The sequence below is a fragment of the Trachymyrmex cornetzi genome, unplaced genomic scaffold (genome assembly GCF_001594075.2).
Source record: "Trachymyrmex cornetzi isolate Tcor2-1 unplaced genomic scaffold, Tcor1.1 scaffold15, whole genome shotgun sequence".
Lineage (NCBI taxonomy): Eukaryota > Metazoa > Arthropoda > Insecta > Hymenoptera > Formicidae > Trachymyrmex > Trachymyrmex cornetzi.
In genome coordinates, this window is record NW_017296091.1 from 415,272 (window position 1) to 527,144 (window position 111,873).

The 111,873-nt window shown below is 36.7% G+C and overlaps 6 protein-coding genes and 1 long non-coding RNA gene across 9 annotated transcripts in view; 2 read left to right on the plus strand and 5 right to left on the minus strand.

Annotated features, from left to right (window-relative positions):
• tay (tay bridge kinase) overlaps positions 1 to 1,390 on the minus strand; it is a 34,373-nt gene extending 32,983 nt beyond the window's left edge. Inside the window, exon 1 of the mRNA XM_018502680.1 lies at positions 1,223 to 1,390. Within this exon, the coding sequence (XP_018358182.1) occupies positions 1,223 to 1,390 (168 nt within the window). The remainder of the gene's footprint in view (positions 1 to 1,222) is intronic.
• Positions 1,391 to 9,666: 8,276 nt separating this feature from the next.
• On the plus strand, positions 9,667 to 25,731 carry chas (chascon). 2 transcript variants are annotated; one of them, XM_018502831.1, is made up of 13 exons: positions 9,667 to 9,928; positions 14,129 to 14,310; positions 15,434 to 15,470; positions 16,183 to 16,352; positions 17,042 to 17,227; positions 20,700 to 20,915; positions 21,125 to 21,365; positions 21,719 to 22,057; positions 22,708 to 22,913; positions 23,199 to 23,427; positions 23,716 to 24,111; positions 24,198 to 24,276; positions 25,107 to 25,731. In XM_018502831.1, exons 2-13 carry the CDS (start codon positions 14,242 to 14,244, stop codon positions 25,612 to 25,614), a joined length of 2,676 nt encoding a protein of 891 aa, XP_018358333.1. In that variant the 5' UTR covers positions 9,667 to 9,928; positions 14,129 to 14,241; the 3' UTR covers positions 25,615 to 25,731. The 2 variants fall into 2 exon arrangements, with proteins under 2 accessions (XP_018358333.1, XP_018358331.1); XM_018502829.1 differs by having other exon boundaries at positions 23,716 to 24,058; positions 24,145 to 24,276.
• A 1,283-nt stretch (positions 25,732 to 27,014) lies between these two features.
• Positions 27,015 to 30,802, minus strand: Vkor (Vitamin-K epoxide reductase). Its single transcript, XM_018502723.1, has 3 exons — positions 30,284 to 30,802; positions 27,322 to 27,419; positions 27,015 to 27,246 (listed from the first exon to the last, which is right to left on the minus strand). The coding sequence occupies exons 1-3, from the start codon at positions 30,466 to 30,468 to the stop codon at positions 27,023 to 27,025; spliced, it is 507 nt and encodes a 168-aa protein (XP_018358225.1). The 5' UTR covers positions 30,469 to 30,802; the 3' UTR covers positions 27,015 to 27,022.
• Positions 30,803 to 31,389: 587 nt separating this feature from the next.
• Positions 31,390 to 43,251, minus strand: lwr (ubiquitin conjugating enzyme lesswright). The gene is made up of 13 exons (XM_018502681.1): positions 42,890 to 43,251; positions 42,103 to 42,197; positions 41,720 to 42,008; positions 41,525 to 41,617; positions 41,364 to 41,464; positions 40,977 to 41,124; positions 40,607 to 40,736; positions 40,302 to 40,474; positions 39,935 to 40,012; positions 32,657 to 32,763; positions 32,176 to 32,259; positions 31,852 to 32,114; positions 31,390 to 31,777 (listed from the first exon to the last, which is right to left on the minus strand). Exons 1-13 carry the CDS (start codon positions 43,107 to 43,109, stop codon positions 31,711 to 31,713), a joined length of 1,848 nt encoding a protein of 615 aa, XP_018358183.1. The 5' UTR covers positions 43,110 to 43,251; the 3' UTR covers positions 31,390 to 31,710.
• Positions 34,489 to 39,686, plus strand: swi2 (Protein singed wings 2). Of its 2 annotated transcripts, none has more exons than XM_018502826.1 (10): positions 34,489 to 34,709; positions 36,076 to 36,234; positions 36,461 to 36,623; positions 36,886 to 37,042; positions 37,266 to 37,414; positions 37,496 to 37,681; positions 38,047 to 38,205; positions 38,456 to 38,566; positions 39,181 to 39,270; positions 39,378 to 39,686. In XM_018502826.1, the coding sequence occupies exons 1-10, from the start codon at positions 34,687 to 34,689 to the stop codon at positions 39,558 to 39,560; spliced, it is 1,380 nt and encodes a 459-aa protein (XP_018358328.1). In that variant the 5' UTR covers positions 34,489 to 34,686; the 3' UTR covers positions 39,561 to 39,686. The 2 variants fall into 2 exon arrangements, with proteins under 2 accessions (XP_018358328.1, XP_018358329.1); XM_018502827.1 differs by having other exon boundaries at positions 39,400 to 39,522.
• LOC108758059 (uncharacterized) lies at positions 37,357 to 38,274 on the minus strand. Its single transcript, XR_001939933.1, has 3 exons — positions 38,202 to 38,274; positions 37,570 to 37,666; positions 37,357 to 37,438 (listed from the first exon to the last, which is right to left on the minus strand). It is a non-coding gene; the product is annotated as an uncharacterized LOC108758059 (long non-coding RNA).
• A 4,091-nt stretch (positions 43,252 to 47,342) lies between the features above and the next one.
• On the minus strand, positions 47,343 to 57,550 carry LOC108758060 (uncharacterized). The gene is made up of 9 exons (XM_018502828.1): positions 57,209 to 57,550; positions 55,109 to 55,245; positions 53,548 to 53,748; positions 52,809 to 53,152; positions 52,077 to 52,296; positions 51,542 to 51,847; positions 50,459 to 51,055; positions 49,496 to 50,226; positions 47,343 to 49,376 (listed from the first exon to the last, which is right to left on the minus strand). Exons 1-9 carry the CDS (start codon positions 57,543 to 57,545, stop codon positions 49,001 to 49,003), a joined length of 3,249 nt encoding a protein of 1,082 aa, XP_018358330.1. The 5' UTR covers positions 57,546 to 57,550; the 3' UTR covers positions 47,343 to 49,000.
• Positions 57,551 to 111,873: the final 54,323 nt, after the last annotated feature.

Here is a 111,873-nt window from a genome sequence, read left to right on the forward strand (position 1 = left end):
GCATGCGCTGCGCCCGCTCCCGTCGCCGATTCTTCTGGCTACGCTGCTTCGCTTCGATCTCCATCTTCCGAACCGGAGATCTCCTCCAACCTATCACCCAACCGCGCACACACACACGGCACTTAATCACTCGAGGGTATCACGATCAACATACGACGACGTGGACGGCGCGAGGGATAGCACTGATAGCAGCAGCGATGATGACAACGACAAAGGGAGCACACGACAGGGAGCAGACGACGGCACCGATGGTCGTGGCAGCGTTCTCATGCATTCTCTACAGTCGCAGTCGTCTCAACCGATGGGAAGAGAGACGGACGGGAGCGAGGGAAAAGAAAAACCGAGGCAGGGAGGCAGCGAGAGGGAAGCGAAGCGAGGGGAGAAGAAAGGAAGACGACGTGCGGACGACGACGGGGCGCAGGGCACTGGAGGGGCGAGAGGCAAAGATGGTGCGGGTAGAGGGAGACGGGGAAGGGACAGGGCAGAGAGGAGGCAGCGGCAGCAGCAGCAGCAAGCACACCGTGCTGCCTCGGGGTACGCACTCACGGAGACGTTGCCGTCGGCACCAAGTACGCACTGTCGCGCACGCACACACTCTCCACGCGTACCCCCGATATATATATGTATATATGTAGATAGATAGATAGATATATTTCCTCTTGTGCGTTCACGTCGAACGAGTCTTCTCGGCTCTCTGGTATCCACAAGTCGTGGCGCGACGCGTTAGTCGCGGATATCGCGATAACACGAGAGAGAGAGCGCGGTTTAACGGCACGGCGCGATGTCACATCGATCGCGCGCGGTGGTCGAGGAAGAGGAGAGAGAGTCCGGGTGCGTGTGTGGCGAGGAGGCACGCGAGAAACACGCACCCAAGTCGGACAGACGGGACAGACGAGACAGAGAGGGAGAAAGAGGGACGGGGAGAAGGCGAGAGCGAGCGAGCGAGCGAGCGAGAACGCGGCGCGTTATGGAGGGAGATAGAAAATGACAGCGGTGTATACTGTATTATACACCGAGATGGAGCACTCGCGAGACAAGTACACGCTCTTTTTTGGGTCCAAAGCACGCGCTGAAAGGCCCACGCGAGCAAGTAGTACAACTGTCTCTCACGGTAGCGCACTATTATCCGACGTTATTTTATTGGTTATACACACCGGGGGTTTTAACGCCCTACGAGCTTAATAGACGTCGCTAAACACCACTGGGAATCACAGGCACGTACGGAGCACACGGAGCTCACGGTGCTGAGCGTATAAACGCAGCTGGATTGTTCGTACGGGACTTTTGTTTCCTCCCGTTTCGACCTCGTCTTTTTCTTCGTCTTCGTCGTCGACGAGGTCGTGGTCGTAGCCGTCCACGTCGCGGCGGTGATCGCGGGCGCCGTTATCATCCTCCTCACGTTATCGCTGCGCGATTCCTCTTTCCTTCCTCTTCTTCTTCTCCTTCTTCTTCGCCTCCACGCTTCCACCTCTTCCTCCTCGCCACCGTCGTCGCCAACGTCGTCGACGTTCGTGCGCGAGACGACGACGTCGTCGAAGCGCAGACACCTCCAGCACCACTACTGCCACCGCCGGCGGCCCACGGGCCGTCGTCCTCTCGTCTTCGCGACGTCACGTCGTTCCTCTTTTTCTCTCTCTCTCTCCCTTTCTTTTTCACGCCGAGTACGGGGCAGCGCGTGTCTTGTGCGTGCCGTGCGTGCGTGCGTGCTGCATGCGTGCATGCGTGCGTGCGTGCGTGCGTGCGTGCGTGCGGCTGTCCGTCCGTCCGTGGACGTCCAACTGAACTGACTGACTGACTGCAGCGCAGCGTGACGCGACGCGGAACGGAGCGGAGCGGAGCGCTTATCGTCGCCGACGCATCCTGCGAGGACTGCACGTAGCGCACCGATTGTTTGGAATGGCGGATCGAACGAATCGCACGCACGGTTGCCGCATCGCACGGTGTAAACGGTGTAAAAATGGCCGCGCGCCGACCTGCCTTTGGCCCGTCGGAGACCAGAGCGTGTCCCGTGCCTTCGCTCCTGTCCTCTACTTGACTGACTGACTGACTGACTGAACTCTCGTCTTCCGTTCCGTGCACACCTTCTGTACTTCCCCTCGCTGCCGTGTGTGGCGAGCCTGGCGAAGCGCGCACGTATCACAGCAACACACCGTTGACGGACTCCGACGACGTCGTCGCCGTCGTCGTCGTCGTCGTCGTCGCCACCGCGTCGTGTCACGGGACGATGACGCGCGACGAGCGCCGTCGCTGGCGCATCGTCGTTATCTCCGTGCACGTATATTACACGTTAAATACACACCGGGGTTAAGTTACCGTCGTCGTGAGGAGAAAAGACGGAGAGACGAGTCGGACGAGCGAGAGAAAAACAGAGAGGGGGGGGGGGCTGAGGGACAGATACGGAGCGAGAGAGCCGTGATATATCCACTGATTATCCACGGCGAAAAGGCACCACACACCACTCCCGTATTACGCGCGAATTACAAGACGATTTTGCCGCCCCGCCGAAACTGTCCACGTTCGGCGCTGATCCTCGCACTCGCACGACGGCTATGCATTTCTGTCATCCGTCCGCGACTAGCCCTTATCCTCTCGATCCTCTGTCTCTGTCGCGCCACCGAACGAATATGGCGTACGCTCCGCAGACGGTGCATAAACGTATACACGCACACACACTTGGACGCACGTTACACCAACACAAACGGTATACACACGTTACACAAGCGGAACAGAGAATCGCCGTACGGACTTCTCGTCTGGGGTCGTGGCTCTCGCGGCCACGGCGCCGAGCTCCGCTCTCTCTCCTCTTCTCTTCCTCATCGGTTCTTCGGCTCCCCTCCCTTCTAGCTCTTCTCCTTCATAGCAGTTAGCACTCGACTTTAATATTCCGTCCTCTAGACGGCTAGATACCTTTCGTTTCTTCCCTAGGAGGAACGCTTGGGAATCGACCTGCGAGACGACGCGCAGCGCCCTCTGTGTTTCTTATGGTAGCAATTTTCGCCGCTAGGTGTCGGCACGTACCTTGCGCGAGTGGTATCGATTTTCGATGCGCAGCACGGCGCGTAATTTTGATACGATCGTGCCAAGAATGGGAAACGAGAGAACCGTGGCGCGAATCTACCGCAGCGAGCGGCTATTAACGTCTTCCGTGAATTAACGAGAGTACGTTTGGCCAGTTTAACGCCTGCTCAATGCTCGCTTCCATCGATTTTGAATCGTGTAACGCGAAAATTTTAACGGCAAGCAGACGTTTTTAGGTCGCGTTGTTTATGCTTTCTTTCTCGGCGGACACGGACGGGAGAGAAATTGTGATGATAATTTTATAATTAATTCTTTATTATTCATATGGAATGTTTGAACACCTCAACTTTCAAAATATATTTAATGCAAATTGTTTTAATTAAAAAATTTAATAAAAGATTTACATTTGTCTTCATTTAAAGAGTATTATACATAGAATGTTGTTAATCTTTATTGCTAATTAAATTATAAAGCAACAATGAAAATTGTAATATAATTTTGGGGTAACAAAAATACATGAATAACTTCGTTAAAAAACTACGTAACTCAAGTAGCAAGTCGACGTTTTAATGACACCTCGTTGACGTTGAAGATGCTATTAAAACGTCATTTGATGTCGCCTTGCTACTTCCCAGCAAATCAACACGTAACTATAACATAAATTAGAAAGCTCATGAAGAGAACAATATAATATACTTTATGATTATGGCGATATGTAGATGTTACATATCTTTGAAGGTAATTTAGGAAAAAGATATATATTTCCTCATTACGTTATATAATCTATAATAATTATTTAAAAGATAATCTAACTCAAATAGGTAACATAAATACAACAACTGCTTCCTTCAGCAATTTAATGGATGTTATATACTGTCGATATGTATAAAATATATTCCTACAGATATGTTGAATTTATTCAACTTCGAGGAGATGCTATATTAACGCTTTTTCACTGAGAGAAAGGATTTTGTTAATTTAACAAGCTATCAGTATATCTTTAACAAGTGATCAGTAAATATGTGACGACAAATTTTGTTTGTTGTGATTACTGCTAGTCTGCTATACCAATTAATTATTAGTAACCGAAGCAAACTATATAGAATCTAACCTATCTTTTGGATAGACTTCAGGCTCGTTTACATTATAGAAATCGTAGATGATCGTCGAGTCTTAAGTCGTAGGAAACTGACCAAGCACAGTCAAATATAGGGAGAATACTTGACTAGAATTGATCAATTTCTTACGATTTGAGACCCTGCAACCGTCTACGACTTTAATTATATATATATATGAGCCTCTTGTTTGCTAGCGATACTTGATTATTTGTTACATTGACGAATTAATTTGCAAAAAAAATCGTAACAGATCGATCGTTTTTTAAACAAATATCACATTTGTTTTCTCTTGATTTGTTCCTATAACAAAATTGTCTCTCAGTGTTGTGTCATTCTACAATTGGTAAGTAACATAGGGTAAATGATATAAACTCTTCTTAATTTTTTAACGTTCGCTGCAGTATCCAAAATAATCTTTCGCTTTCTCTCGGGAATCCGTTGTAGCGGAAATTAAAATTAAAAGTAGAAGAGATATGCAGTCGCAGAGCGCAAAAATAGAAAGGACGCAATCGTTATACGAGCGCAACGCAAAGATTATTCTCGTATGACAATCTCGCAGTCGCTGAACGGTAGGCTCGTATCCTTATAAAATGACGAACGAGGACATTGGACGCGCAAACCGGACTGGTGACGTCACATCGCCACATCGGCCGCATCTCCTCGCATCGTCGCGGTCAGGCCGCACTGGGCCGCACCTGGGAGAGGCGCGCCTCCTTTGAACCAGTTCGCGAGAGCAATTACGCTTTTGCGAGATCGCGTCTCGTCGCTTACGTCGCTATTCCGCGATCCGCACCCATTCCGCGCGGCCGGTTTTGGTGATCGGCACGTTTCCAAATCCATATAGGTAAACCCGTCGCGACTTCTAGACTCTCCTACGTATACGTGTCCGACGTGCCCGGAAAGACGTGTCCAAACTGACGGGACGACGACGTCGAACACAAAATTCATTTCATTGCTCTCACGATGTTAAATGAAAAAAAAAAAAATTATTCTTAATTAAAACACCTCGGGCAATCGTTTACGTAAAAAAATAAGGCAACTCTCGGATTAATTTATATACGTTGCAATAGCTGTGATATACGTTATTCTTCTTCCATTCTGTGAGAATCTGTATGCAGTCATAATAACTGAATTATATTTTTAGGATCTCTCCATAAATTTCTCCAAATGATAAAAATAATTCTTTGATTCGATCTTCGATTCATGTTAGACCAGCCGGTTGAAATTGAGGATGAAATACTTGAGATACTTCGTTCATTTGCGAGAAATAGTTTGGACCGCAAAGGATTAAGTTTCTACTAAGGAATCTACATTCACACACACACACTGAACGAAGAGATCGTGCCACTGATATTCGGGATGAATTGATCACGCGAATGAGACTAATCAGAATTTAAAGATCCGTCAGAAATCTCGCAACGGTGATTTAACACGCTCGCAGCATTCAGCATATATTGACATTGACACCGTTTCCTCGGATATATCGGACGTATTATGCATTAGCGCCGAGATTAATGCGCGTGTTTTGGTCCCAAGGTCTCGATAACTTCTCGATCTACTTGCACAATTCGCTGCGGCTGCGCGGAATCAGATTGCCGTCAAGGAAAGCGAGAAAATTATGATCGTAGACGGAGAGAACGGTGTGTAATAGATACTTTTCATACGATTGTCGGGCTTTCTATTGTTGATTTATATGAATGGCGTGATAAAGCGAACACATTTCGATATTATCGTGACTTTTGCATATACATATTAGCAACGATTGCTTACTGGCTGTACGTCGCTCAATGAACGAATCGACGAAAGTTTATTGAATAATAATCCGTGAACAATGCTTCAGTTCAATTAATCTTGCATAGATTTCTCTACTTTACGATGCAGTTCTAGTAAGACAGAGTGATAAAACGTGTGATGGCTGGTAAACATCGAATGATTTAAACACGCTTGCGATTAATCCTGATCTATAATAGGTGTAGCAATCTTTTGCTGAAATTTTTTCATCAGAATTTTTATACGAATTGGAACACATTCTTTGTATTTCAAAAATACAAAGAAAGTCTACATCTTTTTTTAGAATTTTTCGTATATGTGAATTCTGAAATATTTTAAGATTTCCCAATCTTTTAAAATTTCTAAAAAATATTTTTAACTATTTCAGATTTTACAAAATTTCTTCAGAAATTATAAAATGAGTAACCTTAGAAATCTGAGAATGTTTTAGAATTTACATATATTAAAAATTGTTTAGGCATTTCTAAAGAGTGATTTAATATTGTATTAAAAAATCTGAGAAATTTTCTAAAAAGTTATAAAGTTATTTTCAAGATTTTTAAAAAATTCCAAAATTTACATAAAAATTCTGAAAAGACGTACACGAAAAATTCTGAAAAAAAGTTTACCAAAGAAGTTTAACCTTTTGCTAAACTTTGCTAAGCCGAATTGTGTGTTTGTTTTTCTGATAGAAAAACATTTCTAGTATAATCTTAAAACATAATCTCTAAGGCGATTAGAGATTGTAAAATTTAGAGCTTACAGTACATTAACATCACAATTCAAAGCTTAAAGCGAAAGGTTACTATAATAAAGGTTTTACTATACCTATTACAGATCAGGGCTTACAATCGGCCAGAAAGAGACGTTGTTACGTATCACGTAATCTCCGGCGACGCGAGAAATAAACCGGCATAATAACCATAGTTGAGCGATCGTTCAAAGAGCTAATAACAGCAACAATCTCGGGGTACTATTGACGACAAATAGAGCAGATCGGTGTATCGTTGATTCATTCGCTCGTGCTGTCGTAATCGCGTGTGGATGTCTGATGGATCTCGATCAATTTACGAAAACGAGAGGGGACTCCAATGATGTTCTCTTGCTCTGCTAATTAATCATCGGGAGTGATCGGCCGTCGCCATTTCAGGTTGACCTTGCACGCGGCATCACCTCGCTGTGCGAGAATACGCTGGTTCACGAAGGAACCTGTATTTTGATTGCGCGAATGAATCACTATGTTCATGCCGAATCCGATCTGCGGTATAAGGAGCTCGATCGGAATGTGCGGTGCATTTGCATATTAACGACCTCGAGGGCTAAGAATGAATTTCTGAAAATGTACATTTACGCGGTTGAAAAGTACTACTTGCTTATCACGCGGCGCCGTTCGGGAACACCTCGTTGAAAATAAGCGAATATTTGTGAGACCTCGTGGCAGGAAGTTATGCGATTAAATCAAGAAACTTTTTCGGATCGCTTGCACTATAATTCGCGAAAGCAAGTAAATCTGATAGCCTTTAATCCTCCGGAGTTGACGCCAAAATCTGTATCATAATTACTGTATAACACCTATTTATGTTAACACATTCCGTGCCAGTTTTAAGTGACTTTTTTATATCACCGCGCGTGCTGCGAGGATCATGATAGTTTTGTTTGCGTTTATTATATTTGTTAAATAACATGTATTTCATAATGGTTTAAAAAATTACAAAAAATGATATTAAAAATTATTTTATAATTATCCTCTTTTTAGCCAAAATATCAAATGGTAAAATATATAAAACAGAAAATTCGACGTGGGTCACCAGTGACGTTAATTAAAAGGCACTAATTAATTTTAAAGCATCAAAATAATAATTCGTATAAAAAGGATATGAAACATATTTTAATAATCCAAATTTGCAGATATAACATAAAGAAAATTGAGTTGCTTGATATTTTTGACAAAGAGATTTATATTTGGGTTGGTCCGTAATAGACCCACATCGTCAGCTCCGGAAAATGTCAGGTAGATCATTTACTGCTCGACGGTACAATTTTATTATCTTTTAAAATACATAAAGTTATATGGCACTGTAATTAAAATTTTAAAATTGAATATATATTAAAGTAAGACATAATCTTACACTCTACGCCATACAAATTTTTAAATATAGTAAGGCTTTTATAGCCACTTTTTATTTTCTGCTTATAATAATGTATTTATACTACATAGTTTATAATATATCGTGTGCTTGAGAGGACGAATCGATCTCAAAATGCAGAATAAATATAACAATTCTCTCTCTCTTTCTCTTTCTCTTTTTTACGATACATATTTTTTATTCTTACCGTTTATTGTGGCGCAATAACGGAAATTAAGAATAATTAATGTTCTCGCAAAAAGGATTCCTCGATTCTGTTCATATGACTTTTCGAGTATGTGATATTTGCAATCGCACACGCTACGTTTTTTTGCTTTTAGATACTCGATGCTTTTTAGTTTCGGCTCATTCTGAAAATAATAAAAGATGTTGGGCGTAAATATTTTGTAACAGAGCGCGCTTCGGAAAGGTCTCAAGGCAATCGCGCGCTTTAATGGGTTAATGGGACGTTAATCTCCGTCTCTCACGCAGCGATATCTCCGATTGGACGAACGCCATCGTGGTTGAGATACACGGTGTTTGCCCATTCGGGCGTGTACTCGGTTGTCGCGTACGTGCCTGTTGTTTACAGTGGCTTCGCCCCGCCGCCGATCCTCACCTCCTACTATTCAATGCTCCGTTCCGACAGTCTCGGCATAAGCTAGCGAAGCCGTTTCGTTTGTAAAAAATTCTTTCCTACGTTCTTTCCTTGGACACTAAAACTAAAGCTAATAGAATAACGAATATGCTGAAAATATCCGAGTTTTTGCGGGATTTATTTAAGCGATTTAAATATAAAAACATAAACAATATGAAACTAATTATGTGCCAATATTTTTTTTGTAAATTAAAACTCTTTCAAAATAATGAATAGAATTAGTTAAATAGAAAATTATTGACTCGCCTATACACAAACTATATATTTAATTGAAGGTCTGTGCAAGTTTAAAGCACAGGTATACATGGAATAGTACATTTAATTTTTCATACACTTTTAAAGTGTGTGAAATAAATTTAAGTTTTCGTGCACATAGAAAATTTCCTCAGTTGGTGTTCGAGCAGTTCTTGTAACGTAATAATGCGATAATTAACTGAAAAATAAAATCCAAGTCTACTTGAGGTCTATTACAATTAACAGTATAATAGAAAAATACTCTTTCCTTTATCCTCTTTTAAATACAAAATGACCAGCCTTTATTACCAGCCGTAATGAAAAAAAGAGCATATTAGAAATATTGCAAGAAGTACGCGGAAAGCTTGTAACGAATTATCCAGTCACGCGTTTGTGTTCCTATTCTGCAACTCTCGCGATTACTATTCGCGCTTTCGTGGGCAAGCTGGTTTACTTAACGCGCGTCTGGGACATTCCTTTTTAGGAAACCACGGGAAAGACGAAGCGAGTCCATATAATTGATGGAGCCAAAAGATTCGGCGTGACGACGCGCCGATTTCTATATTTGTCTTTCCGACGAGGTTGCGTTGGAAGAAGCTGTCCCAGGCCGGCCAGGCGCGGTTCGGCACGCACTCTGGGGCGCCTCACCTGCTAGACTCGAGCCTGAGGTGCCCCAGGTGGATCGTGGATCCGTCAGAAAGTACTCGACGGCCGGGCCGGACAGTATCGCGAGCGCTGGCGCGAAAGCATGCGGCGCGGGTCTTGTCGAGTACTTTCGTTCCGCGCGTCGTAAGCAACGCGCGCGCTCGTTCGCCTTCACACAGTCTCTTCGTTCTTCACATAAGATTGACAAATTAATTTTTCACTACGCGTTCAAAGTGTTCGTCGAAGAAAACGTCCATTTCCTGAAATTCTCTGAAAATCGATCTCACAATCGTGTTGATTTCCTTAAAGATCCCTGCGAGCGTAACTCGCGGAAACGAGCGTGAACGAGTGGAGTGTAGGTGAGTGTAAACAATCGGCGTGCTTTCTTACTCTCACGTTACCCTATCTTTTCTTCCTCAAAATTTCACTTTGTGCTCTAACATCCTATACGCTCCGATCTCTCTTTTATGCGTGACGCCGATAGACGACGCGTGTTCATTTCGCATTTCCGAGAAAGGATCGGTCGACGCATCGGCGAACGGCTTTTCCTCGTCGATCGAGGATATTACGCGAGTGGCATTGTCAGCCCGTTACATAACGAGTCGTGCGCGGCGGGAGCGATGAGAATCTTCGTCGGTGCACCGACGATTATTCGACCGTTCGATTAACATGTACGTTTCTCGATTTCGAATTGCGTTTTTCCCGCGATCGTTCGCTGATAACGATCGGTCGCCGCGTGAGTGATCGACCTCAAACTGTATTTGGCGTGAAAGCCAAGGTGCCCCGTTCCCGCTGATAGATCCTCAGTGCCGCGCGGTCCTAAAATGGATTCGAGCGCGATCGAACGAGCCCGCTTCGCATTTTCAACCAAAATGGCGACGTCCTTGACGAGGTCACGTGTTCAGCGTCGCTGTCCACTTGTTGTTAGGGCCACCGCACGTACACTTTTCAAATGAATTCTCACTCCGAAGAGTGAAATCTTACACTGTTAGGAATGTTCTTAAATTTCATTAACTTTTAAGTTACACAATTGAATTTAATTTGAATTTAATTTCATGACATTACATTAAATTTCATAAATTTAATGTACACGTTCATTACATTTAAGTAACTACTGTAACTCAATTTTCAGTTAAATCATTCATTACTTTTAATTCCGTTCATAACCATCAGCTTCATTTACATGTAAAGGTGTACTCTCAAAGATTGAAAATTGAGCCACTCTTTTTCAAGATTGGTTCAATTTTCATTCTTTAGAATGAGATTCAAAAGAATTTAGAGTACAAGAAGTAAGTTACGTCTTCTTATGCCATGTCCTTTTTTGTGCGTTATATATCTTATATACGTTATGTTTTACGATGACTATAACTGTTTAAATTTTTTGAAGTAGAATCCCATTCTAAACAGTCGAAATTGAGCCTCTTGGTGAAGAGTGATATCTTTGAAAGTGAGATTTCACTCTTCAGAGTGAGATGCACTCTAAGAATTTTAGAGAGTATGTGTTGACGTAGTAGGGCATAAAAGATGCTATGACAATGTAAATGCAGTGGTCAGCCGCTTAAATCGCTGATTTTCGCGCGTCTCGCCGCGCGTTGAAATCACCGCGACGACGCGACGCGACGCGACGCGGCGCGACGGGCCGGCCATCATTCAAACATCCCGCGTGCACTTTATCTCGATCTATTTAACGAAGAGAGTTTCGCCAATGTCGATTAACGTTAATTTAATCTTCCGTTTTCCTTGTTGCGTTCATGCAGCGATCAGGGCTGCAGAAGCGGTCAAAATTAATGAGACGTTAGTGAAATCTCGTCGACGTAGCTTTCCGAAGAAATGCAGGCGTATCTCAATCATGAACTTATTTGAACAAATAATACATATTTTTTGGAACTTTATTTACTTTAAAGCTTTCAAATAATCTAAGAATAAATTTTTATTGAACAGAAGAACTCTGTATGACAAAATTGTAGTATAGTAAAAAATTTATGAAAAATTGGGTAAAAATCTCTCTATTCACATTCCGCGAATATCATGAAATTATGAGTAAAATTGTGAGAATTACATTTATGTTTGAATTTATATATTGCATCAAGAACTTTGCTGTATCAATTATTTAATTTATTTTCGTAAAAAAAACGTGTCAGAATCCATTGGCAATTCGATTATGGATGGAAAAAGTAACAAAATTACTACTTTCTATTAAGATATCATGATTGTGTTTCTCACATATACGGTCTAAAATAAAGATATTGCTTACTACTTTTTATTAAGATATATAATAATGACCCGTTTAATGATATTATGACGACCTATTACTGTCAAGGATGATTATTCAAGGATGTTATTTCTTAAGTGAATTTTGTACTGTTACTCTCACGAGTTCATCCTGCCCTAGACAAAGTGCGTAAAATGTCACGGACTTTTCGAGTTATTCGCTTTTACACGCTGACGCATCTCTGACGTCACACGCATATCCAATAAGGTGAGACTAACATGGTTGTATGGCGGATTACCAAAGAAGTATGTTGTCAATGCAAAATGCATACTTGTCCTCTTAGATCTATTCATGAGATATGTTTATTGGCGCGTTTACAACCTCCATTGAGATGGCAAGAAAGCAGAGAAACAAAGGAATGTTAATTTTCAAACATGCTTATGAAATAATTCTTACACGTGCATATGATGCGTCGAGCACGTTGAAGTATTTATTGCAAAATTTAATTTATTACAAAAATCGATTTGCTTATTAAAATTTCTTGAATTTCCTTTTACATTATTAAACAAAGAAAATAAAAACGTAATGCAATTGAAGAACTTGTAATTAACAACGTTAAGTGAGTTAAGTGTCATTAAGAAATTATACGACAAGTGGACTGTGTATATATACCGCAGGCTTCTATAAAGTACTTAAAAATCACATTAAACACATTTAATGTGTAGTCGTCTCAAAACCACACTTTACGACCATAGATCCTAAAAGATAGAAAAAGTTTAAGTACTTATACATACCTGTCCAGAGTCTGAGGTGGGGAGAACGCGTGCGTAATTCCAACCGCAAGGACGCAAATGTCAGAGGCGTAGGCAAAGCTCTTTTTGAAATGGATTAAATTGCTCCATTCGTGAAACTTTTCATAGTGAAGGTCAAATTGAGCGCTTAATACCTAATATAGTTAGAACTTGAAATGTCACAGCAATAATCTGTATATATTGACACTTATTACACAAAAAGAACTTTTGCTGAAGTATTCAACTAGATATAGATCTGAAAATAATTTCGTTGGATTATCAAAATAATTATAAAACGCTCAAACTAGTTGCTAGAATGTTAAAACTGTTTGCAGCATTACTCATCACATACTTGAGTTTTCTATATAATTATTTCAAGTTCAACAAAATTATTTTCAGATCTACACCTACTTAAATTTTTAGATATTTCTCAGCAAAAATAATTCTTCCCATATTCCAGTATTAACTGCAATCAAAATCTTGTGTAAACTTTTACATTTTTCTGTTCCAGAGAATTATAAATATTCAATTATTCGTCTAGTAATTTTTGTTATTCTTAATGCCAATGAAAGAATAATCCGTTCGTTCTACCGCTAGTATTTAATTTTTGCAGTTTCTATGGAAATATTATCTCAAGAGCCGCGCAGCGAGAAATTAATTGTTCCTCAATTGCGCGTCATTATCCTTTCGGATGAACAGACAGCTCAATCCGCGCGAGCTCTGCGATCAAGGACTCATGAATGCTTGTGAAAGAAGTCACTTACGCCATTGATATAGGGCATAGAGCAACCGGCCGTACGTGGTGTCTTTAGCCATCTCGATATCGTATCACGCGTACGATATATCGAGGTGGTCGCGACCACAGGCCCGCGTGCCACCGCGGCCTTCGGCTTCTTTCTCTACGCAGAGAGAGAGAGCTTCCCGATGAATTATTGCACCTCCGTGAGCTGCGTGTTCCTCACATGTGCGTCGACGTAGCGGAAGAATGAGAAGAGGGATGGCGCGCTCGCGGCGGCAGGACTAATATCTTCTATATCGAATCCCGTATTATCGAAGAAACCGTGGTGTTCTTAGCGTCACTCTCAGATCTGACGTATTAAGTGTATTGCAGACTACCGTAATATTAAACTTAATTTCCTCAAAGATCTTTAACGTTACATAAGATGATTCCCAAGCAGAACAATTTAATAGACCACGATTCATTTTAACGTTGAAATGATGTTAAAATGAATCGTGATTGAAAAAAAAAAAAAAAAGAAAAGTAATTTTTAATTAATTATTTTCTAGCCATTTTGATGTCAAAATACGTTACGTTGTGTCTGATAACTTTTTATCTCGCTTGGGTCATCAAGAGTGTAAACAATTTTTTTTATTCTCTCTTGAAATTTCCTCCTTTCTCGATAAAAATATTTTACGCTTTATACTTTGATTAAAATAAAAGTGATATCATTTAATCGAAAAAATATTGCTGACCGAAAAGTTCGCTTCAATAGTACTTTTATTTTCAGCTTTTGGATATTTTTTATATAAATTAATTATTATCTCGATTATAACAGAGCATGAGAAGAAGAAACATTATTGCTCACGGTCTGTTAGCTGAATTCCTCCTTGCAACGACAGACCGAACAACCCAACAGGAACATCAGGACCATATAGCAGACATGATCGAATGATGGAGGTGATTTCGACACGCCGATACGAGGCCCGTCCACCAGCGAATACCCACTCCTCTATTCTCGTGAGTAACATTTTCTCCGACCTCTTCAGAATGCATTTTCTCAGATACTCACGCGTTTCTCCTTCAGAGTTCACATTCTCGCGCCTACATTTCCTATATTCGAAAACTGTAATATATACGAACAAGTACTGGAATAACGAGGATAATTGAGAATTAGCGCTGTAGACAAAGAGTAATAAAAATTTTTCTAAAAGCAATATATACTTACGTAATTGAACGTTTCGACTCTAATATATGAAATATTGATAAAATAATGAATTATTTAATTTTGCTGATCTGTTCCGGTTTATTTAAACCAAAATGTAATTATTTTCTTATAGATACTAATGTTTTATTCAATAACTTTTTTTCCCTGTATTTGGCCTTCGTTATATAAGTCTGTTATGTCTTTTTTCTATAAAATTTTTTTAATTTTTTACAACTTTTTAATCTTGCTGATCCAAACTATAATATGATTGTATAGTAAAAACAAACAACAATTAGTATAAAGACAAATGATATTTTAATTGTTGATTGTATAATAAATTTGAATAGAACAACAGAAAGAATGAGAGAGTGAAAAACTGTTAAAAATAAATCTAAGAAATTAACACAGAAATTTGTCGAATAAAAAATGAATAAAAGATAGATTTGGCGAACGGTAGATTGATCGACATTTATTGAATCAATTATTTCACGCTTCGATAGATAAAAATTCATCAATTTATTACTTGATAAATTTCTGTATACAATTAATGGCTCTTCTCAATAATATTTTCGTACAGTCTTAAATTCTTCAGCACGTCAAATATTTCTGATTAATTATTCTTGAATTATTGTAATTCATATAATTGTGTCGGACACAATCCCCTGCAAATCACTCACGCGTTTATTCATCAGAGTCGTTCTTGCAAATGATCTTACTTCGCGTTAACATTCCTGTCGGATCGGAATCTGCCGGGTGTCGGTCAGGAGTTTAGTCGCGTGTAACATGGAGTAAGAAAGCGGTTAAGGCGAAGTTATTTGCGGTAGACGTACTTCTCGTGATACGTAACTTCCCCAGAATGTCCTTAGCCGAAAGGAATCGCATCTTCGACGGTCTCGCTCGCAGGCGGATTTACATACGTATTGTTTCCTTTTTCAGGTTGACCCTGAGAACTCTGTGGCATTAATCAAAGAAGGTAAATTCCTCGAATAAAAATATTAATCTACGAACGAAAATGGTAATCTGTAGGCCATTTATACTGCTAACGTGCAAGCTGAAAATTTATTAAGACTGCCGCTATTAATACTGTTATAATTTATCATAATCAAAAGTATAGAAAAAAGAACGTTAAATATTCTGCACGATAAATGTGAAATAGTAAATAAATATTCTATACCCTGCTAGTCTACTTATAAAAAACTATTTTGCTAGAATATCTTTTCTGAATTTCCAAGAGCGCACTAACGACAAAACTCGAAAGAGACTAAGATACTACAAGAGATATATGACCCAAAAGTTTTAGTATCTAAGTGAATTTATATCTGTCAAACCTTCATCTTATCGCTCAAACAAAAGATTAGATATTGTGAATTGGGCATTTTGGAAAAGTAAAGAATCTTTTCTGTTAGTTTCATTTTTTTTACTTGACAAACATCGCGATCGCAAAAGTAACTGTTTACTCGAGGTATATAACTGTTATTTCGCTCCTTCGGCATAGCCAGAAGTGCTTACAAAGGCGCGATAGTTGACAGTAATGTCGACAGAGGCATAAAGGCACCTCTCCCTATGCCATCGTCGACTCATCACCAGCGTTTTATGTCCGTTTGTTCGGGACCGAGAAATTAGTTTTGCGAAACAATGCCAGTATTGCGAGTCAAGCTGAAAGAATGCCCGCTTCCGCCTTTCAGAAGAATGGGAGACCCGCAAGAAAAAGGAGATTACCACCACGCGGCAGATCGAGACGAGGGTGAAGCGACAGGTTGTCCTCGAAGACGGAGAGGTCGTCGTCGACTCTGGACCCCTTGTCACCACAAACACAACCGAAGACGTCGAGCAACAGGAACATACGACTCAGGAGGTTCGCACGTTTGTCGAATATCTTAGTCTGTTAATATATTCTCTAAGACTTTTAGAATGAATCTCACTCTGAAGAGTCAAATCCAAGATTGAAAATTGAGCCACTCTATTTTCACTCTTTAAAGTGAGATTCCAAAGAATTTAGAAAATATAAATGGCTCAAGATAAATTTAATATACGGAAAGAACGAGTTTGCTGAAATATTTAAAAATAAACATACAGATCTCTGAAAATAATTTTGTTGAACCAGCAACTAAAACTTTATTTTCATAGTCCAACAAAATTATTTTCAGATCTATAGCTAGCTAAATTTTTATATACTTTAACAAGATCGTTATTTCCACGTATAATATACAATAAACATAAATAGCACAAATAATCACGACCTCTTAAAATCTACTCATAATAATGCTAAATTCTTATATCTCAAATTTTTCCATCATTTCTGCCCCTCCCTTGTAGTAATCTACAAAATCCCAGATTGCATGTTATTAATCGTAATAATTTTTACGAGATGGAAGACGTAACGAGTAACAGTCGGCAGAATTTTCTTCTTTCTTACTTTTCGACACGCGTCCATTGTTCATTGATTCTGCATACATTTGCGTATCAGAATCGGCTTTCTTTGTAGTATTACGCGCCCGCGCGTAAGAAAACGTGCTTTTAACTGGTTCGCGAACCGGTGTTTAGAGACGCACGACCGGGGATCAACCGCAGGAGGTCGACTGGCGGCCGGCGGCAGGTGGTACTGTGACCGGAAATGGCGGTAACATCGTGCAAAAGGAGCTGAATGAGACGGTGGTGAGGAGCCGCGAGGAGATCGAGGAGAGACTCGAGACGGAGGATCGTCAGCAGTTGGGAGATATCTCGGACGAGGTATATATGCACTGATGCAGTATGCACCCGCGACACACCCACCATCTGAATTCCACCTGCGCGTGCCACGGGGTACACGGCTGTATGCGCATTCTCTTTCCTGGCGTCACGCGCCGCGAAAAGGTCGCGCTGTTTGTTCTCCAGAGTCTCGTCGGCGTCGTCTCGTCCCGTCTGATAGCTCGCCGCAGCCGCGCCGTGTCGACGTGTTTCAAGCTCAGTGAGATTCGGTCAGCATGGCACCAGATATTCACTTCATCATCGTTACGAAATCATTTGCGAAGCTGCTGAAAGAAAGCATGTTCGAGTGATGTTTCTCTACGGGAGGTCTTAATGCCGCACTTTTGCTGATATTACGATTTTTTATATAAGTACCAGAAACGTATGCTGGAAAAAAATAGAAATAATACGACTCTGAAAAATTTCCTCTGTACTTCATTTCTTTCTGCAAAAATTTTTAGAAGTTTTATATGCATCGCAAAACGACTTTACTGAAGTATCTAAAAATTTTGGTAGATACAAATCTGAAAGTAATTTTGTTGGATTGTTAAAGTAATTATGCAGGAAATTCAAGCACAATATAAGCAAAAAGTTTCGACATTCTAGTAACCAGTTTGATCATCCTGCTAGGCTATGTTCAGATTTCCATCCGAGTGCCACCCAGGTATCACTCCATCTTCATTATTTAACCGAATGTTAAACAAGGTTGACACGACACCAGAGAGATACCCGAGTAGGAATCCGAACATGTTTCTACTACATAATTATTTTTATAGTGATGTTCAACAACATTCAGATTTGTATCTAGCTAATAAATAAAGGTACTTTAGCAAAATCGTGATAGTAATCGAGAAACAGCTTACATTCAGATTAGAATCTTCTCTTTATTTTATTCATTTTTTAGAAATAATATATATTTATTTACTTCTGAAATAATAAATTCGTTTATATTTCTGATATAATCATAAATTGTAAATCCAGAATGTTATTTTGACGTTTATGTCATTTGACAAAGCAATTATAATAAATTCAAAAATGCATATCGAGAAAGATAAAAATATCACAGTTCTGAAGAGTTTCTCTCATACTTAATTTCTTTTGTAAATTAAAAGTTTTAGAAATTTTACAACTAAGAATTAAATGTCTTATATTCAAATTAAAATTCTCTATTTGTTTTATCCATTTTTAAAATAAAATGATATGACGTGTCCATTTACTCTTCTGAAATATAACACGTCAATTTCCGATAGCCATTTTATTATCGCGTTTATTCCTGGGATGCTATAATCACAAACTATAAATTAAGAATGTAGTTTGACGTTTATGTCGTTTGACGTGGTAATAGCGATAGATCGTCACGTTCCAAGTGTCATAATAACACACTACACGTTTAACGCGTGTTAGCGCAGCTAGACAAGTCCGAGAATAGCTCGGAGTAGAGAAAAAAAAAGCTCTCACTCTCCCCCGATACCAATCTATGCGGCATGCAATCGCATCCACGTAAATCGCAACGAGGTTTCACAAACCTCGCGGGGATACCCGGATTGCGAAAGACGGGCAACAGGTATAATACGCGAGAGGAGACGCTCTCGCGCGCATGAACGATTCAGGACGGAGGAGGTCGAATCGTTCTGGGACGAAGAGGACGAAGGAAGGACGGAGTTAAACGGCGAACGGGCACTGTCGAGCGAGAGAGGGAACGGGAGCGCGAGGGAGAAGGGGATCGCGAAAAGCGAGAGACAAAGAGAGAGAAAGAGAGGGAAAGGGATCTCAAGAAGTGGAAGTCGATGATCTCTCGATTTTGCACTCCCTTCACCCAATGGCGATGAAGGAGCCATGAGATGCCCGCAGCCGCAGCCGCAGTCTCAGCAGCTGTTCCGCACGTCTCTGGACCACTCTGGACCGCGGGTGCGATCAGCCGCAAATCCGACCGCGATAGTGTCCCGCGCCACCTTCTCGTCGGTGGAATCGCCGCGGGGGTGTCCTCGGAATTCGTCCGCTCTTCTGTCTCTGTGTGGTCCTGCTCCCTTATAGTCTCAAGATTACTCGTCATCGAACAGGACCAGTCGTCCTCGCGCGAGAGATGCCGGGACAATCGCTCCGCGGAAAAAAGACACGCGCCGCTTGATCGGACGCGACGCGCGACGCGCCGGCTGGACGTATCGTGTCTCTTTACCGAGATTGTTGCAGGTATAATTCAGATATAAATTAGTCGTATTTCTATCAAAGTTGCAACGAATCGTAGACTTTCGAATAGAGACCCTATAACGGAGTTTGAGTTCTTCATCTTTTTTGTCAAATTTGTTAAGTTATAAAGAGTCCCAAGGAACCTATATCAAGTCGAGAGAAAGTAAAAAAATGACTTTTTTTGTTATAAAATTTGATTATTTATTAACGTTGAAAATGAAAATAAAGTCATTTAATTTTTTGTTAAATTTTGCGTGTTCCTCGGAATAAGATAGTATAAATAAGAATGAGATAGCATGTATGAAAAGAAACAGTATACACATTTTTCCTTCTCATTCTTGTTTTGACAAAATTAGTCAGACTTTGCAGTTATAGGGTTTCTAATTTTGAAATGCATAACGCGCCCGCTGCAAATAGATCAGATATGAAGTTCGATTGAAATTAAATAGTTTTATATGACAAACAGTTTTCCCGGTGTCTATCGCGGTTTGTCATGCTCGTCATCGTCCTCGGCGTGTTCGAATTCTGAGTTGTTCTTTCGATGAAGGTCGAAGAATCGTGTCGTGTCATCATTTTAACCGGCACTTTGTAAAATATTTAATTTGATTGTCCGATGGGACACGCATAGACTTCTTAATATATAACTATTTGATATATAGATTTCAGTTGAGAATTAAGGAAATCAGTGTTGCGAATGTCGAACTTATTAGATGTGTTATTTTAATAGAGAAAGTTATAAATATATAAAAATAAAAACCAGAGAAAGAGAGAGAGAGAGAGAGAGAGAGAGAGAGAACTTAAAATTAAATCAATGATTAAGACAATATTAACAAATATTAAAACATGCTGTATTTTTATTGGCAATTATTTATTAGCTTATCACGCTTAATTTATTTAGAAAGGTCACAAGAATAGTAACCAATAACTATTATTGGCTTTGATTTTTGGTTATTGAGTTTAAGTAATTTAAATGCTCGATCTCTGCATGTTAAACATCCATTAATTAAAATTTACAAAGATCGCGTTAATTTTTTTATTTATTATTTTTCCTTTCTTATTTGTAATATCTTTACATATTTATTAGTATAGATTACACGTACTTGCTCTATATTATTATCTGTTGTTGAACGTCACATCCCTTTTTAAAAGCAATGAATCAATATTTTCGTGAAAGAAGGAAGAAAACCAGTTGGTTTGGCCGTGTATACAAAGAAAAATTACTTGCAGAGACAATAATTGATCGGGAGTGTCTGACAAGAGTTAATGCGGGTCCACATCTGGTTTTCAGGCATACCAGAAGGCAGTGCATAACAATAGGGGTGACTTACGAGTCGCTCTTGCCGAATCCTCGAAACAATTGGCATCACAGTCTGGTCCACGGGTCATCCAGCACACGACTAGGTCAAACAAAGTCATCGACACCGAGAAGACCTTGGAGAAAAAGGAACTGAAGGCTGACGGATTAATCGTTACTGAGAAGAAGCGAACGCTCGAGCACGAAGAGGTGAGTCGCAGCAGCAAAAACTGGTTAATATACTCCTACCGTCATTTTTCTCTTCTTGTCTCGGTTTACCTTCGCTAGTTTTACGAATTGTAAGACTATTTAATTATATATGTAAAATATATAATAATATACAATTAATATATTTATATAAATATAATGTCACACACATAAGTCGGAGAAATAGTTGCAAGTAATCATTTTTGCTTCAGATTAAAGACGACGAGGTTCCGGACAACGGGAGGAACGACGACGACGCCTCTGAAACGAAGAAGGAAAGCTCACAAAGGTACATCAAGAAAAGAGAAGAAGACGTAGTGGACTACATCTCGGCCGGCGAGAGAGTCGGCCGAGAAATGCGCTATGTTGCAGAGACAACCGAAGGAGAACGAATAGGCGACTGGTCACCATCACCGACGGGCATGCGGACGACTCGTTTTCACAAATATCCCGGTACGTGGCCTTTCTCTATTGATTTTCTATCGTTGCGTTCTACATACATATTTACAAATGGTTGACCAGATGATCAACGGATAATTGTGAGTTCTGAAATATAAAATATGACAGCTGATAAAACTAACTGAATTGCCTTCCATTCTTAAGACTGCTAGATATTATCTTTACTGAAAAAAATTTACATTCAAGAAAAATTATTTTTATTATCTCGACTTGAAAGATTAAAATTTATTAAAGAACATATAGAGATATCATATATTATATATATATATATATTTTTTTTTTTTCAAAGTATTTTTTTTCTATTGATATGTTCCTTTTCTTCAAAAGATTATTGCTAATTATTATAGGTTTCTCGGATGCCGCTCGAAAAGATGCCTTGACGAAGAAACCGTTGGACCTCGAGGAAGAGGACGAGGCGAGAAAATTCGAAACGTCGAAGTGGCTGGAAAGCCATTTCGGCAGTGATTCGCGCTCTTCGCACGGATCCCTCGATGCCGATGACTCTCCTCTTCCAACCAGCACTAACACGAGTTACATCAATGTCACCATGAAATCTTGCACGCCCAAGGAGCGCGATTATCAAAATGTAAGTTCCAGCCGCAATCAGCGACGTGGTCGAGAGACGAACTCGCCTTCAGGATATTTTCATGGAATCAGCGAATGGTCGGAACGATATCAAGGAAAAGGTAATTTATTAGGAAAAATAATTTTTAAATATTAATTCTCTTTAAAACAGTTTTCTTCTAATTTCACGCATTATAATTTAAGTTTTCTAACGTATTTTAAGGAGTAACTTTTTCCAGTAATTTAAAAAAAAAATTTCATACATATGAGAAACCATATGTTCGAAAAGCTTAGTTTAAAAAATAGAATGTCAAAATTGAAGGAAAAACTTTGTTTTTCTAAAAATGTCTAGAACCATTATTGAGTTATTTTGAGATGAAACTTAAAACTTTGTGTGTAAACTTCAACATGAAAACTCATCTTTTGAAATCATACATTATTTTTTTAAAATTAGGAATAGACCTAAGAATAAGGATATCTTCAAAACTAAGCCGTTTCGAACATGTGGTCACATAAAGTTTTTATCTTGAATTGATATGCGAGGAATCGCCCCTTAAAATCTTTAAAAATATTTGGCCTTCTCATATAACATTGTTTTTAGGTTAATATAAGTTCGTAAAATTAAAAAAAAGAGAGATAAGATATGTTACAGTATAAAGTTTAGAAGATAATCCTAAACCTACAATATATATATATATATATAACAACTTTGTTTCGATAAATATCAAATGATACATGAAATGGAAATGTGAATATAATGTATTCTACACAGAGAAGCAAAATCATGCGCGATCAAACTCTCCAGTTCGATACGTGGAATCTTCACGTACCAACGGACATGCCCACGGGCATAAGAGAAATCAAGTTGAATCATCTTATTCGAAAACTTACGAATCCTTCCGACGTGATTATCAGGATTCTGTCGAAGAACGACAACGTACACCTTCCCCACCGATACGTCGAAGATCGAAAGAACAAGTACGAATATTCCTCTTCATTATGCAATAGCAATAGTTTTAAAATTTACAAGAAAATACATAATATTAAATGCAATGGAAGTTTAGTTTATATTCTGCAAATTCTCTCTCTCTCTCTTTTGTTTATTACAAATAATTTATATATTACAATAATTTATAATTAATCTATATATAGTTTATTAAATTAATTTATATTGATTTAAACTGATAAAATATTTCATTGTGTGTTTTGCTACATTATACGAATTATTGATACATAACTGAATTATTGGTAATCTTTTTATAGTGGGCAAAATCTGAAGAAAAGATCAGTTCGAACGAGCTCCCGTCAGGTCGTACTTCAAGTCCGGTACACGTGGTACAAAGAACTTGGGAGAGTCGTAATCGCGACGTTCAAGCACAAACACCCGAACGCAATTATAGAAATACCTCGCCACGATCGCGATCAATCTCGCCGAAATCGCCGATAAATAGTCGCGAAGAGAAAAAGTCAGATAGTTCACGAGCATCTAAAGGTAAATCTTCTCCGTAATTAATTGATAGAAGCGATAAACTAAAAAAATATTTAAATTAGAAATTTATGAGTGTAAATATTTTAATTAAAAATATTTTTAATTAAATCAAATTATTTTTACGATCCAATTGGAAAACAATCTGATAACAAATAAGTAATAAAATAAAAGTCGACTAAAGACAAACTAAAAATAAAAGTCGAATATTATGAGAGCATTAAAGAGGAATATTATCAACATTATTATTATTATTATTGTGTATGTATTAAATATTACTATCTGTTTATCTAGGTCATGGGCCTAAGTATAAGATCGGCGAATCCTTTCGGAAGTTGGTGGGCAAATTACGTTCAGCTAGTACGGAGAGAAAGAACAAACGGACAAGCGGTGGATCTACCTCACAATTGACGCAGACCGACGATAATGGCCCGACCTATTTACAATACAACGTGATCGACAGGAACATTCCTTTCGTCAGCGAAAGGGACACGATGGAGGACAAACCACCGGAAAGACCTCCGCGATCACCGCGAAACGCTAACACGTCGAGCAAAGTCACGAAGATCACCAGGACGGCTGATCATGGTATCCAGGAATGGCAACGCGGCGAATCTACGCCACCACCCCTGCAGAGGTATTACTTGGGCGAGGATCCTTTCGGCGGCAGTATCTACGGACGTGAAAAAGGTTAAGCGAATCTACGCCACCACCTCTGCAGAGGTATTACTTGGGCGAGGATCCTTTCGGCGGCAGTATCTACGGACGTGAAAAAGGATACGAGAACGACCGAGACCGACTGCGACACGGAAGACCACGCGGCTCCGGTAAAATTGCCGTAGATTCCGAGCACAGGTAAACGAAGTACTCGACATAATGAGAGCGAGACAAATTTTGACTGATAAATTATCCCCTACTTAAATTAATTAGATCGCTATGCTTACTGCCCCTTATCGTTATTGCGCTTGTTGAAATATCTTTATTTAATACTGTACAGTGGTGTCTTTTGTAAAATATTACAGATCTTCTGTCTTTCTCTTGTCTGGTTTTTTCAATTGGTAAAGAGTTACTACTTAAAGTTCATAAGGGAGTTTGTATGGATTAAGTTACAGAAATTGATCAGATGAGATTTATTTTGAAGGTAGATAATTTTGGTTAAAGGTATAGAAAAACGAAAGGAGAAATATTATAAAATTATGAATGATGGCGTTGATTTTCACCAAGGGAAAATCGATTGTGAATTGAAAGTGTAAGGGATCTAACTTAATCCGAGACACTCTACATAACTATCTATGCATGAAACGTTTATCAGGAATGACATAGTGTTCCAAAGATATTTCACGCTTTCATTGTCAGTAAAAATTTGTCTCTCGGTCAGAATCTGTCATCATGAAATAGACGACGAACTTGCTATCTCATGTCGCTCGATCGCCAAAGACGGAGTTAGTTGTGCAAGCTTCAGGAGCCAAAGTGCGAAGTCTAAATCGGGTCGCTTGGGTATATCTTTTAAGTCGCAATTCGACGACTCCGTGCTTCAATTTAGGGTGAAGGCTGCATGAAGGGACGCATGGGAATCGAACGTATATATGACTCGATAGACTCATTCGATCGTCGCCGCCGCAAACGTCGACGAGAGAAAATCCGCACGGCTAGGCAATCACCTTTCGGAAACAACCGCGTTTCAGCGTCGCCTCCGGCTCCCTCGGCAGATTTAGCAAGTCCACCAGCAGACTGGTTAGCGATCAAGAAAGGGAGGAGCACTTCCGGACCACTCAGACCTTACCGCGAAGCCTACATTCCACCGGTGGTGAACAATCAGCTCGTTCTCAGACCAGACGATACCAGGCACCGAACATCGGCAGATACGGCAAAATGAGCCAACATCATAGCAGCATGATCAACATATCGATCAAGAACACGGTGAACATGTCGCCAAAAGTGAACGCGACACCTGTTTACAGCACTCTTCAGGCTCCGCCGAAACCCGAACGTACGTACAAGTCGTCGCTATCACGCAGCAAAAGCTTTAACGTCGAGGCCAGCAAGAATGGCGTCGATGCACCAACCCGTGTACCGTATACCTCCAATTTGCACCTTAATCGTTTGGACGAAACGCCGCCGTTGAAGAGTCCTGGTATTCTTGCCAGCATTAGCCGTAGTAACAAAGATTTATTAAGAGACGGCAAATATTAAGGTTAGTGACATGATTAAACTGTGTATCCTTTCGGACGTTAAATCACTATCTTTCTCCGCGAATATATTATAAATAAAATCTTAATTTATCTCAAAGTACGATGTAAAACTTAGGAGAGAAGCTACTGATCTGATAAAGTAATGAATTATACATTTGTTTTATTTTACATATATTAGATTCTGCTGTATACGTGCTTTTGATATTCTTGTATCTTTTTTTATTTCCTCTTTTTTGCTATCATTTAAATCTCCTGTTTCTGCTTTTTTGCTTCTTTTTTTAATTGCATAAATTTTTCAATTTATCGAATTCTTATCAAACAATTGACGTCATTACCATATTATCACTTCATTATCTATTTTAATGTGGGATTTTGTTGACGTAAGTAATTGTAATGATTATAAATAGACAACATCCTGGAAGATATTTAAGAAATTAGCAAATGTGTAGTTACAATTTATAACCATTTTTATAGACTATTTTCGCGTAGACAAAATAAATAAAAGTTCTACTGTATGACATACACACGGTTTCATGAATTATTTAATGTGAATTAGATCTATCAAAGTCAAGGACGTGAAAGTTACGTTTTTATTTGATTATATAAAATTATTAAAGTAGAACCGATAACAATCGCTAAACCTTCTGAAATATTACAGAATGTTTCTTATATCTTTAACGTTTACGTGCCACGTATTTTCGACATTTAAATTACTGACATTCTCATAAAACAGAATATGTGAACGTCGTTAACTATTCTTGATATACATTATGGATATACAGAATGCTCTTCATTACTGTATATTTCTTGTATTTTATTAATATTTTTTTCGGCAATCTGAAGAATTTTTTTCTTGAGCAATCATGTTAATAAAAACGACAACTTCGAAAAAAAGCACCACAGGACATTCTGTACATCCATTACAGCACATATTTTTTATTAACAAATGAATATATGTGCGAGTTTCATATAGATGCGATATTATTTATATTGTTCATATTGTTGATTTACAATAATATAATATGAATATATATATAAGCAAAAGTTCTCTCTTTTATCTATACATATTAATTAATTGCTATATCTTTTATTTAAGATATTACGTACATTATAACACAGAAAAATTCATTTAATTGTTTGCACTGTATAATGTAAAATAATTCTTAAAAAATACTTTAATCTTTTTCGTTAAAAATATTTGAGAATTTATGTTTATCTAAAATCTAAATCATTTATATTATATTCAGCAAACAACGAATATAACATATACACTTGTTATATATCTACGTTATATTAATTGTTTACTGGATATTTACATTGTATAAATTCTACAGAAATAGAGAATAATAGAAAAAAATTATTAAAATATTTTTTAATCGATCGCAAAAAAATATAATTCTTTTTTGTTTTTATTTCACCTTTTTATGCGTATCGCCTGAGGCTAATTTTTGGAATTTTCGGAATTTTTTGATAGCGAAAAATGTGATCACCACGTTTATAATGTACATGCTAATACATACAATGCAGATATCTCTATATAAATATAATATAAGGCTTAAGTATATTGAAAAAATATTAGAGATTATTCCCAGAATTACAGTGGTGGCCGAAAAAGTGTAATTATTAGTCACACCTGAAAAAAATAATTCCGTTATTATTATGTAAGACGTATGTATAGACACGTAAGCGACAACGATTGAATACATACTTAAAATTACGATCAGAGTATAAAATATTGAACCATATATAGGATTTCGGATGTTAAACACAGAATCTTTTGGAAACAATCCGAGTCCCTTGCCATGCCTGAAATACGACACGTTAATTTTTTACTACTTATTTTGTATATGTTTGTCTGAAATAATTTTACGATTATTCATGCACAATTATCAATTTCGAATAATTTCATGTTATGTCATTTTGTATTTTATCTAAGTTTTATTTTCGTTACGTTTTATAAATTTCAGTATATGGCTTAAAAATTCGCGCGGCTGAAGGCAGCACTTATGGCTGAATACGCATGTCATGTTTATTGTTATGGCCGCAGCATAGACTCTTGCATAGTGCATAAGGGAATCAACCAATCGAAATTCTTCTTTTCCATGGAATGAGAGGAAAGGAAAGCTTCTGATTAGTTGATTCGCTTATGCACTATGCGTTATGCGTTATGCAAAAGTCTGTGCTGCGGCCATTACTTCGTAGAAGTAATAAGCCTTCTACGATAAGCCATTAGTCATAAATCAGAAGTCAGAAGCTAAAAATTGACCTATCACAATCATTATTATTATTTTTAGCTTCTGACTTCTAATTTATGACTAATAGCTTATTGTAGAAGGTCTACAAAGGGCTTCACACATGAAATGTTTAACAGAGCATAAGCATAACATAAGGCCGCTAAAGGTATATCCACACAAACTTGCATAGCCGCATAAATGTATGCATAAAGAAAATTATCCAATCGCATTTCTCTTATAAAGGCGCACGTAAAATGTGATTGGATAATTTTCTTTATGCATACATTTATGCGACTATGCAAGTTTATGTTGATATACCTAACTATACTCTCTCCCTTTGAGGTTCTCTAATCTAGAGTCCTATATTTATCAGAGAGGCGCAACCGGCTTAAGTCAGTATGACAAAGATGCTAAGGAGAGTACTAAACATGGCTGACATGCTATGAAACTACCTTTAAACTATGTCAAACAAGATAAAACGTGTAGGATAATATGAGATAGAATGTATAGGATAAAATGAAATAGAAATATGTCACTAGTACTATAAATGGCTGCCAAGTCACGCAATTGGTTAGATTGCAACAGCGAATCAGAATGCATAACACCGGTTGCGCCTCTCTGATAAATCTAGGACTCTACTCTAACCTTGAAGGTACTGAACGCAAAAAGTGCAAGCAACACAAACAGATCAAACTTTAGAGTCACCGCACATGCTTTCCATAACTCGGAAAACTCAATAACTGTAAGGATATATCCACATAAACTTGCATAGCCGCATAAATGTATGCTTAAAGAAAATAATCCAATTGCATTTCTCCTATAAAGATAAAATGTAAAATGTGATTGGATAATTTTCTTTATGCATACGGCTATGCATATTTTTTGCATAGTTTATACGGCTATGCAAGTTGTGTGGATATACACTAACACGTGTCATAAGAATTAACCAATCAAAACTGAAAATATTTAACTAAAATTTTTATTTTTTTAATTCTTGACTGTGATTAATTAATTCTTACGTCACACGTCTTATGATTATTATTGCGAAAAGTATGCGGTAAAGGCCCAGACGCAAGCTTTTGCATAACGCATAACGCATAGTGCATAAACGAATCAACTAATCAGAAGCTTTCCTTTCTTCTCATTCCATGGAAAAGAAGAATTTCGATTGGTTGATTCCATTATGCACTATGTATTATGCGTTATGCAAAAGCTTGTGTCTGGGCCCTAACCCTTATAGAACCTTACATTCCACGTGGTAGCCAATGAGAAATAATTCCCTGGATTCGTTAAAATTTCTTTATGTAGCACGTAGGACCTGCGCACAATAGAAGAACAGGAATTAGATATTAAGATTTCAACATATCAGAAACTGATTACATCGGAATACACGATTTCTGATAGGTTGAAATCTTAATATCTAATTCTTGTTCCTCTATTGTGCGCAGGCCCTTACTCAGCAGCAATCTTCGTAATTATTTAGAATGCGTGATGCACATGATATGTTAATTTATCTTTGTTGTTCACCGAATATTAAATAATAGAATAAAACGATAATTGATAGAGATCCTCGGATCTCTCAATCTAAAGCCTTGTGTCCACGATGCTAGAAATCGGTCCGAGAACTCGGACGAAGAAAGAATTGACCAATCGCAATGGTCATGTAATCAAATTGTTCAAATGTGATTTGTTAATTTTTTCTCTGTCCGAGATCTTGGACCGATTTCTAGCATCGTGGACACAAGGCTTTATAGCGCGACGCTCCAGAGATAAGGCCGCAGCACACACTCTTGCATAACGCATAATGCATAGTGCATAAAGGAATCAACCAATAAAAATTCTTATCAATTAACAAGCTTGAAAAAATTTGTCGTACGACAAAAACAAATGAAATAACGGCTTAATGTAATTGTTGTTCATGACCTGTGAATCGAGCGTAACACAAAATTGCAAATATTAATAAAATATTTTTATATGCCGATATCGTTATAAATGCATACGGTTCGTTCCACTTAACGCCCGCGACGCTCGTGGAATCATTTTATTGTTATTTATCAAATATTAAACAAGGACAAATGATGCTTGCGAGCGTTGAGAGTGTTAAGTGGAACGCAGTCTGAGTGCTTTCCATTTGTTGACACAAGTCGACACAAGCGTTGAGAAACAGTCTATACTGTGTTTTTGAAAAATTAGCGAAGCTTCTCTTCAACAGTCGCATGTATTCACTGATTCTGAACAATATCCATGTTCATGTAACGTAACATGTTTGTGTAACGAGGGGAACTATTAAGTAAATAAAAAAAAACAATTGTAATGAATTATACATAGAATGAAGATACAAGTTAACCCTCGTTTAATTACGTTCAAGATTTGAACATATAATGAGTGGCGTTCAAATGCCATTGCACTGATACGGTAATATTTGAGCGTGCTTACTCGGTCATAAACACTTTGGTGCAGCTAATATGCTCGGAAATATCACATAGCGGCTGGTACGAATCATCTTGTTCCTTTTTGACCTCCACGGTGTAAGCGTAGTATGAAAAACCGAGACCAAGCACGCACGCGAATACGATTCCGGCGTTGAATTTTTGTAACGCGCAATTTCCAACCCCCGTCATTGTGTTACGAGATGGTACTGTGCAGTACTGTGGAATGCTAATTTGTTATCGCTTCAATGTACACACCCATATTACATACTCTTGTCGATATCCAACACACTGATGGTATGACTCGTCGATGTATGAATAATACTTTGAAGTCCAAAGATTACTTCAAGATGTTACAAAAGTGATGCGTCATGTCTACACAGAATAGCTGTACTAATGAGACAATGGCGAGAATCGATAACGGAGTATTACATTATGTTAAACTACTTTACTCGCCGTCGCTTCGATTCAAGTGTCAAATGTGTGTTCGCCAATGTGGAAAACGATTCTCTTGAAATACCATTTGCATATACTTATTTAGGATTCAATGGATCATCTTTTTTTTATCATGGTATTCCGAGTTTAATTTTTTTTTTGAGAATTGTGCATTACTTAGTAAATTTATGCTTATTTCCATCAACCTAGATTAACATTAATCTCGGCTCAACTTACTTTTTGTCTTTTTCTAATCTTTAGAATTAGAAAAAGACGAAGAATAATGCAGGGTCTACAATAGAAGTCGTAGGGTCGAAGGCGTAGAAAATTGACCAATCATAGTCGATTATTCTTCTCATATTCTACTGTGATCGGTTAATTTTCTACGACTTAAGACTCTACGACTGCTACGACTTCTATTGTAGGCCCCGCTTAAGTTGCACCGAGATTAAAGTTAATCTACGTTGGTGGAAATGGGCATTAGTCTTCAAATTTAGTCTACCTACGCATGTACTATCATATATTAAAAGATGGAATTGATAGATAAACTTGAGACGATAGATATTTATTTAATAGCAGCTATTTTTAATTTCTCTCATATCACTGTTTTAAAAATAACATCAGTAATTATTTGTAAGACTTAAAAATTAAAGAGCTGATCAAAAAATAATTCTGCCTTAAAGTATACATATCTTATAACATGGTTCTTAATATTAATAAGAATTATTTATGTGCGAAAGAATTTATATGTGTTGATTTTCGTATATTGACGTTAGTATACACTACATTTTGAAATTTCGAAAAATATACACATTGAATAAAGACAATATTCGATAAATAAACGTTAAGACCATGAACTACTTAATTAGTTACAACATATATTAATTACTCGTAAAAAAGATTAATTATAAAGAGCTATGAATCAGTTTATGATGTGCATTCCACATACAATGTCTTTCTCACATATTTTAAATATGTCGAGTTGACAATTCTTGTGACTTATTCCTGCGGAGCCATTGCTCTGGCTTGAGCTTTAACACGTTTCTCGTATTCCAAACGATTTTGGCTGCAAAAGAAATCCCTAATTATTCTTCAGATTGCTATTGTTAAGTTCACAATCTGAACATGTCTCGTAAATACCAATATATTGTATAAGCTTCGGCTTGAGCTGGATCTTTCACATTTGGCTCGTTCAATAAATCCTGAATACCAAGGAGGATTTGCTTGATTGTGATAGCTGGTCGCCAGTCTTTCTCTTCATCCAAAAGCGACAAACACACAGTGCCTGATGGATAAACGTTTGGATGGAATAGAGGAGGTTCAAATTTACATTTTGGAGGGCTTGAAGGATAGTCATCTTTGAAAATCATACGTAACTTGTACAGGCCACCCTCCCAAGGAGTCTGCAAAATCGCAAGTTTAATACGAATATTTGTCACCTACACTTAAAAGAAATTGACTTACAGATTTCTTTCCAGGTATCGCACATTCCCAACTCATCAAGTTAAGGGAACCATCTGGATTTTTAGTTGGTCTAGCTACAAACCCCTACAAATAGTCCTTATATTATTTACAGGGAAAATTCAAATTTATACACAAAATTTTTAACAATTCTAAACACAACACTAAAATAAGTTTTTCTAGAATTTTACCGTTAAATGTTATATATTAATTAGAGACCAATTAGTTTGATTCTTTCTATAGATAAGATCAAAATTCCTTATAAAGTAAAAGCGTTGGTTATAAAACAAAGTTTAACGTAGACTCTCGCTTTTAAGATGTGTGAAATGCCACGCGGATGATGCAGGGCCATTGTTTACAATCGCGACGAGTAACGATGGAATAACGTGATCAGTATTCCGTCCAGCCGATTCTATGGCGCACCAAGCGGGAAACCGATGGCACGTTCCCGCGGGAAAGCGTACAACGAGGAACAGAAACTCACGAACGGATGATCCTTCCTCCATGCTTTACGCTCCTCAGCGAGCCTGGCTATCGCTATCCCTGACATCGGGTCTTCGACGATGCGGCGATTTTCGTATGTGGAAAACACTCGCGGTTGGACGACGCAAAACAGCGTCCCACGTTCTCTCGATCACGTCGTCCCAATCACGTCGTGCCTTTGCTTGCAGTCCTGCTACGGAATTTGAATATCGCCGATGCCAGCCGACGCCGACAGGCAAATCTGTAAAATGCGATTTTCTTGAGGGTGCACAGTGCAACCGTCGTCGTCCTTAACTAGATAGAGGGTTATACACCGATCGCGTTCATAAAAGCTCCACGAATTCGTTCGCGCGCGTATGGTCAGGATTTGCGAGAAGGTTTTTTAGGGGATATACTGACATTTAATGGCGAAAACTCGGTCGATAAAGAAGATCCACTTTTTGGACTAAATATACAGACACGGACCAATAGCGTGGACTAAAAACTTGTCCAATTCGCTGATTCGCTAGTCCAATATTTTATCGAATATGGCTCGCAATTTGAAAATTTAATGCGTACATTTATGCAGATTAAGTATTAAAAACGATAAATTTGAACCAAGCAGTTTAAGAAGCAAAAAATAGATTTATGAATGTTATGATTCAAATTCGTTAACGTAATTACGAAAGATAAATTAATTTGCTCATATTACTTATTGAATGATTTCTACACTAAATAATCACTTTTAATTAACTTTTAAATGAATCATAGTTGAATTAAACATAGCAATTTTATGTTGTACCACATCCAGGGAATGGAAGTAACTCGTTACTTGTAACGAAGTTACAGTTACAAGTTACTTTTTTGGTAACTTTACTAGCAACTGCGTTACTTTTTTTCTTTGGTAGCTGTAACGGTAACGAAGTTATATTTTTTTGGTAACGGTAACAAATTTTACAATTACTTTTATCGTTACTTTGCACATGATTGAACACGATACGACACAAGCCACTTACACTGTAAAAAATTTCGTAAATTTACACATATAATAGATGTAAAATAGATTACATGATTAGTCCTATAAATATAAAAAATCATGCAATTTTACAGAAATTATGTAATTCCACAAAAATTATGTAAATTTGTTTTTATTGTATAAATATATCTTATTTTATATTTAAAATACTTTCAAAAAGTAACTTTCTATTACCACATCATACTTATATTATACTCACATTTTATTTTTATAAATAAATTTTTTCTGTGGATATTTTCTTGCTAAGATTTGACAAATAAATTTATTAGAATTAAATCGTCGTGATCGAACTTTTTAATATTTTTTCGATTTTTTATTTTTACTTTATTGCTTTAATTTTTAATTTATTCGTTAAAAATTGCCACTAATATAGAAAATGTTGAATAACTCAATTCCAATCATATTCAATGCAAGTTTCTTATTTAATGCAAAAAGTTTCCACATACATGATGATGTTTTTAAAATTAAACATTATGGTGTCTGATCCGAATTGAAACTACGGTAATGTATAATATTTATTAAGACAATAAAAAATGCCACAAATTCAATAATATTATCGCAAATATCTTTACGTTTTGCAATTGCTTTTAAAAATCCGAAACTTGTAATAATACAAGCATGATGTCGCTTACCGGCTGACGCTGTGAATTTCACTGTTTGAAAGATGTATTATCACAATATGTATCACTGCACAAGTATAGATCGCATCTCCACAACTGTTATCGCGTAATATGTTCATTACATGTTAAGCCGTTTAAGTTATCCACCTGCTGACACGTCGAATACAGCATCTACTTTCTCATTAGCAGCACTGCCATTCTTGATACGACACCTACCGCGTTAGCGCACGCGATGCGAGTGCGTCGTTAGGTCGACACCTATCGCGTTAAATAAAAAAAGTGCTGAGTGATACAAAAATTCCATTACATACCCTTTATAAATTACTGTTTGTTTGTGCGAACAACTCGTCAACGTTGATATTTATTTACTGTATCTTAACATTTCATGTTTCGAGAATGATAGTGCAACGAACTTTTCTGTGAGTATTTATTTATCTTTTACCTTCTTCTTATGACTTAACATTGCGCGGATTTTATTATAGTTTTTAAATCAATTTTGCAAATGGCTTCTCTAAAGTCTTGTAAAAGAATTTTATAAGATATCGATCGATCATTGATAGCAAAGCAATTGTTATGACTTACGAATTCATAAAATTTTAAGATAAAATTTTAATCAGCGTTAAAGATTTTATGATACATTCAATATAAATGTCTGGTAAATAATAAAGAAATTAATATTTTCACTGTATTTGAAAACCGTCACATTTATTTTCATTGATTTATATTTATGAACAAATACTATTTTGTATGGATAATTACGTGTGGCAATTAGAAGAATTACACTTGATTGTTAAACTGATTAAGACTCCTGTTTATTCACTATTACTATCTCCAATTATAGATATTAGAAACGGGAACAAAATAAATATTTTTGCAAATTATATTTAAATAGAAATATTTTTCAATAAAACAACATTTTCAATTGACAGAATAGACTTATAAAATGTACCAAAAACTATCTTCTTAGAAGAAATTAACAATACAAAAGGAGAGTTTTTGATATATTTTACAAGTCAATTCTATGGATTGTAAGTTTTGTTTTATTGAAATATATTTTCATATTAATATATTTTGCAAAAATTTTATTATGAATTTTCTTTTAATATCACAATCTAAGATCTAGTATAGTAAAAAAGTCTTAAATTTGTGAAGTTCTTCATATGAAGGATGGTTCACCGGAGAGATAACTGTAACGACATTTACACAATATTTAGTATCAACGCGACAATCAAAAACAAGATTAAGGCGATGACATTCGCATCGTGTAATTTGTTCATATTCATTAGGGTTAAGCTGTTAAAATTGAATTGTTTGGAAAGCGGCGGCTAATCAATCGCGAAAGTGTTTCAAGCACTGATAAGTTAAAAGGATTGCGGTGCGCATCAAAAGCTAGGAAGACAAATACGAGATATTCAATTATGTACGTAAGTTAGTTTAACGCTGGCGAATATAATGGTACATTGGTCTTGTTATCGTCTTGCGCAAATAACGAAGCTGCTAAGTAATAAAGATTATAAATCTCATACGCTAGCCTATCATGCACTATCTATTTACTTCCGTCGTACGCCTTCACGAGAGTTCACGAATTGTGTAATATTGTTAAACAAACTATTATTTTACTATTAAATAGAATAAATTATGTCTCTGCGTAATCACGCATAGATGTTTAAACATGAGCGCAAGAAGCTAGTTTTGATTTCATGAAGAAGCATATCTAACGTTCGCGAGATAACTTTGCATTACAATTCGGTATCTTCCTACACAATTAAATCGTTTTATTTACAGATTCGCGTTCTTTATACATGTACATTTTTCACGTGGCTTCACGAAAGATGACGAGATTTGTTATCATCCACGTGTCAATATTCACACCGAATGCGACTTTGCGGAAAGTCGACAACGTCTCGTCTGTTTTAACGGTTTTAAAGATGAATGGAGAGCAAGGTAATGCTACTGGGAAGTAAATCTAAAATATAATTTTTTTTTTTTATTGAATTAATATTGTTGATTTCTAGATGCAAAATTAAAGTTTACCTATATAGCGCAGAAACATTGCTGTAACATCTGCACTGTTGTCTTATTAGAATAAACTGTGGTGTATAAGTAGTTTGATATTGTAATTATTCTAAAAAGATAAAGCATTTTAAAAAAAATAAAATAATATTTTTAGGATTAAAGATGTTCAAGTACTTATTCTTTGCGTATGGCCAAAGGCAATGTTTGATCCACAAGAGATTCTACGGGGATTCACATTCTTACGAAAGTTAATAATCGCGAACAGTAACTTAACTCAATTATCCACTGCATTTCCGAGCGAAATGCAATTTCTGGAGGTAGAAAATGCTTGCCAAATGGACAACAAGTGAAAGCTTTGTCTATACTTCATTAAAATTGCTTACTCGAATTTTCATGAACAATAAGTGGGATAGTTTTAACATTATTTTATCAAAGAATAGGATACGAGTTCAGCAAACTGTCTTGGAAGACATTGATCATGAAAATTCGTTTTTATCGCGAGATTATATTTTGCGCGTGTTTTATCTCGAAAATATTTACGAAAGCTTGGAGGAAATGTTTATATTAATTAATTAATAGAAAATCAATGTGACCGGCACCAAACTACGTTTACTACCGAACCATGCGTTCTCTAATCTGCGGACTTTGAGATGCCTCGATTTAAGAAACAATGCTCTCGAAGAGATCAGTATTACGGTTTTTGATGTACCTACGTTAGAAGATATTTATCTGACCGGTGAGAATAATTCAATAAAATTTTGTGCACAAATTTGTCAAATAAATAAGTTATGATATAAGAAAATCTGGCAAAAATTAAAATCATGTTATATTTTTTGTGAAATGCTGTGTAATACTTCTATAATGCTAAAACTTTTTATATGATTAATGAATTGTTTAATCAAAATTACATTCAATTGATGCGCGAATGGTGGATAATTAATGAAGATGTACCGACAAAGGTAATCCATTGAGATGTACGGAAGATGTAGCGTGGATTTTGGACTCCAGTGAAGGATCAGCCGCGAGTAAAGTCGTCGACAAAGACAAATTACTTTGCGCCACGCCGCATGATGGAAGACCGCTTGTCCCGGTTGTCAAGATAATCGTGGTAACGAGAAAATGCATCTTCTTCCTGTAATTGATGATTAAACAGATCTTGAGTTCCCCGCTAAATCAATCTGATTTTCAGACATTGAAGGAGGAATGCAAAGAGACTGTTTGTGATTGCGAATTGATTTACGTTACACCTCCAGGCGAACTTACGCAGAGACAGCTTATAGTTTTTATTTCAGTCAATTGTAGTCATCGCGGTCTAACAGAAATGCCCGAATTTTTACCCACAGATACAAACATTCTTCATCTAAGTGGAAATAAGGTCATTTATATTTACACAATTCTCCCCCTTTAAACAATAATTTTTACAGACACGTCACGAAGTTATGAAGTAGAATTACAAAACGTTACAAATATGAGATTCAGATAGATATTTGTAAATGTGTTTTCAAAGCAACTTATAAAATATTCATATAAATTTATTGTTTTTAAAGAAAAAATATATTTTTTTATTCATATTTTTAAAGAGAAAATAATATATATTTGCAAAGAATAAATATAACATATTGAAAATTATTTCCCTTTAATTTTCTTATATAATGCACTTTTCATATATCTATATATTATAATGATTCACATATTAGACAGTGATTAAAATACTTTAATCCGGTCTGTTGTTTACTATAGATCAAGGACCTAACTCCGCTTGCGACAAATCCCGCTTACAAGTCCCTGTTAGACCTCTACATAGACGATAATCTGGTAGAATCTATCGCTCGCTTAGAAGGATCAGACTGGCTGGACCATTTCCGACGCCTTAATCTTCGAGGGAATAAACTTACCGATGTTAGTTTGCCGTGTCAAAGTTATCAGATGTCACGTAAGCAAACAATCCGTTTCATTTGATGGATGTCGGAATATGAAAAAACTGTTTGAGTTGATTTCGTGCAGCACGGTAGACGATTAAGAATTAAGATACGCGATTTAGGGAGATTATAAAATATCATGCGCTGTTTTTAATATCACCATAGTTGTTATTTCAGCATTGTATAAGACTATAAATACAGTTCATGATTCTTTAGTCTGCATTTTTTAGTTGCCTACTTATGCTCTGGAGAATGCATTGTTGCACAATAGAAATGCAGCTAATCTGTATCTCGGCAATAATTCATGGACGTGCGACTGTCACTTTACACCGGGCTTTCAGGTTATAATTTAATTAATAATATAATTTATTATAATTTAATTGACAATATGCAGGGTGTCGCAAAAATTTGTAATTCAAAGTACTATAGCAAGTTCTCAAAAAATTAAGTAAAAAAATTATTTGTAAATTTTTATTTTTAAGATAATAAGGGTTTAAATATGATCAATTGCAAAGTTCAGATGAGAAATTATTGCTTAAAATAAAAATTTACAAATAACTTGCTTTTATTTAATTTTTCGAAAACTTTTTTGCTATATTTTGAGTCGAAAATTTTGGGACATAGTATAGTATATTATATATAAAGAGAGAGTTTACATATATATTTTTAAATTAATTGCCAATAAGATTGACACAATTACATCATTTTGTACAAGTAAGTTTCTTATTCTTCAATCGTTAAAAATTTTTAAAGGATTAAAATAGATAGATTAATATAAATAAAATAGTTATTAAATTTAATTTTCAATATTCAACTATATATATATTTACATTTTTTTTTGTTTGAATTTCTTACTTCTAATTAAAAAAAGATAAATAAATGATCACTTAATATCACTACCAGAACTTAATCATTATTAATTTAGTTGTATGATTTTATTTAACATTTTTTATAGGATCTTCTGATCAGGCATCCAAATATAATAAAAGACATCAACGACATAAGATGCGCTTTTACGAGTGACAACGATAACTCAAACAAACAGGTAACTAACTGCATGTCTTTTTTATCAAGTCAGATTGAAAATAGACGCATGAATAATGCAATTAAAATGCAATTGCCTGCTTTAACATAATAAAATGGCTCTCACAGATTCGTGATCTTAAGCGGACAGAGATCTGCATTTTACCAGAAGACTCTTGGCTTCATCCTCTCGACATCTTGAACATCATATTGGCGTCATTAATATTCCTCGTGCTTGGCAAGCTTTTGTATGATTATTGGTCTTTTAAGAAAACCGGAAAGCTACCTTGGATCGTCGCCAAAATACCATGATAGCGGTACAAGTGCCTCTTGCAAAAGAGTGTTTGAACGGTCGAGTGTTTGATCATTAAGAGTAGCAATGAAAATTGTAATGAAGGGATGAATATACCTGCATTAAAATATTATTTTATTTACAAAATCTCCTGTCTTTTTTCTTGTAAATTCAGTGTACTAATCTTGAATATAATTAAAGTTTTCTGACATAAGTTGTAAATACCAAATAAAGACAAGATACGAACGTTTATTAAGATCAAATAAAAAATTTCAACATGTAAAATTTCCAAAAACTGTATATATTTTCACGTTTATTCAAATTTTATTATCAAAGATAAACCAAGAATAAATACATTATATCATAATAATTGATTTTTGAGCTCATGTTGATTATTGGTTCTCACAAATATATTTCTGATATAAATTTTCAGCAGCAGCAATCTTAGCGCTATCTATCCTTAATCCTTGTCCTATAAATAAGTAATAAAATATGTTAAATTACTCTAATAAGCATTTAAGAAAATTGATTAAATAAAAAAATGGTATAAAAATTATGTTAAGCTTTTTTTGAAATATTTTTTTCAATATTACAAACAAAATAATAACAAACTAATTCCGTATGTGATAAAATTTAAAAGAATGACTTAATGATTCCTTTTATTATTAAATAACTTAGAGTAGTAAAATATATACAAAATTGTAGACTCCTATTAATATTATTTTTTTAACCAGATTATAGCAAATGAGAAAATAACATACCAACTCCGACATGACCTAAAGCTACGCATTGAGCTGTGTACGTAAACCCTTGATGTGTTGTCGAATTGCCAATAGTATACTTCGGAATAGATTCTCCTTTCTCGAGACAAAATTTGTAGAGTTTTTGCGACGCGTTCTTCAACTCGCCTTTAAGTGCTATTATCTCTAACATCCTGACACAAAGAGAGTGCATCAAATTCTATTTTACATAAAGTCGATTGTTTTTCGAGCGATGCTCCGGTAAGATTTATATCGTCGTAATCTATATCCTAATTTTTCTTATATTTTTGCACCATTAAACTTACTCTTCCTTCGAGAAATCTAATAATCCGCCAACAGATTTCGAGCCATCCATCTGACGCACGGCTATCATCCACAATATTTGTGCTGCCCATTCGTTTTTGGCCAGATCTTTGGTCGCGGCACACGACATTGCTGGCACATTATCCAAACTATGTTTAACAACGTGTAAAGAAGCACTTGCAACATTTTATATGTCGGATTTATGAACGACACAAGTAAAAGTTATTAAAATTATTGTTAAAGTATAATTACTGGAAATAATTCGGTGTTGTTGAATAAAAAAATAATACTTAACATGTGTGTGTGAGTGTGTATATATGATGTAATAATATTCCTTGTTATCTGTTTTGACGAGAGCTACGAAGTATTTACCGCGAAATCCACACAGGTCACCATTTATCACATACATATTCGGTTTTGATTTGCACTTGTATGTGATTGGCATTTCACACTGCTTTGCATATTCTTCAAGGATAGTAAACGGTGAATGAAGATTTGCAGAACATTTTGCAACACTGATCTATATTATTTAAACGTTTATATTATATTAGAGCAATAAGTGTAATTTTAAATAAATCAGATTTACATTTAAGAATCTCTTATCGTTGGATAAAAAAATAAAATTAAGAAATATTTTTTATCTATAAGCTTCTTCTGTTCCAAAAAATCTGTGTTGCAATATTTCATCTGCCTTATTTAATTCAGCCATATTATACTTAAATATAATGTAAATATATTAATGTCAGTTTTTTAAATTACTTTTTCATCGTTTTTGTCAGATTTGTCATCATTGTTGACTGTCAATGAATGATTATCTATATTTTTGTCGACGCTTGGCCCCGTTTCCGAATCGTTATCATCTGAGACGCGATTAAACATTTATTATTTTTATATAATTAATAGCGAAATAAATTTTATACCTTCCATATCATCATGATATTTACACAGTGCCTTATCAGTCATGTTTACCCATCCTTCCAAACTATTTGCTTCACCCACTGCTTTCATTAATCCTAAATTGCAAATTTATTAAAATAAGCGGTGTTAAAAATTGTTTCCCACGTTTATGAATTTGTAAAATATATTTTTTTCTAACTATTCCGTGTCGCACTCACTTTCTTCCGAACTCATATCGATTGCTTCATCAACGTTATCCTTTACATTAGTATTTGATTCCTCTTGGAAATTATGACATCTAATCATCGAGCTTGCTTTGAAATGTTCAACAATCTCGTCGATTTTTAAAGGTGAATTCAAATTATATTCCTGATAGGGGTGTTTCTTTTCGCACTGAATAGATTGTTCACTACAATATTGAGACTCTAAATCCACTTGCTTTTCGTGAATATCGTGCACTTTCAGTTGCATTTCAACGTTCTCGGTGACTTCACAATGTTCTGAAATCTTAGAGGAAAAGGAACACCGTTTTTTTTTATTTAATACAGCAAGCAATGACAGTGTGTAACAATAAGTAGGAAATATGCGGGAAGCTACGTACATTCGTTTCTTCGGCAAACGATTCTATGTCGGATATCATCGAAATCGTCGCGTTAGATTCCCGGGAATCCGGTGTGTGAAACGAGCTGGACGTGTCTGTAATATTGAGTGAGTCAGATCCTGTGAACTAGCACAAGTTAGACAATATTGCCGCGACGTAAATTTTAAATTCAGAATTGCAAAAATTTCAAGAATACGCTTGAAAGTATACGACAAAAAATTCTTATGCATAATTTGACAAATAAATTCTCTATGTCTGTAAATTATAATCGAAGGTGTGGATGCAGCAAATTTAGTAAATCAGCTTACGCGTAGTATCAGATTACGTCGCAAATTTTCGAATAAGCACTCTTTAATCATTAAACGCTAGATTGACAAAATCAAGCAAATGAAGGATTATTCCAGATAACAATTTGGTCAATAAGTCCGGCACGCAATTGAAAGGGATAAATGAATGTAGGTCGTGTGCAAACCATACATTTCTATGAAAGATAAATCTTCCTCGTGAATAAATTACTTGTGTGTTTCCCATTATATCATGTATACCATTAATTTAATAACGTGATAATTACAATGAGGTTAGCCGAGTGCACGAATAAATGCAGGCTATTTGCATAATTGGATCACGCTATTGTAACCATTAATTTAAAGCTTAAGCTCGTTATTTTAAACATGTTGAGTCGTAAAACATGTTAAATTGAGTATATACTAAAATTCTCTCCGAGACTTGTTTGCCTGTCATGCACGTGCATGGAAAAATTGCTTTCCGGGTTCGAAGAATCGCATACCATTTCCCTGAGTGCAAGGCGTTCTAAGCTGCTGCAGCAGATCCTCCGCTCGTTCGATCACCGTTTCCATCTCGCAGAGAAGCGGTGCCGCATTCGGAAATCGCCGCGTAATCGTGTCCCAAATGACCTCGGCATCCTCGACACCGTGCAGGGATCTCGGTGGTTCCAGCTTGCCGTGTTGTATCGCCGTATCAGTGAACGATGCGCTCCCACTGGACATTCGAGGATCCCGTCTTTTCGCCAGTCTGTCCGCGACGTGATGAATATTTCATCGAGCACGGCGCGATAAATCTGCCGGGTTATAGGCGAGCGGTTTTACGTTTTTCGTGAACGGAAAATTGACGGATGGAAGATGTCAAGAGGCAAACAACGTAGGAGCGCGATGTCATCCTGATGGCGATCAACCGTGCATGTCTTCCGCAGTATACATTTTTTTCGATTGCGTGAATAAAGGTAAGACAGATTGCTGTTATCGTTAGTCAAAAAAATAGACATTTGTATTAAAAACTTAAAAATAAAATTATATTTTATGTCAACTTTGAATATTCTGCTGCTTTTATTACAAAGCGATCGCTTTGCATTTTGAAATTATTTTTGTTACAATAGATATCAAAATATATATATTCTATATCAACTACATAAAATATAGAATCGCGTAATATGTGGCAGTTAAAAATCTACTTATAATCTTGTAAAATAAGAGAGTAAAACAAGAACTTTTAAAAAAGAACTTATAAACATTCTCTAATCATGCTTTTATAAAAAAAATTTGCAGCAAGATCTTTCTTTAAGGAAATAGGTGTTAGAATATTCTTATCTACATTTTTTGAAAATTTTTTTCTTCCAAAGCATTTTTTGATAAAAATAAAACATCTTTTTCATTATTTTCACTGTAATTAATGCTACTCTCATAAAATTTTTATATTGAAAACGAAGTTTTGCAAATCATCTCGAAGACAAACAAGAAATTGTATGAAAATTTAACGAGGCATTGCGATATAATGTGAATTAATAAACTTAAATTATAACTAGAATATGAATAGCGTTCTTTCTCAAGGGATTGCGATTAAAAGAGTCTCTACAATCGTTTTAACGAGAAGAATTGACCTAAATATCAAAAGTTTCTGGACCTTTACACAGTATATGAGAAAAAGGAAACGCAGGGGACTTCTTTTAGCAAAAATTACAATTATGTTAAACAATTTTTTTATCTTCATTTTTTTATAGATGTTTCTTAAATTTATTTATTCTGTTAACTATATTTTTCTCAGTAAATATCACTATAAATTTAAATTATTATTTATTTAAAAAAATAAGAATTTTTGAAAATAAGAGCATAATTTGCGAAAATCTGTATGTGTTCTAACAATGAATAATCCTTCTAGTTGTAGTCATTGTTCATTGCATAGGTTTATGTAGAACAAAACTTTGGACACTATGAATTATATGTCTTCATGAATATACATAAATGTATATACATAAAACTCGAAGAGAAAATTATATTTCTGAGAAAGAACGAAACGATAAATTGATTAATAATGCATTTCCCACGGCTGGTCTGCTGGGTTTCTTTAACGCGATGGTATTTTATTAAAATTATAAACACGGGATTACAATACATCGTGTAACGCGTAATACTTGCTTAGAAACGTCGTTGAATCAAGGCCTCTTTGATTCAAAACTCTTTACCATCCACTTTTTTTTTTAGCTACGTATGTGCGAGCCAGTTTGTGCTACGGCATTTTTTTTCCTTTTTTTATGTTATTTTTTTTTCGTGTACGTTCTTACATACATGCATAGTACTATAGTTTCGTAATCGTAGAACGCATTCTCGATTGAGCGCGACATGGAGTCGAGTCGTCGTACCGTATAAATCCCATGATGACTACACGCTCCACAGTAGATTTTAAATTCATATATCCGTCGGAGAAATTAAACTCGATGCTGATCCGCCTCGGTTAGGGCGACGACAGGAACGACTTTCCGTGGATGCTTTTAAAGGCCGGGTCATATCAACGTCTTGGTGCCGGGAAGATACCGGGGAAATAGGTAGTATAAATCGTCGTTCCCTTGTGAATAGAAAACGATGCGTCCCACAATGTTTATTACGTCGGTTTCCGTCGTCGAAGGACTTACGCTTTTACTTATTTATAGACAGATTTATCGTGAACTGCGAGAAAACCACCGACTCGAGAGTATATAAAAAATTTCGTGTGAAACACTTCCTCTTCTTTTCTTATTTGACGGAATTTTATATAAAGGGAAAAATTGGGGAAAATTTCTTTTCGAAAGGAAGTCGTCTCGGTTATCCGTGAAAAGATGACTTCGCTACTTCAGTCTCGACTAGATAGTGATGGATGGTGTGACGCGCTTAAATTAATTTCGAACTTTCGATATGTCAGAGTAAATTTTAACATGTCTTTAATGTGGCAATCGCGCGGTTAACACATCGAGGAGCCTGGCGGGTGCACAGTTTCGCTTCTGATGCACGCTACGTTTATTCGCTAGTACATTACTCGTTATCGGATTCCGTGTCTTATAGCGTACAGAACGTTATATACTCGGACAGTTTTTCGTATTCGGGTAGAAAGAGACTTATAAAACTTTATGAATAAATAATAACTGCGGCAGTATTCGTTGGTAGGCGATGTCCTTATGTAATGAATTATTCACGGAGCAATTCATGAGACTGGCGAAAAAATATCTTAACGCGGCCGACATCTCTGCGGAAATTTTCAAATTGTGGCAGAAAGTGTACGTAAGTTTGCAAAAGTACCGTTATCAAAATACCGCGATTAATTGCTAAAAATTGCAAGTATAACTCTTATTCAATTACTGTTCTTATATGGAATTCTCCAATTAATTGCTGTATAAAATAACAAAGCTCTAGAAAATTTTTTCAATTCAAAATGGATAGAAAAAATTACAAATGTATGTAAAATCGAACCGCTTCTTACTATGACCATTTTCTACGTTTCTAAAAGATTAAAGGGAAGTATATAAAATTTTGCTTCACCCTAATTTGATTACGTCTTCTTAAGTATAATATAATATGTCAAATTCTTATTTTTGTCGACTTATATCGCTTTTCTGGTTCGCCATAAGTCTGTTTTAATTAATTTTTATCAAATTTTCTATCAAAGTACGTATATTACGTTCGAAAAATCGTGAGTTCGCATCCCGGGCTTGGAACACATCTTTTTTGATTTGATCGATGATCTAAAAATTACACGCTTAGCCGCGTTAAGATATCGATGTCGCCAAAGAAGATTGCATTGGAAGGTCGTGATCCATCTTCGGCGATGGATTTTTTCGAGGATGCGTATATGCGAACGTGAAATTTACGCGAGAGATTTATTTCCGATTGTTGATACGCTTACTTCTATCACAGCATACAGACGTACGTTAGACGTGCTTTACCATACAGTGTCTACAATAGGCTAACGCGTGGAGACTGCGTCCATTTGCTTAACGTTTCATTCGCTTAACAGGATTAACGGTGTACATGCTCCTGTAGCATTCAATTAATTACGCGTAGCATCTACGTCTCATTCAAGCGCGTATCGATACCGAATCTAGATTACTCAAGTAAATTATCTACATATATTATTCCATCCCATATAGGAATGCCAGTCATTTTCAATAGTGCCAATGCTTGGCCCAATATATGGTAACCAACAATTGGCCAATACATGGTATTCTATTATGGGCCATATCAGGCATGACTGGGTATCATTGATTTACATTTTACAATAGCGCCAATATTTGGTCCAATATACGGTAACCAATTATTGGCCGATATTTGGTATCTTGTTCTGGGCCATGTCTGACATATATGACTGGGTACCATGGATTTCCGCAGTTTTTTGTCTGTTATACTTAATTTGTCATACGATAGTTGTTGAGTTCTTATTAATAAATATTTCGAAAAATTATTATAAACAAAAAAAGTTTCGAAAATTAAAACAATTAAAAATTAACGTTAGTGATAAATGTAGTAATAATATTGAAAAAAATGACAGTGAAATTAATATTGACAGTACGAACAATGTAAGTGAGGTTATATTAGATCACAATGAAGGAACCATTTATCACAGATGACAGTGAACATAGTGAATTATTCTTATTTGACAATGTTAAACAAAGATAAAATGATTCGCTGTGTTACACTGTGTCATCTTTGTCTCTTGTTGGAGAAAGCATTTAATATAATTGGAATAATCACGGCACTGCATTAAAACTATTATTGGTCACATATTGGCATGATAAGACAACTATTAATGGCCCAACGTTGTTTATCACGTTTGACCAGTATAGTTACCCATTATCGGGCCGAAGTTATCATCCCATAGTATTCCCATTAGTGGGCCAGTCATGGTTGCCATTATAGACCACCTGGTAACCAATCTTGGGCCAGTATCGAACCAATAGTAAAATCCTATATGGGATCTTCCATAAATCACTTATAAAGTTCAAAATATCGAAAACTGCAGATAGTATAAAAAAATAATTGTTGGTTCGACGTTGAATGGAATGATATCGGCGACTCGATCATTGCATTGTAATGTACGAACGTATCGTAGTTGAGTGAGATTGAGTTATTTATAATACAATATAATGCGTTATAATATAAGGATAGTTGTATCAGATTTGTTAGGTAATACGAATCAGATTGCAGTAAAGCAATTTGTAAGGTGGGAATCGATTTATATCCAATTATCGAGTTTTTTTTCATAACATTCGTTAAAGCCAATAATTTGATTCTGATCAAAATATCACGGTGTTAAATTGCAAATATACGATGACCTCGATATTCAATTAAATCAGAAATAAAAATTTTAAGTTAATACCTTTCAACAGTAAAAAAAACAGCCCAGTGCAGTCATCTTAATTTGGAACAATGCATCGCGACAACGTAGTCCAAACCTACGGCTAGTCCGACCATAGGTGATCTAATGAGAAAATCAGATTAGACAGGTGTGACGTGCATGAATCCAATAGTAACGATCATCAAGCTAGATCTTGCACAAACGTCAATGGCGTAATCCTCTTTAATCGCGACTATTCCTTTTTATCAATTTTTTCTCCATGATCTCATATCACAAGTGATGTTACCGATAAGTGCGAATTGTCGGAATGTATGCAATCGGGATCAGAAGAGTACAAGCAATTTATACATTCGACCTTTACTGGCACGTCCGCGAATATCATTCGAATGTCATTCACGGTGTCGTGACTCTTCACATATCCTCATGTATGCTTTCCCGTCTATCGCATCGTCATTCACACGTAAGCTATCGTGAAACGCTTCTCTCGCGCTTTGGCGCTCGCACCATCGTTCTATTCTCTTTTCCCTCTATCTCGTTACTTTTATCGTCGTACTTGTAGACGTTTACGACGTTTGCTCGATAACCGACAGAAAGTGCACTCAACGGAAACAGCGTATCCTACGTCTCTTAAAAGCTTTGCGTAAACGCCAATTTCGCCGCTCTTCGTCCATTCGCGCGTATCTTTCGGTTTTTTTTTCATTTTACTCCTAAATCGTGTGTATCTAAACCTACCATGATACTGCGGTGTTTATCGTAAATGCCATATACACGAGCGTACGAGGTGCGTTTACATCAACCTCCCGACTCCTCTCTGAAGGATTAGGCAGGTGTCCCGTGGTATCCATTCTTGTGACAAGCTAGACGGATACATATCATGATTCACTTCGGTCTAATGAGTCGAATTGTGATCTGCTTATTCAAGGCAAGCCGATCGTTATGATTCGATTAGAGAACTTGACTACGTTTGCCATCAACCAAACTTGGCTACCAAGCACGTCTCGTGCGCTCGCTTCTATGCGCTTCGGATATATTCTACGGGATTTTCGTACGATTACTGCGAGAGTATGTATACGTGTGTATGCGTGTGTACGCATGTAAGTCTGTGTGTGTTCCGTGTATGTGTATGTGTGCCTTTGGGATGGGAGTGTTTGGCTGCCGTACACTCCGGTCCGTTACTCAAGGGGATTGATGGGAAGTGGAGGAGGGGGGGCCCAGAGCGAGGTAGGCATTTAAAAATCATGACTATTCACACGGTGGTCTCAATATTGGCGATGGCGTATTGTCAACAAATACTATCCTTCCCGTAATTCTCCAGGTACATTTCCTGGGGTGTAGCTAAGTTGTAGCGTCCACTCAGACGGCTCCCGGTCAAGCCGTTGTTGTGATGAGTATGATTCACGTGGAGATGATTGACGTTCAGAGCAACGTTCTTCTTCTTCTTACGCGCCTTGTGCCGGTAGAGGCAATATTTGAGACAACCAGTGGCCAACAGGAGGATTAAGAATATACCGAGGGCACCGGCACCCACCGCGACGTAGAGCAGCGTCACTCCGAAACGGTACGAGCAATTGGCTTCTTCCTCGTCAAAGCCTGAGGGACAATGACGCACACCATCGCACCATAGGACAGAGCTGATGCATGCCTGGATCTCTGGACATCTAATGACAGAGATAGAGAATTCCAATAAAGTGATTTTATTTCGATTAAACTCTGACTTATATATTTCACAGCCAATAAAGAAACTGATTTTTTTATATATTGAAATTGCATTACGAACTTGTACGGGCAATCTTCCGTGGGCAGTATGGCAAACGCATTGGCACCCACATTGGGCGCGGTTGGCGAACGTTTGGAGATCGCGATCCACGTGACGGCGTAGAAACCTGGTTCCCGCTGAAGGAATTCCACGACGAAGCTGCGGGAGTGCTGTGCCATCGCCACGCTCGCATTCACGGCACTATAATTCCAACCACCTGAGAAGAAGTCGACGGTCCTGGCCGTATCGACGCCACCCTCTGGACAGATCACACTGCGTTCTTTTGTATTCGCAGCTGAATAAACAACGATTCTATTCAGGGTCGTGCACTCTTCAACGTTGTCCAAGGTAATGCCGTAGCCGGCGGTTCTCAAGTACAGAAAGTTAATACGCGCGTCTTCAGGCTCGATCAGCCACGGCTCGTTCACGCATTGCGTCGCGGTGAGATCCTCTGTGTTCGTTAGGATCTCCTCCACTGCAGCCAGGCCGGGGATCACCCGCGGTAAAGGACTCCTGAGGGAAATCTCGCCGCTGGTGCCGCGCAATCGTCGCTCCTCGAGTCTCGTCGAACATCCGTGCTCATTCGATTCAGCGCCCACCGGGACGAAACGATATTCCCCCTCGAAGAAGAAGTCTCGGTAATCCTGGGTAACATTCATGAGCGTGATGATAAACCTGACCTCTACCACGTTCGATGTCAGAGTCCGCACAACGATTCTCTCACTCACGTTCGAGCACAGACAATCGCGAACCTAAAAAAGCAGAGGATTACAACGATTACAAAAAAGGGATTATATTATTTTATTTCGAAGATATTTGACTAATTAATTACTTAGAAATAAATTTTCCAGATTTTTATATTAATTCTTTTAGGAATAGCCTCTTAAAACGATTTTTTAATGAGAAAGGGAGAGCGTGGCGATTTAGAAATTTTTTAATTAAAGGCATTAAAGAAGAGAAAAGATTTTATCATGTCATACATACCAATTCGACTCCTTGCCAAGGATATTCAGCGACAACAAGATCCGCCATGCCGAACTTTTTAACATCCGCCATGCGTCGGTCGCACGTCCATCGATTCACCAACGGGTCCACGTAAGACGCGCAACTCTTGCCACCGAAGGAGGCCCTGACGAAGGATAGCTCTATCCTGTGATCGGGGTCGGCCTCGAATCTGTACACGCAGCTCAGATTCTGTGCGCCACCACGACCGTAGAAGAACACATTCTTTGGTGAGGCGAATTTTCCGGCATTGGACGATAAGGAGGATGAGGATGATGAAGAAGAAGAGGAGGACGATAAAGACGACGTGGAAGACGTGGATGAGGCCGACGGCACCGAGGCGAACACGTGGTTACACGAGATGGCCTCGTGGACGAACTCGTAGCGCAGCACGAAACTTATTGGATATAACGCGCTACCCTGGCGCAATATGTGTTCCAGGGTGAGATCGCGGCCGGTCGACACGTAACTCTCCGCAAGGCTACACGGCCGCGTATGACGGCTGCTGTTACGCAGCAGACTGTGGTCGCAGAGTCGCGGTATGTCGTCCTTACAAAACTGTCCCATCAGCGTGACGTTCTGCGAAATTATTAAACACGGGATGCATCAGATAAGAAATCGTATTGTCACAAAATATTGCATACGAAAATATGCAAAAATACTATTGTATACGTTACGTATATTATAGATTTCCTTAATGTCTTATTTCCCTAGGATACAATATTTTTCGAAAATAAGGCAAGAATGTTCAGTTGTATTGATGTAATTTGACAAATTTGTCGCGTAACGTATATTAATATGTACAGAATCTTTGACGTTATATTCTCGAATAATTATATCCTTAGAATTCACGGAAGAAATTTCATAATTTCTCTTGCGAGATATTTAGATTATGTATTTCTCCTGCTCGTGGAATCAAAGCACTCTTTTCTGAATTTATATTTATATCTATATTACTTTACTAACAAAGTTACTTCAGTAACGAAGTTATATTACTTTAGTAACGAAGCAAGAAAGTTGCTAAGTAACAGACTTTGTAGAGGCGGGATACAATTTGGTACGTACTTTTCGGCTGAAAGTAAGTTTGTCCACTGTGATATCGCCATCCCATATCAGAAGCTTTGCATTGCAATCAGCGGCAGTGTCAATACTCGCAGCAGCTTCCACGCTGGCGGCATAATATTTAACGAACGATAACCAAACAATTTCATTGAGTTTCCCTTGGAAGTGATAACGGCAAGTCGTGTTCGGCGGTAAAGAGTGTTTCGGATTTTCCAGAATGCCCGACGAGTTCTCGTCACCGGATATATAAAAATCGCAGTTGTCATTCTCCTTCACAAAACTTCGAGACTTTTCGTCGACAAAGATCACCTATACGTATGAATGTACATATATATGTATAAAGAAGCGATTGATATATTGTTGGATATATTTAATTTTGATGTATATATTTAAATTTAATTCCATCACATTTTAATAATTTATCAGTGATATTAAAATAATCATAAATAATTAATTCCACGAATTGCAATTTTCATATTTTTGCTACAAACTTGTGATTGATGTTATGTGAAAAGATATTATGATATCCGAGCATTACCTGAACCTCGAGTTCAAATCCTGGTAGGAAAGACAGTGGTACTGGATGAAACGGATTGTCGTACGGGGACGTATGAAACTCTAACAACATCGTATTGTGACTGCTGATGATGTCTGGCACCGCATCTCCTCCACACAGCCTTACAAGTACTCGGTCTGAGGTTGAACCTCCGTCATATACCGTTAAATAATCTTGCACGACGTTGCACTGATCCCATACCCTTAAAAAGCGAGTGAATTTTACTTGAAAAATATATTTTCTATATGTTATTTATATTTGTTCTCCTTGCATATCTTTGTTTCTCTACCTTTGAAAATTTTTTGTATCATAAAGAGATATGTTCGCAAAATTATTGACAATACATTAAATAAACTAATTTCTAAAAAAAGATGTTTTTATAAATTTTTTTCTGAAAATACGAGTTAAATTTCAACGATAGAGATCAATAACATTCATAATTTCTGATCAGAATTTCAAAATAACGTTAACCTTTTTTTTTTTAAGAAAAAAGTCAAATATAGTAAAAAAAAATCAATTTTGTACAATAAATGTCAATTATTTCGGAAACCTGACTGAAAAAATTTAGCTTGCGTTATCGTGTCTTTAGCATTGAAAAATCTATAAAAACACCTTGTATGTTTAATTTTTTGCTATGTAAACTAGTGATATTAATTCGACATTACACTTTACTGAATATTGATTTGATTAGCATCGTTAGCATCAACGATTTACCTTAGCACTCGCTGACTTCTGTCGTATTTCACGACCTGGTCCTTAATGTGTATCTTGTGACTGTTTCGCTGACTAACGGCGAGTAAAGCCCGATGACCCACCGGCGCGCGGTTTTGCTCCACCCGATAGTAGCAAGTGACATTCCTGGGATAAACTCCGGGATAATTTGGCGACTGCAGCCGGCAGGCTCTAGTATCGCATTTGGTAAGGACGCGATCGCAATACGTGCCGTTTACCAGCTCGCCGCGCCATGTGGACATACTACTGTTTCCATATCTGAGATGCGCCTCGCTTCTCCTCAGGAACTTGTACGACAGCTTGAAGTCGAAGTTGTAGCCGATACCCTGAGACACGGAAAAATTTCCCGAAATTGTGCCGCGATCGTAACACGTCGTCCCTTTTACTTCACGTTGAACATTCTCGGTTGCAAAATTTTATTCAAAATATAATATCTTATTGCTGATTGCCTCAGAATTTTTTTACGACCTTTTGTTGAATAATTCGCACAAGTCGATTTTAACTTTAACAAATTTATAATTTAAAAATTAAAGAAATAGCGACATAACAAATATAATTAATAATATTTTCAATATTTCTCTGACAAGAAAAGACAACTTTAAATATCGTTATCTAAATTAAAATGCTACTGTAGAACAACTATGACAAAAGTTCTATATTGCCGCGGTGAAATTGCGGAAAATCATATCGCGTATCTCCTTGAGCTGAAACAATTTCTTACCTGCTCTGATAAACGTAGTAAATATAAAGTCAGATTGATGGAAGGAGTTTCGCTGTAATAGACGGTGTAGCCCCACGCGCTGCCACACCATTGTCCTCCCGTTGCAGGACGACCTTCCTCGCGAATAGTCATGAAACCATCTGGACATCCTTCCGACGTAAAGGATAGAAAGCGGCCGACCGTGAAGGTATCAAAAGTTAACTGCAACATCGGAGCCACAGGAGGGGGGCATTATTCTAAAAGTTATGAGTCAGCGAGTATCCGCGTGCGCAACTAGCTGACGGTGTTTTGTTGGAAATAAAACTAAAGATAAAAGTTAGAATACCAGTTATTACGAACTCTTCGCGATAAAAGCAAATATTTCTATAATAACCTCGTTAATTATTTTGTAATGTACACGTTTTTCGTGAAATATGAGAATGAATAAGAGAAGTCACAAGAAGGAAGTTTTACAGCGCGAAAAGTTACGTAACTCCTATAATATGAAAATACACAATTAGAAAATTTGTATTAAATTTAACATATTTCACGTGTCCCAAAAATTTCATTCAAATTTTTGTAAATTTATTATAATTTAATATATATAAGATGAATATGTTAAAAAGTAACACAAATATTATGTAAAAAAGTTAATATAAAGAATATAATACTGACACAATTTGTAAGCAAACTGTGTGAAAGAATTTTTTTTCGTAAAATTAATATGTATTTTACTCATTTTTATTTTAGAATTTACATTTTAAAATACATTATTTTTATTTTTGCTTATTCATAAACTGTGTTAATTTTGACACTAAAAAATGTTATTTAACACAACGTATCAATATCAAATAATATAATCACATTATGTTAAATTAATACTCAAATATGTTAAAAATTCAAAAAATTTTAGCGAGTACTTGAGTGGACTGTTTTAATACAAATACAAAATATTTTTTATTATGCATATAAAAAAAACGCAATTATTATATAAATTCTACGATACAAATGCTGTATTTTATCTGTATATGTATATACTATTATATAAAATCTTTTAATTCGTAAATATTTGATTTTGGGAAATGTCAAAGAAAGCTGTTTAAAAGATTCAGAAGCTTTAAAGTATTTTTACGCCGTCATTTTTACGTTTTTATTGTATCCCGAGATACCCGGTCCATCTATTGTAAAAACTTTATGCTCTTGACCGCTTGATTGTACTCCGCTAACAATGTAAATATCGATTCTATCATTGCGGAGAGACGTAATAATCGATATGTCAATATCAATCGGGATCGAAAATATAAACCTGAAAATGAAAATATATACTCGAGAACTTACAGTTGAGGATCGGGGATCTGTAGAGTAAGCTTATTCTGCGATGGCGGACGCGCGGTGTTTACTCAGCGTGGGAGCTGATTTAATTTCGCCAATAAACGCGATAAGAATCGTAAAATCCGGGATATAAATTATTATCCGGGCTCCGACGCGACGCGGCCCGCTGTCTGCTCCATGACAGACTCCCCACGCCAACTGGGCACCAGTCAGCATTATTTTCTACAACTACATCATTTCTATGTCCAACCTGAACTAGATCCCCGAGATCGGATCCGGCGGCAGTGAAGTTGAGGTGACACAGGAATGGCAGTCGATCCTCCCTCGGCCTGCGGATCTCCACCCTGTAGGTCCGGCCGACGTCACCGTACAACGTCCGATTGCAAGCTGAAAATGTTTGTTTGTTCGTTCAGTTGTTTCCTTTTTTCATCGTGCAATAATTACGCGGAAAAGTAAATTGCGTCGTATAATCGTTTGTGCGTGTTATTACGTGGTAAAATAATATCCAAGGGAATTTTAACGCCTAACTAAGCGCACGGTATCCTGGCACATCGAAGCGTATAATGTCCGATTGCACGCCGAAATGTTTCCGTCATGCGTTCACAATCACACTGGGAAAATATATTCTGAAATATTTCAATATTCCGTTGTGATTATGCTCATGATACGGGTAGGATAAAATATTATTTCAAACAAAATATTAACTCTCCTAACTACTTTCACGGTTTCGTATATCAAGCCGAACCGTATAACAAGTCCGATGATAAGCTGGAGTGTTTTTATTGTGCAATTATTATGCACGAAAAATGAATTCTGGGGTACAATTATGCTAGATTATGACACGGCATAATAATATATTATTTTATAAAATATAATCTCCTAATTACTTTCTCTCTTTCTTTTTCTCTCTCTCTCTCTCTCTCTCTCTCTCAAATGCAATGTAATCTGTACATTTAGTTCAACATTTATAGACATTTATGTGCATTCAAATTTACAGCACTCACATTTTTATATTTACACTTAATACATATTTTATGTTGTTATATTGCTATAGCTGTATTTACAATGCAATGTAATATTTACCAAACTAATAGCAGTGTGCAGAATTAATGCACAAATCCATAAGAATTAGTATAATGTTAATTAATAATGTTGATTAATAACAATGCTGATTAAAAATCTTCTATACAATTGCTATATTTTTTCGAATTCTTATTTGATAACTATTGAAAGTATATAAAGTATATATAATTGTTTCATGTAATTAGCTCACATGGGCCTGTGCATATTTTAATATGAATTTGAAATTTTATGAAGGAATTGGATCATGAATGCTATAATAAATTCCTCCTATTATGTTACGTTTCTATTGAAATGTATCGCATAAATTATTGAAAATTAAAAATTCAGAAAGATGAAAATGCAATATTTGCGTAACATAATTATATTTGAGCTTTGCAAATCGATTAAATTTCGTATGAAGTGGTAATTACTATTATACTAATAATGAACGAACAAATTATTTACCTCATTAAATTATTAAATAAAAATTATTTAATTGTGCGTTTGCATGCTAATGCAAGCCATATATGTTGAAACAAGCACGATACTAATGTTATATATTCTATGAACGACACATATTCTATGAATGAATTTTATACAATTTTGATTTTTATATATAAGAAATGGAGCCAAAATGATAATGCACAGTTAAATAATTACTGACTTGGAATATTATCTGCTTGGATGAGCGAAAACTTTGTTCTTGGTTTATATACTCAATAATTCATATTGTTTTGAGTATATCGAATAAACAAATGGTCATACATGATCGAAAATGATTGTAATTATTTTTTCACTTCAAAATATCGATTGTTACTGTCAATACATTTTTCATTTTATTATCAGGTGTATACTATGGATCTACTACGTTCAGTATATCTACCGTGAATATTTGATTGTCTGGTTGACAATGATTAATCCGATATTTTGCCTGATAAACAAAAATCTCTTTAATTTTTATAAACACGAAAATGATAATCCATTGAATGACATTGATGAACATGGTGATTTACTTTGTACTTTTTTTTGTTATATTATTCAGCAATCGTATATAAATCAGATTTGACAAGAGAATTCTAACAATAAATTTTTCCAGGAAGTGATTGATTGGACTCATTTATTATTTTTCAGATTATGTTGCTAAATATATATAATAATAAAAAGCTCTTTCCTTCGAGAAGGAAAGGGAGCGAGAGAGAGAGAGAGATAGAGACACAGAGAGATACCTCGTATCGATTTGCCCCGGCGACTTGCTTTGTTCGACGTCTCTGTTCGCGGAGATACTCACGGGTGCAATATCTCGGCTCGTCAGACTTGTCGTCGCAGTCATTCTCGCCGTCGCAGTACTTGTCCTGCGCGACACAATGACCGGTGGTGCTGCATCGGAACTCGGACGGTCGGCAAAGCGACTCGGTGTTGCTGGCTCCGAGCTCTGTCGGGCCGGACGTGGACGAGCTCGACGACGGCGAGGACTCGGGTGACGTCGCGCCGGAGTAAACCGCGTATCCACTCGGGTATCCGGAATAATCCGACGACGAGATGCCTGGGTGGTAACTAGTCGAGCCAGCCTCGATCGAGGCCGCGATCGCGGCTGCGATCAGCAGCAACCGCCGACACACCAACATGCCCCCTCACCCTTAAAAGTAAATTAAATTTCGCAAAGTTGAATAAAACTTCATATAGTCATATATGCAAGACAGTCAAGTGCAGTGAATTCTAATTCTATTTTACTATTTAACTTTTAAGTAAGTAGGTAACCATAGCGTCCCCCATGCATATAGTTATTCTGAAAATCTTGTTCTGGAAAAGGAAAATGAAAAGTAATATCTGGAGGTCTTAAAGTTCATTATATCTACCTTCCTCTATTTCATAAATAAATAATGTAAATTCAACATTTTACTTTATACATATTAAAAAAATATAACTAAAAAAATATATAATTTTTAGGGTGTTTTGAGCTTTCACCTACTTATTTAAAGGTTAATCATAAAACGATTCAACGCAACTAGCGGTAGTCGAAACTAAATTTTTCTAACTTTATATACACAAAAGAATATTAAATTTCTTTCTTAAAGTACAAGTTTCAGACTCTAACTTATGTTTCATACATCAAGAAAACTTGAATTCCTTTAGACCATGAGTTTGTATTTTAGCCAAGATAATATTAAATCAAACGAGATTGAAAATATTTTGTTCATATTCTTCTTTAGACCATATTTATAATTATATCTAAAAATAGATTAAAACTTTATGCACCATAGATCATTTGAAGCAGATTATTAATAAATAATGGTGTTAGACATGAGTACTGGTTTATAATATATATAATAAATAGATTAAAACTTTATGCACCATGGATCATTTGAAGCAGATTATTAATAAATAATGGTGTTAGACATGAGTACTGGTTTATAATATATCTTGCAAACTTCTACTATTGGTTTGTACTAGATATCCACGGCTTCTCCGATAGTGGCGGTAGTTCCACAAGTTCTTATCTGTACGAAGAGAGTCCACGGACAATGGAGTCCTAAGGGCTTTACAAATTGTCAATAAATGGTAGGAACTATCAGATTCTATCAAGAAAGAGAAAGTTTCTTGTTTAGCTTTTATTCTAAAGAAGAAGATAATCTCCGCATAAAAGAAACAATATACGTTTTTAGTTTTTCAGCGTTTGCTGCATCGGTACTGCCACTCGCTGCAACGATGCAAGAAGGAGAAACGATACGATTCAAAATCGTGAAGAAGTAAATTGATATTGCGGAAGGACCTGGGAAAAGTCTTGGCAAGACCTTGGATATATTCATTGGCCGAGGATATATATTCTCTTAAAAAGAACCGAATAAATAGTCGTAATATTTCATGGCTTGCAGGTGTTGCTCCAGCCTGTTCTTCGTAACACTTTTTAGTGACGGCTCTCTTACACAGCAAAGCCCTCCTCTTTCGTGGTTACATTTTTCTTCCTACGCGTGTGTGCCCCTCTCTTGTTGCTTCATTATTTAGCTCCTGTGATATAATTGTATCTTGATACATAAAGCGAGTAATATTTTTTCTCTGCGTCGTTCTTAAATATATAAATAAGTAAATTTTAATTCTTCACACAATTTTATGAAACTAAATTCGTCAACAATTTAACAAATTGACGAATTTATTTTTTTTTCCGAATATTTCATTAGTACATAAAAATACCATTTTTTCGAGGATTTTCCTAGTCTCCTATGCAGTCGGCTCGGCGATCAATGATTCGCCCGATCGCATGTGAATAAAACGTTCTTTGCTTTATCTCCGGTTCGCTCTTTCTCTGTGTCACAGGGGATGTTGGCGCGGAATGTGCATCATCAACAACATTGGTTCACCCGATTTAAAATCTTCCCTCTTCGTGCTCCATCTCTCTTACAACTGGACCCTTCACTTTTTACGAAACTTTATTCATTCCACTCGAGCCCTTCCTTTCTCAAAGTCATTTTAGTCGTTTACCATCACTCGAATACTATTCGACGATTTGTTACCTCAGAGACACTAACTTGATGCATCCATTCTTTGGAACATTACATGAAAAACGCGCGTTTTAATAAATTCTTGCAATAAAACGTGCAGTAATGAAAGACAAAAGTAATAACACGTGTTTGCCTTACATGTCCTTTGATTAGCTTAAGCAAATTTTATTTACTTTGATATACGAGATGTATTTCAAAACAAACAAAATGAATAACGGTTTTAACTCGTTAAGACACCAAATACGACTCAGTAGATGATTCCCGTGGAGTGTTTAGCGAAAGGAGCAGATTATGCTAATTCTATTCAGAAAACTAACTCCTCTTACGCGAATGGACTCGCCAGTGAATGACTCTAGTTCTCAGTACAAATACCGTGGATCTATTAATTTACACGGCAACTCGCGCGGATCGATCCCGCGCGAGTGTTTGTAACAAAGTTCCATCGTCCTTATCCGCGAAACTTGATAACACAACGTACGCTTAGAAAGCAAATGCGCAGGACGGTACTCGTGTTATCCAGTCTTTTTAACCCCCCGCGCGTACAACACCGCCCCGTGCAAAACCCATCGACTTTCGCGTAAATAATATCCATGCTAATACGCAACGTTGTCGCGAAAACGTCAGCGCTAACGAGCGACACGACATGGCGCGCGCAAGGAACGCGGAATAAAAATCTGATTTTGCCAACAAGGCAAGTAAAAGCAAGTAAAAATAGACTCGGACGTTGAGCGACTACGCGGAGACCAACGTGCCGCGCGCGGTGGTTGGGACACCGTTGTCGTCGTGACTCGGACACGGAGGATGGTCGCGCGAGGAGAGTGGAATCCGCAATAAAAGATAACTGGATTCAAGTGCGGAGACTGCGTTGCACGCGCGCGACAGTAAAGGCTCTGTTTATTAAGCAGAGAGGTAACGGAATCTGGGCCAAGCCCACGGGAACATGTAGTGCATGGGCGGGCAACACGGAATATGGTAATTCGCTCGGCGCGGGACCGAACGGGGCTGCCTCTGCCTCTACCTCTGCCACTTCGCAAATATACACGCGCCGTATACGAGTGTCACTGAAATTGCACGCGCGTGAAGCTTACGCCGGCAGCGCGGTCGTACTTGCGGAAAAACAGTTCACGCCGATCAGTTACATTAAATTGCGTCACGTACACGGAATATTGCAAAAATATGTTGTACGCTTCACGTTGCGAATATTAAAAGGCGTACATGGATACTGTCGTATATCACCGTCAAATAATCTAACAGTAAATTCTAGAGATTATATAGTTATAATCGAAAATCTTAATACAAATTTTTATGTTATTATAGGTCTTGAATGGTAAAGTTGATTGATAGTACCGCATAAAATGTCTGCACATGTAATAATTATAATGTTTACAAGTATATGGATCTATCATTTATTATTGATTTTATGACCGCTCAGATAGTAATTTTTATTACTCTCTATTAAATTTGGCATTTCTTATATGCATGGGATTATAACAAATTGCTAAGAATAAGTAACACCAACAGTCAATTTAATCAATTAATTACTTTACTCGAGAAAAATTATTAATTTATTTTCACCTTTTACAAATATACAGAAATTATTAAGTGATTCTTACATATACTTTAATATTTTTAAAAAGTATTTATAAAATTATGTATTTAAAAAAGAGGAAAGGACACAGACTATTATTTAATCAAGTGCTTATAGTATTTTAAAGAAAAAAAACGAGCAGCGTACAAATGTTCCAATTGTTTGCATTAAGGATTAAACTTATATTTGAGATAAAAGTTATCTTTATTTTGTATAATCAAGAAATTAATTTTTCTTTACTCTTTGATTTTAATTTTTTTAACAAAATGGAATACAATAAAATTATTTTTAAGTAAAAACGATTATTCACAATTTTATTCTTTAATTTATTAAGGTCGCAAAATTTTTGTTTTATTAAAACTTTATTATTTTATAATTCAAAATGTAAAGAGAAATAATAATGATAAACATGTTAAATGCTTTTCCAAAAATAAAGCTAAGTTCTGTTCTCTTCAAGTAAATAGATTAAAAATGTCATAATATTTATCGAATCCGATTACGGTTACATATCTATTGTAATTTTTCAAATGTTTTACGTATTAAAAAAAATCAAAATTATAAATGAAATTCTATCTCAAATTTTGACATAATTATGTATCATCTTAAGTGAACTTCACGCCAATGAATGAAGTGAGCGCGAACAAACACGAATAAATAGAATTCGTTAAACGAGCGAACAGTGCCACCGTTAAATATTTTGCTGTATTGGATATGTTACATATTTTATTGAATTGGCTGTGGCGCGCGATGTTCAGCGCTTGTTTTCGTAACGTTCGGTGTTATTTACACAAAGTTACCGTGTTGTCATTCGTACTACGAAACTCGAGCGGGCGGGCAACGGACACGATTCCGTACGCCGTAACGTTATTATCCTTTGAGACAAACTCGAGGCAGGTATAATGAAGAGATGTATCATTCCTGACCAGTTAGTGATTACTATCTCGCGCAATCAGTCAACTTTTCCTATTAACGAATTAGATTAACAACTTTTTATCTTTGGCGGATCTAGAAATTTATTAAGGAGGACCGCAACCGAAATTTTTTAAGGTTAAATATGGAAAGATAAAATTATTTAGATTGTTACATTGAAAAAGCATTAGCTAAATGTATGATTCATAAAACATTTGATTTTTAATTATATTAACACAAAAATAGAAAAATATAATGAAATTTATGTTTTTTTACATCTAAAAGTTCCTTAAATTAAAAAATATTTTTGGATTATCACAAAATTATAGTTACGTATTTCAGAAATATTGAAAGTATACATACAGTGAGTACAAAAAGTATTCGTACAAAGAAAATATTTTTTAAAAAAACTTTATTTTTAAAAATTAAATATTATCCAGCGAGAAATGAGTCATCGAATTGATGTCGAATCGATATCGATACGATAATTTTAACACCAATTCGACTTCGATTCGACGTTTAATTCATGTTTATTTCTTACTAGGTAATTAACAATTTATTCATAAAGTAAACTGTATGTTTCTTAAAATTATAAAAAGATGTGTATTAATTATAGAAAATATATCATCTGAAAAATAAGCAAAAATTAAAAGTAAATTGTTTGGATGCTCAAAAAGTATTCGTACAGTCGAGAGAAATTTAGCTTATAATATCAGAAATACATGCGAAGTTCATTTGTATATGTTAGAACAGAATGTATTCATTGTATAAAATTGCTAATTTTCTACAAATAAGACATTTTTTATAAAAAATTTCCTTGTACGAATACTTTTTGCTTTCATATAACATTTTGCTACTAATATTTTTGAAAAAAGGTTCAAAGACATGGCCCTCATTAATTAACGTAATCTTGTTCGAAATGAACTAAAAAAGAATTTAAAAATATATAGAAACATATATTTACTTAAATGCATATTTGTATACATGTTATCATTGAAAGTAATATTTAATTTACATAGAAACTAAAATATGATTTTTAAGAAATAGAAAAAGAATACCTTTTAAATCTGAAAAAAAGTTCACAATTTGTGACATAAAGATGAATATTTTGAGACTCTTTTAAGAATATTTCTAAAATAGAAACGAACCGAGATAAGAATTCGTATTTCGTAAATTTGGAATTAAAAAAGAATTATTTGTTGGACTTTCTGTGCCATCCGGGAGGTTTATGTAAAGTGATTTATTCAAATATTTATTCGAACGTAGCAATTGACGATAGAAATTATAAATAGTGTTTACATCTGTGCTTTACGCTCAGATTCAAACGTATTATCCCACATCATGCATTCTGAGCTCTTCGCCAATTCGCATGTAATTTGACCGCGATTCTCATCGAGATCACGATATATGCGATCTATTATTAATAATTCGACAGGATTTGTACATTCGAAATGTATCGCGTTTCAACAATGTTGTAAATTATGATTGTATATTACTGACAATTGAAATGCGCGTAGTATATCTTTCGAGCGGTTATCGTTCGATAGGTCGCGTCTCAATTGGTGGTCAATTAGACTCGCTTCGTATTCGCGCGGCAGGAACGTGAAGTTGCCGACACTGATTATTTATGGAAAGTTCACGTCCACCGTACCTATACCGACACGGTCTCGCGTCGCGCGCGGCGACGCGATCAGTTTGACCGGTAAATACGATCGTGATTAACCTTGATATTTGTTAAACACACATTGCAAATCCGAAGTTTGTACGGTGATTAAGGGCCTCCGGTGAGATTTGTCCGCTGCGACGATTATACGTGAGTCGTCATGATGAGTGCTGGGCGAATCGTATCTTTTTTCATGGCGTCCTTTCATCGCAATGAAGTACGCCGCGTCACGTGCGGCTAACGTTGGAAGTGTCGTGCGAAGTGCCACGAGATCGTCGTATTTTCGTGTACGAACAAAGCACGCGCGCACGCGTTTGTAATTAATCGTGTTTTCGCAAGTGAGTGCCATAAAGGAGCAGCAAGGAAACTGAGAGGAGAGGAGAGGATCTGGGAAATATCGGGTGACGGCGGAACAATCGTGGGGTGAGTAATTTATTATTTATTATACATTATAATTTATAATTTATTATGCACTATCATATTTGTAATTTATTATTTATTATCTATGTATTATTTCAATGTTATTTGTATGTTTGACCGTTTATCCTTACATTTGGAGGATTTATGCAAGAATTGAAGGCGAAACTTTTTTTATTTGTAAAATTTCTTTCGAATTTGTATCTAAAAGAAGAAAGAGTTCTTCTCTCTATTTTAAAATGAAAATTCTATTGTACGCTTTGTTGGATATTTTTATGCTTGAAAGATAAATATAATATCGAGTGCGCGCAATAATTATTCTTTGAAATCGTGATATTGATCGCTTTATACAATGTTAAAATTTGAATATTTGTGTGCTTTACAGGTCGCAGTTATAAAACGCCGGTGCGCATCGTGTTGGTAAGTGCCAAATTATCTTTTATTTATATCTGAGATAATGGATCTGCAAATATCGCAATATAACGTCTAACAGATCCATAGCCTTAAAATAGATAAATTGTTGGTATAATATTTAATTATCATCCGTTGATCTATTATTCATACACGTATGCAAACGTACAGAGCTTATAAAATACAGCTTATTATCATTATCGATGCACTATTAGCCGATTAGATCATTTACTGCCGTATTTTGGTATCTTATTATGCATCAGTATATAATTCCTCGGTAATTAGCGTTTAGTAATTACATAGGTGCATAAGTTGCTTAAAATTTATATGAAATTTAAACTCGCAGACGGTGAAAAGAGGATAGCAAATATATTTTACAAGAGGATACGATGAAAAGAGATATGATATATTAATTTAATATTTAACACGTTTATATATACAATTGGTTAAAAATTTTTAAGTTCACTGTTTAGACAAATAATAAAAGTAGAATGAAAGAAAATACATATTCCATGAAAAATAAAATATTGATATTTTTAGAATATAAGGTTTTTGTTTTATTTTTTTATGGTACTCATATATTTTACAAACATCAAATCAAGATATTACGTATTCCACGTATTTATGCGAGATAAAAATAAATAAATCTATAAAATACGTTATAGAAACATTGACATTGTTAATATCTAGATGTATTTTAGTTTCTCTTCTTTGTATTTCCTAAATATTTTTTTAGTAACATTTGAAATTTACGTATGATTTCTCTATAGCTCTCTCTATTGGATTGAATATTATATAAATTGATGTAAGAATACATATGTTGAAAAGCTTTTTTAATATCTTGCAAGCGTAAATAGAAGAATGACAAAAATTGTTTTAGTCATAGGAAATATTCCAAATAATTAAATTAAATTAAATCATGCTATTGTTGATGATATTTATTGTTATTATGCACTAAAATTTTGCACTAATTAATCTCTTTTATAATTTGTCCTTACTTATTGATAATTTGATTTTATTGAAGGAAGATAAATTGACGGAATTATTATAGAATATATATATATATATATTATATGCACGTAACTTAAAATTGAAAGATAAAAATTAGTTAAATAAAAATTATTATCATCTGATATTTAATAAATCAATAACAGTTACGCACTGCATATATAATAAATGCAATTACGGGTCTAAATGTGAAAATTTTACGCGATATTATTGATCGCTTATATGTATAATTCGGAAATTGTTATAATTTCCATTCGGACTTTTACATTTATATTTTTAACTTTTTAATTAATGTTATAGTACACAGTGGGATAAAATGAACTTTTTACGTTTACTTTGTATCTTGTGAATCTTGTGAACGAGTTTTTACGTAACCGTGGATTAAATCTATTTCATTCGAATCTCTTGAAATTATATACATTGCGCCCATGTTGCAACCATCGCAAAAGTTATTTAAACGCTTAGCTTGTCGAAAAAGAATATTTTTACGATCGGGAGATCTCGTTTAGCTGCCCCCTCGATTACTATAAGGTCCGCAGGATCCGCTCTGTGGTGCTCTTAAAAATCGGTTCTGACCCTTATCCCACGATAGGCACTGAAAAAGTGGTCTTCCGCCAATCTGGCATGGCGAAGTGGAGGGAAGACCTGTGTTAAATTGCCCGTACCGGCCTGGGAAATTGGGTCGATGCACGAGAAAATCGACTGCAGATTGAGAGAGAAAGAAAGAGAGAGAGAGAGAGAGAGAGAGAGCGAGAGGGGGGGGGGGGGGGGGGAAAAGGAAAAGAGAATGAAAGAAAGAGAGACGCTTCCAACATCCATCGAGGATCGAGCGACGCTTCTATCGATGCGAAATTGAGGCTGGAAATCGTGGCACAAGAAGCCGAAGGGGATTCGAAGAGGCACCGGGAGAGAGAGAGAGAGAGAGAGACGAGCAGAGAGAAAGAGTAAGAGAGCGAGAATAACGAAAGTCTAGAGTCGATCGAACGAAAGGGGCGAGATGCCAGCTAGGGGATCGACGATTTTCGCGATCGTTCGAATTTTCGTCCATCAAACTGACTGCGTTTCGATGGCTGGCCTCCCTTCGGTCGTTACGCCCGGTGTTTAAAGTCGAAGAAAATTGGCGCGGATCGGGGACGAACGATTTCAGCGTAACAGCCAAGTAGCAGCACGCTCACGCTCCGATTCTGCTTTATATGCCTCCGTTAACCGGACGCTTGCATCTATTCAATAACGACTCGCGTAATTTAAGTTTTCGCTTAAGCGTGCACATTACGCTCCCGCGAGTTTCTTCGACCTCTCCCTCGTCCTGGATTTTCCTCACGCGCACGAATTTCGGTGGATGCGAAACGCTTCCGCGGCGCGGCGATGCGATGTACCAGTGCAGTATTCGTTCCGACGAGGAATAAATGCATAATAAATGCGCAATGTGCGCAACTAGCGAGATTAACTGTCTATCGCCGAGAAGGATATCGGGGATCATCTTGCAGTCCGAAACCGGGGAATCATTTATTAAAATCCAATATAAAACTGTTTTTGTAAACTTGTTCTCCGTTCACTTCTTAATTTTTCAAAATGGTTTAACATACGCTTGTAGATTGCCAGAGTGTAACATAAAATTCACTTTTTTTTTTCCTTTTTTTTTCTTGCGAAGGCAAACCGAATTGCACGCCAGGAAGTTGCTGGAAGGCGGTTGAATTGGCAGGAGCGAAGCGTGCGTTTACATGGAAACCTAAATTACGCAAATTATCATTGAATAGACGTAAATGTTCGGAGATGGCATATAATTTTGAATTGAGGCGTGAGAGAGCGTTCGATCATTCTTGATGATAACTCATTAAGAGACGTATTAGATAAACGTAAAGTGAGATAGTTGAAACTTTTGGCTAATAAAGTAACGCTTCCTAGTAATGAAAATATCTAATTATTATTTTTAATGTTTCTGTAGCTATTATTCGAACATTTTTGTGATTCTTTTGATAATTTTATAATAAAATTAAATTAAACTTAATCTTTTAATGGTTGAAAAATCATTATATCATCTCATTTATTCCGCGATCTCAATTAGCTCACTTTATTTTGTTAATTAAAAAACGGAAATTATAGTAGAACGTGCACCTCATTTCAATCTATTTTATTCGTGAGTGAATTAATTGTACCCCGTTAGACAGAGAAGCCTTTTTTCTCATTTCGAGAAACCAAGTTATTAAAGGTAGCAAAGTTAATTTAAAATATCTAACTATCTTATTGCTGCATTTTCTATGACTTCATAAAGAGAAAGATAGGAAAATTTTATTTATTCGGGTGAGTGTGGAAATTTATACATATCGGAATTTTATTTTAATACATATAAATTTAAAAGAACGGTTTTGCTGAAATATCTAAAAATTTAGCTAGATGCAGATCTGCAAATAATTATTTTATTGAATTATCTACAATTTATATAGCATTTTGAAGCGTTGATGCAAAAAGCTGAAATATCTAAAAATTTAGCTAGATGCAGATCTGAAAATAATTATTTTATTGGATTATCTAAAATTTATATAGCATTGTCAAGCGTTGATGCAAAAAGCGTTAACATTTTAGCAACCAGTTTGAGTGTTCTGCATAATTATTTTGATGGTCCAAATAAAATTATTTTTAGATTTATAGATAACGTAGATTTAACTAAATTTTTAAATAATTCAACAAAATTGCTTTTTCCATGTACACTTTTATTATGTTCTCAATAAAGCGTAATAAATTTTTTAAATAAATTATAATTATAAAAATTTACATGTTTTACTTTATAACAAAATTTTAATATGAAAAACTGTAATTATTTGCGTGTAATTAATGTAGCCATAAGTACATTAACGATAATAACAGAGAAGATATAATTGTTTTTTGAAATTGATATAGAAAAGAAATATTCATTATCTGTCTTAAAAATAATATCATCCGTGTTTTACGTATAATATAAACGTGATTGTTCTAAATGTATTTTATATTTTCGCGTTACAGCTTTTACATGTTTCGTACTGCGGCACGTTTTGAAAGGTGCGAAAAACGTAAACTCGCGATAAACGAGCGCGACGGATACGACAAAAAGACAGATGAATTTCCAGGCAACCTTCCCTGTTGGAAGAAACAATAGCTCGTTGCTCCGTTTAAATCGCGACCGAAAAATCTCCTTAACCGAGTTTCGAAGAACCCTGCAGAACTTGATGAGCACAACGAACATTGGCGGCGACCAGCCTGTTGCTTTTAACGCCTCCGCCGCGACCGCGCTCGACCCGTTTCGTTCCGCTCCAGACAAAGAGCTGCAAAGACAACGCCTGGCTTTTCCTAGAAAGTGTCTCGTTTCCGTACTACGTAGTACACGAAAATCAATATCCATTTCTATTCGAAATATCGCAACGACCATATCGCGGGATCTTCCATCTCAACATCGTCGCTTGTCTTTTCACTTTTGAAGGAGAGACAGAGGTCGCCGAGGTCGCCGAGGTCGCTTCCTTCCATTGACACAGATATCCGGTGGTTATTCTCGGATATCCTTTGGTATTCAAATGCCTCGTAATATTTAGATTTCAAAACGTTTATCAATTTTTCATTTATAATGAATGATATGAATATTTGCTGCTTTTTAATTTATGATTTTTTAACCTTTCCTTCTCTCCTCTTTCTGTCCTTTTCTTTATTTCGCATAAACGTCTAAATATTTTTTAAGTATTGACTTTTTAATTTTGTTCATCTAAAGAAGAAGATTCAGATACAGATATCTGATAAAGATAAAATAGTTAGAATGCAGAATATATCTTTCTCCTTCAGATAAAAAATAATATCAATTTGACGTTACACAATTGATGTCTAAAATATGATTTCACACGGTAGCAAATAGTGGCAATAAATATCCAGAACTGTGGCTATCGGAGACACGTTTGAGTGTCCAAGCGATATCCAAGAGTATCCATTGGACATCTGTGTTGTGCCCGACCGCGGTCATCGAAAATCAGCCCTTCGATCCGATGGTTTCCATTGAGGCTCATACCTGGTGGTAGGCCGATATGGTCGCGGCCGAGCGGCCAGATCCATTCGATCCGGAATAGTCGGCATTCAGAGCCTGGCGGTCTGTCTACTCGGACGCAACGAAGCCCGACCGCATATCTGGTTCTACTACTTTGTCGCGCTGGCTGATCCGCGATCACGGCAGCGTTCGACATTGCGGATACGGAGCGAGTATTCGTGGCCGAGCGTGTCCCAAAAGCGCGTTCCGAAATCGCTGTATCTGCAGAAAAGCATAGACCGAACAAAAACCAGTTCCAGTCCGAAGGGTAGACCGTCTAATTTCCGTAAAAACGCTCGCGTCGCCGGAATTTGGCTCGTGTGCGACGATGCCTCATTGTTATCGTGTATCCGTGTAGCGACGGGATCCCGGAACACATCGAGAGATACGTACAAATATCGGTGAACTCTCCCTCTCCCCTGCCTCCTCTCGCAGAAATCCTTCAGACGTATAGGGGAAAATGGGGGAAAAAGAGCAGTTATTTATTTTTCCATAAAAATATTCCCTCCGGTCTTGCTTGCACGATTACGCTATTGTTGCGCGTATAATTACAAAAACATTCTCTTATATGTTTTTATGAAAGCGATTTACTGATGATTATGCTGATAAAATTTATGGTTTGAGTCATGAAACAAAATCGAGTACGGATATACATATATAATCGAGATAATTTTAAAATTTGTAAAATGCAAAAATTATAAGTGCAAATGATAATTATTAAAGCATATGATATTTTTATAAAATGGAACTACACTCTATAAATGTAATGTATGTAGAACTCGAATAGGTGACATCCATATCTGTCTATATTTAAATTATAAATGAGAGAATCCATATATGTATATATATATGGTATATTTAATTTCGACGAATTCGAGCGCGCGCTCTAAATAATTATCATAGTCTCGTTTTTGTTGGAATTATGTAGTGATCGTGTATGCTCGTTTTTTTTAATAGAAACATTAATTTTCACATATGTGCGCGAAATGTGATGGCTACAAGTCGAATAGTCAGGGAAAGGTGCCAGCGAAAGAAGCGAAAACTAGGAAAAATAAGTATATCATATCGTACATCGCTATGCGTTGCCAAAAATCTCAAGTTCGTTATCTTGATGCATCCTAGGAGCAGAATACGTTTCTAAATAAAGTTCGAAAAGTTTTGTGAGTAACATCTTCGTCCACGATAATGGATTTTGGTTTCATGTTTGTCAATGTATACGATAGCACGAGACAGCTTTGATCATTTAACGTCGATATGTATAGGTGAAAACTTTTAGCGTGTACAAAAATTTACGATCGTTCAATTAATAAATTAAGTACTGAAAAGTTAAATAAAAACCCAAAAACAGATTACGCGCATTAATACTTCAGAGGAAATGAAAACGTACATTCAATATCCTACGCTAAAATTGAATTTTATAGAATCTTGATTCTGTCCAGTAATTCCGTTATAATCGCATTCGTAATTTAAATTTTCAAGCGCGCTCGTCTGTTGCGGCGCTTGTGTTTCCAATTCACATCAAAAAATTCACCCAGGTTAAGCGGAATAAATGCTGCGATTGTCTCGTTTATGTCATTTAAATAAAAATTTTCAACCTCTGTCAACGATGAGAATATACCTGTTAAATGGGATATTTTTTTGAAGTCGCGTAATTTCGTAATGTGTTATCGAGTAATGTAACAGGACGTGAAAAACGATTATGCATGTAATAAGTTTTATTTTTGCTGAGGCAAAACGTGTTACTACGTGTTTTATACTAGTAAAAAATTTTACAATTGGATTTTTTTAACATAGTTAATTATTATCAATGCATTGTACACAGAAACAGTTTTCTTACAGTAACTATAAATATAGATAGAGAGAGAGCTATTTCTGATTCAAATTCTCCTGTTAATGTTAATTGCGATGTTTAAAATTCTTCAAATTTGGTTCTCGTTCGATTATTTTCGTAGAAAAACACAATATTATAAAAAAAGAAGAGAAAAAAATATATAGAGAAATAAGAACCCTCCACTAGTGAAGTTTGTTATCGAATTGCTAACCGATCGACCGACTGGCAGAACAAATACAAGCAATCCCGGGGGAACAAATAACGGCAGTCCCTTTCTTAGTGTAGCGTGAGCTGAGTAAGTAAACGGCGAACCGGTGCGACTTGGTATCATCAGGATTTTTATCTACGTACTGTAATTTCTCTCTGGCGTTCATTTCTTGCTGAATATAACACAGCATGAAATGAAGACACGTCTAAAACGACTTGTCTATATTCAGCTATATGACAGGTCGATATGTAACTCGTTTATATTAATCACATTTTATATATATAAAAGATTATGAATGCTATAGATAACCACCAGATTCTTAAATAGCGTAAAGAATATCTTAAAAGCTCGATATGATATCCTCGGTATCATAATCACTTTTATAATATTCAAAATATCGGTCGTTGAATAATTACTATTTCGAACAATGATTATCAATTGTAGAAACTCAATTAAGAACTTTCTATCGTAGAACTATTGCAATAATATTCATTATGTGAGATGTGCCTTGGATATCATTCTCAATGCTCTACAGAACTACATAATTATGTTAATTAGCAAATTACTTCGTCACAGTTAATTCGGAATAATCTGTGTAATATGAGATATATTATCTCATGGAAAAATTTACTTTTATTACATTTTGCTTTTTTGGGATTTTTATTGAAAAAGTAATTCTTTATACAATAATTATATATATTTTATGATCATAATATGTGTATAATTGTACCGTTTCAATATATTAAACTTTTATACAAAATTCTCGATGATAATAATAACCACAAATCAATACTTGATTAAGCTTCAAAAATAAAAAATGTAGCTTATGTATAATTAATCCTGCGGTTATTAAATTACTTATCCATCGAATACTTGATCGAATATTAAACGAATTCCTTTAGAATATAATCGATTTTTTCATGTCACTATATATACTATATATATATATGTGTGTGTATAATATGATTTCGAAAACAAAATCAGTTTTTTAATTTGGATTGAGATTATTAAATTGACCACTATATACAAAAATTTTAACTAGGCAGATAACAATTAAAAACTTATTTACTGATAATATAAAATAACAAAATAAATTTTAAAAAATGACAGCAGAAATGTATTGGGTTAATTATTTTTGATAGAATAGCAATTTCGCTCAAAACATCTCGATATTAAATTTTACAAAAATTTTTATTTTATAAAAAACGAAAAGGAGAAAATATTACGGCTCGATATAGATTACACGAGAAGTAATGAGAATTCCATTATTCTTATCGCGACAATATAATTATTAATTATTCTTCAACGAAAGAGTACTATTAAATCTCTTCTCTTCGTGACGTATATCTAACATTAAAAAATATCTTTGATTAAATTTCAACATTTTGCTTTAGGAAACAAATATTTTATTATTTATTTCTATTGTAAATGAGAAAATAGCGTCAACAATAGTATGCTGAATAGACAGTATGCTGAAATGTTGCGTGGGTCGCGTTCGATAGGATTACACTTTGAGTTTTAGAGAGGAAGAGAGAGAGAGAGAGAGAAGGGTGGGAACGATGCGCTCTACACTGATAAGCGACTGTAAGATAGAAACTCGTAACTCCCCCGTATAAACTACAAGCTGTGCAAGCTTCTGTCCGTGGAAGCAGGCAGCGCCGAGCACTTGCCGGCACAATCTAGCATCGTCGGAATATCTTATCCACGTCCGGCGATCTCTTCCGTTCATTGCCACCTACGTCGCAAACGCCGTCGTACATCACGTATGTCCGGGATGCTCTATAGACACACGGCGCTTCTCATATACCTGTCCGATTCTTTTCTCTTTGTTTTTTATGCCTTTTCTTCTTCTTCTTCTTCTTTTCACCGTATTTTCGATATGCTCGCGCGCCGAGAGGCAGGAACTCGCCTTCTATTATATTCTTTCTCGCTGCCTCTGATTTTCTCGCCTCTCTCCGGCGCGCGTTCCTTTCAATCCGATCATCATCATCATCCGCACGCGAAGAAAAGAATCCTGGCGAACGGGATAATGGCATACGATTGTTGGCCGTTTCTCCGCGATTAATCCGCGTCTCCTTCATCTCTCGTTTCTGTCGCGATTCACACGCGTGCAAAAGAGATGGGGCGTATCTGAATACATCCCTCGTCGTCCTGGCAAATGAGAGCGCCATCGACGTAGACAGTATTACTCGATCCCTTTTCTTCTCGTGGAACACAATCAGTGTACCGCGAGACGTAATCCCCCGAACAGAGAAGTTTACGACAAGAAGTGTTAATTAATTAACTATGCCGTTGTCATGCTGGTACTTCCGCCAACGTCGTGCTGCGAGGGTTAAGCGCTTTCGAATAATTTTGGAAAATGAGATTCACCCATGTGACGCTGCACGTCGTCAGTTTGTACGATCACGATCGAGATAGTTACGTCAACAGAGCGATTTTTTTCTTCTTTCTCTCGCTCTCTCAAACGGTAATCAAAGCAGAGCGCTGAATCCCCTTTGAAAAATGTAAAAGGATATCGGAAGAAGCATGGTAGTTATGGGTGGGGCGAATAGTGCGGATAAAGATGAACGATGATAATGAAGCTTCTTGCCGGAATGTCATTTCTTTCGTTTAAACGTAATGCGTTTCGCAATAAGCGATGAAGACGCGAATTTACAATGGGATAGAATTATTGTATCAAAATATAATAATCTGTTACATAATTTTGAATCACATCTTTTGATTAACATGAATTAACGTTGTATTATGGTAAATATTTGCAACATATTATTGTAAAAAGGATCGATTGTTCCTTATCTTGTTGTATTTCACTCAGAGAAATATTGATGTTAAAGAAATAATAATTAAATACAGAATACGTAATAATAAAATAACAATAAAAATAACAAGGAAACATAAAATATATAAAATTTCTTGAAATGTTTCGTAATATTTACCCGTTCGATGATGATAAAACTGGTAAAAATTAATAATAATTATCTACAAAATGTGTATGTCTGAACAAAATGAGTCATAATAGTGTGTTAACATATTTCTTATCGTTTTACGAATATTAAACATATAATATGTTCGCGAAATATTAAAAGATGACAAGAAAACGAGATATATTTTAGCACAACTTCTGAGTTGGATGCATAGAATGTACAAAGAATATCTTATGCAAAAGATATCGAACCACGATCTCTCTTGATGCTTCGTAAAAGATTATCGCGATAGATATCCCAGCGGTCCTTCGATCCAGTCCCATCATACTGGCCGATCGTGAAATTCGATAAAGAGTTTCATAAATGTCTTATTCGCATCGTGACAGGAAAGGAAAGGAAAGGGGACGGGAGGGGGCGAGGGTGCGGAAGTGGCGCGCGAGGAAATCGATAATGGCGAATATCTGCCATAACCGCTCGCCATTAAACCCCCGCGGGTCAGTGGTATGTCTCACTAAATTCCCTCGAGCCATAATGCAGTCGTCACGTCCGGAGGATTAATACGCCCACGGTGCATTTATTCAACGTGGCGTTTGTTGTTTCGTCCGCAGTCAAATGAACGGTAACGGCAACGGCGGCAACGGCGGCAACGGCGGTGGCGGCGGCGACGGGCGGGGCGATCGGGATCAAAATTTACTGCCGGTCTAGTCCGGGGCCCTTCGAACAAAACCGTTCCGGAGGGAGATCGATGCGACGATCGCGCTAGACGGTTAGGGGTGGAGAGAGGGGATGGTCAGCGCGATCCCGGGTCGGTTCGGTCCATCCGTTGTGGGGATGCTGCAACGGTGCATACAAACTGGCGCGTCGGTATGCATCGCTGCTGTCGCGGACGCGTCAGCGCGCCGTATTGTCTTTCACAATATTTGTCTGTACGAGCGTAGAGGATCTGGAGCAATAGACGTCGCATGATTACAGTAACCGGTGACTTAGGTAAGTCCTCGTGTTTGCAGATCGTGAGGGTATAATCGATTCACGCCGATGAACTACTCGGGCGCACCCGGAATGTTCCAGGCGCGCTCGTGTAGTGCCGAAACATTCTCCAGCGAATAGATAAATATTATAAGAAGATGTAATCATCGTTGCTTAGGATATGATTAGGAAAATATGATAAGCGTAATGAATAGATGAAATGAACGATTTTATTTAAGTGTTTAAAAGTTTAGCTAGATACAATTTTAAAAATAAATTTTCTTCAACTATTAGAATAATTGTGTAAGACGCTCAAACTGGTTGCCAGCATGTCGAGACATTTTGCAATGCTGATTATATGCTTTAGTTTCCTACATAATTATTTTGATGATCCAACAAAATTGTGTTTTCGAATCTGTATACACCTAAACGTTTACCTAAATATATGCCTCAAGATTTGGATACTTCAGCAAAATCGTCTGCCCATATAGCAATATAATGATGAGACAGGGATTTTCAATATGAATGGAGGCGTCTTGACTTTCCAGACATACAAATTACGAATAGTCTCCGAATAATTTGTGATGTTTTGATGGTCTCCGAATAATTTGTGATTACAGTACTGGATATAGACATAAAATTCAGGGTCTAAATATATTTTCTTCAAATATCAACGATTCTTCAGATATAATTAGACACATATGTATATATATAACAATGACATAATAAAAAGGCGAATTAGATTTGAAGATTAACTATAATAGACTTTTTTCTTTTGGTTGAAATTTATTCCTTACGACTTACATTTATGTCGTTCACGGTAGTCTATTGATTTAAGCTAACTTGTTTTCATATAAAACAACTGTTCTGTACAGTAGCGAATAACAGCAATGTCAACATACAGAACCTGAATAATGGGTTACGTTTGTATATCTAAGGGATATATGTAAGATATCCGTTAGATATTCGGTTTGCGTAGATATATCGTTCGTGCGTTCGTTGCAAATCGTTCGCTATATGTAAAATCGTCGACGCGTTCCCTCTCTGAATGCGTGCTTCAATTTTTCCACCGGCGATCCCGGCCATGCGCGCACGCTTTGATCTTTTATGGAACAACGCAATTTATGGTCCGCTTTTTACCGAAGTTTGCCTGTTATACATCCGCGCAAACGCTCCCACGATGGGACCGGTCGTTTCCACTTCGCGGTCTCAGCTCTCTGTAATTGCGTCACGTAAAACTAGAAGAAGAAACTTTTGCAAATGGAGTCATTCGTTATCGACCGCCAAGGTTCTCCGGGATGGCGAGCAAAGCGCTACGCGACTTTTACTCGCCAGTGCGAATTCATTAAAAGCGATGATCCAGCCATCCATTCTGCAGAACGGAACGTTTAAAAATCCAATCTGCCCTGGCACGATTTCGCGGTGGAACGTCGCTTTCGCGGCGAAAGAGAGATCGACCGCTGCCACAACCGTGTCTCCCTTCCGATTCGCTCCGATGATGTTTAAACATGAAGTGCCATGAAATATACATGCGTGCCTCGTGATCGAATGAAACAAAAAAAGCATATATTCTTTTTTCCGCATAAGGTACCGCGCACGATGTTATATCTCGAGCGTCCCGATCGCGAAAGTGCACACGATGCATGCGTGCCTCCAAGGCGCAAAGTTCTTTCGTGTGTACGAAGCGCAATCGATACCACTCGTTATTTTGGTAGCGCGCCGCTTTACGACGATCCCGGGCATGATGTGATGAAAAAGGTCTAACTATATAGAGACCCTCCAATAAGAGTCTGGACACGAGCTGTAGTTTTACGCAGCGTACTTTTAACAAAAATCTGCGAAAAAGAACATTTTTTTTTCTTTCTCATTTTGTTTGATCTTTTTCGTACCTGTTTCTCTCTCTTTCTCTCTCTCTTTCTCTCCTCCAGGAATTATTAAAATATGGTGAACCAATAAAAACATGACTTTCTCATGTCCATACTCTTAAAGGTCTCGACACTTTAGCTTTCCTATAGAAAAGTGCATTGAGTCTTTTAATTGGTATTTCTAATAATGCTCTATCGCCATTATGCGCAATCCTTAACTAGCACGGATCTCCAGGAGACGTCCATTGAACATTCTATATAAAGACATCCCCAGGATGTATCCCGGATAAAGTGTGCTATTAGGGACGTTACACTTTTCTTATTACATCATAATCCCAGGTTAGACCAATCGCCGCGCCGCGCCGGTTGGATTTGAGACATTTATTTTGCGGTTTCTCCAACGCCGCGAAGAATAATTAAAATGTGCGCGGCGAAACCGCGGTTTCCGCCACGATCGTCGGCTTAATATCGCCGAGTTCGTCACGTAGTTGGCAAGTAAGAAAAACGAGGAAAGTGCCCCGACCGGCTGAGAATACGAATTTTCAGTGGGAACCGCGATGGCGCTCCTCTGCAAAGTGATAAAATTTAATTATTCATAACGATATCGTCTATTCGGAGAACATGACAGGAACTCTGATGACAAAGGGTGTAATAGTTAATTGATGTCTTCATAGCGGTTGAAATATGAAAACCATCTTCTTCAGTATGTTAATAAAATATAAATTATAATGTATTACTGTGTATATATATATATATGTGTGTGTGTGTGTGTGTGTGTGTGTGTGTGTGTATCTCTGTCATTTGCAAAATTATATAATATTATTCGTGGTTAACATTCCAGAAAAAAAGTCCTGTTAATAGTACCATTCAGCTTTTTATTGCGGTTCTTCTATCCTAAATTCTATCCTGATTATTTAATTAATTGGTTTAAAACGTAATACCCCGTAAATAACTTTTCTGGTAAATATCAAAATTTTCGGCTAATTGAGATTCTCATTCCTTATTAATTATAATGTAGATTGATGGATGGCCTCTTTTCTCGACCGCACGGAATTAGCATGAGTAATAAATTGATAAGTATGAAGAAACACGTGCCCGCGCACAATCCATTAATGCATAAATTATTCACGATGATCTGCATATACGCGTCCGCGCTCATCTCGCGCTTTGGAATATTGCCGCAAAATTCTCTCGCATCGTCAGTTATTCCTTCACAGCTGTGCATGTACATCGTATATGAATCCCGTTAACGAGCAATTAACATGGTCCTACCCTTTAAGTTGGTTAAAACAATCTAAAATATTCAAATACATGCCGCTTTTAGTACATCATCGAGGTAGATGTAACTGCTTTTGTGAATGTTCTTTGTTGATATATTGCGCTTTGTACAGGATTTTCGCAAGACGAAATTTCAAAGTATTTTCTCGTTCGAACACCAGGTCGAACATTATTTAACCCAATCCGAGATGAGCACGAAATTTCCTTTTGCCTATAATGTCTGTGCCGATCTGATCATACTTGTTTTATTCCAGCCAGGATTGAAATTCAATACTTGATATTATAAATGTATATATCCGCATCACGTTCGCCAAGTTATTTCAAACTATCTCCGAAACGAAACAGCTACAAAAATTTCATGAAAAATATATTAATCCCAAAGGCTGGTCAAATTCAACTTTGAAAGCGTATTCAATAAGATAATTAAATGTATTAATTATTATAATCTCCTATAATCTTGTTTAAATTAAATATTCATTTGTATTTCGGTTGACTATATTTTTAGAAATTTTTTTAAATACAATATATTTATATCTCAATATATAATAATATCGTACAGGTATACATTTTATATATTATATGTATGCACATACATACATATATACAGGACCATTTTAACGTTCCTACCTAAATATTTTCTTTTTTCTTTTATAAAAAATTTAGATAAAAGTTGTACGATCTGAAGGGAAACAGAAATAACGGTAAAATTAATTTAAAAAGAAATCGATTTTTTAAGATTATATCGAGGCTCCGCCATTTTTTTAATCGGAATTGTATGACTTTTTTTACATAATTTAATTTAATTTCTCTAATTATTCTGCAGATAGAAGTATATTAAGATAGAGATATAAAAAAACCAATAATTTATGAGATATTTTATATTTTAGTCTGGCACATTTTGACATGAAATATAACAATCTCATAAATTATTCATTTTTTGATATTTCTTTAAAATACTTTTACATGCAGAATAATTAGAGGACTCGTATTATGTAAAAGTAGCGTGACGTGGAATTGCGTGGCTACTGTGTGTGCTAAAGATACGGATTCAAATACATCCAGAACATACCCAGATAGCCAAATGTCTACAGTCTTCTAGCAGACTGTCAGCAGATTCGAGTAGAAAATGACGGCAGTCTGCTATCAACTGCGTCCGCATTAGGCTTGTGTTCTGTTAACATCGCCTGTCGACATAATGTGAAGGTAAATTGTTGGTAGAAACTGAGCAGATCCTGCCGACATTATCTGACGCTTGCAGATTCTGTTACGTTTTTTTCTAGCAGTCTGTCAACAGTATTATGTATCTAATTCTGTTGTCATTTTGTTGGCACAGTGAGTAGCAGACATTTAAAAAATCTGCTTTCTACAAACTTGACTATCTGGGTATATATCAGATTTTATTTGATCACCACTTCTCGAAAGGCAATAACAAACTATCAAGATTTGTGCTGTATCGGAAGATATAAATGTTGAAGATATAATTATTGGACAAAATAACGAAAATTTTAAATATTAAGCTTTTAATAATATGTATAACTCTAAATTTGTTATTTATAAAAATTTAATAAGATGAACTTATTTAGAGTCGTACATATAAAAAAAACTTCTGAGAATATATTATACCTATATGTTTATGGGTATATAAGCAAAATTTAAAGGCTAATTAAATAAAGTAAAAAAAAAAAGCAAAAGCGACAGCAATTATTTCTTGCTTTCTTTAAAGCAAGGAGTAATTGGTTTGCCTCTAGATTTCGCGAGGCGCGTAAATGCGTATCATTCTGGCTGTCTCTGATAAGAGAAATCCGACGAAAGAAGAGAAAGTTTAAACAATGCAGAGTGCTGCAGCAACACGGCTGCACTGGTGCACCCTCGCAGCTACCCTCACCCTGCCTCGCATCGCATCACGCCGCGCCGCATCGCGTCGCATCGCGTCGCGTCCACGTTGCTAGTTAATCCGAGCGTTGCAACGCGGGCGCACGAGACAACTCCGAAGCACGAAATAATGCTGCGAAATGCCGTTGTTGGATTACAATCGTTTTGTTTTAAGGACCCGCCACGCCTGTTTGCGAGACGGGGTATACACGTGCCTTGAGCGCTCGCGCTGCCTCCGCCGCGCCGCCAGTTTACGACTAGTTTCCAAAGGAACAAAGGGAGCGTTGTTTCGGGGAATGTAATTATTCGGTCCATTTTGTAACGTCGAACTCGCGTACCGCGATTAAAGGGCCTTTACATTGCGCGTTAATCGACCGAATCAATTTATTTTTCCCAATACGCGTCACTGATTTAGTTTTTGGACCGTTCCTCTGACCAGCCGTTTCGGTACAGCAATTCGTTTAAATATTTTATCAAATTTCGTGGTATAACACTCGAAACGAGGAGTATCAACTATTCGAATAATATCATCGTAATTGTAAATTACAGCTATTACATAGAATTATCTTATTCAATTATTTAATTTTAAGAAACTATAGTGTAACTTCTAATTCATCGAGTTTTACAAGAAATGTTTGAAACTTAATTGGTAATGATTCATTTATATAGATGCCAATTAACGACGATCTAACAAAGCTCGATTGTATTGTTGAAACATGATACTAGTTAGAATGTGTTTATGTGCGTGTACATGTTAGCGGTATTGATTAGAAGTCAGGTTGAGAAATGCAACAACTTGTTTTCAAAATTTCAACATAGATATCTATACGTCCGGACTTCTCTAATTGTAGAATGATCAGTTGAGATCATCAATCGCATGATTGATAATATTTCGCTTAATATTTCCCAATGATAATGTTTCACGTATCATTTTACCTAGTTAATTAATCTAATCAATTGTTTAAAAACAAGAATATAATAGTTTTTATTCTAATTATAAAACTAATCCAAAAAAAAAAAATAAAGTTTTACGTAACTTAAACAATAAAGCCACCAAAAGATCACGTTTTATTTTTTTTATGTAATTTTAAATATGTTTTGCATTAAAAATTTTTTTGTTGAAGTGTTAACAAATATTGTTTAACATTCACAAAGTAATATTGATTAAATATCGAAATTTAGAAAATAACAATCAAATTTAATTTTTGCCAAAAAGGATCCATTCTAAATATGTCGGAAAATTCATTGTTAAGAGAAACTATAGAGAAAATGCGCTATCCTCGGAATATTCTGTATACACAGACATCGTAAAGTAAAGTACTAAGTACTTCGAGAGACAGAAGTCTAAAATAGTACCTTATTAAGAAGTCAATGTTTGATAATAAGGAATCCAGATATGAGCAGTTAGATGTTAAGCAATGCTAATGTGGAGCAATAATATTAACGATTATCTTGATTATAACTCGTTTCGAATATAATTCGCAGTTATATCATAGAACTTTTCTTAGCACGGCATAAAGCATTTTGACGTTTATCACAAAAATAACATATCCAGAAATAAAAATACAAATTAATGGAACCAATCAAATACTCGGAATAATTTTTGAAATTCTACAATTATTATTGATTATTATTCATCGATCTATTATTCGTCGCAACCATCGTATTTATGGAGTCACAAGCGTCTATATTAAGAATTTATTCTGCAATATGTAGATAAGAACTCGATAAAGAACAAGTAAAAAGTTCCACACGTTGCTTCTTTTTAAAAAGAACTTTATTGTCTATTGACTGCTCATGCATGTTCCGTTAATCCGCAGCTCTTTTGCCGTTTACGATTTCCTTTATATCGCAGCCTTCCGTGCAAAAAGTGAATAAGCGAAAAAAGGCCGTAGTTTACATCGCTATCGTGATAAAAGCGAACAGAGAAGGAGTTTGGATTCCTGCTCTCATGTAAAATACATACAAATTATATTCCTGAGAGTATTGTACTATTCATATCTTAAACAAGGAATCTCTATTGAGATCTTGTGTATTGTAAAACTCTATACTTTTAAAAGAATTTTCATCACATCTAGATAAATACAAAAATTATACGATTAACGAAAATGTCATTATTTTACAATGATCTATAATACATGGATATTAAATCATTTAAACCATCACGACAGACGTAAGTTATATGGATCCCTGCCGAAAATTATTCTCATCTCTTCGTCTCGTATTTCGAGATTTACATAGTAGCTTCCTTTCGATGTCCAAGAAAAGCGCGGAACGATGGAATATCCGCGATTGTTGCAAAAGATTCGCGAAATCTTTCGAGAACTCTCATCACTTTGCAGAATCTTCCTCGCGTAATATAATTTCTTCTTATTTTACATTCGCTGGCATTTCTCGCGCTTTTCCCCGCCAAGCAAACAATAATTTATCACGTCGTAAATTCTTCATGAGGATTTCATATGGTACGGCGAGAGGCTGGACGCGACCGTGGAAAAGTAGAAAGAAGTCGAGAGAGAGAGAAAGGAGTCGGGGGTTAAACCAAGGGGGGAAGCGAAGAAGAGGTTCGAGGAGGCCTGAAAGAGGAAGAAGACGTAGAGATAAAGGAAGGAATTGTCTAGGACGAGTTCGTCGTCGTCGTCGTCGTCATCGTCGTCGTCGCCGCTAATATTCCGAGGGCGGCCGTGGGATATAATGCAGCTGCGCGCATGACGGATACGCCCCTGGCATAAAGGCGACATTTAGGTCGCCGCCAGCTTTTACCGGGCCACGATGTACACGCGGACGAGTGTCAACTGTGACGACGAGGCTCTGTTGCTGTTGTTGCTACCGGCGACGCATCGCTCCGTCCATTGTTCACCCGCTCATCGACTGAGAGTCTACCGCGACCGGCACTCCATACCGTCAGTTCTCTTCCGCGTTCCTCCTTCCCTCCCTCCTCCGTTCGTTTAATAAGGACGCGTTGCATGATAATGCACTGGTTGCCTTCGAAAGAGCGACTGTAGACAGTCGGGTCTCCTTATATTCCCAAAGAAACTCAACGGTGACTTTACCCTTTGCGATCTTATACAGTCTATTTTGTAGCTTGTGTGCTTGGATTCCTTATATTTATGCAGTTCCTTTTGCTGCTCAACTTCTTGATAACATATTTGAAAATATATTCGTAAAAATTTAACAAAAGTTTTATTAGACATTGTTTTTTCACAGTTTGAACGAATTGAGAGCTGTATGGTTAACACTAGAAGTATCAAACGGTCATTATTGACCATTTCTATTATTTAGATTAATATTATATACTCTTTGTGTAAAAAAATAAAATTTGACATTTTTTTGATTTTTCAATAATTGTGTCCTTTATACTAATACAAAATGTTTGATCTTTTAAAATTTGTTTTATTTTCATTTATTTAATAATTGATTCGCTTGGTCCTTTTAATAAATATTAAACAAAGTATCTTTTGACATTTTAATGTGAATACACCACAAATAGGAAATGAAAGCTCTAAATATGAAGTTGAATCTTTAGTATTTAAATAATTCGGTGCAAATTTATACAGGGTGGGCCACAAAAGTCTGGATACACCCAAATATCTCATAAACGATGCATTTTAGAAAAAAATATTTCGTACAAAAGTTGTAAGGTTTAAAAAGACGCATTCAACGATAGTAGTTATTTGACCTAGGATGGCGTTGTCAAGGTTAGGTCAAGGTCAACATGAATTTTTTAAATAGAACCCCCCTTTTTCATTGCATATTCTTGTAACTTATCTCGACAGCTTTCCAAAACACTATAATTAAGTTCATTTTCATTAAGCTTTATTCACTTTGCGAGTTATAAGGCTTGAAAGTTACAGTACCGCCGACATTAGCATTAAGCAAGGTGTCCAACCGACGGTTCCATTTTTGCACTGAAAATTCATTTTTATGTAAAAATGAAAATAAGAGAAACAATCTCCAATGACTTTGATCTTAACAAATGTTATTCAGGACATGATCCTGAATAACATTCAAGAGGTTTTAGCCGTCGGTCGGACATCTTGGGTAATGCCGATGAAAGAATCGAAAACAAGTTTCTTTATGTGAATGTTTGTATTTTTAACCTTAGAACACACACCTTCCGAAAAATTTTGAAAACACACCATGGGTCTGGAAGATTCACTTAACTTTGATAAATTATAACTTCAGGTAGTATTTTTAGACTCTTTTATCTTGAAGCTCTGAGATTTAAGAATATACTCGAATAGGCTATAATGCCAAAAAGTTTTATATTGTTAAATTATAAAAGGAAACTCTCCCTTTTCTTCATATATGGAATGAAATTTTGATTGAGTTTGAGAGACCCATGTGTGTGTTTTAAGGCAAGACACGCTTTGTGAGTTCGATCAAATATAAGGGATTAACGTTTGTCGATTATGTATGAAAATAACGGGGAAGAGGTGACAAACTACGTAAAACCGAATGCGAATTCCTCGCGCATATGTCTGGTCACCTGCTCGAAGGAACAGGGACCCTGTGAAACATGGGTTTCCCAAGCGGTCGTTCCCCGAGGAAATTAGTGCGCCGCCGGCGAAAAACATTCCAGCAAAACGCAGTGTCGCGTCTAACGATGAGCCGCGATGCAGCAAGCCCTTCCGATTTACCGCAAATTCGCCCCGTGTTCAAACGGAATTTGAAATAAGGAACGTACGGCTGTAACAGCAAGCGGTTTCGCTGCAGTGAAATATTGCTCTCGGCAATTTAGCGAGATTACATAAACGATACCTTTAATCTCAGAAATCAATACGTAGGGAATGTCTGTTCTTATAATCAGATGAAATTCCAGGAGTATCGAATTTTTACGTTAGACATGCTATAATCCACGACCATTACGATAAAAATTATAATTATGACACAAGTATTTTTAAAAAGTTCGTAAAATAGAAAATCTCTTTTAATTTATTGTTATGTCTGCATATGATCTATATATATATATATAGCGAATAACAGAAATAGATTTGATTCTACGAGTACGAATCATCGCGCCATTCTCTTTTTTTTTTTTTTATTGAGTCCAATTGTGTTAATTAGATTTAATCTCCCTTTCCAAGCAAGATTTATTAGTTAAAATTAAAAATATAGATTTAACGTCATCTCCAGCGTATACTTCTTATTTGAAAAAATCACAAGAGAGGATGGTTGGTAAACATATGTGTAAAATGTATATAAAGTGTCCCATTCGTTTTAGGATTAAGCTCAGAGCGGTATTAAAAATTCACCACAATCTAGGTTTCTCCTGGTTTCTCCATGGCAGCCAGTCTGGCCCGCCATTGAGCTCGCCCACTATCGTCGCTCCTTGTACACGGTCATCTTCATTTCCGTGGGCGAGCTCGGGCGACGGCTAAGTGACAATAATTTGACAGCTGCGAACATGTACCGAAATACGAGCGGGCTTATAACGGACGAAAGTTATCGTCGACCCGGCGCCAATTTTGATCCTGACAGGATACCGCGCTATGCCATCCATGCATTTCCATATATACGTACGCACATAAATTATACGCGTAGAGTTACACATAAGACGTCCTAGAATTATCGCGCTGCACGAATAGAGTGCGAGATTAAAATAATTAAATTTTAAATTAAAATATAAGTGCAATTTGTGCTTTAATCAAATACTTTTTATAATCCGAATAATTTTTAAACCCTAGGGTCTTTATTTTGTAACTCTTAAGGACTGTAACGATGTTATTGCTGTCATTAAGACTTACAGAATAAGTTCTACAAATCGGAAGAATTTGAATAAACGTCCGTATGATGATTTTTTAAATTTCAAGCACGAAGCATTTATTATTCCTTAAAGTCTTGGAAATTAATTAATCACCAGGGCGAAAGGAAAAACCGATAGCTTAAGGGTCCGTTATATCTGAAAGGAGGATAATCCCGGAACACCCCGTATGTAAACTCGATGTATATAACGGGGAATAACGACTGTCCTGCTATCTATGTTAGTAGTAACTGTTCCGTCGTGCGGAACGAGCTTCCGCCGGGACGTGCGAGTCTCGCGTCCCAGAGAGACTCGAGTAACGTTTCTTCGGAACGGTGCGGTTGCTACAGCGGTGGCGGCGACACAGGATATCGGCCATTTCTATCTGAATTGCGGCCGACATTAAAGTCAGGTTTATTCCGGGGAAATTTTGTTGCGATGGAAAAATATGGTCGACCGACTGACCACTGTTGAGACACGATGGCTTCGGTTTTTAATGTTTCCAAACGAAACGACCTGTCGTTTTTCCGGCCGCCGAGTGACGTTAACAATATTTGCGCAAACTTTGGCACAGCCGAAGTAATTTGTTTGCGTTCACGTACGCAACATGCGCTCTTTCGAGGTAACGGTGCGCGACGACGAATTTTCAAACGCGCGCGAACCGTCCGTCGGCACGCCGTAATTATTCTCTCGGTCTGCTTTATGCGTGACGTGCCAACGAGCGATGTTACAACAGCCTCGGTACCTATATAAAGAGTATAGCCTCGTTAGTTTATTCAAACGGTCGCTCCGCATCGACGATGAATATTCGGTGACGGCGAAATTATCGGATTTTATCGTCATACGATACGCAAAGAAATATTAGTAGAGAGCAAAACTCGATTTTATTCCTTAACATTTCTGTTTTCTCTTATTTAGGTGTCTGGCTTTATCCCTAAGCTCGAGGAAGCCGAGTTGAAATTTTATTATTGAGGATATAAAGAACATGGAAACTAGGAACTTTATACATAATTTTTAGAATTTTTTGTCTCTTTCTTTTTATGTAATTCTCTTACAGAGGCACAAAAAAAATTTTAAATATTTCCAAAGTAATGTTCAAATTATGATTATAACAGAAACTTTAAGACATATATTTATATACTCCTTATATAATATTTAATATTAAGGGAATTTTAAAATTAAGTCCGAATTCTGAGATCGCTATTTTACCGATCACAATTTCGTGGACAATTTCTGTGGACCACAATTTCGAAATTACAGATCGCAAAGCTTTTATATATCAAGCAAATGTTGTTACGGTACAAACAGCTCGCTACGGTACAACAGACGCCATATTGGACTAAAGAGTGATAAAGTTTAAATCTCAATTTAAACAATTTTTTTGTTCTCAGCAAAAATTCCACCTCACAGACACGTATTAATGCGTATACTTTAGTCCTGAAAAAGAATTTTCAAATCTGTAAAAGAGGAAAGAAGTAATTGTTATACAAAAATTATTGCGTTTAATAAAATAGACGATTTTAGGACCTCCTTAACTATTAAATATAATAAATATATAATATTAAGCTTAAAAATGCGCGAATATTACGTTATTTTATGTAAACATGAATAAAAAATTTATGTCACAATGAATCAGATAATATGAAATAAGAGTTATATTTTCTCCTTCGTATCGGTTGTACTCTCATACCGCGTACTGTTAATAAACATTCAGGAAACATCCCGAGTCAAATAGAGCGTAAGAGAGATAGAAGGGAGAGTAGGTCGAGATTTTAATTCGCTCTAAATTAGTTCTGCAATTTATTTGGAGCACGTATTTGCTTGCACGCCGTGCCCTCCAGTGGCCGCGTCATCTGCTGCCAACTGCTTGTCATTACAGGTGTAACGGCATGGTGTTGACCTTAGTAATAGTGTTTTCGTCTTGAATGTGCGGACCTTGTTACAAGTGTTTCTTAAAACGTACATTAACGACGATGTTGTCTGTAAAGCGCTAATAAGATCCATAATTAAAAAAGTTTAGAGACGTTGTTCGACCGCCCATTGAAAGAACACTCGACGATAAGAGAGGAGATAGTAATTAAAGATTCCGGGAATTAAACATGGAAAATGAAGAACGGCGAGGAATTCACTGCTGGCGAAAAGGAATAACGATTTGATAAATATGATATCGCGCACGTGGGACCGACTGATAACAGTACACGAGAAAATATCGGGTCGTGCAACTACCACGTCGTGAAAAAATAATGAATGCGTTCTGATTCCCATTTCTGTGTTCTCGGTTCTTCCTTTCTGCATTCATTCGCCTAGGTAAAATACAAACAATCACTGCAATAAACTACGTTCAAATAGGTACGCACAAAATTTTATTTTATATACATCAAAAATACCAGAAGGTTATTGCAACGGTAACGCCGTATTTTTATCCATTGCTAATGCCTTATATTAAACACGAAATGTTTTTAACGTTAAAGAATTTTCAAGTTCTTTGTAGAGCTGAATTGGAAAATTTTATTTACGTAATAATAAATCTTCGTTATATCATCCATAGATAAATATATATAACATTTAATATATCAATTCCACAAAATTAATCAAATGCGATCGACTTTTCGATCTAACGGTTTCCCTCGATATGAAAATTTAATGAATATAAACTAATGAAAAATTCATATTGCTACATTATACTTTTCTAATTCTTAAGAATTCCATAAAATAATTTTCTTTGATTTAAACATTTAAGTTGATGAAAAATCGAATCAAATTAATCAAAGTATCTCATCGAGCTATAGGGGATGAGATACTTTGAAATCCCTTGTTCCAAAGCGGACAAGGGGAGAAATCCCTTTGGACATCTCGTTTAATTACACTTTAGTTGAGGAACCCCAAATGCTGATTAGTTTCGGACTCTGGGTGGTAAAATTAGTATTCATCACCGACGGATGAATATTCTTGCGGGGGAGATGTAACAAATAATGTGGGCGCGAGAGTAGAAAGAAATATCGCTCGGTGTGCGACGTTTTTAGCGGTCGTTGCATATCGAGAAACGTCGACAAAGTAGAAAAAGTATCACGGATAATAGCGCAACACAGTGTGTATCAGCACGCGATAAGTTATTGCTGAATCAGTAGTCGCGCAACACGGACGGCGAGATCAATCCCGGTCGCTAGATAGGGCCGAAAATATCGACGTGGCATCTATCGATGACGAGTTACGATGCGGTGTAAAACAGAAAAAAAAATACCTACGCGATATAGAGAGAATGCACACAGCAAAATGGGAACGCGCGGGTGTATCAGGCGGGTGTTTTGATGGGAACGGAAAAGCGTCGGCGAAAGGAATCGTTCGCGGTTCGCGAAACTGAGAGATCATTTCCCGGGGCGTGACTTTTGCGGAGAGATTATTTTTGGTGTTCTACCTATATCTATTTTATGCACACACACACACGCACACTGATCGATGTGACCCCGGCTTTTTTTATTATTTTTTCTTCTCTTTTTTCTCTTCAATCTATGCATCACTGGAAAAATTGGAAAAATACTGCTAACTTACAAGAGATTGGAAAGTACTGTAACTTCTGTTAAAGCTAACTATAAAAGTAACGATCGTTTAAATTTTCATTACATGTATTCATCAGCCTAACTTAAAAATTTCTTAAAATCTTAAATAGAAATTGAAATAAAATTCCGTATGATTTAAATTAAGTTTTAATAAGATATAAAAGTCTTTCTTTAAAATGTTTTAAATGTTGTTAACGCTATTATCTGCTATCACCGTTTGCCGCAAAGAAAGATTTATGATAGTCAAATTTATGATAGTAAACGAGACGATAAAAGTTTCGTTCATTCTGATATAAAGTCGATAATTCAAAATTTGCTGCGTAAAATTCGCACACAGAAATAAGGTCATATAGATTACTTCTCTTCAAACAAAATGGCAATTAAGAAGTTCTTCTTCAAGATACTTTAATAAATTGAAAATACAAAAGTAAGAGACTATCATAATTTTGTCAGAGAAATGGAATCTGGCATTCTCTTAAGCTCGAATTTCGCAAAAGAATATTCAGTACGCGTGCAAATGCGAAATATAATTTGTGATAAGCAATAATTTATTTTTAATATCATAGAAATTCAATAGGGGCATGTGTGTGTCGTAAATGTTGCGCGTGTGTATTGAAATATCGGTTAAAGTGTTGTACCTAACACTGCGGTATGTGGCTACCAAAAAAGTGAAGCTATGTCCCAATATTTGAATTCACGTAGGAACAAACGATATTTTTCATATCGCACGTACGACGCACGAAAACAAACGTTTTACAATTTCGACGAAAAATTTGCGATATCACGTAGCAGCGAAGAATAAAACAGTTATTGAAATTGCATAATATCGATAGATTATATGCAGTGGCACACATCCCGTAAATACACGCGGAAATTCTTTTTTAATGTTCAATACATTTTTTAAAAATTATTTCGCAACTCAGTAAACGCGCGTTCATGAATGTACTTATAGTGAATTTTTAATTGTCACCGGAAAGGTAGTCGTGAATAATTTGAAAGCGGAGTAACCGTAAAAACACGAAACTGAATAATAATCGTTGCATATTTATGCGTAAGAACGATATTTTATACATATAATCTCGTTTCGCATCAAATGCACTAGGTTATTGATAAAAATTGTTATTTTTCCAAATAATTTTTAATAGCTACTACTATATTGCTATTAAAAAGCGAAAATTTTTAATAGCGACATAGGGAAATAATAATTTTTTTAAGTAACAGCTATATTATTCGTGGTAATACATAATTGATAATATCCAACAATATGAAAAAATAAAATTTTTCAATATCGCGTATTTTTTTTATACTAAATTATTTAGAACTCGTATCACTGTTTTAATTATTGAAAACGTATAATTTAATTTCACCAATTATTTTTGTCTATATTATTTCTAACTTTTAATGCGCTTTTGTCATTGATTTATAAATACATATTTACTTACACAAATAGAGTTAGAATATAGAGTTAGAACACAAAATGCATTCATCTTAAAACTCAACCCATTGACAGCTAAATAAATTGAATCCGAACGAACGGACTGATCGAATGGAAAAATCCCGAAATTGTATAACACGTTCGCATAAATATATTTGAAATGTCATCTACATCGCGCCGTTCCGATGTAGAATTAAAAATCATGATGTGTATTTAAAAAACAAGTGACTCGAATATAATCGGGAGTTAACCTCTCCGATGGAACTTTATATAGGTATATATCGCTTTTTTTCTTCTTCAAGCAACGTGCGCACGGTCACGTTTAATCAACGGCCCCGATTTCTGGACGAATTAATTCCACGGTTTAATGCACACGTTCCCTGTCACACGTCCCCTCGCACGCATGCCCATCTATATCTGAGTAACGTGAGTAACGTCATTAAATCAGCAGATTAGCTCGAGCGGTTTGAATTTTGTTTCGCGCCTCATTCGTTACCGTCACCGACATAATTCGCGTGCGATCCGGCTTGCTTGCTAATCGTAACAATTTTCCAGTTCCCAAACGTGCCGTAAAAACCGTCGCGCTAGCTGGGCGTTTTCGAAAATTTCGGCGATATAGAGCTGGGTACAATAGGGACGAGCGAGAGATTTGCGTTGTCGCTGGACTGTCAACTGCAACGCGCAAATTGCCACCGACTGCGAGTTCACCGTCGAGTAAGCGACGTAACTTTACTCGATCAACTTTGCCCTGCCAAGGAACTAAAGCCGGTATTTGTCCGTCACTATCGCCTCGTCTGTAAAAAGAGCTCTCGTCGACTTGATTCGCTTCGAAGTTTATTTCACATTTCATTTAACACTTTGTTTTTCACTCGTCTGCTGCGTGCGACATCATGGCAAATTGTTTCATTAAAGTTACGCACTGTCAAAGACTATTATGCAAATAGTTGTACTATAAACTCAATAAACGTGGAGTTTATGAACATTTAACGTCTTCTGTTCCTTAGCTTTTACTATTACGTTCACATTTCTGCGGAAGTTAATGGTAGTATCGTAGAATATGATATTATTAACGTTAGCGTCTTCAGTTTCACATCGCATCGTTTCGATAACGTGAAGTTGTGAATTTTGAAAATCTTAAGAGATTATTCGCGAATGGAAAATTATCGCTTTAATAAAAACCTGGTTGCAGAAAGATTATTTGAATTTATTTAGGTAAAGAGTATACAGGAGTAGATATATTCTAATAACTTAAATTTCGCACTTTGAATTAAAAGAACACTGCTTCTTGTACTTATATGTACTCTATAAAGATTTATACAATCCTCTGAAGTGACTAATATTTAAAAAAATTTAAATCTAACCGGCAGGAATGGACATTGCAAGTAAACAAATGTTTTCCATACTCTTTTACTGTTTTTACACTCTCTTTTGCAGAAGTTTATACGTTCTCCAGTTAAAAATTTAAAGTCTCCACGGTTCCATACTTTTTACAGTATTTTGCACAATTTTCTTTTAATGAACAACGAGTGAGAATTTTCACACGAAGCTACAGAACGTCGCCTTAATTATTTATCTTGCGTTACGTGCTTTTTTTACGAGTTAACATCTTACACGTCCCTAAACTTCCTGAAAAGCTTTATACTCTTGTTGTCGCTGAATCTCAACGACATACGCAACAGGAACACACATATACAAAGTTCACTTCAAGTAATACACCACGTAACTTAATTAAATTTGACAATCCACCTTCTTCTTTCTTTGCAAATTATATAAATTAATTATGATAGATACGCATATGACTTTGTCTAAAATATATTAACTTTGTATATGTCATTTACTGCAAATAAATAAATCAAATAAATAATTATCTGAATTATCTGTAGTGCTGTTTCACTTGTCGCAAAACTAAGCATCTAGAACAATGTAAAACGATATTACGCATTCGAAACGGTAACGTCGACTCGTGATACTAAAATCCGGCAAATCTGCTGGGTGTGGAAACTAGTCCGACGTAACTATCGCGGTGACTACTTCTTATTTAGCCGATAGCTACTAAACACGATGTGTGCCGTTACTCAAAAGGCCGAGAGACATAATTGGGTAATTTCCAGTACCGAGAGAGCTATCGCTTGAGAGCCACGGAATTGGATTAGCAGATTAGTGAACTGCGACCTGATATACGGCCCGGGCCGCTTCTCGTTTTGCTTTTACGTTCTAATTCCATCCCGTGACCCCGTTCGAAATTGTAATTGTAATAATTTCTCGCCACCGCCGCCGCCGCCGCCATTGGTACGTGTGTTACCCGGTAACACCCACGAGAACACCCAGTCGAACTGTCCGGTCTCTACGTGCACACTTATGCACGTGCACGTACCAGCTATCCGGTGATTTGCCTACGTAGCAGCTGCCTCGTAAATGCCTCAAGGATATACGGAGATTGCGAGTGTTACGACGCACCTCCCTCGGGAAAAATGTAAATACCGTAGATATCACAGAGCTACGTAAATAGTGCAAAATTCCTCACGGGTGGGTAGCGGGCGGGTTAATATAGCAGTAATAACGGACTCGCGCATTTATTTGACGTACATTAGCGATCTTACGCTCGGTTTTAGTATATGGTATACGATAATTAATTGCATTTTCGAGCTCGTTGATTAAATACATGTTGATAAATAGGCACGCACATCACTCTCGGAGGTACGAGATCTTAACGGAGAGTTATTAAATATTAAGATTCAACTTAAGCTGTTTCTGTTTCAGAGAATCTCAGCGCAAAGTTTTAAGCTTTCGTCTTTCTTGACAATCGAGAATTCGATGTTCGTTGCAAACTTGCGTCGTTTTTCTCTTTCTAAATTGACAGAGAGAGAGAGAGAGAGAGAGAGTCGCGTTGCGCGCGCCATGAGGTAACATTTTATGTAAGTACGAGTTTGATAGAGAGAGATTCCAGTTCAAGAGATTGCGACATCAGCTGTACTTAATTAATATGATAAGCATGACCTAGCGTAAGAAACATTATCAACTATGCTCGGTTTAACTCTCAAGCAACTCTGAGCCTTTGAGCTTTACTGTCTTCTTCGTTTCTTGGTGCTGTCTAAGCTATTAAAACCATTACTCTCTAGCTATCATGTATTTTAGTGTTAATTATACAAGACATTTTACTTCATCGCACATATTCAAAGGCTTCAAAAGCGGAAAAAGTTTTCATATAGGGGAGAATATACCATGTATCATTACGAAAGAAAAGAGTTGTGTTTTTATTCATGAGGATAATGTAGGATAATGTATTCTTTTTAAAACAGATAAATGATCTCTCTAGTAATGACAAAAAAATGTCTTGTATTATAGTTAATTATTAAGCCATCTATCCGAATTGAACGAAGCTTTTAAGTTATTTAGATAAGCCGGGACAAGCAGATCTCGCCATATGATAGATTCGTATTGATGCATCATCGGCTTTTCATCGTAACATCTCGGTATGACTCTGACTCTTTATTTGGTTACGTAAGGCAAAACACTACGAGGGAATACATATGTTCTCGCATAATCTACGAGGTAATCGATCATGGGAATCCCGTAAAAACTCTCAGGACGTGTCTATCCCATCGGTCTTGAAGTGTCAAACGAGAATTAATAGCGCCGCGCTAGTAATATACAATGTATATACTAACCCGCCGGTACACGATGAATAAAGATGAGCAGGCAAATCACTTTATCGGACACGTAGAAACAAAGGAAAAAGAGGGAAATAGTAGAAGAAAATATGTAACGGTGAAAAAGGATGAGAAGGAAACCGAAAAGGGGGGGATATATAAGAAAATACAGAAATCTCGATAGATGAAAAAGAAATTAATAATCGAACGCTGTGTAACTAGAGAGCTTTTTGAGATCCTAATATACTTGCTGAGAGCTTCTGTAACGATGAATGCGCGTCTCAGCGATGAACAGGAAATAAACGCTTTGCCGAGGTAAGATCGGATAAAAAAGATTAATGAGAGAAAACCGTTTCCGGGATTGCGATTTTATTAAGGAGACTCAAAGCGGATTTTCCGATGCCGGCTTGATTTACCCACTTCCGTGAATATCGATGAGAAAGTACGCGCAAGTATCTGCTAACCGTGTACTTGAGTTTGTATTATTTCACTGAAAGAGCCGCATTTCGAGCTGTTAATGATTTATGTTTCGTACGGAGAAATTGCAAGAACTTTACGGTCTGTGTGAGATGTAAGACGTTAAGGATTCCCGATACCTACGTTGGCCATTTCGAATTGCAGGAGCGAAGGTAGTAAACAAGAAATTTGCTTATAGCTTGCATTCCAATATACTTAAACTTTTCATTTAACTTTTGAAAATACATATAAACATATAATTGAATCGGAAAAGTTATAACAAGATAGAATCTTTGAAAAGAACAAATTACTTCAAGAACATTTTTCTCCATAAATCCAAATACATATTTGCTAGTATATTAATATTGTTAATATTAGTAAAAATAAAAAGAGTATTTAGCGAAATACTACCAAAAATATTCAATCATCCGTATTTCACTCTGTTATATACAAATTTATTTCTATAAAATTTATTAAAATACGAATACGCGTTTGCATGTAAAGAAGTCCATGTACATCACTCTTGACATTTTTCGAGCGAGATATTTCTTTTTAATAAATAATTCAATTCTGTGTTGACGCTTTTTTTCACTTTTATAAGAAACAAAGGAGAAATACTTTTATGTATGAGGAAAGTAGAAGAGAGTGGATAGTAACTCTGAATAATTCAACCAACTACGTTAAACGAGGAATCTGGTATTCTTTGAACACTCGGTTCTCTTCTTAAAATCATGGATCTATTAAACAATACGGCTAGCTCATATCGTACATATCTTTACAGAAACGCAGTGAGAAAAAAAAAACGTGTACGTAGTTGAGCGAAGGACGTACGTGGAAACGCGTCGTCACAGCGGCCGTTCTAGCGGAAGATCCCTTACCTTAGTCTTTTAAATCCAGGCGCGTCCCGGTACGCTCGGGATACAATATATCTTTGCACCGATGCCCGGTGGTTCATTATACAAGGCCGTCTCGCCGAAGTTAAAAAACTAAAACTTCGGCGCGAGTTGGAGTTTTCACTCCGTAAAGATTTACGCCTCTCGTCTGTAATTTAATACGGGATACTTTCTCGGGTTCCTTTCGAGGAGTCCCGCCTCTCCTCGGCGTCTCTCCCGGTTTCCCCGGGAAACGTGAGTGGACTTTGTATCTCGGTTTACCGAGCGTATCGGAAGCCGTACCGGCAGGGAAGTGGCGAGTAAAAAGAAAAAAAAAAGAAGGAAGAGAGAAAAGAGGAAAAAGAGAGGGACGAAGAAAAAGGAAGAAGGAGAAGGAAATGCGCGGGAAGAAGGAAATGGTGAAGAGGACGAGGGGAAAATATGGATATTTCAGTATCGTTATTCATCGTGCTCGGATATCTAATTACAATGACGGGTGGGGAAAAGGCCCTGGCCCGACTATCTGTGCAGTCTGTGCTCGCCTGTGCGAAAAATTCGCAGGACGATGGCGAGAATGGTGGCGTGGCTTCCCGTACTCGGTACTCGGTACTCTCCGCGAGGATCGAGCGGTGCAATGATTTATCACCGTCTCTCCTCCGTACGTGCACCCCGGCGAAATTATTCTTTTTCCGAAACGTTGGACCGACGATACTTTTACATCCTCATCGATCTCCAACTGTCGAACTGGCATTAGTTGTCGCTAAAGTAGCTGCTGGTGTCTTTGAGGAAGCGGAGCGGGGATTGCGCGCGAGCAGATCTGAATCTAATTCAAACAGAGCGTCTTAGAGATAAGTTAGACCATTCGTGAGCTACGAGCGCCTAGTTCTATTTATGTACTAGCGATGTAGATAATGCAAAAGACGTAGCTATGTTTTCTGATTCGAAATTTTCATGAATGTATTATAAGTTGATAATTGACTTGAATTTACTCAGGCTGAAATAGCACTGTTTAAATAAGTCTGCAAAAGTACTTTTTAATAGATTAAAAACAAATGTCTTATCATTTCTGACATTCTTAATTTTTTTTATATCTTTTATCTCTCTTTGTAATTTGTAAATTAACTTGCGCTCTTATTTAACCGCATGACAAATTTTTAATTAGACGCGACTTTCGTATTTTTGTTTAAAAGTTTATAGTTTATAATTAAAAGTATTTTCAGTTTTACGCTGACAGGGAGTATTTGATTATTTATAGAATTTTTTTTTTTTGTATAGTCTCTCTAAACTCTAATATATTTATTAATCATTATTCATAAATCACTAGACCTGAAGGAAGAGATTGGAATCATGTTATTCCCTTTTTACGTCGAGTCGCGAAAGTCACAGCGGAGCGCACATTATCGCTAACGTATATTTAAAATCTGCTCGACTGACTGATCGTCGATAGACTGACGTCCTATCTCCGGCATTATGGTAATTGGCGATTCAAATTCCGCACGAAATTCTACGAAGACTTCGTTATCGCAGCAAAACCGCGAGAGTGTGAGGGCACACAAAACTCATGGATTATTCCAAATAATTCAACCGTAGAAAAATTCAGTGTTCCGTGACAACGAAATCTCTTTTCACCCTTCCCTCCCTCTCTCTTTCTCATCTATCTATCTATCTATCTATCTATCTGTCTGTCTGTCTGTCTGTCTGTTGTCTATCTATCTATCTATGTATCGATCTATCTATCTAATAGCTATCTATCTATCTTTCTCTCTCGTGGCAAAAATCTAGAAAACTTCGACGAGCAATTATTTATCAGAACGATGAATTATTTTTCGTCGCGTTTCCAGGTTCTGTCAATCGCCCCATCATGGGGATCTGTTCGCCAATATTTTATTTATATTTCACCCGTAACCCAATTGTCTTTCAACGTCAATCGCGATTCGGTCAATTGTTCTCAACGAATCGCTCGTGCAAATGCGTACGTGGGCAGGACGCGTTGCGCGCGGCGCAACGCGTCTGCAACAATGACGCGTAATAACCGCGGCGTTTTTTTAATTAGCATCGCGGCACAACGCGGTTTATCTCGTGGCGCTTACCCAAAACACACGAGAGAGCGTCCCGTTAAAATTACGTCGACCTCGTTTTCACGCGGACACCGGTGTGCGCTAGTAAAATTGAGATCGCATTCTCTTCCTCTTACGCGTTTTTTCCCCTATTTTTAGATAAATCTCATTTGCATAATAGCACGGCACGGAGGACCGCGCGACGCGTTCTCGCCTGCGGCGTGCGAATAGCTCAGAAACGGCCGGACGAATTACTCTCGTTTACAATGAACGCACGAACAAATTATCGCAAGATTCGTCGTTATGCATTTCGTAAGAGATTTGAATAATATGCTTATGTGTACATTTACGTTGTATCTCGAGTTTCGGTATTTGACACAATTTTCTGTAGAATTATAAACCGACTGATGCCCGTTATTTGTCAATAATTTTACAAAAATAATCATAAAAAAAATCTTTTTTTAAATAATGATAATATAAACGTATCGAACCATGCCTCTTTTTCTCTCTCTCTCTTTTTCTGTCTTATTTTTGTCCCAAATCTTTATCGTCAGATAGATATGAAAATAATTTAATAAACTGAGGCAAAAGTTTTAGATAAAATTAATTAACTTATGACGAAAATAATATTAATTATAGCAGAGATAGCTAAGAGAGATAGAACGGGAGCTTTATTTAATTCGTCGGGGAAAGGAACTGGGATGCGACGTTATCGCAAATATCGGATCGCGCGATGAAGATACGAATGCGAAATATGTTGTTGCAAGCCGAGTATGGCGTTCAAGTTACAGGGTGCATGTACATAACACTACAGGTAGCTCGTTCGCACGCGAACGTCGCGCAAAACCGTCTCAATCGCCTTATCTGCCCGAGATGATTCGATTCGAGTCGGCTGTCAGCCATGACAATCGTACCCATTCGACCGGTCGATTACGCGCGCCGTAATAGACTGCCATTCGCCTATGAGAATCCGTTGTGTAGCGGACAGGTTCGACGGGAGACGACGCGGATGTAGGCGAGAAGGTTCTACACCGCGGTCCACCGGAAGCTTCGCTTCCATCGAGATTCTGGATTTGCGGAACCGAAACACGTGTATACGAATGTGTATCATCCGTTTACGGACACGGGGCTTTGTCGCCATACAAGTCCCTGGATAAGAATGAACGATTGACGTAGAGGAATAAAAGAGGATGTAGGTGTCCAGTTTTCAAAATCGTTTAATCATTTCAACGAAGCTTCCATGTGGTACACTGACGTGAGTAGAGCATCGTGAAGATTACGCTGATTACACAGGCACGCTAGAGAACCTCCAATAAGAATTTAGACATGAGCTGTAGAGTAGTAGTTTCAACAAAAATCTGCTAGACAGAAGGACATCCATTTATTTCTGTTTCTCATTCTGTTCTTATCTATACTTTTCTCTCTCTCTCAGAAATTATTAATACATGACGGACCAATTAAAAGTGACTTTGTCATGTCCAGACTCTTATTTGATGCTTTCCTCACTTAGTGATACAAGTCGACACAAGTCGACACAAGTGTAGTTCCATCTTTGTTACTCCCTGAATGTCAAGAAATATAGAATGATACTTGTGTCGACTTGTGTCACCAAGAGGAAAGCATTTATTAGAGAGTCTCTAGGATGCATAAACAAATTTTTTTTATTCAAAGATTAGACCATAGTATTCTTATGTATTTTGTCGCTCTGAAATCGAATCCGAATTGTCCAAATTGTTCCATCACGTCACATTTTTTTAAACGAAAAATAGCTTAATTTTCCAATATTTTTAACCTACCAGCTTGCATATTAACTTTATAAGCTTACATACCGTTGAACTTACTTTTTTCTTTTACCTCAGCTTGTATGTTAAAAAACTAGTTTATAAATATGGCATTAAAAAAGTATTGAAAAATTGAGTTATTTTTTGTCGATAAAAAAAATTGTGATGTGTCAAAGCAACTTGAATATCAGATTCGACTTTAGACGTTTCGTAGGACAGTCTTTATATCTTCGAGATGATTATTTCGTTGGTCCATCAAATATGTCAAAATATGAATAATTAAAAAAATTTTTTTAATATATATTATCAATTAGTGTATTATTATCTCTATCTTCATATTCATACATTCTTTTCCATTCTTTTAACATAAAGTTGTCCCACTTTTGAATCCAAAACTATCTAGTTACGTTGTTATTATTTATGATGTGCAAACGAATGCGAGGAGAATCTTTGTTACTGTATATCTTTGTAACAGTTTCCGCAATGTTAGGGATGACGAACGAGAGTAATTGACCGTCTGACGTTTCACCGTCATCATTACGTCAGTTTATATGTTAATCCCGTTTGCGATATGGGGTTGAAAACGCCTAGGAAGGCTAATCAAAGTGACGACGTAGACGTGAACACTGATTAACGATTTTCGTGGTGACGGCTATTAGCGATAGTATTGCGAGGGTCTTTAATCTAAATTTATTCGCTAAATATTTTCCTTGCTCGCGTTTAAAGATTGCGCGATATTAACGAACGGCTTAAGCCGCGATGATTTATTATCCAGATTGCGATACAGTTACTTTGCTCCTTCTTCTGGCTACGTCGCCGTGCCCGCACGTAAAATGTAAATCCCAAAGGAAGCTAATCAAATCGTTACGCTTTACGACTCTACGAATCACCGATCGTAAAGAAACGCCGCCGCCATTCTCGCTTTGACCCTTTAACTGTGAGTACTGTTTCAATGTTTAAAAGCAAATCTTCGAGATTCGATCATGCGGCCCTTCTCCCGTTCCATCGATAAAATCAATAGAACGCGCAAATTTCTGTAAATTTTTCCATCGTAAAACGTAACGGACAGAAATCAGACGGTAACTGGCAAGCTTCCTCTGTCTTCTCGTTTATTTTAAAGACTAAAGTAAGAAAAAAACAATACTGCTGTTCTACGTAATCTTCACTCTTTCCGATTTCGTCGATTCTTCAGAGATCGTTGCTCGTAAATTAGATTATGCGCGTTTTTCGTAAGACTTGCACGTTTAAGGCGATCCGCGGTTTATTCGTGGAGGTAATTTATCTATTTACGAACCGATTTACTCGTTTACTATCATTTACCATTGTTCAATGAAATAACCCTCTTTCTATTGAGCCGACGTTCGTCCGAGATACGATCACGATGTGTACAAATTAAATCACTTTTATTGAATTGATAGAGCAGTCTAATTGTTACACGTGTATATTGGACAAAAAATACATTAAACAAATTATATATTACTTCAGAAAAAAGATGTCAGCTTTTCGTTTAAATTAATCGCTTACAGACCTGATTTTAATAAGTAATCTATGTTAATTAACAACTAAATAATTAATTTCTTTTAAAGTGTTTCCAACATATAGATTATTATGTATACAAGTTCTCAGATAATGTTGATAAAATTGAATAATTTTAATGGATAAATGTCTTCAAATTTGATATTCATTACAGGGGTTAAACAAAACAAGTTAAATATAGGATTACTTAATATATTTAAATATTCCTTGTTCTTTTATTTAAATTCATATCTAATTATTGTTTTTACAATCAACAATGGTAATATAATTATTATTTAGAAGCGAGTACGTTATACACGGTTAATTGTGTGTGTACGCAAAAGTTGTGCAAATAAAATTCCGAAAAAAATCTCTCTTTTTTTTTTTAACCGAATTTTTTTCGGAACGATAAGTTTTGGTCGGCAGAGTTTTCTCGTTAGAGTAGCGCGAATATTGCATTTCCAAAATCCAGGTTTTCCCATGGCACTCTGTATAAAGGCGAAAAATGGCTGTCGAGGGTGCAGTAAGCGCGCTTAAACGTCGCGCTTGGTGAACTCTTTCCACCTAAGAAGTTATAGCGTCTGTAGCTTGACTTTTTTGAGTATTTTACATCGTAATGGAAGCGTACACGGAATACTTGTAATTACTTGCAAGAATATATATAAGGTGCAGAGTCGCGTGCAATATAAGTGGTATTACCATGCTGTTTAGTCAGGCGTTACACGAAAAGCGGCGAAAAAGGATAACAAAGCGAGCCGGGCCGGCCGTTCGCTCCATCGGCGATTGGTGCAGTTAAAAACTTTATCGGCCTGTCGGTTTCACCTACGATCCGCATTAATTTGCACCGATTTGCATTACGGCTTTACTCGCAGCTTTCGACAAACCGAAATTTGCATTAGCCCGGTTACCAAAGCGACGAATAGTGTCGCTCAGCGCGTTTTCGTAATTGGCCGGATTGCCCTTTAGAACTAGCGTGATTCGCGTGGCTCACTGCTCCGCGACGCGAAATCGATTTGACAAATTCGCTTCCCTCTCCTGTCCTCTCCTCTCCTCTCCTCTCCTCTCCTCTCCTTTCCTCTCTTTTCTGTAGGAGATTATACTCGTCGGATTACCGTTAAACCGACTGCCCCCTCGGATTTGAAAAACACAAACTCTCGGAAACGACGTCCACGTTGCCATGAGCGAAGCAAAACGAGCGTAAACCCGTCGCCTAGAGAAATCTGTCGCGATTTACGTTACGTCGCCTCAAAACGCGCCGCTCTCGGTTCCGTTGAAACGTGACGTCGGGATTAATTCTCAATCTTTTCCTCGGAAGTCGTATACGGAAATAATCAGTGTTGAGTACTTTCATACGTGCGATGCGCTCCGTATACACACACACACACACACACACATATATATAAATAAATGGAAATTACGCGTAACACTTTGCCGTGAAACATACTGAGGATTTAGAAAGAATTTTGCTGTCACCCTCCATATTTCTATTAAATTTCGTTTTTTATTTTTTCTTGTTTCTATTTTTGTATTTTAATACAAATCTCTACAATTTTTAAGTTTTGGTAATACTGCATTCACAGTAATTACAAAAAGGATATTTTAGATAAAGTAAAGTTTAAGAACGAAATTTGTTTAAGTTATCAGTGTACAGAACAATAGTCGTATCTATTCCGACGTGTTTAATAAATGTTCTCATGTATGGCGTTAACTGCACGTTATTTTAAAAGCTGTGCGTGACTGCGCAAACACAAATATCTTTCTTTTTTTTACGAGCGGATAAATTCGGTCTTTCCATTAGAAAAAAACGCGAATAAACCGTGCGCCGTTGAGATCTTTTGCGGGTCAGTGGTGGAAAAAACGGGCACTGTAACAATACGAGATAAACGTCATCGGTTTTGTACACTTCGCGTCTCTCGATCCGTATTAATTTACATTACAAATGTGCCGTCGCGCGAATTCAACGACGAATCAAAATCTGCATTACTTGCGTCGTGTTCTAGTGTGAGTTAATGGATATAGAGTGGGCATTGGATTCTGCAAGTTGCGCGAGTACTATTCAACCGTCTGCTTCTTGATTGGACAGCACTCGAAATGGGACAAATCGATCTAAGTTTCGCTTCCTAAATATTGGTGTACATTATGATATCAATGATCATTGATTCCGCAAAAATAATAATCTGATAAACCTAAAGCAATTAATAGTACTTGTACAAGAAACAAAATGAATTTCTAAATGCTTAGAGAGAGAGAGAGAGAGAGAGAGAGAGAAACAAAAAATTACTATTATTCTCTAAAACTTTTAGAGCAAATTTCACTCTAAAGAATGAAATCTCGTTCTTAAAGTTTGAAAATTGTGCTACTTTTTTTTAAAACTCAATTTTCACTCTTTACAGTAAAAAATCGTGCGTCCATATGTAGAATTTTTCTTGTGTTACCACATTTTGATTATTACTTCAATGTAAAATAAACATATAATTGATAGGTTATTATTTTTGTAACATTTTGATGTGTTAGATTCATGTCACCTTTCTAACTTAATAATTGCGTGTGTCAATTGAAAATGGAATATTATTTTGAGTGTTTTTAATACAATTGTTTCAATTAATCTATATATCTCAAAGTTAATTTAATATCTAAGAATTTTTTCATTCACATTATACGAACAAAAATGTTTTATTAACATTTTCTTACGAGTTACTGCTACTACTCTTCTATGTACTCTATTTATTTTATATTGTTAGTTTTATATCACCCTTAAAGTCAAAATAACAAATGTAAAGTATTGTGTTAATTATTTACATTACTAGTTCGTTAATAAATAACACAAGACGAATGAGTTACTTTAACTTAAAATTTAGAGTGGATCTCCTGGGACATGTAAAAAATGTTAAAATTAACATTTTTTTTTTACTGTGTAGAATGAAATTTCACTCCAAAAAATTTAGAAAGTACACATATTTATTTTTCTGGTTTGAATATTTCCTAAAATTATTCTATTTTATAAATATACTATACAGTATGTGCATATCAGTTTTTTATTTTAAATTTTTATACATTTTCTCATGTTGTGTGTTATATGATAATAATCTTTTAAAAATTATGTATGCTATAATTTTTCACGTAATTTTTCGTGTGTTCTTTATTTATTATATTAGCTTTAATTTTTAATTTTATTATTATCTTTTCTTTTATATTATTATATCTTTTTAATGTAGGTTTTAATTGCTTGCTACATTAACAATGGAAATTAAGTAGAATTAACCGTATATGCGTGTTAAACGTAAAAGATTTAATTACGTAAATCTTAAGGTTTTTCCAATGAAACTGTTCCGAACACGTTACTGCAACTTCATTAATAAGACACAGCCGACGTGTAAGCTAACTATTGCCTGATGGCGCTACACGTAAGATCGACGAACGTTAAATCGCCCACTCTGTACACTAACTAGTTACTTCCAGAGGTCGAAGTTAACTATCTGCAGACTAGCGTAAGATCAGGAACTTGTAACGTTGCTTCCGCTCGTCAGATTATTTGATTGTGCGCATATCGAGAGCGACGAGCCGTATCCCATTAAGGGTGAATTCATACGCGAGAAATCATTAGTTTTAGTACAGCTGGATTTATTATAAGTTATAACGTAATACTGCGACAACAATGTCCATAATACGTCAAATTAAGCCGTAAATGGATCTTCCAAATTTATCCCTAAAACAAACGGGGAAATTTAATTTAACGCATTTACGTTTTGAACGCTTATGAATCCGTACTCCTAAATTGTTGTACGCGCGAACTGCACTTCATAAATGAGACTGCGCTAGTTTCCAAACTTTCGTAATATATACGTCAGTGAAAACAGATTTTGATGTAACAAGTCAGTGCTATTAAAAAAAGAATTTATTTTATTTATCTCATGCATGTCACGTATCGAGAAACGCTTATTTTAAATTTGTCAAATGATATTTTATAATTTTTAACATTGCGATAGTAAATTTTATGTAAAAATTAGATTATTTTTGTCAGTAGCTTACAAGGTTTATTGAAAATTTTTTTTGCAACATTATCAATATGAGAATTTTTCAAATTAATTTAAAATTCACGCTTATACAGATATTTACAATTTATAAAATTATTTTTAATTTGTACAATAATTTCCAAATTTGTTGATATGGGAAAATAATTATTAACAAAAATTACCCAACATTATGCATGCATTTAAAATCAGCAAATTAAAAGGACTGACAATAAATGATTGTTATCGTATATTATTATTTAATTAACTGTTACAATTATGTTTTATATAAATGATAATTAACTCTTAATGTATTTCAAATTGCATTGAAAGTATTTCAATCTCGCGCATATATTATAGAGAATCAAATACACTCGTTAGAACTGGACGATCGCAGTCCAAAGCATTTCGGAAGCAGACAATCGATCTCGCGTCACTGTTATCAGAATCACTCGTTTCCTTGTACATTCTGTTCCCGAAAGACACATCTCGCGAAATACCTCGTTCTTATGCACGGTGCATGAGATCAATTCTTTTTGATCTGAGATGTCAATCCTGAGAAAAATAAAAACAAAATCGAAACGAATTGTCGGATTACATTGCGCGTATATTCTCTTTAAAACTTTTATAGAACGAATTGTCACTCTAAAGAGTCAAATTTCACTCTTAAAAATTGAAAATTGAGCTACTTTCTTTCAAGACTGACTCAATTTTTACTCTTCAGAGTGAGATTCCAAAGAATTTAGAAAGTACAAAATCATGCGCTGTTATAGAAAAATTATTCATAACGCTTGTAATCCTCTTCGAAATCGAAAATAGGATTTGCACGTGCAAACTTTCATCATATCGTCGAAAAAGAACATTAGAAAGACTTTCTTTCTATTTTCGCTTTGCGTATTTTAGATAATTTTCAAAAGTTTATGATGCAGTTGGCGACGCCAAAACTGGAAGACTTTCGACGAGAGGCGACAAGACGTCTCAGCAAAGATATTTAAAGCCGCTTAGAAGATTTTAAAGTTAGCTCTTTAGAGCGGCGATGATCGACGGCGCGCGTGATCATTCGATTGAGGTGAATTCGATCGATCGGAAACGTGCGCGTCGATCTCGTTTGCTGGACCCACTGAAAAGCGTATTAGACGGCACTTTCCAGGAGTGCTTACTAACGACCGCACATATTTGTCGGATTTCGCTGTTTGATGAATGGAAACTGTGTTCTCTATCTAAACCGGAGTTAAACGCACACGCTGGGCGCGCGTTCCCCGAGCAACTCGAGCAACGCGCACGTTGCGTTTATTATCGCGATTGAGAGCAAAGTTCGTGAAGACGGTCCCGAGTGAATTACGTTTCAAACTAATCCTGGACGTGCATTGAGATAACGCGATTATTTTTATTCCGGTTCATATTGGAGAAACTTGGCTATTCTGTCTTTACAAATAGATTCGAGAAAGACTAATTTGATCGTTAGTAATTAATAACGATAGTATTTGATGTCTGTCCTATTTTGTGACTATCCGTTTATGGTAATAGACGAGAATTAATAGATGTAATAGATGATGCCAGTAATAGAATACGATACAGTATTAATTTCATGATAATGAATTGTGGACGTAATATCACGCACGAATGGATCTAATTGGATTATGTATTTAGTAAAAATAAACACGCGTATAATGGACGTTAAGCGCTAGGTAGGTTCGCTCGTAACTAAAACGAACTATTATGAGTAATGTAACTTAAGTAATAACATGCATAGTAAAAAACATTCTATATTTGTGTTAGAAACGGTTTACTCAAATCCTTGTTAAAATTTTGCTTGTTAAAATAGAATTTTTAGTATATCCGAGTGTTAATATAATGTAATCGTGTTATTCGAATATTTTGTGTTAAATTAATATTCAACATTTCTTAGTGTTGAAGTAACACAATTTAGTAAGTAAACGAATAACATATAAATAAATTTCTTAAAATGTATATTCTAAGATAAATTATTAAAATGTGTTAATTTGACGTATTATAAATGTTAATTTTAATCAAGAAAACAATTGCTTACAAATTATGCCACTGTTACGTTTTTTTATGTTAATTTTTCACATAATAATAGTGTTGCTTTCTAACGATTCATCTTGTGTTAAATTAATACGAAATTTGAGTGGACCGTTTGATACATGCAAAGTATGTTAAATTTAACACAAATATTCCAAACAAGTATATGTGTGATATTTAGTATGAATAGTATTAATCATTTTTTCAAGATGTACTTATTTCAAGATATAATTGCGCGCGCACGCGATTCAATATTGAATATTTTGCCTTTATTTCAACGAAAAATTTCTTGCGTTTAATTAAAAGAATTGATGAATAGTAATTAATAAAAATATTTTTATGACCGCGAGTCAGCGATGTAAATGTGTGTGAAATAATACCATTTTTGATGTAGCTCATTCATGTTGCTAACAAATTAGAAAACGTGCATATTAAAACCAGCTAAATTCGTACATAGCTGTACGTCCTGGGGTGCCTTCAGCAAAAATTGACAGAGAATTGACAAGCTACGTTAAAAGAGATACATCCGAGAACAAATTCTATCCGAATTTATACCGATCAATATTGGTTCTCTGCCAACGCCATCCGGTCTTGATCATGACTACAAAAGATATAAAAAGGTAAAGATGTATCATATGCTCGTCGCTGTACTTTATCAAAAATATTTCTGTTCACCCAAACTGAAAAATCGAAAAGCAGAATATATACAAAAAGTACGGTTTTGTTAATAAAATATTTAAAGAAGCTGCATAATAAACCTGAAAATAATTTTATTAAACGTTAAAATAATTATGTAGAAAATTCAAGCATGATGAACGATACTACACAAAATTTTGATATTCTGACAACCAACTTGAGCGTCCTACATAATTATTTTAATAGTTTAACAAAATTATTTCCAGATTTATACGTAGCTTTTTAAAATATTAATAGTTAAATTTCTAGATATTTCGGCGAAACCGTTCTTTTCACGCACAATCAAACTTGTTTTTTGTTTTCTACTTGATTTTTTACTTTAGAGTTTTACCAAATATTTATACCAGTTAATATGCATGACAGATAATTCGGATACTTCAAACGAAAATTGGAAATAATTGTTTTATAAAAGTAGATAAAAAATATTTTATAATTTGCAATGTATACTGGAAAAGAAATCTGATTGCATTAATTAGAATTCTGGTTGAAGATGAACAAATCAGAATTTTCTAACTCGTCCATTATCAACTAGAAATTTTTCTCAGGATATACGATCGTTTAAGGGAATTATCTCACGTACATGTGCAAGGCACAATATTAAGACTCTTCTCCTGCACAAAAATGATGTACGAATTCTCTAATAAAAAACGCACCTTTAGCACCTCCAAAGTATTTACTGTTTTACGAATTATGGAAAGTCGGAATACTCTTATCTGTGTCACACTGCGCATTAGAGACTGAGAATTTCGAATTGAGGATTAGAATTCAGCCAATTAGAAACGAATTAAAATTAAAATTATCTGATTGATCGAATTCTCATCTTTAATTCGCAATCCTCAATCTTCAATATGTAGTGTGACACGGGTATACCAGTGTTTTATTTAATATGTTGACAGTAACTCTGAACTCTAATGGCTCTTACATAAAACAAAACGAATTTGAATAGATCCTTCGAAAATAAGCGAGTGTAATGCAACCAGTAAATTTAGCAGAAATTTTCAACAATACAAAAGCTCTCTTGATTTCGCAGACACTTATGCAAAACTCGATCTTTCTTTTTGATAAATGCATAATTACAAAAAAATGTTTAGTGAAGAGTACTCGATGTGCGAGCACTATATAAAAGAATAATAAAATTCATGCATTTAATGTCTTTCAGTACTACTGGAAACATAGACAAACACGTTTCTGTTTACGTGACGTTAAGTAATATTTATAGCCTTTTAGGTCAAATATTCGTGTGGTTTTTCATTCGCGTTATCCTGTCTCCCCCGTATCCTGTATTATTTCGTTAAATTGTACCGATTAATATAGAAACACCGCTGACACATCGTAAACCGTAAAGCACGTTATCGAAAGTTGCCGAAGAAGAAGATTCGCTTTCAAACAAGAGGCTTCCAATGAGATATCGAAACCACTCTTACGTGGGCGATGCCTGACAAATCTCCCCGGATTCCTTCAATCTTTCGCGACGGGGCACACGTTTCCCCTGCGGCGAGAGAGGATCCGGAGTAGGAAACCGTCTCGTAACCCGAGTCGGTTTCCTTCGTCGGCCACCCCGCCTCAGGTCGCGCCAAGCTCTTGTGGAAAGTTCAGGGCGATTACATCGAATTCTTTCCCCGGAGCAGACCGCCCGTTCGCCCTATCGCTCGTCCTATCTCGTCGCACACCCTATCCTCGTCCGATCTTCCCTGCACCCCCGTAATCCCAAGCCCTTTTGCTCACCTCATCCCTTCGACATTCGCAGCCCCGTTTGAGTGTTTACTTGCGTGCTCGAGTTCTGTCAGTATCACACGTCGTGTCCGCCAAACAAATCGATCCCTTCTCACCCACTTCGCATGCACGGGACTTTCGGATCGTGTACGACACGACACGACACGACACGACACAGCCACGTTAAGGTATGCTCGAGCGTCGCGAACCGTCAAGTTGACCGATTTTTCCGATTATGAAAATAGCGAATCGAATACGCAAAGATCGCGTTGGACGATGGATATAGATATGGTGTGCGGTTGTAGCGCGAAGTTGAATTGCAGTGTGCAAACGAATGGAGAAGTTGAAGAGCTTCTTCGAGTCGAATTGCATTTGTAATCCCGATGATACGTAACACGAATGTTCCTTGATGGAAGCCTAACGTCATACTAGCCCTCTGTGTAGAATCGAGTTTCAAGTATCACATCTACACATGAATGCATATTTAACACGTGACAGACAATCTGAAGATTTATTTATAAATTCGCAATTTGATCGAAGTAGTATTCGATAGGACTTGCTTCTGTCTCACATTTGCAGATTCGTTTTGTGACAATTATACGGTATCTAAAGATAATATTACGATCTCGACGTGGAAACGATGTAAGCAGATCTCTTTAGCTCTTCAGTCGATCTACGGTAATTACATCAAAGCATACGTCGGTTTCCGTGGAGTTCTGTTCGTATAAGAGATTCCGCCCTTCACCCCTTATGGGATCTGAATACGAGCTAGCGCGCATTACGATCCCGATTGTAATCCGTTGTTCAGTGCAGCTCGGTCCTGAAGGGGTGCGCGCGGAAGGGCAAACAAAGGCGAGAGCACGCTCGCGCGCGCGGCCAGCTGCGCGTTCGGTTCGGGGGATGAAAAGAGGGATGTGATTCTCGCGTTGGTGGTCAGTGCGCCTATATATGACCGCCGATGACCGCGTTATGTTACTTACATGTCCAAGGATCGGCCACGTTGAACGCCTCACTTAGGTGTACCAAGGGGGTTGGTCTCGCGCGAGCAACGGCGAGGTGCCGGGTCGAGACGAGTATACGCGGACCACGCGTGTCTCCCGATTGTGACGAGCGCACACGCACGCACGCACGCACGCAAGCACGAACGTACGTACGCACGCATTCACACGCACGCAGTTTCGCCGTCGTCGCCGTATAGCGATAGCGGATTTACGGAGATACACGGAGTTCGCGAGTTCACTGCGCACACAATTTCCCATCGCCGTCGTCGCTTCTCATCCCATGCCGAGCGTACATCGTCGTCGTTGTCATCATCGGCCTCATCAGCCGTGTAGACATCGCCGTCTTCCTAACAGGACCCGCTGGGTCCAGCGACGCGGTCGTTTATACACAACACGGAATTCTCTCACCGATAAACGCGTGGACTGACACGCGTGTCTCTCGCGTGAGGATCTCTCGTGCACGTCGTGCGACCGGAAAAACTCAACACGAGCGAAGTTTGATATATCCCAGGGTTCCGCGATGCGAACGAGCCTTTCCTGCCCGCCGCTGTCACCCGGACAACGGGTACCCCCTTTTTTTCTCAACCGGCCGGCTAGCTACCAAACCGGAAAAGGACGAAGAGTGAGAAAGGGCGAGGATAGATTGGAGGTTCGCGGAGGACTGTTCGCGCGCTGTGGAAGGATCTGGCACGATTTTTTTAGGGAAAAAAAGGGAACGTTCGCGGACGATGAGGGCGCGAGCCGTTTATTCTCCGTATGGAGTTGTGCGCGACACGGGTCTCGCAGACGTTGGCGAGCACTCTGCACGAGCTCTCTCGGCCGGGGATACACGAACGAACGAACGAACGCAGTAGTAGCGGACCGAACGGGGCGGCCAAAACGCATCAGAGAAGGAGTAGGAGAGGGTATATAGGAGTTGGATGCGGCGCGGTGGCGGCAGCGACGGCG

Bases quoted from the DNA above. Each gene is read 5' to 3' on its own strand.
- chas (XM_018502831.1), top strand. From the start codon at position 14,242: ATGATGGAGGTGATTTCGACACGCCGATACGAGGCCCGTCCACCAGCG. The intron at 20,916-21,124 runs GTGAGTCGCAGC...TTTTTGCTTCAG, and splicing joins GAACGCTCGAGCACGAAGAG to ATTAAAGACGACGAGGTTCC. The intron at 22,914-23,198 runs GTACGAATATTC...ATCTTTTTATAG, and splicing joins GTCGAAGATCGAAAGAACAA to TGGGCAAAATCTGAAGAAAA.
- Vkor (XM_018502723.1), bottom strand. From the start codon at position 30,468: ATGACGGGGGTTGGAAATTGCGCGTTACAAAAATTCAACGCCGGAATC. The intron at 27,420-30,283 runs GTAAGCACGCTC...GTCGTATTTCAG, and splicing joins ACCAAAGTGTTTATGACCGA to GCATGGCAAGGGACTCGGAT. The intron at 27,247-27,321 runs GTATGTATTCAA...TATTTTTTTCAG, and splicing joins TACTCTGATCGTAATTTTAA to GTGTGACTAATAATTACACT.
- swi2 (XM_018502826.1), top strand. From the start codon at position 34,687: ATGATAGTGCAACGAACTTTTCT. The intron at 37,682-38,046 runs GTCATTTATATT...TGTTTACTATAG, and splicing joins TTCATCTAAGTGGAAATAAG to ATCAAGGACCTAACTCCGCT. The intron at 38,206-38,455 runs GTTAGTTTGCCG...TGCATTTTTTAG, and splicing joins GAGGGAATAAACTTACCGAT to TTGCCTACTTATGCTCTGGA.
- lwr (XM_018502681.1), bottom strand. From the start codon at position 43,109: ATGTCCAGTGGGAGCGCATCGTTCACTGATACGGCGATACAACACGGC. The intron at 32,764-39,934 runs AATCAACATGAG...TCCAACCGCGAG, and splicing joins ATATATTTGTGAGAACCAAT to TGTTTTCCACATACGAAAAT. The intron at 31,778-31,851 runs GTATTTACGAGA...TTTCTTTTGCAG, and splicing joins GAAGCTTATACAATATATTG to CCAAAATCGTTTGGAATACG.
- LOC108758060 (XM_018502828.1), bottom strand. From the start codon at position 57,545: ATGTTGGTGTGTCGGCGGTTGCTGCTGATCGCAGCCGCGATCGCGGCC. The intron at 55,246-57,208 runs GTGAGTATCTCC...AAACATTTTCAG, and splicing joins CGAGCCGAGATATTGCACCC to CTTGCAATCGGACGTTGTAC. The intron at 51,848-52,076 runs GTAATGCTCGGA...TCATACGTATAG, and splicing joins GATTTGAACTCGAGGTTCAG to GTGATCTTTGTCGACGAAAA.